Source organism: Tiliqua scincoides, chromosome 8 (assembly GCF_035046505.1).
Source record: "Tiliqua scincoides isolate rTilSci1 chromosome 8, rTilSci1.hap2, whole genome shotgun sequence".
Classification (NCBI taxonomy): Eukaryota; Metazoa; Chordata; class Lepidosauria; order Squamata; family Scincidae; genus Tiliqua; species Tiliqua scincoides.
Genome location: NC_089828.1, coordinates 37108265 through 37221457, shown reverse-complemented (window position 1 = coordinate 37221457; position 113193 = coordinate 37108265). Strand labels below are relative to the sequence as shown.

The window sequence follows — 113193 nt, the reverse complement described above, 5'->3', positions numbered from 1 at the left end:
TTTTTTCTGGTCTGTGATCAAACCTAACCAGTGACCCAAAGAAAAGCCGAGGCTGGGATCAAGGATTGCCACCTCTGGTGAGGACTGAAGGGGGGTATACATAACAGGTCAGCTTTCTTCCCATAAGCCATAAGGCAAGAGCACACATTCCAATTTATAGGAAATACATCTCTCGTCAACTGGTGGCCTAACTTGCACAATTGCTATGATGATGCATTCTCATTAAAAGGAATTAGACCAATTCAAGGAAGACCTCCCAATAGCTAAATGGAACCTCCATGTCCAAAGGCAGTCTGCCTCAGAAAACCTTGTTTTGAGGACAGGCAACAAGGAGGCTGTTGCCTTTGTGCCCTGCTTGTGGGTACAGTATCTGGTTGGCCACTGTGAGAAGCAGAGTGTACAACTAAATGGGCTTTTGTTCTGATCCAGCAGGGCTTTTTCTAGGTGCTTAGGCTTATCTGAGACTTTTGGTTCATGGCTCACCCTCTTAACTGCCCCCCCCCAAAAGGAAAAAAAATTATTTTGTGGTTTCCATCAGCTGTTGGGGTGGAGGGGGGAAAAAGACCTTGCAGCTTCCTGTCAGGAGTGAGAAATGTTCTTAACATCTTAGGTGGTAAACGGGTGATAATTACAGCTTAATCAGCCTGCAATGCAAATATTCTGTTAAGATTGGGGGAGGGAGAGAGCACATAATGGGAATGGGGAGAATAGAGGGAGACGTCTGCCACAGAAGACTTATGGAGTTTAATTATTTCAAGTCACTGATAAGGGAGAAGAGGGTGGGTGAAAATGATTTGTGGATCTGTCCTCCATCCGCCACCAGCAGCCCTTTCTTCTCCCCCATCTTTGCCTCTTAACTAGTAGGCTCCTTTTCCTAGAGCCTCCATTTTAGCATATATTTGAATGGACAGATTGTGCCATACACCAAAGTGGGCAATTTTAAATTAGAGATGTTGGCAGATTTAATTTTTGCTTAATAGCACCAGCCAAGAAGGTTCTTATTTATTTAGCTGTCTTTAATAATAAAATGCTACTTAGGCTTGGAGGTTTTTATTAGAGCCAAGCATCTAGGAGTATTTTACAAGCAATTATTAATTAATTAAGCTTTGGAAACAGCAGGGAGAGCAGAGGGGTGGGGGAAGAAAAGCAATAGAGTTATCTGGTTCATTCTCTGCTGCCCTCTGCAGGATGGTGGGGAAATTGTGCAAGGGAGGGGGGGGTGAAGAAGTTTTCCAGAACCTTCTTCCTAATTGGAATTTTGCTTGCAAACATTGACATTTTGTGTTCTCTCAGTTTGAACTATTTTCATTTCTAGTAGCGAGTGCTGTTAAGAATGTATTAAGGTGTCAAAAAGTAAGCTCAAGTCATAATCTGTGCAGATGAAACACCCAACCAACTGCCCCCCTATAGTTCTGGTTCCAGTGGCTGGAGTTCTCCTTACTTGTCCTGGGTTAGGTAGGGTCCTCAAATGAAGTGAGGGATTGGGCATTCTACCTGCACTTGAGATGTGCACTGGTTCTATTTGCGCCAGTGCAGGGGCAGAAAGAAGTTTGACAAAGCTCTGGAAGTTTCTAAGATTGGTTATGCATATGCCCCAAAACTCTGCCACATCTCTACACAGCTGACTTTGCAAACTATAACTACAGGTAAACAATCTGTCCAAAACAACAATTTTCTACAGCTTTAATTTTGACTTCTGATCACATTGAATGATAGGATTTATATTTTTCAGGCTCCATCAAGGTAGTTCTTGCAACATCATGTTTTACTTGCAAAAGTGAAGGTTGTTTTGAAGCCAAAGAAAAGAAAATATTGCAGAAATGATTCCGATGAAGCAAGGGCACCTACTGTTCTTTTATGGCCTATAGACCAGTGGTTTTCATACATTTAGCACCAGGACCCACTTTTTAGAATGAGAATCTGTCAGAACCCACCAGAAGTGATGTCATGATGAGAAGTGACATCGAGCAGGAAAATTTTTACCAATCCTAGTCTGCAATCCTACCCACACTTACCCAGGAATAAGTCCCATTGACTATAATTGTTAAAAGAATATACACAGTAGCATACTTATACACAATAAGTACAGGTCTGTAACATTTCTCCAAATGCAGTCACATACCATGGTAGCATCAAGTCTATTATATTTAAAAAAATAAATTGAAATGAATGGGGACCTAGTGGGTCCCGACCCACAGTTTGAGACACTGCTATCGGCAGATTTCGTGAAAGTGTGGAAGATTTCAAAATGCTGACAGAATCTTCAGAACAGGATTTGGAAGTGATAGAACTTGTGCACACAACAGGAATAGACCATTCCTTAGAGAGAAACATTTCCGCTGGTAAATCTTCAATTATGCCACTTCTGAATTTCAAGGCAAAGGAGAGGTAAACTCCTGTTTTTGGCAGGAGCCAAACTTATGAGGTTGAACAAAGAAGCTGCCTTTTACTGACCACTGGTTCACATAGCCCAGCACCATCTGACTCTCAACCACATCTTTCCTAGCTAACTTAAAGGCCCTTTTCAGTGAAGCTGTCAGATATTGAGACGAAGACCTTCAGCAAGTAAAGCATGAGCTGTACCACTGTTATGGACACTCGCCAAATTTTAGAATCCACCTGGCGAGGCCTCATGCTGAGTCAGATAATTTGTCCATCTAGTCTGGTATTGTCTGTTCTCTTTGATTCTTGTGAAGAAGTTCTTTGCCAGTTCAGCTACCTGATATCTTTATAATTGGAGGTGCTGGAGACTGAACTTGGGACTTCCTGCATGCAAAGCCTGTGCTGTACTGCTGAGCTGTGATTGTGGAGGAAATGCCCACAGGCTAAAAGCACAAGATCATTCATAGACTACATTCTTTTATTCCCTTGTGTGCAGATGGCACAACTTTCACCTTCCATATGCCCTGTCTCTGCAGAGGAAGAAGGAAGCCTCTCTTTGCAGCCCCTCTCCCTTAACTAGCAGGATGTTAAAATTCTGAATAATTTACAAATGCTCTTCATTAAAACGGATTTATTTTTGGCAGCTTCCTCAGTCTTCTCCTTTTAGGAACAAAGAGCATCCTGATGGAGCCTCATTAGACAAGCCTGAGCATTAACCCTTTTGTTCACAAATCAGGACTGGGTTGAAGTCTGTTAAATTTAATCCCCAGCAAGGGAAGGCTGAGAGAGTTTCCCCATCTCAAAAGATCCCCCGTCAAAAAAGATCTCTCTCTCTCTCTCTCTCTCTCTCTCTCTCTCTCTGTGTGTGTGTGTGTGTGCCCTGTTGAATCTAACCAAATTGCCACATGGAGGAGGCCTCTCAAGACAAGCAGGCATGAAGGCTAGTTGTTCTCTGTCATCTGACCCCAGCAACTGGTATTTAGAGGAAGACTGCCCCTGATCATGAAGGTTCCACATGCAGCTACAAACATTTTGTGAAGTATGAAAAAAGTAATCTGTCATGGAAACTATCAAAATTTTTGTGTGTGCTGTTCAAGTTATGGAGTTTGACAGAGAGCCAAAATGTTTTTTAAAAGGAAATGGATAAGAAGATCAAAAGAAATAGAAAAAAAGATGAATACCACTTCTCTTCAATCTCTGTTGCCTTATACCAGTGGTTCCCAAACATTTTTGACTGGCAGCTCCCTTGACCCTACTGGGCCATTCGCCACAGCTCTGTATTAGGGCTACAATTCTATACATTGTTTAGGGCAGTGGGATTTTTGCAAGGTTTCTGTGGCTCCCCTGCTAGATTCTGTGGTTCCCTGGGGAGTCACGACTCACAGTTTGGGAACCACTGCCTTATACTAAAAGTATATTAGAGCTCTCCCATTCTTTGCAAGGCAAAGAATTTTTTTTTCTTTTTTCTTGTTCATTTTCTATTTTTTCTTTATTTTCCTTCCTTCCTTCTTCCTTCCTTCCTCCCTCAATTCCCATTTTCCCTTCCCACTTTCTGGAAAATTCTATGGTGAAGGAATGCTCATAGACTGTGGTGACGGGCTCCACAGGTTACTTGTGCAGTAGGGGAAAAGGCCCTGCATATAACCATTGATAGATTTATCTTCCACTGTGTCTAGTTGATCTGGAGCAGTGTTGCCAAACTGTGGGTTGGGACCTACCAGCAGAACGCAACTCCATTTTTGGTGGGTCATGAAACTGACAAGCTGATCGCTGACAAGGAAAGTGTATTGAGCCCTATGGAAACTGAGAGTAGCATGCATGCATTTATGCATGAGTAGGCGAATGTGCCTGGCAGCCCAATCCTAAGCCCAGCAGCACCCAGGGCTCCAGCAGCATGGAAATGGCCATAGCTGCACGCTGGGGGTGCCAGGCTAGCACCAGGAGTCTCCTCAGGGTAACATTTGCTCCCTTACCCCAAGTAACACCACTGTGGCGCAAATGGATCTGCACCTGCTTTTGAGTGGACACAGACCCCAGGAGACCCATGTTGAGCTGCCCGGGCCAGAAAGGAGGTAAGGATATGGCGGCAGAGTCTGCTGCCATCTATACCCCCCTTCTGGGCGTGATCCACCCCTCCTCTGCCCCCGTTCCACCCAATCCCAACTTCCTCCCCCTGCTCTGAGAAGACTCACCACCAGCTGGTGCTGGAGGAGCCCCAGCCAGTCATCCACATGGTCCCGAGGCCCAGTTCCAGTGGCCTCTCCTCCCTGGGTGCTGCAGGATGCAAGTCAGCATTGGGCTAGTTGGGATTGGACCCTCAGTCCACTTTGAAGGGCCGGCTGAGGGGTATGCAAGGACCACCAGAATGAGGTCCTGAGCTGATGAACATGGAGCTTAACAAATGATTCAGAAGGCGGTTCCCCCTCACCACAGTAAAAAGGCTTTTGTGGCTGGGTAAAGTAAAACTTTTTAAAAGTCTTGTAAAGCTATGTGGGTTCCGATATGATGTCATTTTGAAAAGTGGGTCCCAGTGCTAAAAAGTTTGGGAACCACTGGTACTGAAATACTGTATTAACATTTCTAACAACAGAGGGTAAAATGCAGTGGTAATATGATCGACTAGATCAGAAGACCACTATAACACATATACATGTTTCAAATTGTTAAAAACACCTATTTTCTCTTAAGGCTATTGGAGTGGCTTCTCTCCAATGACCAAATGCTCAAGACAAGCAACAGGAAAGGCCTGATGGCTTCATGTCCTGCTTAACGCCCCAGTCTTGAAAGAGGTTGCTGAATTAAATGGACCATTGACTTGCTACCACAGAGCTCTTCTTATGGGGAATTGAGTTTATCAATGGCTTTCAACCAAAGGGAGCTAGAACAAACCTCCAAGTCCAGAGGTAGTAGACCTCTTAATATGAGGAGCTGGGGATAGATGAAAAGAAAAAGTCATTACCCTGTTTGTGAATCTCTCAGAGTCATCTGGTTGACCAGTGCTGGAGAATTGGTGGATCCTTGGTCTGATTCATCAGGACTCTTCTTATAGAAAAGTCTGTCAATGACTGTTACCCTTGATAGTTAATGACAACTTTGTGTTTCATTCTACCTCTTAGTCTGATCCAGCAAGGCTCTTATAGGACTGCATCTCCTTTCCTCTCCCTCGCACTTTTATATCCACATGAGATTTCAGCACCAGTGGTGTCACAGATGAAATTGTATCAAACAAGGGCTTTCACAGACACTCTGCAGAGCACCACTGGCATTGCTCAGCCATCCATCAATGCCAAAACCTTGCCTTGTGTTTCAGGCACTACTGCCAGTGCCAGCCTGCCATTCCGAAAGCAGGGCTCCATGATAGTGCATTTAAGCAACATTTCCTGTGTTGCTGCAAAAAGAACTGCCAGCAAGCATCAGAAATAAATAAAATCATTAAAGTCACTTGCGAGCCCAAAATTGTCACTCACCAAGGAGACTCCCCACTGTGTCTCTTCATGTGTCTGCCTCCTTCAATCCTCTGCTTCCTTTCAATCAGCATCCACTGTGGTAATTTAAAAGGAAAACCTTCCTTAGGTATGGGTATGTCTCCAATTTTAATTTAGTAAAAAAACATAAAATATGCCTCAGTTTTAGGGGAATCAGTAGTTTGGAACACTGGGGCTTCGCAAGGGCACATTTCGCCCAGAATCTTGCTTCCAGATCCCTCTAAGAAGTCTGAGAGAAGGGCATGTTGGCAACAACCCTCCCTTTGTCTCTAGTATCTGAGATAGACTGCATCTGAATGTGGAAGTTGCATTTGATTAAAAACCACTGATAGTTCTGCATAAGAGCCCTGCTGGATCAGATTAAAGGTCCACATAGCCTCAGTGTCCTGCTTCCCTCAGTGGCTAAGGTCGCAATCCTAACCCACTTTCCAGCACCGTCATAAGGGCAATGCACCTCCAAGGTAAGGGAACAAACATTCCATTACTCTGAGGAGGCCTCCATGAGTGCCACCCAACTGCAGGATGCAGCACATGTCCCATTGGGACTGCTATGCCAGTGCTGGAAAGTTGGTTAGGATTTGGGCCTAAGAAGATGGCTCCAGGATGCCTTCAAGCAGTTCATGAAGACAGCAGCAATCTCCCCTCCAGCAACTGGCACTCAGTAGCACTCTACCTTTGTATGTGGAGGTTCCAAACAGTCATCATGACCAACAGCTTCTCACAGGTCTCTCTGCTTCCATGAATGTGTTTAATCCCCTTTTGTCTGGGCTAGTGTCCATCACTAGCAGTGAATTCTATGAATTACCATGCAGCAGTGAAATCCATAAATTAATTATATGAACATTATCCACATGTTTTATGTATGTGCATACTCCAATCAAGTTGTGCTTTAAAAAAAAAAAGATACGCTCCCTCCCTGCCATTAATTTGACATATAAAAATGTATTTACATATTTCTGTTTTCATTCTGGATACCCAAATCAAGGGGCTCATTGACTGCTGCTTTTTAGACCCATCATTCCAAGTCACACATCAATTCCTCCTTCTCTCCCCCTCTTTGCTTGGCGATTACCAGAGCAAAATGGTAGTGGCAGCTAAATATTCATTGTTAGTAACTTCTTGTTTTTGAATAGCAATTATAAAATACCAGAGGGGTCCCACAACAAAATATTGCAATATGCACAACTCTCATAGAGTGCAACTCTCATTCACCAAACTCTATGGAGTTGTAAAACCCGGATTACACTGCAGGGACTGGGTAGGAATCTGGTATTTCTTATCTTCCTCAGTTGTCCCAGTTTCTTTTCCACATCTTCCTGACTGGATTCCATATGGCTTAACTCAGGGTAAACATGCCCTGCATCTCAGTGTCAGGCTATAGCACTTACTGTGCCTCCACTCTAGCTTTTCTTTTCTGTCACCAATCTCCTCTGTCCCCACTTTCACAGCTTTCCAATGCACTTCACATGGATTAAAATGTGAAGTAAAATGTAAAATGCACAGTGGGGGAAAATGTTCTTCTCTTGCCATGCTCTATTTCTGGACAGAAAATGACTGTTTCAGGCACTGTAAAGCCTCTCTAGGAATTGAGATTCTCTAAGGGTGCAATCCTAACTTGTGCTGGAGCAGGAAGGCCAGTGGGCCTGTGCTGCATCCAGCGCACATTTGGGGCCAGAAACAGCACAACCCAAGGCAAGGGGAAAACTCTTCCCTTGCCCCGTGTCATGCTGCACTGGCCCCAATGGGTCTACTCAGATCTGTGCCACCTCAGGAGGTGGCGCAAAACTGAGTAGACTGGAGCAGCCAGAGGCTGTTCCGCGCCGCTCGGGGTCAGGATCTGGCATAACTGCCTCCCACTCCCTGCCCGCCTGCCCACCCACCCCGGGGAACACTCACTGCCTGCCCTCTCCCTGTCCCCTCCCCACCCTCCTCACGCCCCTCCCAGACGCCTGCGTCAGCTGAGCTTGGCTGACAAAAACAACGCCAGGCCTGGATCCAACATGGGGAGGCCATGCAACCCCTTGTGCTGGTCTCCCCAACTCCTGAGTTGATGCAAACATGCCTTATGGCATGTTTGTGACACCCTCAGGTCAACACAAGTGATTTGTGCCAGCCTAACCCGGGGATTTGGATTGCACTGTAATTCTTATAATCACTTTGAAACAAAGCATTTTGGAGCTTCCACCCCCACCCCCCAATCTGGGGTTTTCATTTTCCAAAGTTCCTAACTTCTGCAAATCTCTGGAGTTCAGTAAGTTCTAAGAAACTTCCATCTTCTTTGCGACTGCTCTTGTTACAATTGGTATTCCCATATTCCTGAATTTGTTATAAAAGAGATTTACCTCCATTTCAGCATCCAAATCAAGCTATTATACAAATATATTCATATGAATCAGGATTGGGGGGGTTTAAGCCATTTCTGCCCAACGTTGCATATATGAAACAGGGACCAGCTGTGTACATCTATGGGCCAGGCAAAAATGGGTTGAGTGTCAATTGAAAGATAACATTAGGAAAATGTTTAAAATAATTACCCACTGTCAGTAAAGGTTACAAACTGTCCCAGGTGAAAGCTGCAGGCCGTTATCCCCCTGGGGCATTTTCCCATGTCACCTTTTCCATATCCACTGCATTTCCTCAGTCAGTTTCAACCAGCCAGATCTCAGACTACTCACTCACTGCCGCATCATTGGCCTCTTGAGCCACTTAAAGAGAGTGTGGCAAACTATACACAACCCTTGGCTCCTCAGCTGCATCATCACCTGCTTTTCTGCCAACACTCCATGCCTCAGATTCCCTCAGTAGGCTTTCATGGGATCTTCTCTATACAGTGGTTCCCAACCTTTAGGAGCTGGCAGACAAGTGAGGCAAATATAGGAATTGTCTTAGACTACATGCAACCCCCTCCATCCCCACACACACAAAATGCAATTCAATTTGATAGCAAAGGGAGGAGTGCTAGGAGAGACAATGGAAATGCAAGCTGCAGGGGGTCCATTCTCTGCCCTTTCTGGTGGTCCACGGGGAAGCATCTTGCTGAGTCATCATCTTTTTTTTTTTCCTGAGACCTCACAGACCACTTAGGGTCTCACTGACCACCTGTTGTCCCCACAGGTTGCGAACCACTGCTATACGAGGTGGCGACTGCCCCTGCAGGCAAGGCCAGGGACCTGGGCCAACTGCCTAAAAGAAAACTGTGACAAATCAATGGTAGTGTTCTTAGATGCAGAGAAAAATTTTGACAATGTTGAATAAGGATTTCTGTTTTAAATCCTAATATGTAGGGGAAAATGCAGAAGAGGCCCCCTTGAGGATGTGCTGCTAGCAGTGGCCCCTTGCTCAAGATCAACCAGGAAACCTAAGGTTAACTTAAGGGCTCTAATTAGCAGTGGGTGTGCTGCACAGCCACTAGAAGCAGCCAAGTCATGATTACAGGATAAAAGCAGCACCTGGAAGAGGGAGGGTTTTGTGGGTAGTAGGAGGAGGAAAGCTTGGAGGAAGGAAGGAGAGAGAACTAAACTGACTGATGGATTGGCTGATGGACCAACAGACTGGCAGATGGACTAATGAACTGGTAGACTGACTGATGGACTGGCGGATGGACAACGAATTGGTGGACTGACTCACAGACTAGCTAACTGACTAATGGACTAACTGCCTCGCAAACTAGCTGAACAGAGACAGCTAAGTGGTGGAGAGCTGAGTGGGTGATGTTGTGCCTAGAGGAGCTGCTGCTTTGAGACCCTGAAGCCCCACAGGCAAGCTACCTACTAGTTATCTTCCCGTTGGTGCTGGGATACAGTGGTAGTTCTTAAATGCTGCTAGAGCTAGCTGTGTTTGAGCCAGGGGAACTAATTAGCTTTAAATGGGCATAAGTTCTCTAGAACAAGCTTGGAAAGGGAATTTGGCAAAACATCCTGGCAACGCTTAAAGTGAATGTTTCAAATATATGGGGTGATACGCCAATAGAAGTATTGAACAGAAGTGGTCCAATTTGGTTCAATTCATTATGCAGCCTGTACAGCGAACTACATATAGGATTCTTTTACAGAACCCTATTGCCTGGACATTACAAATCTGGACACAATTGATGCTTACATTCACCTCATGTCACTGCCTCCTTGTGATCACCATTTTATTTTCTCATAATGCTTTGCATGCCACTTCAGTGTGGAATGTTTTGGAAACATAAGATGGTGGCTCCACAAAGACATGGCATTCCCATAGTGACTGTCACTTCATCACCTGTAACGCCTCAAGTCGATTCTTTTTATGTTATGTTTTACAGGTGTGCGCATATGCTCCTGAGCATTGCTAAAGCACTACACAAAAAGAAGCTTGATGCAATCATACATATGATCACATCTGTTGCTTTTTGTAGCATTTTATCAATGCACATAGGCATGTTAATGGGAAGAAATCTCAAAGAAAGTAAAAGATGTAGTAAAATCTGTGCACAGTGCCTTGTGCAACATCTGGAAATATAAAAAGAAGCAATGGATGGCAGGTTTAAGAATGTAAGTACAGCTCTGCTGGATCAGGCCATAGGCCCATCTAGTCCAGCTTCCTGTATCTCACGATGGCCCACCAAATGCCTCAGGGAGCACACAAGACAAGAGACCTGCATCCTGGTGCCCTCCCTTGCATCTGGCATTCTGAGGTAAATTCCTATTCCAGAAGACCAGGCAATTTGGATCTCTATAATCCAAACTCAGATGAGGAGAAAACAGAGGCTATTAAGATATAAATCAAACCAAGATAATATGAAGACACAAAACATATCAGAAATAACTAGTAATTTCAGTGGCTTGAGTTTTAAAAAACATAATAATATATTAGAAAGTTAGTTGATAAAGCTCTCATTTAATAGAGGCAGGAGGTCTGGTCTAGAGGGTTGAGCCTCCATTTGCCTGAAGATAATATCTGAAGGTTGCCAGTTCGAGGCCACCGGCACCGTGGGACCTTGAAGCAGCTGACAAGCTGAGCCGAGCTATTCCATCTGCTCTGAGCGTGGGAGGATGGAGGCCAGAATGTGCGGCCAGATCATGAAAGAAACATCTTGAATGTTGTGGTTTCTTGAAAGATAGAAACCTACTTTCAAATTGTAAAAATCCTTCGGGGATTTAAATTGCCTGCCTGCGTAAACCGCCTTGAATAAAGTCTAAGGAGAAATCTGAGGACCAAGAAAGGCGGTATAGAAATACCTATATATAATAATACAGAATACAAGATGGGCAGCTAAATCCTACATTTCCCTGTATCCTGCAGGGCCAGTGCAACCACCAGAGTCTTCTCGAGGTAAGGAAACATTTGTTCACTTACCCCGGGTAGAGAGCTGCTGGCCCCAATGGGTCTTCTTGGATCTGTGCCAGATCTTGTGCTGGTGCAAAACCGAGGAGGCCCGTGTCAGGCAAATCAGCTCAGAAGGGGGCATAGGATTTGACAGCAGCCTCTGCCACCATCCCTGCCCCTCCTGGGCCCAATCTGCCTGCCAGCTCTCCCTCCCTTTGCCCAGTTCAGCCTCTCCCTGCACTCCCCCCACTCTGAAAAGCCTCTCCATCAGCCAGCAGGGATACTCACTGCCCGGCACTCCAGTTCTGTGTTTTCCCAGTACTGAGGCTGGTGCTGGACCCTCTGTTAGTGCTGGGTGTCTTCCACCAGTAGGAAAGTGCCTTTCAGCACTTTTATGACACCCAATGCTGGCGATGGGGCTGGAGTGCTGGCAGTATACCCAACAGGACTGGGCTCTTAGCTTCCAAAAATAGGAAGTTATAACATCCTTAGATAGGTAAGATCTTGTTTGATTTTCACTGTGAGAAGTTAAGAATGCCATTTAGTAGGGCCTCATTGTGTTACTGATTGACTGATTAGATTAAGGGCGCAATCCAAACTGCGTCTTGGGCTGATGAATGTCCCTTGTGCTGGCCCAGGAGAGTTGCAAACATGCCGTAAGGCACATTTGAGCCTCCTCAAGAGTCGGCTGGGCCGGTGCAGGGATGAGCAGGGATGTGCACTGGCCCACAGAAGCTGAATCCAGCCTCTGAGCCTACTTGAAAGGGGAGGCTTGCATCGGCCCAGCTTGACCGACACAAGGGTCTGGGGAGGGTGGGGAGGAGGCAGGAGGGATACGTTCCAGAGTGGGGAGAGGGCAGGCAGAGGACGGTCCTGGGGCGGGTGGGCAGGGAGTGGGACCTGGCAGATATGCTGGATCTTATCCCCTTTTCTCAAGTGGTGCAGAGCGGCTGCAAGCCGCTCCACTCTCCTCTGATTTATGCCACCTCCAGAGGTGGTACAAGTCCAAGGAGGCCCATTGGGGCTGCAGTGGCTTACCTGGGGGTACGGGGAAGAATTTCCCCTTTCCTCCGGCTGAGCCACTTTGGGCCCCTATCTTGCGCTGCATATAAGCGCAGGCCTCCCGGCTTGCCTGTTCCAGCACAAGGTGGGATTAAGCTGTAAATCAGTTAAAAACATTCGGGAAATGCATTCCTGATGAATCAGGCAGATTTGTTAAAATTTAAATTATTTTAGTACAAACACTTACATAACCTGTATATGGCAGGTACTGTCTTAGAAACAGTATTCTCTCTCTCACATGCCTGAAGGAGTACCGCATCTCTACTGTCCAGCATTCTGTTCCAACCAAATGCCTCTAGGTAGTTCTCAAACTCTCATGTAAAATTTGAGCCAATCTATGCGATTGTGGGGGAGGGGGGATGGTGAGAACATGATCCCAGGATTACGCTGCCACTGGGGCAAAGGGGCTTTTTTATTACTCACCAGCACCAGCCTCCTTGGGGTGTGGGGAGCCCTGTGGAGCCCTCTGCAGGGCTCCCTGCACCTCAAAATGTCAAAAAACAGTGATCATGACCTACTTTCGGTTTCATTATCACAACTCAGAAGTGGGTCATAATTCTATGTTTAGACATTTTGAGGCATGGGGGATCCTGCACAGGGCTCCATGGGGCTCACTGCACCACCTGGAGGCCAGCACTGGCAGAGGTGAGTTTTTTTAAAAAGCCGATTTGTCCCTGGTGGTGGCGTGATCCTGGGGATTGCATCACCACCATCTCCTGCCTCTGCCCCTTAAGGAGGCAGAGACAGGGCTTCAAAGGTTGAAGGGTCCCGACTCACCAGTTTGAGAACCCCTGCGCTAGGCAGAGGCGTTCTTGCCACTGTGATGCGTGGGGTCACACCCCCAGCGGTGCTGCCCCCTACCTGGTGGTGCTGCCCCCCTGCACCCACTGCCTCCCCTTGGAGGCATTCTTGGGTTGGCAAGGTCACCCAAGGCTTCCTTGGCCCTCAGAATACCTTCTAAGGGCTGAAGTCATTCTGAGGCCTTCATGCATGGCTTCTCTATCCCCCTTCTCTGGGGGGGCCCTTGGGGGTGGTCCTCAGATTGGCACACTGACATTATCAGCAGCTGACTGAGTGCTGTGGGGGGCGCCGTGGAGGGAGTGGATGGCGGCATGGAGGCACTCCTCCAAGCCTGACACCCAGGGCATTTGTCCCATTTGCCCCCCCCCTCAGATAAGCCACTGGCTCTTGGTAATCTGACAAGCTGGATGTCAGGCAACAGTGTGCCCATGTGAGGCAATAGCTGTTTCTCCACAGCAACTCATATCCAGCTTTTAAACATGAAGGTCCCATTAAGCTTTAAAGGAACAGTGGAACTGGGATGGAGCAGGTAGGAAGAACTTTTGTTTGACCATCTTAGTTGGCAACCTTCAGTCTCAAAAGACTATGGTATTGCACTCTGAATGGTGGTTCTAGCACAGCATCTAGTGTGGCTGAAAAGGCCGATTTGGGAGTGACAATCCCTTCCACACTGGGAGCAAGAGCAGTCTGTCCCTGGTCTGTCTCCCTGGCTGTGGGCCTTCCTTCTTTGCCTCTTTGCCTCAGTCTGTTGGCCAAGTGTCTCTTCAAACTGGAAGAGGCCATGCTGCACAGCCTGCCTCCAAGCAGGCCGCTCAGAGGCCAGGGTTTCCCACCTGTTGAGGTCCATTCCTAAGGCCTTCAGATCCCTCTTGCAGATGTCCTTGTATCGCAGCTGTGGTCTACCTGTAGGGTGCTTTCCCTGCATGAGTTCTCCATAGAGGAGATCCTTTGGGATCTGGCCATCATCCACTCTCACGACATGATCGAGCCAACAAAGGCGTCTCTGTTTCAGCAGTGCATACATGCTAGGGATTTCAATTAGTTCCAGGACTGTGGTGTTTGGAACTTTGTCCTGCCAGGTGATGCCGAGGATGACTATATGCAACCTCCATGTTCAAAAGCAGTTTACCTCTGAGCACCAGTTATTGGGTGATAACCGAAGGAGAAGACTCTGGTGTTTGTGTCCTGCTTGTGGGATGCAAGAGGCATTGGGTCAGCTACTGTGAGAAGCACAATGATGAATGAGAAGGGTTTTGGGACTGATCCAGCAGGGCTCTTTTTGTAGTACAATTCAATGTATGTTTACTCAAAGTAAGCCCATTTTGTTCAATGGAACTTGCTGGCAGGGAAGCATGCTTAGAATGCAAATTTATGCAGGTCTATCAAAGGCTTTATGAATAGCTAAATGAACCTCCACACATAGATGCAGTCTTCCCCTGCTTACTTCCTGCTAGAGACAGAGAGGGGTGTTGTCTTTGTACTCTATTGTGGGCTTCCCAAAGGTATCTCAATGGCCACTGTGTGAAACTGGATGATGGACTATGTGGACATTTGGTTTTTGCTAGCTAGGCCCTTACATCTGACACTTGGAACAGTGAGAGTGATATAGCAGAGTGGGCAACTCCACTTTTTGGAGCCCCAGTGAATTTTGAATTGGCTTGAAAAAGGAAGTGGTTGGCAATGATGCTGCTGCCAGGTGCTTTGCTGCTGCTATTCATCGGTGAGTGGGGGCAAAATGCAAAATGTGGGGCCCAATGCAAAAATGTTTTGCCTGGGGTTGCACAGTTGCAACCCCAAAAATGTGTTAAGCTCTTAAAGCCCAGCCTTAAAAAAGCTCTTACGTCCAGCGCTGCCTGCCCTGATGTATCAAGGCCTCAGAAGGAAACAGCTTCCTATGTGAGGAGGGGGCTGAAGCTCAGAGGTTGCCCACCTGCTTGGCAGACAGAAGGTCCAATGTTGGCCTGGGAGAGACCCTTACCAGAAGCCCTGAAAAGCTCCTGCCGCCAGTCACTGTTGACAACACTGAACTAAACGAACACAGGGTCTGACTCGGTATGGGGCACCTTCATCTATTCTGGGCTGCTCCTTGTGGAAACCAACTGGTTTACTTTGGAGTATTTGACCACAAGCTTGGGCTGTTCTTGCCCAAGCATGGCTGCAACCCCACGCACACAGTGTGTGCTTGGTGTATATGTTGAAGCAGGGATGTGGGGATGTTGAAGCTCTGCGCTTGGGCACCTCGCAGGACGGCAACGCTTTTCGCAGGACCCCAGTGGAGAGGCACTGCCTCACCTGCCTCCCCGCCCACCCCACTTACCTGTGTCGCAGCCTCCCGAAGCCTAGAGCTTGGGGAGGCTTCTTTGCGAGCAAGCCTGCACCTGTGAGCCCATGTGGGTGCCAGATGTGCTTGTGATCCCCACGGAATTCAGGAGGCACACACCACACACACACACGGGGGGGAGGGGGGCCTGGAGATGCAGTAGCAGAGCAGCAGGTGGTGCTGCTGCTGCTCAGCCGCAGGAGGAGAGTCCGCAGCCGCCATTAAACAATAGGAGGAAGAGCAGCGGCGAGCGGGGGAGTAGCGCAGCCCTCCCTGGAGCCGCGTCGGTGCCGGGCCTGCAGCCTCGGCGGGGTCCCCCGGGCCGGCGAGCGAGTCCCGCGGCGCGCTGCTCGGAGCCCGAGGCGGCCGGCTGGGCCAGGCCAGGCCAGCGGCCTGCTCGCGGCGCGTTCTCGGGGCAGGCGCGGGAGCCACAAAGGCAGCCGCAGGAGCAGCGCCGCCGCCCGGCGCAGAGCGAGCCCCGCGCGCCGCCCGCAGCCCCTCCGGCCCGCAGCGGCTGCAGCAGCGCCGCCAGCCAGGAGCCTCCTCGCGAGCCGAGCCTGACATGATGTTTCCGCAAAGCCGGCATTCGGTGAGGGGGAGGCGGCGGCGCGGGGAGGCTGCTGGAGGGCGGTCGGGGCGTCCAGGAGGAGGGGACTGAAGTGTCCGGAGGGGGTCGCGGCAAGAGGCAGGGGTCGTGCCGAGGGGGAGGCAGGCAGGCAGGCAGGCAGGGCAGGGGGTTGAGGGCAGGGGGAGGCAGGACAGGGTGCCAAGGGGGGGCTGAGAGGAAGGGGTTGTGTCCAGGGGGTGCCAAGGAAGGGGAGGCAGGGCAGGGCAGGATGCCAAGGGGAGGGTTGGGGCTGAGAGGTGGGCATTGGGGTGCCAAGGGAGGCAGGAGGGTGGGATGCCAAGATGGATGGAGAGGTGGGTAGGGAGCAAAGAGAGCAGAGGGAAGGGGGGCTGGTGAAGGGGCAAAGGGAAGAGAGGGAGGGGGATTAGGGTGCTTGAGGTGGGGGGGGAGAAGAGGCAGAGATTGGCCTCCCATGCCAAGAGGCCAGGAGAATTGGGGTGTCACGAGGCCAAGGGAAGGAAGGAACTCATGACCAGGAAGGAAAAAGTGAGCGATTAGCAGAACAGGGGGCCCAAAAAGCCCAAAGTGGGTGCTCAGGTGGAATCAGGTTGCGGGGGGGGGGGGGGGAGGAGAGAGAGGGTCTGATTTTGCAAAATGAATATTTGGTAAAAGAAAGTAGGGGTGGGGCATGGGGTGGGGTGGGAACATTGGTGGTGCATGAAGGGAAATGGTGGGTGACTAATGCAGATAAGAACTGGGGAGGGAGGCCTTGTGGGTGTACAGAGAGGGGTTGCAAACACTGGCATTAGAAACAGACATTGGCATTGACATTCCAAACATTGGCATTGGAAATTGAGGTGCAGCATAAAGTGGGGTGTCAGAGAGGAGCATGTGGGAGAAAAAGTGATTAACTGGAGATCAGGGTCTAGAATGGGGAGCAAGGGAGGAGAGAAGCGGATGTGGAAGGAAGGATATGGAGGGTGCCTGATGGGTGAGAAAGGTCAAGGTTTGGGTTTAGGGGTATATTGGTGTTGTGGGGTTTGAAATTGGCCTGGGAGGATGGAAGCAGAGGAGACAGCAACCAGGAATAGGTTGGGTTGGGTTGGGTTGGGGGACAGGTGCAAGAGAGTCTGGCTGCAATGGAAAGTGTGGGAAGCTATCCTTGAGAGGTGTGGCGGAGGAACAATGATAGATTGAAGGGTGCAGATGGGGTATGTTGTGGTATGATGTAGAAGAGGTATGATGTGATCACTTATAAGGATGCATAGGGAGGATATAAAGATTTAGGGCACAATCCTAACACCTAATGTAAGTGCTTTCTAGCACTGATAAGGGCAATGCAGCTCTGAGGTAAGGAACAAATATTCCCTTACTTTGAGGAGGCCTGTGTGAGTGACACCCAACTGCAGGATGCAGCACATGTCCCATTGGCACCGCTATGCCAGTGCCAGAAAGCACTGACATAAGGGGTTAGGATTGCACCCTTAAGCAGCTAGTGGATGGGGAATGGGAAGGACAAAGGAGGCAGATATTGTATATACACAGAGAGAAAAACAGTGGGTTTTTGTCCTGGGAGTAGGAAGAAGGCATTGAAAGAAGGTAGGTTGATTTCCTAAAATATGTGATTGATTGGAGATTGTGTGTCCTTCCTCTCCCTCTCTGTTGGTCGCAACAAGAATTCTAAGGGAGCAAAAGTGTGGCTAACCCCTTGCAGGACACCTACCCAACAGCAGCAGGGCTACTAATCCTCCTCCCTGCAGTTGCTAACACTGGATATGGTTAATTTATTGGAAATGAAAGTTTACCCACTCAATTTATACTTTCAGAAGACCAGAGCAATAGATTTCTTCTTAATTGGTACAATTACAGGTTGGGAAGGAGTGTGGAGTTTGTGTGTTTTTAAGTTCTATTTCAAGTCGTCGTCCCGTCCCCCCCACAAAAAAATCTTACTCACTTTGTGTAGAAATACACCAAATCAGGAAAAAGGGTTTAGCTTAAACCTCTGTGTATAAATGTTTTTAAATAAATAAAATTGGACAGTGCTAAAAAATGTGACTCTCCCATCTGAGTCTAAGAAGAGCCTTGCTGGATCCATCTAGTCCAGGGGTGTCCAAACATTTTGGCAGGAGGGCCGCATCATCTTTCTGATACTGTGTCGGGGACGGGGGGGGGGGGGAAGAATTAATTTACATTTAAAATTTGAATAAATTTACATAAATGAATTTATTAAAAATGGAACTTATATGAATAAATGAAGGTCTTGCAGTAGCTCAAGGCCTATAAAAGGCCTTGCACAAAGCAAGGCCAGCCTTTCCTTCGCTGCCACTGTTGCATCACAGACGTGAAACAGCAAGTAGTGGAGGGAGCCCTTGTCCCACAACTCAGGTGAGAGATTGAACAACCGTCCTCATGCTGAGAGCAGTTGCGTCGGGCCAGCACTGGCTCCAGCAAGTATTCGGAGGGTCAGAGACTCATTGGAGACTGGGGGCTCCCCACGGGCTGGATTGGGAACCCCCGAGGGCCGGGCTGGGGTTTGGGCAGCCCTGATCTAGTCCAATTTCCTGCTTCCCACACTGACCAGGTGGGTGCCTCCAGGAAGTATATAACCAAGGTCTCAAGATGTAACTGTTCAGGATGAATTTATCACTAGTTTCTGCTAACCATTAATAAAGAGGCCTCTCTGGAATATCAGTATATACTGCAGCAGATCTCATCTGTTATGTGGGATCCATTGTGGAGAAAATGCATTTTGTCAGCAGTGTCCCAAGTGACAAGAAATATCCTTATCTGAGACTCTAGAGCAGTGTTTCTCAAACCGTGGGTCGGAACCCACTAGGTGGGTCGCCAGCTAATTTCAGGTGGGTCCCATTCAGTTCAATATTTTATTTTTCATATATTAGATTTGATGCTCCCATGGTATGTGACTGCATTTGTGGAAAGTTACAGACCTGTAATTTTAACAAGCTACTATGTATATTCTTTTAACAATGACAGTAAATGGGACTTACTACTGGGTAAGTGTGGGTAGGATTGCAGCCAAGGATTGTAAAAAATTTTCCTGCTTGATGATGTCACTTCTGGTTATGACATCACTTCCGGTGGGTCCTGGACAGATTCTCATTCAAAAAAGTGGGTCCTGGTGCTAAATGTGTGAGAACCACTGCTCTAGAGAATCACTACCAGTCAATATAGACCAGGGATGAAATGAAACTCATTTCATTCAGAGGGCTGAAATTCGCATTCATGATGCCTGCTGAGGGCCGGAAGTTACATCATTAAGCAGTAAATGACATCAGCAGATGATGGCCAGAAATAAGCACTTTGTTCTCACATAGAAACTCATTAGTTGTAAACAACAGAAGAGAAAATGTGCAAATCTTGTTCATATTTTCAAGATATGAGAGAGCCCAATTATCAAGCTGGGAGACCCAATTATAACGGAGACCAGAGAAATTGCTTCCTGGGGCTGGATTCATCCTGCAGGCCTTTGTCATTTGAGGGCCCAATCCTATCCAACTTTCCAGTGCCGGTGCAGTTGCAATGCAGTCTTGAAGAAAGAGAACAAATGCTCCCTTACCTGGTGGAGGCCTCCATGACCCTGCACTCTCACTGCAGGATGCAGCTCATCCCCCATTGGCATGGCTGCACTGGTGCTGGAAAATTGGATAGGATTTGGCTCTAACTGTGCTACAGTGGTTTGAAGTCTTTGGATGGAATGGAACATCTATTGGATATTGCTCGTGACATCACAGATCAGCAGTGCAACTCCTCCTCTTCTGCTGCCCCTTTCCTCCTCCACCCCCTCTATTTTAATGGTGGCCCACCTGTGACACAGGTTTGCTAGAGTTTCTAGCATACCTAGACAGCAGCGGTTTGGCCTGGGGACCAAAATATGGTATAGACCAGGGGTGCCCAAACCCTGGCCCTGGGGCCACTTGCAGCCCTCAAGGCCTCTCTATGCGGCCCTCAGGGAGCCCCTAGTCTCCAGTGAGCCTGTGGCCCTCCAGAGATTTGTTGGAGCCCATGCTGACCAGATGCAACTGCTCTCAGTTGAGGGCGACTGTTTGACCACTTGCTTGAGCTGGGATAAGGGCTCCCTCCACTGCTTATTGTTTCAAGTCTGTGATGCAGTAGCAGCAGCAAAGGAAAGGCCAGCCTTGCTTTGTGCAAGGCCTTTTATAGGCCTTGAGCTATTGCAAAACTTTCATTCATTCATATAAGTTCATCTTTAATATATTCATTTATGTAAATTTATTCAAATTTGAAATGTAAATTAACTCTGCCCCTGACACAGTGTCAGAGAGATGATGTGGCCCTCCTGCCAAAAGCTTTGGACACCCCTGGTATAGACCATTGGTTCTCAAATTCTCAAAGCCTTCCCCCCCCGCCTCTAGGCTGCCCCCGCAAAGACCAGGGTCCTCAGGCTGGGGTGTCGCAATGCCCCAGTTTGAATAGCAGTGGTATAAACCAGTGTTTCTCAGACAGTGGGTCGGGACCCACTAGGTGGGTTGCAAGCCAATTTCAGGTGGGTCCCCATTCATTTCAACATTTTATTTTTAATATGGTGCTGCCATGGTAAGTGACTGCATTTGGGGAAATGTTACAGATCTGTACTTGGAACAGGCTGCTTTTAACAGTGATAGTCAATGGGACTTACTCCTGGGTAGGATTACAGCCTAGGATTGTTAAAAAGTTTCCTGCCTGATGATGTCACTTCTGGTCAGGACATCACTTCTGGTGGGTCCTGATAGATTCTTATTGTAAAAGGTGGGTTCCAGTGCTAAAAGTGTGAGGACCACTGGTATAGACAAGTCTTCAAAATTCTGCATACCTCTCTTGCATGTCTGCCTCGAAGTTTGTAGACTAGAGGCTGTCTGTATTCAGAGGGGTTGCTATATACAGAGAGGCCATGCTGAATGTCCCAGAGGGAAGGCTGCAATTGGCTGGCTGCAGCTCCTTGTCAAAATCAACCTGGGAGGTGAGTCTTCAGACTTCCCCTGGGGCACCTGGGCTGCCTCCTGAGAAATGAAACTGACTAGGTTTTTTCCCCTTTCTCATCCCATGGCCTTGAAACCAGTCTCTTTTCAGCTGACCTTGAGAGTCAAAATGCTTTCTCCCAATTAGACTGCCCCATTTGCAGTGGGATGGGTCATTTCAGTGATTTACAAGAGGTGGGCAAAGTCAGCCTGCCTCCTTGCTGGTGACACCTCTGCTTCTGACCCCTGGCAACCACCACTTTTTCTCCCCAAAAGTCTTGTCCAAACAATGCTGCACCATCGTGTAGTCTTGCTTGAGATGGAATTCTGGTTATATAAAATGGAAATTATTTGCTGCTACCTCTAGAAAACAGGCAGGGGTAGGGAGAAAAGACAGCCCCCCCCCCCTTCTCCCAATTTCAGGCTGAAAGTTCTTAGCAAAGAACTTGTGGTTCAGTCCTGGGTCGAATTCCTAGCTTTTATACTTTCAGAAAACTTCCTTCTCCTACCTTGAGTTCACATTATCTCTTATTATAGTACGTTCTTTGCTTTATTGCTCTTCCCTCCTCCCATTTCCTTTTGCACCTGATAGGACAGGATGAGGCATCCTAAAAGAGGGGATATAAATGTTTTAAATAAAGTACAATTTAAAAAATTCTTCAGAGGGTTATTCTGAGGGGTGGGTGGGGAAGAACCCACCCAAGTCTTGAGCAACTTGGAAAAAACTGGGATAGAAATATTGCTAATAATTTTCACATAGAGATTTGTCCTTGATAGCTCCAACACCATATATCTAAGACAAAATTGCTTCTCAAGCAGTTGCTTCTCAACCAAGCCTTACTTGAGTAATTGTCAATTCCTGTATTTTAATGATGCTTTTATTTGCTGTTTTATTGGTGTTGTTGCCTCTTTGTTTTTAATTGGTTTGAATTGGGTGGTGATGAGTTTGACAGGAAGGGAAAAAGCCACCTTGAGGGCTAGTTTTATTTTAAATATATATATTGCGCCTTTCTCCAAGTCAGTTCAAGGTGGCTTACAGCAGCATGACTAGTTTCATTGAAACCTAGCAGCTTAATGAACTGAACAGTCAAAATCGTGTCATCAGTGACTAAAGTACACTTTGTGTCATTCCAGGGTTCTTCTCACCTGCCTCAGCAGTTGAAGTTCACAACGTCAGATTCCTGTGACCGGATTAAAGATGAGTTCCAGCTGCTCCAGGCCCAGTACCATAGGCAAGTTCTCCACTCATTCATTCATTCAGTTAAAATATCTGTATCCTGCCTTTTCTCTCCTGCAAGGGAAGCTTACAGTATCAATAGAAAAACAACTCAGACATCCCTTAGTCCTCCAGTGGATGCCTCCACTCACTGCTGCATTCTTGGATGATTGGAGTAGAGGTCTTTTCAGATAGGGAAGGGGAAGTGGACTTCGTGAAGCTGCTCCATCCTCTGCCTGTAATTTATTTCATTTAAAACTCACCTTTCTTATGTCATGGAACTCAAGGCAATAGGTGTACCTGAGCTTCCCAGATGGCACTCCTTCCAGGCAGTGACTTGACTTGGGTTTGCTTAGTTTTAGCAAAGTGGCTGTATCATTCGACCCCTGGAGCTTAGTTTGCTAATCTCCTTGCCTGTTCTTCTCATCCTACCCCCCAATCCTCGCTGATGGACTGTCTCTCCTGGTTTGTTTTATCTTTTGGGCATTGTTACCAGACAGGTTATTTCAACTTGACAGGCACCTCAACATTCCACAACTAGAGCTTTTCCTGCAGTAAAGGGGTTGTCAGGAGAACACCGACCCCCCCCCCCCCCAAAAGTCGGACTTGTTGAGAAAACATGATTCCTGTTGTGCTTGGTCCCTTATTGATTTCAGTGAGAAAGAGAGCACTAAGCCTAGACCTCCTCACTTTTGCCCCCCCATTCTTCCTTTCTCTTCCCTGCCACTCTGATCAGGGTAAGGAGGCTGTCATTGTGCCCCTGAACTACAGCCCAGTCCTGAGTTGCCTGGCATGCATGGCTCCCATGGTGCCAAAATGGCTATTGCAGGATCCTGAGTGAGCTGGGCAGCTGCCAGCTGCTCCTTGGGAGTTCTTTCCCCAGGTAAGATAAGTAGCCCCACAGTGGGGGGGGGCGAGCAGTCTGACATGGGGCTCTGAATCTGGCAGAGCTCAGCTCCGCTGGTCCTGCCTCCCTCCCGTCCTGCTCCCTCCCCCTGCCATGCCTTCCCTCTGCCTGCTCCAGAACTCCTCCTTCCTGCCTCCTCCCCGCCCCATCTTACCTCTCTGCTGCCTGGCGCTTCGCATGGAGCGCCGGGCACTGGGCCAGAGGCCCAGCGCCAGAGCTGGCACAGTGCGGGGTCACACTGAGCTAGCTCTGGTGTTGGACCCACAGTAAGATGGCTCGCAAATGTGGGTGCGCTTGCTGTATGGCACATTTGTGATAGTACGTGCTGGCAGTAAACCGGCATGCATGAATCTGGATTGGGCCCTTAGTCATCTGATCAGGAAGCTGCCCAGAATGACTTCTCAGGCAGCAATACAGGAAGATGGGTTTGTCTTTGTGCAGAGATGTTTTGCTTGGTAATCTCATTTTATTTTATTTTTACACATTTATTCTCCACTTTTAAAAATATGATTTTTCCAATGTGGCTTGTGGAATAAGAACACAGTACAGTCAATAATAAATCAGCCATAAAAACCAACAAAAACACTATTTATTTATGTATTTATTATTAATAAATATTTATATACAGCTTTTCAACATAAAGTAGTTCACAAAGTGGTTTACAGTGCGGAACAAATCAAAATGGCTGCCTGTCCTCTTAGGGCTCACAGCCTAAAAAGAGATGGAGAAAAGACACCAAAAACAGCCACTGGAAAGGATGTTGAGCTGGGGGTGAAGAGAGACAGTTGCTGTCCTCTTGCTAAATATAAGGGGATACCACTTTAAAAGGTGCTTTGTCCAATTAGCAGAGATTTATTTATTTAAAATATTTAAATCCTGTCTCATAAAATGGGATGTCCAAGGTTACTAACAAAAGTTACAAAAAAATACAAGAAAGGCAATAAAATATAATAAAGCACAAATTACAATAAAGCACAAATAACAGTAGCTAAAAGCAGCAAAACAAGAAATAATAAAAGCGGCAACAAGAGCAGTGCAAAAAAATAAATAAAAACAGGAAGAAAAATTAGCAGCAGATGATAAACATGGCAGTCCAATTTATAGTCCAACAACAACTAAAAACATCTTTAAAAGGCCTAGCCCTGAGGGAAATGCCAAACGGAGGAGGAAAGTCTTATGTAGCCCTCACTGGGATGTTGATGGGGAGGGTGCTGATCTTAATTCAAAAGGGAGGGAGTTCCAGAGTTAAGGACTATTCAGAGGAGGTCCTGCAGTGGGAGCCATCAGCCTGGCCTCAGCCACAGATAGCACACATAGCAGGGCCTCCTCTGATGACCTTAGAGAGTGAGTCAGTTGGTAAGGGTGAAGGTGGTCCTTTAGATATCTCAGTCCCAAACCATAAAGGGCTTGGCAGGTGAAGACCAGCACCTTGAATTATGCTGCAGAAACAAACTTGCAGCGAGTGCAGCTACTGGAGAAGCTACTCATGAGAGTCAAACCACAAAGCCCAGGCCACCACATGGGGCACCATGTTCTGCACCAGCTGCTGTTTCTGAGCAGTTTTTGGGCCAGCCCCACGTAAAACATGTTAGAATAATTGAGTCCAAGGCATGGATCACTGGGGTTAGATCTGATTGACTCAAGAATGACTGCAGCTGCCATGTCAATTTAGCTGATCAATCCCCCCACCACCACTGCTGCCACCTGGCAATCCAGAAGTGACAAATCCAGCAGGACCCTGAACTGCAAACCTGCTTCTGCAAAAGGGAGTGCAGCCCCGTTCAGAGCAGGTACATAGTCCAGTACCTTCCATGGTTGGTTTCTGAACTAAAAGGACCTCTGTTTTGTCCAGATACAATTTTTACTGTGTATATGCTTTTAACATTGATAGTCCATGGGGCTTACTCCTGGGTGAGTGTGGATAGGATTGCAGCCTTTGGGGAATTCGTTTTAAAAGATCAGCAACTGCTTGGGAGGATAGGAGGGGGTTCTTCTTTATTTTAAATAAATTTTTAAACTTATTGAAAACTTTTAATTTACGTGCTTAGTAACTTAAATTTAATTTGATTTTGCTGCATGAAGGGTATTGAAAATTTTCCTGCTTGATGATGTCACTTACAGCTATGACATCATTTTCAGGTTAATGACATCACTTCTGGTGGATTCTGACAGATTGTCATTCTAAAAATTGGGTCCAGTGCTAAATTTTGAGAACCACTGTCTGTTAAGTCACTTTTTTCCTCTCTGATCTCTCCCCCACCTGGCTCTGAATGTTTGCACCTCTCCCTTGCAAGATAAGCTTTTTTCCAGTTCAAATTCCACCTTCCTCATTAGTTTGGATTCTGAATTCTTAAATAGGTCCTTTTTGCACTCTGCAGCAATAGGGCCTTTTTCAGTTGTTTACCAGAGAATAGAGCATTTGGAACTTTTGAGAATGGCCACTAGGTGGCATTACAAGGGTGTTCCAGGGTGGAGGGACAACTCTAGATCCAGCAGTGGAGAGGCTGATGGCCCAATCCTATCCACACTTTCCTGGGTATAAGCCCCATTTAATTTAATGGGACTTACTTCTGAGTACACATGCATAGGATTAGGCTGTGAGGCTGCATCCAGCAGGTAATTATCTAAATGAGCCATTCTCCATGCCTCCATGCCCTGCTTACAGAATTCAAGCAGAATCAGTATATGGAGGAAAGAGAGGAGGATTTTGTGTCCAATAGCTGTTGAGAAAGAAGCTGTTGACGAAGGATTTGTTTCCTTGATTCACTCATCTTCACAAACCCCTAGCCAAGCTGATATCACAATACTTTCTGAACCTCTACAAAACCACCTTTCCACCCCTACCCCATACTAAAATGTGCCCTCAAAGGACATTTGTTTGTTCCTGAAAGTTGCCTCCTTTTGAAGACAGTTACAAATGTGTGTGTTCTGCCAGACCTTTGGAAAGGGGATCCCTGTTTCTTTATAAGTATTGAGGATTGATCTTGCTGTAATTTGTTGAATGAATTGTTTTAGACTGTATTGGCATTATTGTTTGTTAATGGATTTGATTTTAATGTTGTGAACAACTTTGTAAATTAGATAACTGGAAAGCATATAGTGTACTGTTTAAATGTCTCAAAAGTTTTCCTGATTGCGAAACAAAGTAGAACTGAAATAGTTGATTGGGGAAAAATTCAGTACAATCCCTTTTTAAATCTGGTTTAAATGCCCAGACAAATTCCAGGTTTGACAGTGACCTTCTATTTCCTGAAATACTTCTAAAGATTCAGGATGATCATTCAGGGTCCAATCCTATCCAACTTTCCAGCACAACCTCAAAGCAGCCCTGAGGTAAGGGAACAAATGGTCCTATACCTTGAGGAGGCCTCTGTAACTGCCTCCACACCATAGGATGCTGTGCACGCCCCATTGTTACAGTAGCACCAGCAGTGGAAAATTGGATAGGATTGGGCCCTCAATTGCATATCACCCCCTACATTGTGTTTATTTAATGGGAAAAAATGAAGCTGGGAAATCTTTTTAATGCACTATTTTTTGTGCACTTGGGAGCTGTGCAGTTTTTGTATTTGAATATACATGTTTGTGCTTCCTAGGGATACTTACCTGAAAAAGGTTAGGTACAATTCAGTAGGTAGTTAACCTTAAAAAAATGTATTTTTAGAACTGAAACATTTTCCGTAGCATTTGAAAATTTTTCAATAACAATTCTCCAGCCCCACCCCACCTTTCCAGAATCAGTACTGCAACACTGAATTGATTACAAAACTGTTTAATTGACTAAAGATGCCCTTGATTAATTTGGTAGTTTTTTTAAAATATAAGTGCATATAAAGGTTGAGGATGGTGGGCCATCTTAGAAGAGGTATTCCCCCTTCTATCTGCCTTGCCATCTTATGTGAGGCATTCTCTCTCCTTCAGGAGAGAATACCTCTTCTAGGATTGTGCATCTATAATATTTGTGCATCCATCTAGAAACGAGGATCCTTCTTTCTTCTGAGCTACTTACCCATGTGCAAATGTATTTCAATTAAATCAATAAAGTCATCGCTTAAATCTAACAATAGGGCTGTTCAAAATGTCGTATTCACATTCTGAAATGTTGTGGAAAGTTTAAAAATCTAGGGAGAATTTTGTATTGCTTCTAATGATGGTCTCCTTTTCTGTTCCCCTTCCTGTTTGTGTGGTCTCTCTCCCCCTCTGTCCTGTCCACCCCATGCCACAGCCTGAAGTTGGAATGTGACAAACTTGCAAGTGAGAAATCAGAGATGCAGCGTCATTACGTCATGGTAAGTTTCATTACCAAAGACTTGATGAATTGATGTGGTTGGTGGGAAACAAACCTAAAGCCCTGAAGGGTGACAGTTTAGCTTAAAGGGCCAGCAGTGTTGCTCTGCACACTGATTCGTTCAAGGTTGTAGGTAGCTGAATTGCGTTGTGAAGGGGAAGGTTCTGTAAGACCTCTTGTTGCTGTTCACTATGGGAAGAGACGATTAAGGAGCCCTTTGCCTGCTTTTGGTTCAGTGAGAGAACACTTTGGGTGCATGATAAAACAGAGACTGCTGAAAGACAGGTATAGATATGGGGTGGGGGATACATTTTAAAAGCAAGGAGTTGAACTATTTAAGCTTGGATCAGTTTTAACACTCCCCTTTAATTCTGTGGTTCAATTCCTGTTCAGATGGTGACTTTAAGAAGTTGTTTAGTAACTGTTTCAGAGGTTTTGAACCGGTTTTAATTCATTGCATGCCATATTAGATCAAGCTCTTGCCTGCAGTATATCTCTATGAAAAAATGGAATGATTATTTCAAGAAAAAATATTTTGAAAGTTTTAAAATAAAATATATACAACAGGATAAAAAATCAGGAAAATAAAGCACTAATCTTTTAATTGAAGCAGTTATTTTTGAACTGGTTCGCGAGTTTGAATTCACACAACCCAAAGATTATAGGTTCTGGTTCACTGGAAATTCTCTGAATGGTTTGGTTTAAGTCCTTGGCTGACAGTACTGTACATCCTATGTGTGTCTACTACCCCTTGACTTCAATGGGACTTACCCCCAGATAAGTGTGTATAGGATTGCAGCCTAACAGTCTTTTCCCTGTGTGATATAAATACTAAGGCTTTCATGGCCGGAATTCCTGACATTGAAATGAACAATGTTCGGGCTGATAGGCCAGGGTTGAATAAAGCTGTTGTCACCTAAGGCTTCACCCACTACTTTGGTAGGCATTTTCAAAGGGCGATGCAGTAAGTAGCTCTTCAAGCTACCCAGTCCCTGTGTGTTTGCCATCAGAATAAATCCTGGGGGCATTACAGATCCCAGATAAAATCTCTGTATAGTGACTCTTCTGTACTCTTAACGGTACAGGTCATCTTAATACCCATTTCCTATATATTTTTAACATTAATTTGTAGTCAGTTTTGTTGGATTTAAAAGGTGTCCATTTGACCCCAAAATCAGAGGAGTACAGTACTTTTTACAAGTGTAGAGGGTTAAAGGGTCCCTTCAAAGGTGCCTGGCAAGAATCTTGGGATACTAGGAGCCAAGTAGGAGCTGTTGGTGATGGTTGTTTTGGACCTATCCCTATCTTGAGGACTAGGGACCTAAATATGGGCAAGATATGATGAAGCATTTAAAAGCCAGAGGAGGGATTGGATGATATTTTCCAGGGAGGTAGGTTTTTGCACTTTTCCTTGATAACAGAAGCTACGTACATTATGTAAATATGTACATAATTTGCCAGATTTATGTAGGTAACAGAATTCTGCTCCCAAAGCAAAATTTGTAGATGTTTTTGCATTGTAATAACTGAGCACAAATTGCCTACTGTCCTTAGCTGTCTTCTCCTTGGTGCAATCAGGTTAAGGTCGCTGGCTGCATACGTGATAGCTGACAAGATCCAGCTTGATAGATTTTTTATTTTCCTCCATCAAGGAGTCATTAATGCTGACTAGAAAGATTTCTACAGCCTGAGCAAGATGAGCAGCTGCGCCTTCCCTGGAGTGAGGAGATAAGAGCGAGAGAATATATGCTTTGTGTCTCCTGGGGAAATGGTTGAATTTCAAAAAACCTAAATAAAAGGGGTTTCCCCACCTTCTCTTCTCTCCCTTGTGGCTAGGGTTGTCTGCACACATCATAACTGGTCATACCGTAGAAATGGGCACAGCCCATTATGGCTCAGTTCCTACATTTCAGCCCCTTTCCAAAGAGCTCAAAGCAACTAACAAGGAATACAATAAATACAGACAAAAATGCTCTAGAATGGCACAAATAAAGCAAAAATGTGTGCACTGAACAGCTGCCCCAAATCAGAGAATTGGCCAGATGCCTGCTGAAACAGAAGGCCTTGCACTGTTTTGAAATCTTCGTAACAGTGCAGACTTGCTTATCACTTTGCTTTCCTTTTCCACTGCTGGCATCCCAGAGTCTAGGGGCTATCCCAGGAAAGGCCTTGCTTCTAGCTGCTGTCTTTCTCTGACAAAGGGCAGAGCAGTGAGCAGTAGTGGAGGCTCTAACGGGGGGGGGGGAGAATGACTAGGGCAAAAGCCTGCAAGGCCCTTTCGGTAGTGTGCTTCTCCATGCTTTGGGAAATGCTTGCACAAATTAGCTACCCCCTCCTAGTGTCCTGGAACTGCAAGTCCCCTGCAGTGGTAGAAATGAAGGAGGATACTGTTGCTGAACTCCCAGTGGGGCACCCAGTTGGAAAGCTTTTCAGGAGCAGCAGGTGACAGACTGCAGCATTCTCCTTTCTCCTAAGTGCCCCAGCCCTCAGTAAAGCATTGGCGGCAGGAGATATGGGAATCAAAACAGCACTGAGAGGATGATGGTCTGTTGCTGCTTCTCTTTCTGAACAACTACCCAGTAAGCATCTCAATCGCCCCTGGCTCCCCAGGTGGCATTGGAGATAGACAGGGCCTTGCTCCCTCCTGAGGTTGACTGAACACGGGTGTGGGTCCTTGCATGGGTGGAGCAGGAGCCAACCCTGTTGAGGGGACCTAGTCTTTGGTGATGTGACAGATCTGCAAGCCCAGTATAGGGTCCATGAATGGAAGGAAAACTGGGCACTCAGACACCTCCAGGTAAGTTCCTGAAATGTATATTATTATTATTATTATTATTATTATTATTATTATTATTATTATACCACCCTTCCTCCAAGAAACTCAGGATGGTGTACATAGTTCCTCCCCTCCTCTTTTTGTTCTCGCAACAACCCTGTGAGGTAGGTGAGGCTGGCCCAAGGTCACCCAGAGAGCTCTATGGCTAAGTGGGAATTTGAACTTGGATCTTCCAAGTCTAAGTCCAACTCCTAAGCCACTACACCATCCTGGTTCTCAATTATTATCCCCCCCCCCCCCAGTAATCCAGCAGTGTTCGTGTTCTAGCTTCTGGAATAAGACAAATGGTACAAGCCAAGAAGCACTGTGCTCCTTTAACTCAATGCTACTAGAAGTTAGATGAAATCTAAATTTGTAATGCAATCTAAATAAGCCAGTTATTTCTAGTTTGTTTTAATTGGTGAATTGCTTTTAAAGTTAACTGTTTTATTTATTTGTAGATTTGTGTATCTGAATATTTTTATCAACAGTGTCCAATTTCAAAATTGGGTGCCCAATTTCAAAAACGGTGCCCAATTTTATTTATTTAATTTCATATTTTTTTAAAAAAGGATGCCACGCTTCAGTCTCAGTAGACGGATGGAATTGTGTTTTTTAAAAAGAGCACACATCAAAGCATCAATATAAAGTGGTAACACAGGAAGTTAAAGTGGCATTAAAATGTTTTAAAATGTTAAAAGGATTAAAAAGCAACTAATGGAATCTCCATGTTCAAAGTAAGTCTGCCTTTTGAGTACCACATACTCCAAAAATTTGGGAGATGTGTGTGTTGTCTTCGTGTTCTTATTATGCGTTTACCAGAGGCATTTGTCTGATGGAAGTGAGAATGTTAGACTAAGGGTGCAATCCTAACCCCTTATGTCAGTGCTTTCCAGCACTGGCATAGCAGTGCGAATGGGATGTGTGCTACATCCTGAAGTTGGGTGTCACTCACAGAGGCCTCCTCAAAATAAAGGAATGTTTGGTCCCTTACCTCAGAGCTGCACTGCCCTTATGTCAGTGCTGGAAAGCACTGACATAAGGGGTTAGGATTGCACCCTAAATGAATCTTTTTGTGTGCTTTTTGTTTGAATTTTTTTTATTACTCTGCACTCTCCTAACTTTCCATCCCTCTATTTTCAGTATTACGAAATGTCATATGGGCTGAACATTGAAATGCACAAACAGGTGAGATTGAGCTTAAGCTTTTCTTGAATGTTTTGGAGGAGTTGGGATGAGATAGCAGGGCCAGTGCCAGGCTATTTTGCACCCTAGGCAAGGCTAATTACATGCACACACACACCCCTCCCAAAATTGCCAACTTCGATTTTCAAAAGCAGATATCTTGTAGAAAAATGAGAAGCACAAATTTTGAATCTGCTAAATTTATTTTAAATTGCAAGAATAAGAAATACAACTATTGTTGATTATCTTTCTCAAATACAAAAGAAAATGTTATAGCACACAAATCATTTTTAATAATCTTGTGAATTGTGATGTTAAAATTTAAGTCTTTCAAAAGTTTGGATTTTAGGCACATCAAAATCTCACTTTGCCCATCTATTCCCTTTGCAAATTTTGTCACCAATTCCTTCAGGTCAAGTGCTAAAGCTTGAACATGTTCAATTGATATAAATCTAAATTGGCAGTTGCAGTTTACATGGGTTAAAAAGAAGAATCTGTATAAAACTGTACCCTGAAAAGGTCAGTACTATGCCCCTCTGAGGCCTATGCCCTAAGCAGCTGCCTATTTGGCCTAATGATAGCACCAGCCCTAGGTAGTAGTGTCCTGAAAACTATACACCCACATACATCAATCTATTATTTCCTGTACTGTTGCCTTACCTTACAGCAGTGGTCTCTAAACTGGATATCACTGCGCGCTGGGAAAGGAGTCTCCAACACAATTGATGCTTACTGTTCTGCCGGGGAGCCATCCTTCCCCCACCGCCAATCTCCCCCAAACTGTGCTCCAGCCTGCCATGTGTGCCCAGTAAGCATCTCCATCATCCCTGGCTCCCCAGGTGGCAGTGGAGATAGGTAGGGCCTTGCTCCCTCCTGGGGTTGACTGAACACGGGTTGACTGAACACAGGTGCCCAGAAATCTGGGTGCAGTGGCTACTTGGGCGACAGAACCAGGAAGTGGTGGGCCAGAGTGCAGTTTGGGGGAGATCAGTGGTGGGGAAGTTCCCCTGTGGAATGATAAGTGCAGTTCATGCAGGGGAAGGAAAAGTCAGGGTGGAGTCTGGAGAGCCTTGCCTTACAGCACAATTCCATGCATACCTACTCAGAAGTAAGCCCAATTGTGCTCAGTGGCACTTACTCCCAAGAAACTGTAGAACAGGGGTGCTTACAGTTTTTTGGCTCAAGAGCTACTTTGAAACCCAGCAAGGCCCGGAGATCTATCAGAGTTTTTTTTTATAATGTTCACGCCATCATAACATATAACATTTATGTGTACAATGTATGTTGGTGTACCTTGAGCCCCACTGAGTATAACAGGACTTACTCCTGAGTAGACATGCCTAGGATTAGGCTGTGAGGCTGCAATCCTAGCCACACTTACCTGGGAGTAAGCCCCATTGAGTACAATGGGCCTTACTCCCGGTGTTTCCTCCCAGAGGCACCTGAAGGGGGGGGGTCGGCACTCCGCGATCTACTCATTTTGCCTCACAATCTACTGGTAGATCGCGATCCACCTATTGAGCACCCCTGCTGTAGAATTACAACCTAAGACATGCTTAGGGTTGTACAGTAAAATTTCCAGTCCTGCCCCCTGCACATACCTAAATCTGCGGATATGGGGGATGCTCCCCTGCCCTCCAGAGGCTCTTCTGAGCTCCACAGAGGCTGTGTGCGTCTACCCACAGCCTTAGAACTAGAACCAATGGGTAAAAACTGCAAGAGAGATGATTTCGATTAGACATCAGGGAAAAAATTCCTGACGGTCAGGGCAGTTTGGCAGTGGAACAGATTGCTGAGAGAGGTGGTGGACTCTCCCTCACTAGAGATATTCAAGCAGAGAATATAGAGACAATGCTCTAATAGAGACAATGCTATAAGAGAATTTCCTGCCTAAGGCAGGGGGTTGGACTAGATGACCTATTTAGGCTCCTTCCAACTCTATGATTCTCTGATTCTGTTAGGCTCAGAACGATGATTCAAAGTGAAAAAACATCACTTCTAGTTTTCAGCAAAATTGGAATTGACGCTTTATGCCTTTAAAAGGCATTATGAGATTATGAATTACAATAAAAGTACTGTTTTTATAAAAGGCAAGAAATAAAAGCAAACAGCTTTAATAAAAACATTTAACATTTCTTCCCCCTCCCCCCCAAAAAAATCAAGAAGGAATGGCTAAACGATAAAGTTTTCAGCTCTGCGGGAAAGCTAATGGGAGATCATAGTTCCTAACTAAGCTGGGAGAGAATTCCACAATAATGGTGCCACCATAGGGAAAGCTGTAAACCTTGTTGCTGCCATATCTTCCGTGCCTTCCCCCTCACCCACAATACCTGGAATCTGCATCCCTGCCATCGTGACAACAGGGATACTATCTGGGCTATGGCCAACCAATGTGGGTTGTCCCTATGTGGCTCCTATTGTCTCACCCATCTGCAGTCCCAAGTGGGGTGTTACTTGGCCTGCAACAGGGACGCAGGTGGACAGCTTTATTTCTGGCAGCAAGTCTGTTCTGGTAAACCTGGTAAAACAGACTAGTATTTAATATGCAGTTAAACCTACTTTGCAGATTGGGTATGGAAGCTGAAAGAGTGGCAGGCTTCTGGCCATTATTATTGTACAAGCAAGGTTCAAACCTGGAACTTTTGTACTGTTTTGTACTGTTGTAAGCTGCCTGCTGTTCCCTGCTGTGGAGAAAGGCATGGTAGATATATGATCAATAAACAAACTTCCTAATTCACAAATCAGGTTCTTTAGTCAAAATTTTGATTTTTTTTTTTGTAGTAACAATGAAGTCTACTTTGTTTTTTTAAATGCCTTAAATTGACTCTTCATAGACTTGATTGCCTTAAATAAAAATGTGCAAGTTTAACACTTTTACTTGTTTTCTTTTCCTCTTAAATGTGTATATTGAGGATGTGAAAGAGATTCCAACTGGAAGAATGTAAATAAGTCTTTTATTGACTTTTTTGCAAGCAGATTCAGATTGGGAGCATTTCCTTGAGACATTTCTCCCACTCCACTGCTCTAGCTTTCCCCTGCCATTTGCAAGCTTGAGTTGGCAGATTCCTGATTGACATTCTGTCTTTCCATTTCAGGCTGAGATCGTCAAGCGGTTAAATGGGATTTGTGCTCAGGTCTTGCCATATCTTTCACAAGAGGTAACCCCTGTTTTATGTTGTGACTGGGAGGCTATGGGGAAAGTTTCATGTGAAAAAACACCCCACTGGGATTTGTTCTCTTAATTCCAACTAGTGATGGAGAAGCCCTTCAACCCCAGCTTGATTCCTACTTAACTCTGTTTGCCAAACCCTTCATCCAAGTGGGGCAGCATTTGGCATGTTGCCTCAGGCATCAAGAGGTTATGAACTGGCCCTGGTCTTGAGCATGCTCAGCAGCGTCTTGGGTGCAAGGGGTGTTGGAGTGTGCCAGGGTCTTCGTTATCTCTCCTGAGTATTCAGTTACCTTGGAAAACTGCACGTTCCAGGGCTCCTTGCTGATCTCTGCAGGCCATGCAACTTGGTTTTCTGAGCTGAAGAGAAACTTTTTGGATATGTTGTGTTCCTTTCATAATCAGCTGTGTATTGGATTCATGTTCTAAACTGGGTAAATGTGAACTTTGGCACCATCGCTCATCCTTATTTTTTAAAAATTCTCTGGGGTTCCCCACTGTTCTCTTCCTGCCTTCATTTTCCATTTTGTGCTTGATATTTGCTCCTCCAGAGTCTCCAGGTCTTTTAAGCTGTTGTCCATTCCATGTTCAACATGGAAATTTTTTTTTCCTTTTTTGCCTTCTTTCTCCAGCACCAACAGCAGGTCCTGGGAGCCATTGAGCGAGCCAAGCAAGTGACGGCACCAGAGCTGAACTCCATCATCCGGGTCTGTGGCGCTTCTTATGGGACTCATGGGAGGTGTGGGGAAAGCGGGTTCCAGGCAGCATTAGAGCCAGGTTCTCTGGGGCTTTTGGGCAAAGCCTTATGCTGGGCATGCACTTCCCTGATGCTAGGGAGGGTAAAGGAGATGGGTCTTTTTGTAGAGTCCAGCCATTGGGAAAGATCCGCTGTGAGAAGCTCTCTCATCATTCTGCTCCTTTCCCCTAGCAAATGGGCTTCCTCTGAGGCCCCTGCATGATCACAGGGCTTCTGAAGAAGCCCAGTTAGATAGGAGAGGGGGAGAAAGCAGTGCAAGTTACTCAGCTGAGCAACTTCCACTGCTGCCAGGGGCTTCAAGGGTCAGCCAGATGGGCCCTGGAGCAAAGAGACCGTCAGTCATTGCCCAACCTGCCCTCTACGTCCTCCCCCTCATCCTCCCAGGTTTGATAATGAATAAGGATGTTCTCAGAGTTGATGTGATAATGAAGGTGGAAGGCCAAATCCCCCCAGTTTGGCCGGGGTGGGGGAGAAGAGACCCTTGCCTGAGGTTTCCAGGCCACTGGGAACAGAACACCATGGAGAGGGCCTGTTGCTCAGTGGTGGAGTCCATGGTTTGCATGCAGATGGTCCCAGGTTCCATTCTCAGCATCTTCAGGTAGGATGGGGAAAAACTCTCTGTCTGACCCTGAATTTGTCAGTGTCAGATGCTATTCAGTGTAGGCAATACTGCGCTAGATGAATCAGGGGGTCTGACTTGGAAGAAAGCAGCTTTATGTGTCCAGTTGTGCTCAAACTTGCCAGTGCTCAACTATGGACCCTCTCAGCTCACCCAATTTAACGATATCATGCACACCATTGCCCTTCTAAAAGTAGGGCTGGTGTGAGTGGTCAGGGCATCCCCTGGCAGCTTTTCGTTGAACCCTGTGTTCATCCATTCCTCTCTCTTGTCTGTTTCTACATCTTTCCATTTCCCTACAGCAGCAGCTCCAGGCTCACCAGCTCTCTCAGCTCCAAGCTCTCGCCCTGCCCTTGACCCCACTGCCGGTGGGATTGCAGCCTCCATCCCTACCTGCCGTCAGCGCTAGCACCGGGCTGCTCTCTCTCTCTGCCTTGGGCTCACAAGTTCATCTCTCCAAGGAGGACAAGAATGGCCACGATGGCGAAGCCCACCAAGATGACGACGGGGAGAAGTCAGATTAAACTGATTGCAGGGGATGGGGTGGGCAGGTGTGTGTGTGGGGGGCGCAGAGAATGGCAGCAGGGAAGAGTCGGTCAAAGATGCAGTATCTCTTCTAGCAAGCGCTTGGCAGAACTGCAGATGTTGTTTGGTTGGCTGGGGGAAGTAATCTGCCTGGGAACCCTGTGCTCGGGGTGCTAGTGATTTTGCCCAGCCCCCCCCTAACAATAATGCTTTGGCCCCACCCCCTTTCTTATTCCAGCCATTTCGCAGATGGCTGTTGGCTGAGTGGCATTTACAAAGGCATAATCGGTTGCACTGCTTGTGGGTAGGATGAGGGAGGGGCTTGACCCCTTCCTCCTCCCCCCTTAAATTAAATGTCTAAATATGGGTGCTTGTATCTAAACACTAACTGCTTATCATCTGTTCCTACAGTGACTCATCTGGAGCTATTTGCTCTGTTGGCCACCTGTAGAGCATGTGCTTTGCATGCAGAACTCCAGCCAAAATGACCAGACAGCAAGTGATGGGAAGCACCTTTTGCTGGAGACCTCAGAGAGCACCTGATGGGAAAGACCCCTTGCTAGAGATCTCAGCCAGAGTAGGCAAGATTGGACTAGATGGACCAATGACTTGTCTCTCTTTTTATGGAGCGGTTTTATTGGGAGCATCCATAACTTGGAGGTATAGAGCATGTCCTTTGCATGCAGAAGGTCCCAGGTTCAGTCTCTGGCATCTCCAGTTGCAACAGTTTCAGTTAGGAGAACTGGGAAACACCTCTCACTGCCTGAGATCTTGGGGAGCTGCAGCCAATCAGAGTAAACAAGACTGGACTTGATGGACCAGTGATCTGGTTCAGTATAGATGGCAGTGCCCTTGCTACTCCTACTGCAGTGTGCTGCTCTTAAATTTGTGATATGCTGGATGAAAGGAATGTGGATGGGGGAGGAATGGGCCAGCTCCAAGACCTCAGTAGCACTTGTGCAAGAGTTGCTAGTTGCCCCCCAGAAAGGGGAAGCTGCATAACAGTGTCATGTGGCTTCTGATCTTAGTTGGGAGTCTGAAATGAAATTTAAAATGGCAGCTCATTCGGCTCATTGGGGCCTCTGGGCCCTATTGTTTGCCTAGCATAGATGATCTCTCACACCAGCAAATAGTTGCCTGGCAGATGGGCAGAAATCCTCAGTAGGATGTGTCTTCTGGAGACTGAGGGTCCAGGTGGTCAGGAGCACGCAGTGTTTTCACTTAATCCCATATTTCTACAATTTACTATGCCAGCCAAGATAACGCCCATTGGGTACTTAAGGAGTTCTGATTGGTGCAAACCTGCCCCATGTATTCCAACATACAGGAGTCCATGGGAGAAGGCAGAAGCTGGAGGAGAAAATTCCCATCCTACTGAGTCCATAGTAGGCCTGGACATTTGACCAGTCACATAACATTTAAGTATTCATCTTTTTGATTAGCCTTATTAGAGCACTAGAAATGATTTCATCCTCAACAGGTTTGACATTTAGACAAATTATGAACAATAAATAAGCCACTATGTTAACTTAAACAGTTGTAATGAATTATTACAAGTGACAATGTTCAGTGGGGTTTTGTAAACATGAACAGTTCACTTGTTGGCTCTTATCCTGCAGTGCCAGGGGTCGTCTATGGTTACAATTTTTAAAAAAAACATTAAAGCAAAATAATGGCAATTATTTAAAATAACCATAACACCTGCACTTAAAGACAAAGTAGAAAGTAGTGGGTGGCCATCCTAGAGCTCGCTCACTCCTCTCCCCACACGTGCATCATCCACCTAACCTGTCATACCATAAGACCCCTCCAGTTTGAATTTGATCCATGCAGCTGCTCCCTGTCTCTCTGCCAGCCCCATATTTCTGCCATATCTTCTGCTGGGGTTCTAGAAGCTGTCACCCCCCCCAAGCCTCTCTCCCTCCCCAGCACTGTTAGCTGATGAGCACCTTTCTTGTTCTGCATGTATCTTGATTTAAAGTAGCACAGAAGGAAACTTTTATATATATTAGTTCCAGATCCCCACCTCTGGGTGAATCTCTTTGACGTTGTGTCATTTGTCCCCTCCCCATTTCTTCCCACTCTCCCTGCTTCCTGGTAAATATAGAATCTTTCCAGCATATAATGGCTGACCCCCACCTTTCATTATGACTTTTCTGAGGGGGGATGGAGAAGGGTAGGAAGGAATAGAATTAAAATATTCTCTCCCACCCTTTCCCAACTTCCTATTGATGGTTTTTGTTGGGTTTTTTTTAAGGATACTGCAGCTTTCTCCTACCTTTCTGTGCGCTAGCTTGACTTTTTCATTTAACAAGAGAGATTTTAAGGAAAAAAAATGAATTTTGTGTTTGTATATATTCCTTTAGAGAGAGAGAGAGAGAAATCTTGTTTGCTTCATATGTGTTTATTAATCACTCAACCTATATTAAGAGGAACTGAGAAAAATTAATTCTGTATTGAGGATGTAATAGCTGTGCCTTTTCAAATAAAGAAATCAGATGGTTGGTTAAAATGTGACATTTTCAATTTTTCCTTTTCATTTTGTGTTTAAATGGGCTAGAACAGGAACTGAACCAAGGACTTTGCTGGCTAAACCCAGTACTCATGTACTCTGTTGCTACCTGCTGGAAGAAGGAGCTGCTGCCTTGCTATGTATTCTACTTGAGCTCCACCAATGGCAGACAGTGATACTGCAGCTTTTTGAGTCATTGGTTGTGACTGACACAAGCAGCCAATGAGAGGTCTTCTAGCCCACTAAAGCCTTATTCTCTGGCTATGCTATTGGATAGTTCCCAACAAGCAGGCACTGCCAGTATGGTGTAATGATCAGAGTATCAAATTAGGAGCAAGGAGAGCTAGGTTTAAATCCCTTCTCAACCATGATGACCTTGGGCTGGCATAACCTCACAGCCTAACCTACTTTTCAGGGTTCTGAAGATAAAGTGGCAGAGAAACATGTGTGCTGCTCTGAACTCCTTGGAAGAAGGGCAAGGTAAAAGTGTGATGATTAAGAAGAAAAGTATGCAATGATCAGGTGATGACTGTCCTGCTTTCCTCTCTGTCAGGGCTGTACTGGTTTTAGACCACCAACCTCATTTATGGGGAAATACTCTGGGCAAAAGAGCAATGGAGAATATTTGCAGGAAGGCATGCTAGTTAATTATGTATTCAAAGATTGTTGGAAAGGAGGGGCGAATGGTCAGGGATGGGGGTTTATCTGGTTTTTGCCTGAAATGGAATTTGGAATATGTATCTGGTAAGGCAAAAGATTGTACTGCACCTTGAATGCAGAATAATATAGTCAATTTTTTAATTAAAACATTCGCTATAGCGGCAGGCTCCAAACCGCAGCCCGTGGGCCAGATCCAATATTAGAAAAAAGCTGTCCCTATGTGGCAGGGTTCCCAAGCTGTGTACCCACAGTTCCCAAACTGTGGGTTGCAGCCCACTAGTGAGTTGTAAGCCTAGTGCATTTAGCAGGCTGCAGTCCTGTTCAGGTGTTCGACTGCCACGCTGACTTCTCCCACTTCTGAATGAGCTCAGGCAGGCCCAGGCAGTAGCTGTTGCAAGGCGTACTGGGGCACTACCTGGCTGATGCAGCCAGCACTGCAGCCTGCTGCTGTGAGCCGCTGCAACCCCTTGTACTGGATGGGCCAGGAGGCATCGGCCCCTAACCTGTCAGCACAATGTTGGAGCAGAGGGACAGCCCAGGAGCAGCTGGTCTTTGCCCCAGGTAAGCAACAGGGCAGCACAGAGCATGGGAGCAGAGGGAGGCAATGGGGTGGGAGAGAGGTGGCAGAGCACTTTGTGGACTGGAATGAAGACCAGAAGTGGGTCACAGTGCTAAAAAGTTTGGGAAGCGCCGCCATAACTGGTTCAAAGCTGATTTAAAGTATCTGAACTGGTTCTCGACAGTGGCATAGCTAATGAGTGTGTAGCCCAGTGCCAAGCTCAAAATGTTGCCCTGGAAGTGATGTCACAACCGGAAGTGACATCATGCCCAGGCTTTTAAAAAAGTGAAAATTGGGAGGAACCCACCTCCTCCCCCCAGCAGTTTACCACCCACAGGGTGGTTGTGAAGACACAAGAGGTCAGAAGAAATGGGGTGGGTAGATTGGGTTCCAGGAGGGGGATGGGATTAGCAGTGGGTCCCTAATCTCATACTTTTTTCTTTTTGGTGGTCATGGCAGAAAACAGGTTGAAGACCACTGTAGCGGTCTACAAACAATGGACCACTGTGTTCAGAAAAAGCTGTTCCCACATGGCACAATGCTTTCCTTACACACCACCTCTTTTTATCTTTCCAGCCAGTCTGCTCAGAAACTTGTGCCAGATAGCTGCTTCCGCTGGAAATCAGGACGCAGAGCCTGCTGGGGTGATGGGCAGTGGGCATATGATCCACTGGTGGGTTGCAACCCACCATTTGGGAACCACTAAGTTACGGTGTATTTCATGTGGAATACACAAATACAAAAAAGTATCAAACTCTTTTGCTTGCAATGTTTATTATGAAATGAACATGACAACTATTTTACTTGCAGGCCAAAAACCCACATGGTGTTTTAAACTGCTGTTAGATTTTTAAAAAGCAGTCTTCCTGGGGGAAGGGCTCTTTCGATTCCCCAGACTAACCTTGCCTCTAGGCAGAAATGTTGGGAGTCTTCAGTCAGCTCTCAGATGACCTACTTACAGTGCAAAGAAGCCAGGCTCCTTAGCCCCTGGAAGCAGTCCTTGGACAGCTGTGTCTCCCTTGATGGTCCAGAAAGGGCATAGAGACATGTGACACATCTCTTTTCGGCTGGACGACCTTCACCAGCTCACTCCCTCAATGAGCCTTTAGCAGTGACTACTTTGTTTGCCTGTAAGGCATCGATTCTCAAACTCTCAGGGAATTTGAACCCTGCTGTAAGTTCTGAAGGGGAAGGCAGTGATGCATTCGCCAGAATTGCGTCACTGTCAAGGGGTGCAGGAGCTTGCTTCTACTTAGGAGATGGCGCAAGTCTGAGGAGACCCATTGGGGCAAGGACACCTTACCCGGAAATAAGGGGAAAAGTTTCCCCTTGCTCTAGCTGAGCCACTTTGGGCCCCCATCCCATGCTAGATATAGTGCAAGCCTCTTGACTTACCTGTTCCAGCACAGGGTAGGACTGCAACCTTAGTAACCTGACCTACCTGCCTGCCTGAGAGGGAGGAGCTTCCCAGATGACAAGGACTGACCCTGCCATGGAGACCACCAAGAAGGGGGATTCACAGATAAGTCCAAATTTCTCCGATTACTAACAAGGTACATGCAACAGCATTAAAAGACAAACAGGAAAAATGAAAACTTAATCCTACAATTACAAGTCGAGTGTCTGCTTGTTTAAATAACTTATTTTGAACTAGTTATGACTTTTTTGTGTTTAGGGGTTTCTTTTAGATTCCAGGCAACAGAAATTTTAGAGTTCTGTTCCATTTCTTTGGAATACCTCTCTGAACTGGTTTGGGAGGCTAGGGCCAGGATCTGTTTAATTTCCTTGTTATACACACCTAACATGAAGAAGTAGATCTGGTGGCAAGGTTCTCATACAGGCTTGGGGCCCAGCACCTCCTGCTCCTTAATAAACACATGTTGCTGTGCCTCCAAGGTTATCCGTAGAGTGGGAGCAGATCTCTAGGATTCTCCCACAGCAGGAGAGATGACATTAGCAGCAGGAGAGCTCAAGAGCTGCCTTTGAAACTTATTTCAAAGGATGATGAAAAGCCTGATGTTCTTAGCAGGAGGCAAACTGAGAAACTTGCCTAGGGGCATATGTTAATGTCTAAGGCCCATCACTTTTCTCAAGGGCTGCCTGAGACAGAGTCTGGAGCTCATGTTACATTAAGGCCACAATCCTTTACTAATTTACCAGAGAGTAATTAAACACAGTGAGTAAAGATGCAGTGGGTAGCATTCTGATGCATCTTTTATATTTATCCTGGATTTTGTAAATCTCTTTTTAATTCAGTTTTATACTTTTGTATTTGTACTATTGCAACCCATCAAGAGTTTAGAATGAATTGTGCTGATCTTTAAATTTATGTACGGTAAATACTATTAAGTACAGTAAATTTCAAAATAGGAAAAATGGAGGGGAGCGAGAAGAAAGCACCATAATCAAGAAATTTAAAGTTGAATTTCTTTTTAGTAGTCTTAATGGGGTATGTCATGATGAGTTTCTGCACTTTAAAACTTACCACTATGCTGCTGGTTGTCTCCCTTGACAGCATTTTGAGAACACGGTCCAAAAATGTGGCCACAGATTAATCTGCTGGAAAGGAGGATGGTGACTGTTCAGCCATTGTGCATATTATTACGGGCACAGTTATATCTTTCCTTCTTCACTTAAGGAGCTCAATGTAGCATACAAGAGTCTACCCTCTCCCACTGTATTGTTACAACAACCCTGTGAGGTAGGTTAGGCAGTACATAGGAAGTTGTCTTTTCACTGACTGGTGCTGGCAGTCCCAGATTTCAACCTCGGGGGCCCTTTCTAACCCTACCTGGCAATGCCAAGGATTGAATCTGGGACCTTCTCCATGCAAAGGAGATGTTCTTCCATTGAATCACAGCTCAGAAGCAGGGCTTTGCATGCAGAAGGTTCTAGTTTCAGTCCCAGGGAGGGCTGAGAAAGATTCCTGTTAGTCAGCTTTGGAGAGTGCTTCCACTGAGCTATATGGATTAATGAGTAGACTCAGTAAAAGCCGCTTCATGGCAGAGTGAGGATTTGAACCCAGATGGAAGATTGTCCTAGCCCAGCTTTGAAAGCAGTGCATCACATAGGCTCTTATATGCTATGTATACAGAGAAGCCACAGAATGCATGGTATTGAATGCAGAAGTCTGGGAAACTCAGCTTCTGGGAATCTTTGCTTTCAGGTCTTTTAATGTATTTTTCTTTTAAAGCAAGTTTCTAACCCTTGTGTCTGTTAACACACACTTGAACATATGTGAGTTAGGACTGTCTTTTCTCAAGAAGCCAGGGAGGTAGATGGATATCCAATGGTCAAAAGAGAGCACATCTCCTCACTCCTCACAACAGACAAAACCTGAAAAAAATGATGTAGTTTTAAAATGCAGAATAAATTATGCAAAGTGAAAGGCCAGCTACAGATTTCCATTATTTGTGCAGGTCACTGCTTTTCTTGGTACACAACTTGGATTGGAATGTTGATGTGGCATTATTTCTAATGTATAGTTACTAGTGCAAGGTCCCTGCCAAAAGGCACTTACAATGTAAGAGACCACTGCACAGCCCTGAGTAGTCTTCCCTGCAGTCAGGGAGATGAGTTCAGTGGCCTTTTAAGCATCTCCTTCCCCTTTTTGTAAGCTAATAAGCCAGCCAAATCTTGCTCCCTGCTGCCTCCTCTCTTTCCCTCAGTGGTGTTTTTATTCGTTTGCCACAGTGAACTGTTTCCGTTGAAGGTGAAGCAAGAATGCTTTGTAAGGATGGAGTGAGCTCAGTTTCTCTCCCAGAACATCACTAATGCAAGAGGTTCAACGGGGTTGGGGGGGGGGGGGGGATAACAGAAGAGACATCAATAATTAAATGCCACTCAAGAGTCCATAAGTGAAAACCAAGAGCTGGAGAGGATAGATTGAAGATAGACTCTGCCAGATGTGGGGCAGAGCTGCAGAAAGTGAGCCCCATAAATGCACAAATGTCCCGTGGGTGGGGAAAATACTAGAGTGATGTAGTGGTTGGACTAGGAGAGGTCTTAGACCCAGGTTCAAAAATCCTCAGTTATGAAACAAACTGAGCAACCTTGGGCCAGTTTCTATCCTATTTCTTAGCCTAGCCTACCTCACAGGGTTGGAGGGGAGAACCAGTGTGTTGCTCTAGGCTCCTCTGCGAGAACACAGATTTTTAAAAAGTCATCAAAAAATTAACATTACATTTAAAATGTAGGTTTTAAAATAAGATTTTCTAACTTGAGTTGCAAATGTTCTCACCCTCCCCTTGTAGCTGTGGAAGCAAAAGATTTCAGTGGATTCTCAGCTGCCAACTTATTGTTTCAAAAATACTGGTCCTGTGCCAGAAGCTGGCAGAGTGAGGATAGTCAACATTTTGATGGGTCTCTGCAGCTGTGCTTTTTAATGGATGACTTAATCAGCAACCAATTAGCAGGTGCTGATTAAAAGTTTCTCCATGCTATGAAAAGCTTCATGTACTAATTCTTTTAGACCAAAGTAGCTGTTAATGGCACAGTTATAGGGGTCTGTTGAAAAGTTGGCAGCCCTAGGCAGGCCTGGAAGAATCTGTCTGAACCAGGGGAAAATGTGGGCATATATGACTGGTGCAGCCAGGCAGGAATTTGGTAGAATCTGGAATTAGCCACTTTTCACACGTTAATTCTAGATACCTCATAGAACACATTCTTACTCCCTCAGCTGGCAAAATGCTGCTACTGTCTGAGTCAGATCCATCTGGTTTCTTTGCCAGGTAAAGAGGCAAACAACTGATGATACAACTGCACACATGGCAATAATCTGACGTGAGTCAGAAGTGACTGTCTCTATGGGATTACTGTTTATTGCTGGAAGAGACCAAAGAGACAATATTCAGAACTGTCAGCATTGTAGCAATTTCTGCATAGGGAAGAGTGGATCTCCCCAGTTCTGTTCATTTGTTGTTTTACTATAGTCTGCTTCTTCTGAACTCCAGAACTTCTGAACTAAAAGAATTTCTAACATAGAATCATAGAGTTGGAAGGGATCTAATAGGTCATCAACCCCCTGCCTTAGGCAGGAAATCCTCTTAAAGCATCTCCAACAGGTGCTTATCGAACCTCTGCTTGAATATCTCTAGTGAGGGAGAGTCCACCACCTCTCTCAGCAATCTGTTCCACTGCCGAACCGCCCTTACATGAATTGCAGTGTGCACAGTTTGCTACAGGTTTCAGTTAATTTTTGTCTTTTCCTCTTCATAATACATATATATGCACTGCTAAAACAGTGTTAAAAGCCACTGTTTGTGGCTTGATGTGATTGTATGTATGGCTGTGAAGATTCTTGATGTGGAGTTTTACAGAAGCATAAACACACAGCTGGGCACTAGCAAAATGGCATACAGAAAGAATGTTGATGCAATCATATGTATGATAAGTATCATGTTATATTCATACGTATGAATGTTGATGGAATCATACGTATGATAAGTATCATGTTATATTCATATGTATGAATGTTGATGGAATCATACGTATGATGATCACATCATGATTGCATTTTTTATAGTGTTTTAGGCATGAGTGGGTGTATATCATTAAGGGGACTGTGCTCATATGTGCCTTCCCTCGTGATCCAATTTATATCTAGGGCAGTGATTTTCAACCACTGTTGAAACACTGGGACATTGGTGTGTTGCAAATGGTCCTCAGGTGTGCCACAGGAGTTTGGGGGGGGGAAGTCATTTATTAGTATTGGGGCATGTGAGCCCCCCACCAGCAGTGTGGTGTGCCTTGTCAATTGTCAAAAAATGATAGTGTGCCTTGACAATGTTAGCATTTGTTAGTGTTCTGTGAGATGGAAAAGGTTGAAAATCGCTGATCTAGAGCCCTGCTCCAGGTGCCATGACCATCTGATGTGGGGTACATATCTGCAGACTGTTTTATGTTGGCCCCAACAACCATTAATTCCCTACTTTTGGAGGCCTGCTTGGCTCTCCTTCCGATGTTTCACATTATGTGAAATGCACCTGCCCATGCATTGAGTCCATCATTGGGGACCCTGCTTCATGTCCCATCACTGCTGACAGTGATGCGAGAGATCTTCTCCATTGTGGCACTGAGACTGTGGGACTCCCCAGGGATGCCCAGCTGACCTGGTCACTGATTGTGTTTAAGTGGATGGTGAAGACTCACCTGCTGCATGTGACATTGTATTGATGCCTGTGATGTTTCTGTCTTTTCCAAGGGATTGATGGTTGTTTTTCCCTCTTTCCCTTTGGTTTGGTTGACTTGTTTAGTACCTGTTTATTGCCTTCCAGTTTCTGTTTTGGATTTTTGTTTAAACTGACCAATGGATGGTTTTAAATTATATTATTTGCTGCCCAGCAGGGCTGGATTAAGCTAGTGTGGGGCCTATAGTATATGTTACAAAGGAGTCCTCCCCATGCCCCATTGCACCCCCTCCCTGTCTCCATCCCATCCTCTTCCCACCCTCCACCAGCCTATGCATAGCTTACCTGTTCCAGTGCAAGGTGGTCTTTTGAGAGTGCTGGCAGGCCGGCACAGGCCTTTCCACCAGTGCCTTGAACTCTTCCACTGTAGCAATGTGCTTCCCTGCGTGTTAGCAACAGCAAGTGTCAGTGGAGCATCTGCTCCCCTGGCGTGGAGGTACAATAGGATTGTGCTCACCATAAAATTTGAATGAAATTATTTATTTGTATCCTGTTATTAATGATGTCTGTAATGATTGTATACCATGCAGCGTGCAACTCCCCTGACATGAAAACGGGGTTCAGCAGCATACCTGGCTCTTTTGCTGCCCCAGGGCCATGCTTAAAAATGCCCCCCCCCCCGCCTGACCTGGAAGTAATTGTAGTGGTGTGATGGCATCACTGCAATTACTTTCTAGTACGCTCAGAGCAGGTGTGCATTGCTCAGAGTGCACCCCCCCTGCTTTTTTTTCCAAAGCAAAAGAAGCAGGTGGCTGCTCAGAGCAGTACCCATAGGCTTGGAGTGGCTTCCTCACTTGCAGATACTTGGAGCAGTTGCATGCCTCTCAGGGCAGCTACTCACGTCTTTCACTTCTTTTTCAAAGTGAAAAAAGTGAAAGATGTGGGTGGTGGCTCCAAGTGCACTTGGTGCACAGAATGGCAATGCTCCCCCCCCCACGTATACTGCCCAGGGGCACTGGCCCCTCTGTCCCTCCATCAGGTACACTAGTGACATCAGGCTGCCAAATTATGAGATGGCCAATTTCACCAGAGTCAGCTTGCCAGCATTTAGTGTAGGGCCCTCAGAAACGTGCACATGTGCCACATGTGCCCAAAGCACATGCTACTTTTGCTACTGGGTTAATCCAGCCCTGCTGCCTGAGTTGGGCCACTTGCAGACAGAAAGGTGGAACAGAATGTTTTAAATAATGAAGGTAAAGCTGCTATTGAAGACTGGTCTCTTTTGAAGTTTTTTGATGCTATCCTCTATTGTTTGAGAGTATGTGGATCATTGTGGTTTTTTGTTGATTGTTATTTATGCTTTTGTTCCCCTCTGTGTTGCAATCTGTGGGAAAAGTTGGATACAAATATTTTAAAATAAAATAAATGAAGCATCATGAAGTGGGTGCCTATTGCGTGAGAGCAGGGGGTTTCTCCCCTCCTTTCTCCCCTAGAAGCAAATGGCTCCTATAGAGTATGCTAGTGATAACAAGAGTGCCTCTGAGCATATTTGTTTAGCACTTCTGTAAACCCGAGACAAGGAGAGATGAGGAAAAAGAACTCCCCGGTTCAAGGGTGTGACCTCCAGGTCAAGTTTGAGCTCTGATATCTCTTGATTTGGAAGGGACAGTTGGAGGAGGGAGCCCACAGGGGTCAGCCTTGCGTTTTCCACCTCCACTGCTGATCAGAGCTGCCACAATTTGGCAAAAGTAAATAACATGATCAATAAAAGATTAGGATGAAATGTGATGCATGAAATATTTAGTGTGTGCAGCTGCCAGGGAGCGTGGATCAGGTACAACTGGCTCCCACAATATTTCAGAGGGGAGGGGTATCTCTAACCCTTCCTCCACTCCCTTTTTTCCAGGACAATAGGGAAAACTCACTCTCTGATGATACTAGGAAGATTTTTTTAAAAACCCACTGCAGGTTTCTTGTTCTCTGAACCTTACCCATCTTTAACCACACCTATTTAGAAACATTCCTTCCGTTCTCTGACCATTCCTCCTTTTGTTTAAACAAAAAGATATGCTATAATAGTTTCTGAGCATGCAAAAGTTCCCTTCCAAGCAACTGCAGGAGCAGAACTTTCTTCCAGGATAGAAGGAAAAATGAAGACATTTGCAAAATAACCTACTTGATAATATTTTTTTAATTGATAGTGTACAGTGGTTCTCCCAACACTTCTGGTAAACTGCATATCAATATTTCACTTTATCTGCTTAATTTCACTGTTAGGCTTAAAGTGGGTGCTCTGTTTCCAATAGGTCCTGGAGCTCAAAAACTGCAAGCTAACCCTTCTGCCATGGAGCCCCTGTCATCTACTCTCTCTCATACACAAACAAAATCCTGCATGGTACTTTACAAAGTGGTGTACAACATAATAGATTTCTGCCCCCCAGGGGGGCTTATAATCAATAATTAAGCCCAGAGGAAGCAATAAATGAAGACAAGAAGTTGAGGATGAACCCATGGCAGTTGTCTTTTGCCCCTTGTCACCTTTAACCTCTTCCTTGTCCACTACCTGCCTTGTCACTGAGACAGGATCTGTAGGGAAGGGTTGATATAGCTGACTGGTAACGAACACGTGTTTTGCTCACAGAGCAACCCAGCCTACACTTTACACAGAGTAAGATGACACATGGAGTTATAGAATTCTAGACCAGGGGTGCCCAAACCCCGGCCCTGGGGCCACTTGCAGCCCTCGAGGACTCCCAATGCGGCCCTCAGAGAGCCCCCAGTATCCAATGAGCCTCTGGCCCTCCAGAGATTTGTTGGAGCCCGCACTGGCCTGACACAACTGCTTTCAGCGTGAGGGCAACTGTTTGACCTCTAGCGTGAGCTGTGGGATGAGGGCTCCCTCCACTGCTTGCTGTTTCACGTCTGTGACGCAGCAGTGTGTATTGGAATTTCGGAAGATATTACCAAGGAGATAGGGTGTGGTGTCCACAGTGCCCCTTGCTCTAAGTGAATGCAGGATTAAGGCCCAGGTGGTAGCTGGAGGTGTGCTGCACAGCTGCAGCCACTAGAGGCTAAAGGAGATCCCTCAGGATATAAGGAGCACCTGAGATAGAAAGGAGTGTGGGTTTTGAAGGAGTGCAGGTTGGAGAGGAGACTGGCTGGGTTTATGGAATTGGATTGTGACTGGACTTTGGACTCTGATTTGGATACCCTGATGGATTGGACTGACCTACCTGGAACCTGACTTTGGACAGTGACTTGGCTTATTGGCAACTCTGATTGATTGGACTGGTTTACAAGGCCCAGTGGCTTGGGATTTGGCAAAACACAGTGGCAGTGAAGGAAAAGCTGGCCTTGCTTTGTGCCAGGCCTTTTATAGACCTTGAGCTATTGCAAGACCTTCATTCATTCATATAAGTTCATCTTTAATATATTCATTTATGTAAACTTATGTAAATTTATTCAATTTTTGAATGTAAATTAATTCTTTTTTTCCCTGGCCCCGGACACACTGTCAGAGAGATGATATGGCCTCCTGCCAAAAACTTTGGATACCCCTGTTCTAGACTGTTCCACTACAGACTGGAAAGTACAGTCAGTTCTCTTTATATGTGAATTTGCTATCTGCAGATTTGCTTATCTGCAAGGGGCAGAATTGCCACCTACCTGTCATTATCTGTGACTCTGTTCTCATTACCTGTGGATACAGTGGACTGGGCTTGTTACAGCTAGGAGCAGGCAGGCAGGGTGCAAGAGATTGCAGAAGGAGGAAGAGAAGAGATAGTAGCCATCTCATGAATAGAAGGCAGCACTGGAGCCATGAAGGGGGGGGGGAGAGAAAGAGATGCCTATACAGTATATGGCTGATGGGGGAGGGTGTGTCATAATTGTGTCCAGTCAATTATACTCCTTAATTTTTAGAGAGTTGTCTGGATTTGCTGCATCAAATGGGCATTGTTATTGGCCTGTAGATAATCATCAGATGCATTTGTGTCCGCTTCCAGTCTTGCGCTACCATCTTGGGCACTATACTGGGGACTCCAGCTGAAACTTCACAACCCTGGTAATGATTGATGAGAGGTCTCTGGTAGGCTACCTGAGGGTTGCCCTGGGGCTTGGGCAAGCCCAGGGTGGAAACCAAGAGACAGGTGGATGAGGAGGAAGGGTGAAGCAACCCCTTCCCCACTGCTGAACTCTGAGGCCTTGTTGGGCCAGCAACCTTCAACAAGTCAAGGGATAGCTAGAACAGAGAACATGTCACCTTCAATATTCAGGGCTATCCAGCACAGAGAAGGAAGCGTCAGATGTTGGAGATGTTCATGAGCCCTGAATATCACCCAGTCCCATAGACTCAGAGTTAAAATTCAGGTTCATGAAGTTCATAGAATGTATGTTGAAGAGGGTCCCTTGGAACCTAATCCCATTTTCCTCATAAGCTCAATTATTCAGTATCTGCTAATTCAGTATCCAGTGGTTCCCAAACTGTGAGCTGTGGAAACCAACTGAGGAGCCACGGAATCCTTGTAGAAAAACCGGCCATCCTATACAATTGTAGCCCCACAGCCCAATCCTGAGCTCCCATGACACGCAGCTTTGGCACCACCACAAACGGCTGCAGCTGGATCCCGCGCGCCACGGGCTACCATGGGCGTCACCTTCTCCCGGGTAAAGAAAGTAGACCCGCAATGGGGCTACTCAAGTTACCATAAAGGCGTTTGTTTAGCGTGCTGAGCCCCACACGAATGGACGGGAACTGGTGGAGTGGAGCTCCACCGGACACGCCTCCCCAGCACACCTCCTGCCCGCCCTGTCACCGCCACCCTGCCACGCCTCCTTCCCGCACTCTCTCTGCTCTCTGCCCGCCTCCCCGGAATGCCTCCTCCCTGCCCCCTCCCCACCCCAGCTTACCGTGCTGCTGTTTGGCAGTCCATGCGACTGCAGAGTGAGTGGTGGAGGCTAGGCGCCTGCCCGGTGCTAGCCCAGCGCTGAGCTAGCATGGGCGCTGGCCTGGCGGTAAGGCTCGCAAACATGCCTTATGGTAAGCCGGTGCACACTGTTCAGGATTGGACTGCTAATGAGGAGCCGCAGCCAATAGCCCAGTAGGTCAAGGGAGCTGGCAGTCAAAAAAGTTTGGGAACTACTGCACTAGATTTTCCAGGAACCTCATCCCTAGGGCCTAGTGGATAACAAGAACTGACTGTATGGATGGGAGGCAATTTTTTGAATCCCCGCCATGAAGAACAAAACCCCCATTCTCCATATAGTAAACCAGAAAAGCAGGGCAAGGTCTGAGTGATATCTTTCCTCCAGTGTGCTCATTTGCTACCATCAGGGTGGTCTTTGTAAGGGAGGATTCAAAAATATGACTGTACCCCTACAGTGTGAGGAAAAACAGTCCCAAAGTCTGCTATCTCCACCTCACTCTGCTTCCCACCTCACTCTGTGCAATGTGTAAACTGACTCAACACCTCCAACTATAAGAATCAGGAAGCACAAGATGGGAGGGCTGTTTTGTATGGAGATGGCCCCAGGCTCAATCCCTGGCTTCTTCAGGGAGAGCTGACAAAGACCTCTGAGACCCTGGAGAGCCTCTACCAGTCGGGAAAGACAAGATTGGACTAAATGAACCATGGTTCTCTTCCCCCCCCCCCACTGCCACATTCTTATCCTAAGGTAGGTTAGGCTGAGGGGATATGATTGGCCCAAGGTCACCCAGTGAACTTCCTGGTTGAGAGCAAATTTGAACCCAGCTCTCTCCACATCTTAGCAAGATGCTCTGATGCAGGGCCTCTGAGAGGAATTTTATCAGGGGGTACAAAGTTTCATTTGGGCCCTTTCCCGAAGGGAGGGGGCAATAGCAGCAGGCAGAACAGGGGGCAAAATAGGGCAGGGGAGGGTGCTGACAGCCAGAATAGTCTTTGGAGCCCAGGTCTATCAGGCTTCTTGCTGCAGAGCCCTGGTCTACCCAACCATTCGGCTTTGGCAGCTAGATAAAGTAATATGGAAATCCAAACAAACTCCTAAGTCTCTCTAAAATATTTAAAATATAGAAAATCCATTGCAGAAAATTAGCATCATCATAGTTAGGCTTGCACTAGAATGGACAGTGTGTTGTGTGCACCAAATTGAACTTCTGCCGCAGCTGTAGCCCCATAACTGTATCCTGAATCTATACACTCCTCTGTGGTTATGGGATCCACAAGCCAAAAAGCTACTGTAGCAGGTCAGTTTCCTCCCAATTTTGACACTGTGTTAGGGAGAGTCATGGATGTATTCCTGGGCTCATTGTGTATGGCTTGCTGCAACAGTTGCCACTTCATGCCTGTGGTTGTGCCCCCAGCCTCATGTGTAGGCAGTGAGTTTGGGTGACATTGGAAAACATAAGATCCCAAGAACTTTCTGGGCTCCCTCCTTTGCTACCTGAGCCCCCTTTCTGACCCTGGGCCCAGGTACAGATTACCCCCTTTACCCCCCTCTGTTGCTAACCAAACTCACTTTTGCACTCCTGCCTGTCATTCAGTTGAAAAAGAGGCAGGAGTCCTGAGAGAGGAAGGGAGAGAGTGTGTGTGCAATTGCTCAAGTGTGAATGAAATGATTATTTTGTAATGCTCCTTTTTTTCTTTTCTTATTTTGCTTCTCATTTCAAGGCTTACTGACATTTCAGTGCATTACTGACCACCAGGCAGTAGACAATGGAGAGGGTGCAGCAGTGGAGAGTGATGAAAAACCTTAAAATGGCTGACAAACATGTATGCATGTACACACACAGCACACACAAAAGTAGGCCAGGCTCCCACCACCCTCTCTTAACATTTTTGTGTTTTGTTTTGTTTCCACTCCCCATAAGGACTAGGAACTTGGAACTGCAACCAGTTCTGGCCCAAGAAGCTTGGCTGGATACAGGATGTCAGTCAAGTAATGGCTGGATGTGAAGCCATTAGAAGTGTGAAAGGAGGTGTAGAGATCCACACACCAGCAGGTTTGCTGGACAGCCTCTCCATCCCCCAGGTTGTGCAAATGAGCTGCCCCAAAGCCTCTACAGAGCCACAAGGCAAGGGAAGAAGTTAGAAAACTGAAACAAAATGCAATGTATGAAAATGAGAGGTGCCAAGGTGGAGGTTGTGACCTGCTGGGAATTCATCCCCTCTCCCTTGCCCTTTCAGATTTAATCCCAGAAGGCTGCACCCCATGCACAGTCCCCTCTGCAAGCATCCAGAGGCACCGATTCCAGCTCTTTGTTGTTCTGGGTTATTTGCAAGTCTCCCCTTGCTTTTGGCGTTGAGGGGGAAAAACAGGTTTTTGGAAGCAAGCCCTTGCTGGTGGTGAGCTCTGGTGAGATTTGGCTTCTGATGGAAATCCTGCCTGTTCTTAATGCTTGAGGGATGAGCCTCCCCTCCCTCCTTTCCTCCCTAATGCTTGATTGATGGCCAGCGTGAAAACCTTGCCTCGGTGAGATCAATGGGTTGTAATTATAGCAACCAACCAGTCAGGAGCAGGAAAGGCTGGGAACCCACGTTACTTTGATTGACAGCCCAAAGAAGGGGGGAGGTGACAAAGCGCCCAGCTGCGCAAGGATTTGTGGGAACTGTAGTTTGCCACTGTTGCTTAGCCTTTCCTTGCTAGAATGTCAACTTATTCATTCCTAAGATTATAAGAAAAACTGGGTCTTATGTGATAGTATTTTAATGCAATATAACTTTTTTTTTTTTGCATTCAGCAATCATTGTGTCTTTGTTATTTATCTAAGCTTAGGGTCTTGTTTTTTGCTGCGTGTTTTCTGCTTAACTTTTTCTTGTTTTTGGAACAGAGACATTTGTTTAATAAGATTTTAAAAAAAATCTGGATTAGGCCATCTAGTCCAGTTCCTTAATGTCTTCAGAAAATCCATAAGCAGAGCATGAAGGAAGGAGCCCTCTTCCTCCTCCTTGCACCTGTTATTCACAGGTAGACTGCCTGTGAACCCAGAGCATTCATTTATCTGTTGTGGCTGTTGGAAGGCCCATTCTCCTCCTCCATGTATTTCTCCAACCCTTTTCAAAAAACCATCTAGGGTGGCAATCCTGTGCATGCTTACCTGAGAGTAAGCTCCATAGTGAGGCATACTTCTGAACAAGGATGCTTAGCACAGCACTGTAAGCCAGTGGCTGTCACAACTGCCTCCTCTAGCTCAGGACTGTTTAACACTGACTGGCAGCAGCTGTCCAAGAGTTAGGCAGAGGTCTTTCCCAGACCTACCCAGAGATGCTGCTAGAGGCTGAAGCTGGTACCTTCTACATGCAAAGTAGGTGCTTTATCACTGAGCTACAGCCCTTCCCTGAAAGAATCTTGGTGCTATGACCTTGGCATTTATTGCATCCTGTATAGTGATTTATTGCATCCTTGAATATGAAGGCATGTAAAATGTATATATACATGCAGACTACAGTGAAAAAGGAGTGGGGGGAATCAACCAAGATCAAAGAATGTGTACTTTAAAAAGACCCTTCTCTGTCTGAGACCTTTTGCCAGTCAGAGTTGTGAACACTGGGTTAGATGGCTCTATGGTCTGATCCAGTAGGAGGCAGTTTCATAAATTCCCTGAAAGATCCCATAAGAAATCAGGAAGCACATGTACAGATTGGATATCAGCAGGCATCTTCAAGGCATCCAATGTGCTCTTCCCCACCTACATTCATCTGATTTCCATCCACTGCCTGAATCTTAGATTCTAATGAACATCCCCCAAGCAGTGTGGCTCCCTGGGGCTTGAACAGAATACAACATTTTGCAGATGCAGCTTATCATCTTCTGTTTCCTCTTCTGCTTAGTAACTCTTCTGTTCTTACAACAAAAGAACTCTTCCTCTTCTGTTTTGAGCTGCAAACCTGTATTCGCTTACCTGGAGTACATAGTATTGAACTCAGTGGAGCTTGCTTCTGAGTAGACATGCATAGAATTGATCTCCTTTTGCATTTTTAGAGTACTGTACCTGTATTCCTAGAGTATGCACACACTTACTGAACCTATGGGATTTACTACCAATAGAAAAAAATCCATGGGACTGGGAGGCAGGCACTTTATAATAAGTGGTGTTTGTATATGTGTGTTTTGGTTTCTTAGGATTCAGTCCTACGCATACTTACCTGGGAATATGATCCTTTGAACTCCATTGGCTTTGCCTCAGAGTGAACTCGTACAGCTGTAGTTCCAGTCGCATTTACTAGGCAGTATATTGCACTAAAGACACCAAGACTTGATTCTGAGTAAGCACTAAGAGTGCTAAGCACTTGCTAAGGAAGGCACTCCAAGGCTACAACCCAGTGATACAACCTATTTGGGAACGCCCCCTGAAAACACTTGCAAGTAAGCAGGCAGATATTTGCTGTGATGTTCTTTTATTTGTATTATCACAACTGTGGTAGGTTTGGCGTGTAAATAACAGAAGGAACCTGCTAGTCCCACCTCTGTAGACATGCCATTTTCCAGTCCTAAAGTGTGGTGTTGGTTTGATATGGTATTGGATTGAGTAGTTTGACAAAACTATCAAGCCATGCATCTGGGATCCTACCAAGTGCTATTTGCTGAGAATTTTTCTGTTTGCTGTTTGCAATTTTTTATTTACAAAAAATGCAAATACTGAGGGGAATAAAACAAGACAGAAAAAAAGAGTGCCTTGTTGTTTGTCCCCCTTAGTTTGAGTAGGTTTGTCTCCAAGTTTGCTAAATTACTACTGTACTGTACTTTGAAAAAAAAATCTGTATTTTCTAAACATAGTTAGGACAGGGAAGAGAAAAGAAACTACAATTTCCAGAACACCCCACGGCACAATCTGTGCCCAGCCCTTCTTTCTCTATTAGTCTCCAGCCTCCTCTCCTGATTAGCCCCCCTCCCAACTTTGACGGCATAGACCCATGTGGGCACCCGGGTGGGTGATTGGCTAGCTGTCTGTCTTATTACAGCCAATCAGAGGAGGCCTACCGTACCAGAAGCTTGAAAAAACAATTTAAGGTGGAACGGAAGGGTTGTTAGTCCAGTGACATAACAGAAGCATTTATTATCACCTCTATAGTAGCATCCATATGATGCTTTACAAAGACTGAGGACTAGTGCTTGGCCATAGGGCCTTACAGTCTGTGCAATGGCAAGAAAGATAACAGGGGAGGGAAATGATGGCAGGTGTAAACAGAGGAGAATATGTGAAAGAAAAGAGGGTGACAAGGATTGTTCAGTGTAGCAGAATCCCTGCCCCACAAAGCCTACAAAACCTGCTGTGAGCAACTCTAATGAATATTGCAAAGCTGCTGTACCTATCTGGCACCAGCTGGTGCTGTAATGAACTGTGTGCAGTGACTGATACTAATAGTATAAAAGGTGCTGGACAAGGAAGTTGGTTCTAGTAAGCAGAGCACATCCTTATTTGCTGTTGTCTACATGTATTGTCTGTTACAACTCTGATACTATCACACCACCCTTTATGGTCTTTGACCTGAGAGTATCTGCTCATGGACTCTGAAGTAGGGCAACTTTTTCTCTGGACTCCATTCTTCCCAAGGTTGGTCGGTCTCTCTCTCTCTCAAATTAGCTCTTATGCTAAACAAAATCACTAACTTTTAGACGTTGTCACAAGCCTCATACCATTCTAAAATAATGCAGCATAAGGATTCGGAACTGAACTGAGTTCCCTATTCTTCCCCTGTTTACCCTCTGTGATGAATTTTGGACTGGAAAATTCCCTGGGACCTAGATCTTTCCATCTCTCTGTGAAGTGCCTTACATATTTGTTAACGATCAGTTATTTGCCTCTTGAAATCAGCATTTTAGCCCGCTGTATGTTGCATTTTAAAACATGACTTTTAGTTGTGTACTACTGTGTTTCTTGAGTAAGCCGCCTTGAGTCCCTTCGGGGAGAAAGGCGGGGTAAAAAATAAAGTTATTATTATTATTATTATTATTTCTGTTTGTTGTGCTCCGTCTCTGATATACCACATTCAGAAAGATGGGATATAACTGAACTAAACTTGTAAATGACTAATTGTGGAAGTGTCATGGCTAATAGTATGTGCTAGGAAGGATTATCTGGTCCAAATCTCAGGGTCATCTCTGAATTCCTGACATAAACTTTGGTAAATCACTATTGCTATCAGCCTCAGTTCTCCCATCTTGTCACTTGTAAAATGGGAGTAATAATGTTGCCCTACCTGATGTGTTATGCAGATTACCACATTGAGTGCACTCTGAAGTGCTACAAAAATGCCAAGTATCAAGTTGTATTATTCTCATATTCCAAATACTGGGAAAGGAACAGCTGAGGCTCTCACTCAGTTTTCATTCAGGTGCCAAATGAAAACTTGGCTCTTCCCAAGGGCTTTTGGATTTGCTTAAGTTTGCAATCCTATGTACATTTACTTAAAAGTAACACCATTAAACACAAGTGAGCTTACTTCTGAGTAAATGTACCTAGAGTTCAGTTGCATGTCTATTTCCTGTTGCCATAACTAATGTTCTGCTATTGAAGTTGGTTTTGTGGTTGTTCTTTGTGCAGGTATTTGCTAGCATTTGAAATTGGCTGCAAACTCCAAGTAGGTGGTATTTTTTTGCTGGTTTTTTTTTGTTACTGTTACTCTTGTGTTTATTTTTTAATAGTGCTTTATTAACATGCTGTTAATTGCTTTAGATCTGTTAAGAAAACTGGGATGCAAGTTTTTAGTAGCAGATAAAATAAGGCCATCTAGTAAAGTTGTGGCAGAGAAGGCTGGGTTTAGGGGCAGGTTCCTTGAGTACCGCCAGACATCACTTCAAGTAACAACAGTGGTACTCATACCACTGGATGAGAAATCCTTGTTCAGAAGTAGGACAAATAGAGGACAGGCATTGAAGACAGTCCTCTCCTGGAACATCATTTAGTCTAGGACCAATTCTGGTGGCAGTGGTGGGATTTGAACCAGGGAACTCTCATGCTGTTAGCCACTAGGCATCAGGCCCCATGAGAGGGAGGGGTAAAGGGGGTAATTTGTACCTCTAGGGCAGGGGTCTTCAAACCCCGACCCGGGGGCCAGATGTGGCCCACAGCAATTCTCTTTCTGGCCCACAGTCAACCTCTTGTCCCCTGAAAACCTCTGGCCCACGCAACCAGAACTGACCAGTACTGTGCTGTGATTGTGTCTGGAGAGTGTTCTGAGGGCCAGAAAGGTTGAATGAATGAGCTCCAAAGATTTTTCCAGCTGTTGCCACCCTCCCCCTGCTCTGTTTTGCCCCATCTACACCCCTGTTCATTACCCTCCCCTGCCCAAAAGGAACTTTATACCCTCTGAGAAAATTACTCCCAGAGGCCCTGCTAAGCATCATTGGTTAGAAAGGATAAATTAATTTTTCCTGCCTCTCATTTTAGGTTTTGAAAATGGCCCTTTGGGCTCTTATAGCTCTTTAGATTTTAATCCAGGGGGGGGGGGGGAGACGGACTGACAGAATCCACCTTAAGTCTCCAGTTTGATAGATTTTCCCCTGGTTGTCAATAGACAGTTCCTATTCCAGCCAGGGACTGCTGTTGAAATCTGTCCAGATTTTCGTCTGACCTTCTGTTCTTGCTTCCTCTCTCCCCCTCCCTTTTCTTTAAAGAGATTGTGTGTGTGTGTGTGTGTGTGTGTGTGTAAAAATATATTTCCCTCCCCTGCTGAGTGCTCAATGGGGTGATATGGGGGGAGACAATCCCAATACCAACTAGAAAGAATTCCCTCCCCCCAGCCACCTTAAAATCTTCTTTGGCGTGATTGGAAAAAAAATTAAATAGAATTTTTAATTGTAAAAATAAAACTGTTTCATTTGTGACACTTCAAAACAAGGGACTGTATTTTTTTTTACTTACCTTTTACGGATAAGTTGGAAGAAAAGAAGGCTGTCTTTCCCCCCCCCTCATTTTTGGGGGTAGTTCCCCCCCCAGGATGTATCCACAGGGACGGCATGCTGTAAGTATCTTTTTTTGGGGGGGGCTAGCGGGCTGCATACTATAGGATTAATTGTTTTAATTGGGAATTCTGGTATAACATTTTTTGTTGGGTGTGGGTTGGTGGTGAAAAAAATAGAATGACCTGAAGAATGTGATTTTTTACATAGGGGAGTTAACTGCCTGGGTCATAAATCCTTAGGGATAAAAGTGCTGAGATAGGGTTTGATTTGGTGGCAGTCTATATATCATCTTATTTGCTTATTGGTTAGAATCCTTTAATTACCTTGGGTTGCTCCCAGTAAGGATAGTCTAACTGTGGTTCCTCTCATCATTCATCCTGGTGCTCAGTGATAATTGCAATCAAGTGCAGGATTTGAATCTGTGTCAACAATTTTAGTTTTGCAGCCATGGAGTAGCCATGGAGCTTCTGTGGTTGAATAGACAAGAGTTTAAAAAAGAGAAGAACAAAAAAGAGGACTGATCTTTAGGTAGGTAGTATTTAGGTATTACTGATAGGACTGATCTTTAGGTAGGTAGTATTGGTGCTAGTTCAGTTGCCTCTGTCTTTGGGAGATGGGTGCAAGGAGTGTTTACTTGGAAAGCTGCTTAGTGCAGATGAGTTTCCTATTATACATTCCCATCAACCAGCCTTTCCCTAGTTTTGATGAATGAAGTACCCATCCTTTCCCTGAATAAAAACTGGTTGAGAGAGAGAGAGAGAGAGAGTTCCACCTCCTGCATGAGTTGCTGTTCTGAACATGCCCCCTGTCTGGAAGGAAAGGGCAGAGCAATAACTTATTCAGAGAGATAATGTGCAGTTTCCTTCAAAAGGCAGGTATTTTTTTGGTGTCTCTGTACTGGGAGTGATTACGTATTCCCCTTGCACCTAATCAAGATATGTAGCAAAATTGCTACATATAGCAGAGGCAGATCAGTAGGCAGTAACTCATTCAGAGACTCAATGGGGAAACTCTTCTGAGGGCAGGCATTTTGTTGGCAATTTTATGTGAGGAATGATTGTGCAATCCCATCACACCTGATGAAGAAATGTAGCAGAATTACCTTCCAGCAGAGGCTGATGGAAAGAAGAGCAAAGACCCAGCAGGCAGCCTAATCTGTAGATGGGAGTTTTTGGGGTCATGGGAGCCCTTAACTGTTTCATTAACTTGTTTCTTGTGAAAGTAGGGGGAATTCTACATTTAGATTTTAAGCTCCTTGGGAGTAGAGACTTGTGTAGGTCCCCCTTCTTTCCCTGCGGAAACTGTAAAGCACTATGTATGTTAGTACTGGATGATGATTATCATCATCATTCTAGCCTGAGCTGTTTCTGAATACGGAAGCAGGTAGTGGAGGTTTATTCCAAATGAACTAATGACTAAGAATGTGATCTTTTTGGCTGCGTTCTCAAAATCATTTAATCTTGCCACCTAATCCCAGTAGCCTTGTGACTTTGTTGTAGTTTCTCCACTGATGAAGGAAAGGCACTCTGCACAGGGTCAGGAGCCCCTCTTTCTCTACTATAATGTCCTATCTTGGAGCATCATAGTTCCAAGATGGATATGTTCAAAAGGGGTTTTGAGGCTGATCTCTAGTCTTTATTATAAGTTTGGGTGATATGGGGAGTAAGGGTCCAAGGTGCAAGCATTACTCTGAATGAATTAATCCAGATTAAATTTGAGTGAGATGGAGAGTTGAGAACCAAGGTGATTAATTAAGGGAGAGAGAAAGATCATGTCTTCCTGCATAGATGAGATTTCTTCTGTAGTTAATCTGAAGTAATGTTCTAGAAAGTTTTTTAAGAAAGATGGCATTTGATTATCCCCCCCCCCTTGCCTCTTACTCCTAGACTCCACTTCAGTCCGGGCAGCCTTTCAAGTTTTCTGTTCTGGAAATCTGTGACCGAATTAAAGAAGAATTTCAGTTTCTCCAGGCTCAGTATCACAGGTATGGGAGGGGTGAGGGTGAGTCTGCGTGAGGTACAAGGGTCAGGGTTTTTAATGGTACAGTAACAGCCAAAATGGAACCTTCCTAGGCAGAGGCAGTGTACCTCTGAATATGTTGCAATGTGGTTTCATTCGGTGCATTTGAAATACTTGATATTATTTGATTTATTGTTGCAGCTGTCCATTTTGGTCTGTTTTTTGAAATTGACTACTGTTTTATTAACGATGGTTGTTAACTGTTGTAAAGATATTGTTTGGGGACAGAAAAGTGGCATGTAGAGATCTTAATAAATAAAATGAATTCCAGGTATTCTTCTCTGTCTGTCCTCTTTCTGTATGTTTCCATACTTTTTTCTTTCAAATCTCTCCCTGCTTGCTTATCGCTCCCTATAAATTCTTCTCCAGCTTTCTCTTTTCTGTTTTTCCTTCACTTAAAATTTTAATTTAAAAATCAATGGGGGGGGGGGGAGTCAAATCCCTGCAAACAACAAAACAAGGGAGAAGATGATAGGGTAAGCTGGTATCCTTTGGGCACAGAATAAGCTGCAACCTTTGGGCACAGAATAAGTGACCCATGTGGGAAGGTCATGGCTCACCAGTTGAAGACCTGAGTCTTATTGATTGCAGCCCATGTTGCGGCTGGCGGTGTGGTGTCACTGCTGAGTCAAGAATGGAGAGGAATTTATAAATGGCTCTCCCTTTGCAGCCTGAAGTTGGAATGTGAGAAGCTAGCGAGTGAGAAAACAGAAATGCAGCGGCATTATGTCATGGTAAGATTTCCACCCAGTTCTCTTCCACCCCCACCCCCCGCATTTGAGCTTGGACGCCCAAATTTAGTGTGCTGGTTCGGTCTCCGTCTGATCTGCTGCAGCCTCTGCATTTCTTGATCAAGTGGAGGTGAAAAGATTCAGCAAGGATATGGTAGGAGTGCACATCAGAAGGGATGGTTAGATGGCACCTCCATGTTCAGAGACAGTCTGCCTCTGAATACCAATTGCTGGTGGGCACAACAGCAGGGGAGAGCTGTTGCCTTCGTGGCCAGCTTGTAGGGTTCCCAGAGGTATCATATAGGCCATCACTGGAAATCTGATGCTTGATGAGATGGTCTGATCTAGCAGGGCTCTCCTTGCCCTGTTATTATTCAAAGGGAATGTGTGTAAATAAGGAGGAGAGGTCTATCCTTATTGGTGGTGGTTCCCAACCTTTAGGAGCCTGTGGTTCCCAACCTTTAGGAGCCTGTGGACCACTGAGGCAAGAATTGGAATTGTTGTGCAGCACATGCAACCCCCTGCACAGAAAAAATACAGTTAAATCCGATAGTCTGTGGAGAAGTACTCAGTGAGACACTGGAAGTGCTGGCTGCAACCGGGGTGGTCCATTCTCTGCCCTTTCTGGTGGTTTGAGGGGGAGCATCTTGCCAAGCAATAGTTTCCCTACAAACTACCAGAGAGGGCAGAGAATGGACCATCCACAGCTGCAGCTGACACTCCAGTGCTGGCTGCAGGCAGCCGTTCTCTGCCTTCTTTGGTTGTCCATGGAGAAGAACTTTCCAAGTTAGTTCTTCCGATGCTGGAAGTGCCGGCTGTGGCTGCTGGTGTCCATCCTCTCTGGTGGTCTGTGGGGGAGCAACACCTCAGCGAGATGCTGGAAGTAATAGAAGGTCATAATTTTTTTCCTGAGAACTCCCGGACCACTTCTCAGGGTCTTGTGGACTACTTGTGGTCCATGGAGGACCATAGGTTGAGAACCACTGATAAATTAGTCAGAATAGCTAAATGGATGGCTAAATGCATCGCCAGATGCAAGGGAGGGCACCAGGATGAGGTCTCTTGTTATCTGGTGTGCTCCCTGGGGCATTTGGTGGGCCGCTGTGAGATACAGGAAGCTGGACTAGATGGGCCTATGGCCTGATCCAGTGGGGCTGTTCTTATGGAACCCCCACATTCAGTGGCAGTCTATCTTGGAGAACCAGGTGCTAGAGACATATGGAGGAGGGCTTTTGCTTTAATGCCTGACTTCTGAGCTTCCTGAAGAAGCTTGACTGGCCACTGTAGGAACCAAGATACTGGACTGTTTGATTTTTTCTAACCAGTGGTTTGTTCTTATTCCATTTCAGTATTATGAGATGTCCTATGGTTTGAATATTGAGATGCACAAACAGGTATGTGACTTGGAAGTCTTCAGGGGAATTCAGAGTCAGAGCAAGACATGGGTGATGTCCAAAAGTGTGTGTATACGGCAGAGGCAGGCAGTGCCAGCCCTGCACTGGCCCCCAGCGGAACTCCTGCCTGCCCCTTGATGATGCATTGGGTGTTACCACAGCTATTAGTATTGCAGGTTCTGGCGTCAGCCTGGTCAGGTGGACCCTGTGATGGGCATAGACCCTCAGCCTGTGGGGCAGGGGCTTAATTGGTTCCTTCATTTTGGTGGTGGGGTGCATGCATGAATGTGCGGGCGTGTACCTATGTGCAAAATCCTGAATTCTCTTTATGTTGAAGGGATATGTTGATGTCATTTCAATAGTACCATCATAGTACCTGGTACTTTAAAGTCACACTGCAAAAATACATTAAGTCTTTGTCCGAGGAAGATACAATCTAAATTCCAGCTATGGGGATGATAGAGGAGGAGGAATGTGTAATGTGCCTCAGCTTTAAACTTAATTTCAGCTGGGAGTGAGGACCTGGAGTTGTACTGAAAACTGTATGGAAAAAGTGAACTTTGAGGAGGAAGACAATGGAAAAGAGAATGAGGTGGCACCATGCAAGTGTTCTGGGGGGCTATTACTAAAAATAATAAGGGGGAGGGAACAGCAAGGGAGGGATCATTTGAGAAATCAGATCTATAGAGTCCCTCTGGGAGAGTTCCAGGCACAGAGGAAGGCCTGGGATGTGTGCAGAGTTGTTTAAAGGAGTAAAAGATTTTGGAGTGGCTGAGGCTGCTCAGGTTGTGAAGAGTGAAGGTTCCAGACAGGGATATCTTGGGAAATAAGGATAGCATGCTGAGGCTATGGAGGAAAGGATAACCAGTTTGTGCTGGGCAAAGCCCAGATTGAATGCCTGGGGTAACACACAGCTTGCAATTCCAGTTCTTTCAGTCCCCTCCCAAGAACGAGTTGACTGCAGTAATTAACAGAGAAATTTAGGATTTTTGCACAGCTGTGATTGAGCTGTAGTGCACTCACCTAGATGCAAAAGGAAGTAGCAAAGCTAGGAGCTTGAGGGCCCAATCCTATCCAACTTTCCAGCACTGGTGCAGTTGCAATGCAGCCTCGAGGTAAGGGGACAAATGTTCCCATACCTTGAGGAGACCTCTGAGACTGCCTCCCCAACACAGGATGCAGTGCATACCCCATTGGCACAGCAGCACCCGTACTGGAAAATTGGATAGGATTGGGCCCTGAGTTATTTCCTACTTGAATCTGCGTACAAGACACTGGAGCACACGGCTTCCACGCAATTGCAGCTGAATGCTGGATTTGTGCTGTGAAAAGCAGGAACTTCTATTTCTGTCGCTAACTTCTGCTCAATCACTGCTCAATCAAAAATCCTGGATTTCCCTATTGATTTCTAAGGGCAGCTCTTACTTTCTCCCTGGGAAAGATAACTGGCTTCTCCAATGTAAACCAGAAACAAGACAACAAGATGCATAATTCTGGTATTTACTTATCTCTGTGGGACAGAGTGATAGTCCATTTTCTGCCAGGTTGTGGTTGCTGGGAGTAAATTACAAGAGGCAGGTGTTGATATTTAGCATATGCCAAATGGCCTTTTTACAGAAAAGGATGCTTTTTGGAGAACAGAACCTGAGGGCAAAGATTCTGTAAATATGTGCAGAGTGCTTTTGCCTTTGGGTAGGAATCAGCTTTAACAAGAAACAGATGTAAGGCTCTGTTACAGATGTAATACCTCTGTAACGGACAGTGTATCTGTTCTGCAAGGTGCTCTCTTGTTTTATGAAACTCAGTTTTCAGAAAATAGGGAAAAGACAGTATGGCCACTGAATGTGCAAATCTTTTGCTGGTATTCTCATAAACTTTAGGCCCCATGGGGAGATGGCACATGAGGCAGTCACTTGCTAAAGCTAAGTAGTTAAGAACATAAGAACAGCCCCACTGGATCAGGCCATAGGCCCATCTAGTCCAGCTTCCTGTATCTCACAGCGGCCCACCAAATGCCCCAGGGAGCACACCAGACAACAAGAGACCTGCATCCTGGTGCCCTCCCTTGAAGCTGGCATTCTGACATAGCCCACCTCCAAAATCAGGAGGTTGCGCACACACATCATGGCTTGTAACCCATAATGGATTTTTCCTCCAGAAACTTGTCCAATCCCCTTTTAAAGGCGTCCAGGCCAGTTGCCATCACCGCATCCTGTGGCAAGGAGTTCCACAGACCAACCACACGCTGAGTAAAGAAATATTTTCTTTTGTCTGTTCTAACTCTCCCAACACTCAATTTTAGTGGATGTCCCCTGGTTCTGGTGTTCTTAATATCATATAAATATATGTTCTTAATAGCATATAAATATAAATGCAATAGTCATATAGATAGCCTCCAAAATGATCCTAACTGAACTCCTGAACGCTGAAAGATATAACTGGAGTCCAATGAGCCTTGAATCAACATGGACTCCCTGTCATCTTCATAAATATTCAGTGTGGTGATCCAGGCATCTGGCCTGGATGTGTTTAAAAGGGAAATGGACAAATTTCTGGAGGAAAATTCCATCACAGGTTACAAGCCATGATGGGTATGTGCAACCTCGTGATTTTAGAGGTAGGCTACTTTAGAATTCCAGATGTGAGGGAGGGCACCAGGATGCAGGTCTCTGTTGTCCTGTGTGCTCCTGAAGCATCTGGTGGGCCACTGTGAGATGCAGGAGGCTAGACTGGATGGGCTTTTGGCCTGTTCTTGCCATGTACTTATGTTGTTAATATATTGACTACCATCTCCAATTTGTACTATGTATGTAAGTTTTAAGCATCTCATCAAGGTTCAAAATGTTGTTTTCCTTGAACAAAAGGTGGTGCCACAGATTTCCTCCAGTGCAGAGCAATGGACATATGAAGCTGCTGTAAAAAGAGTCAGACCACTAGGGAATATTGTCTACAGTGACAGGCAGCAGCTCTCTGGGGATTCAGATAGGGAAGGGTCTTTTCCAGACCTACCTGGAGATGCCAGAAACAGAACCTAGGGCTCTCTGCAAAAAAGCAGATGCTCTGCCACTGATTTATAGTCCCATCCCCAAAGTAACAGGATGCCATCTAGCATCTGCCAGTAGATGGAAATGTTGCATTTCTAAACTACTGTATTTCAATAAGATCAAATTGCCTAAATGAGAAGCTGTGCCCTGCCCCCTATGTGGTGGTTACCTCATGTTGAGCATGTTGCATGCTCAGAGATGCTCTTGTCTATACAACGGTTTCATTTGTTTCTGGAAGTGGAGTCTGGCCATTTTTCAAGCAGGTTTAAGAAGTGAGCCCTGATTGTAATTAAACCCTGACATGGGCTGGGGGCAGCATTACGGTGGGCTTTCTGATCCAACTGGACCTTGGCACATAGAGCAAAGAGGTTTTTCTAAACGACTTGAAGGCACAGAAATCCATCAGGCTTCTTATTCTGTTCTGATATGCCCAATGAGGCCAGGAGTGCATTTCTCACTCCCCAGACCTCTTTTTAGTTCCAGCTGTAATTTGCTTCCTGTCTCTGGGTTTATCAATCCAGTCATCGCAGGGCCAGATGCCAGGGAAATTAGCTTGGCTCCCTGCCCGACAAAGTGGCAAGCAGACTGCCATCCTTTTCCAGTTGGCTTTTCTTTGCCAAGTATGTTCCCTTCTTTTTTTCCCCCTGTTGTTTGTTTGGGAGAAGAGGGGGAGACTCCTTACGAGAGTCACTTGTTTGCTCAGGACTTCCTGGCCAATTCTGGAAAATCTAAAAAGGACTGTTCAATGGGAATGCTTATGAAATTCTCTTCATTCGAATTTTTCACTGAATTTTAGAGTTCAGAATTTCCTGGTCTTGTTTTCCAAGTGGGACTCTGACACATTAGGAATCCTAGCATGCTTTTTGGTTTTTGCTTCAGTTTTGTACAGAGCAATGTGCATGTGTGGTTGGCCACAGCTTTTGGTTACTTTAATTCATTTGTGTCTTCTCTGTATTAACGATGTGCATGTGTGCATTGACAAAACTCTGCAAAATGTGTTTATATGTAGCATTGTAATTTTGTGCAGTGGTTTACCAATGTGCAGGAGCACATGTGCACCTCTGTAAAACCGCAATCTTGATGTATCAAGATTGAGAAAATACAATACTGCAAACAAGGCAATCCTAACATGATTGTATCTCACATTATATCAAGGTTCTTCTTCTATGATGTTTTACCAGTGCTCAGGGATGCATGTTCACCTAGTGAAATACAGCACAAAAAATTTTTTGATGCAGTTGTGCATATGATCCTAAAAAGATTCTTTTCTTCCAGTGTTTTATCAGTGTGTAGACTGGTAACAGAGAGCCTCTCTAAACTGGTTTTAGGGTTTGGGTTCAGATTTAAATCTTCTCCCTGATGCACTTGCCTGTTTTGGACTGAACCACTCTCTTTTCTTATAGGCGGAGATTGTCAAGCGGCTGAGTGCTATCTGTGCCCAAATCATACCCTTTCTGACACAAGAGGTAAACTGAATGTCCTCTTCCTCCAATTTCAACAAATTTACTGCATTAATCTATCAACCAGGGATATCCATCCTATGGCCAATGGGCCACACTGGCCCATCAACACATTTTGATGGGCACACTGAAACCAGCGGCATTAACATTATTTATTTGATATATTTATATCCTGCCTCTCCCATGCAGAAGTAAATGCCCAAGGCAGCTTACAAAGCTCCATAGTAGTGTACAAATGAATATTTCAATAATTATTCTACAGGCAGTTCGTAGAACCCTTTTCTTCCAGATGGACTCCTTCACAGTGTGGTCATCACACCTGGATGAGCTGTCAGTTTTGAGCCCCCCTTTTTCTCGTCTCCTGCTCATACCTTCTTCTTCCTACTGTATGAAGCAACTGCTGGGCTGGGTTGCTTTATCTGAGTCCAGTAGAGAGAGAAAGAGAGAGAGAGAGAGCAACCTACAGCTGCAAAAATTTTTCTCCTGTTGTGAAAATTCTTAGTTATGCACTAACTGTCTATACTGTATTATTTTCTATCATTGCTCCTCTCTGGCCCATCTTAAGATAAGACTGAGTGATGCAGCCCTGACAGCTGAAGGTTTGGGGACGCCTGGTCAGGCTGAGCAATCTGAATATGTTTGCAAAGGAGCTCTGCCTCCTCTGTTTGCACATTCAAATGAACTTTGCTCAAACTGTGCTGTTAAAATAGCTTAAAGGTGAGCACAACTGGAAGAGTGAAATTCAGGATTTATCATGACCTTCCTTGCTCTGAGACCAGGAGTTAGGGATACTCCTCCTCACCTTCCCCCCAACTAGAACCATCCTGAGCAAACTTGCTCTGTGACCAGGATATAAGGGTATCTCTCCTTACCCCCCCCCCCACCCACCCCCCTGCAACTTGAACCATCCTGAGCAAACTGAGAAATGCTTTTCCAGTTTGCTTGCAGCTTAAGACTGGGCATGGGCAGTATTCAAAGATGTGATGCAGGAGAAGGAAGGTCCTTCTTCATATCATGCATATTTAACTTATGGAATTCTTTGCTAAAAAAACAACAACCCACAACTGAACTCCTGCATAATTTCTCTGGTGTTGTGTACATTCTTCTAGCTTTTCTTGTGGGCAAAGTGGCCCAGGAGGTATGTAGGCCCTTGAAGCCCCGTCCCAAAACTGTCTTCAGGCGACTCACTAACTTCTGAGCAGGGCTGGCCTTAGGAGCTGCAGGGCCCTACTGGAAGCATTTTTTGTGCAGCTCCAAGGTTCATAGCCAAGGTCTGTAGAATTTTAGAGCTATAAATAAAATTTATGATAGTCTTCATATCTCTATGGTAGAATGGAAAGCAAATACTTAAAAAGTTCCTGTGAGTTAATGGACCAATGGATCTAAGCACATTTTAATATAAAATTCTTCCTTTTAGCACCTTTGATTTAGGGAGAAACACTCTTATTTTGTGGTTGCTATCCTTGGGAGTCTTAAACGGATCTGCTGCAAATCACCCTGAGATCTATCAGGAGCTTCTGATTTAGCTTCTGGGGTGTCACAGAACCTTCTGCAAGGTTGCAGGGATTTTGTGGCAGAGAAGTCTATGTGGAAAGTGCTCAGGTTGGAAAATGATGCTTTGGGTTCATTAATTACATTATTGGACCTGAAGTGCTTGTTTTTATTTCCTGTAAAACAGCGCACTGCGAGGGAAGTGATCTAGGTTGGGAGTGGGGTAGGTGGATGGAGTGGCTTTAACCTGACCGTCTTCCGCAGGCTCAGTCTGGATCATTCCCCTCCCCTCATACATGCACAGTGCTGTCTGGGGAAAATGTTTCTGTTGGCTCCATTAATGTTCTTGTATTGTGTTCTCCAGCATCAGCAACAAGTACTTCAAGCCATGGAACGGGCCAAGCAGGTGACCATGGGGGATCTCAACAGTGTTATTGGGGTGAGTGAGTTGGTGATGGGAGGGGCTCCAAATTACAGCCAGAGATGGCTTTACAGGATTGGGAGGGGGGAGCATTTTTCATGGACACTTTGTTCATGTCCATGGGAATAGCCAGAATGAAGGATGGTAGCTTAACTGTTCTGTCATAGGGTGGGGAAGGAGCAAGCAGTAGTACTGGATGGATTTTCCCAGGATCCCTCTGTTTTCTCTCCAGCAGCAGCAGCTCCAACACCTCTCCCATCATGTCCCTCCCATCCCATTGACCCCGCACCCCTCCGGCTCACAGACCTCCAGCTTGGCAAGCCTGAGCACCGCTTCTGGTCTTTTGGCCCTGTCAGGGGTGTTAGCGGCTCAGTCTTCACATGCAGCAAAGGATGAAACAGGGGCTCCGGACACAGAGAATAACCGAGGTAAGAGTGATAGGGCAGAGTGGGTGTCTGGGGTGAGTGGTGAGGACTAGAGACATGATTCTTGTTTGGACTGAGTGAAGTTCTGATTCCAGATGAGCTCATAAGGGCAGGGGCTGTGGCGTAGCTAGAGGGGGTGCAAAGCACTAACAGCCCAATCCTATGCATGTCTAACCCCATTAGAGTCAATGGGGCTTAGTCCCAGGAAAATGTGGATAGGGCTGTAAGTCTCTCAGGGAGCCCCACCTCAGTGTGCTAAGGGGCCCCACCTCCTCTCCTTGGGAACCATTCCAGGAGGAGGGTGCAAAACGGAGGCGAATGCCAGGGATGGCTCCCAAGGGGGGGGGTCCCTTGCATGCTGCAGTGAGGATCCCTGCAAGACCTAGAGCCCCCTAGAGGGGGTGCAAAGTGCTAACAGCCCAATCCGTTGCCTGTCTACTCAGAAGTCAAGGGGGCTTATTGCCAGGAAAGTGTGGAGAGGATTGCAGCCCTAGTGGTTTGCACCCCCTCTAGCTAAGCCACTGGGCAGGGGCTGTTCTTTGACAGAAGAATGCCTGTGTCATGTGCAGAATGTTCCCCACCTCAAACTCTGCTATCTCCCTTTAAAGGAATCTCAAGCAGCAGGGGTGACCAGCCCAGAGCAGTGACTCAAACAGACTTGGCAACCTCCTCTGATGAGAGGTCATTCTTCTTACATCCTTGCACTGTGTGTGATTTTCAATGCCTGAGCCCTGGAGAGCTGCTGCCAGACAGAGGAGACAGTACTGGGCTAGATGGACAAACAGTTCAGCTCTACATCTTCATATACAGAAGATGCCTGGACTCTTTATATTGGACATCATGGTGCCTAACCTCAAAATTGGCTGCCATTCATGAAAAGCAGCTACTCATTTATGAGTTGGATTGAACCCCACCTACTGCTTGCCTCTGGTGATCCCAGCCATTGGGGATCTAGCCAGTACAGATTGAGTCTCATGATTTGTGAGGGTTCCATTCCCAGAACTCACGTGGATGGCAAAAATTGCATTAAAGCAAATCCATTTAAAAACAATGTCCCTTTGCTCAGTGATTTAAAAACAACCTTGCTGAGTTTTGTGATGCATCAAGTAGACAATCAGTCTCTCTCCAGGTGCTTAGAAACGCTTCAATCCAAGGAAGCAATCCCTCCCTTCACCAGGAGCTGCAGCTCGGGTTGAAGAATGGAGGAGGTGATAATCGCTGCCATTTAGCATTCTTTCACATGCTGGGGGGGGGAGGGAGGGGGAGTGAAGCTATTTTAAGTGCCTGGAGAGAGAATGATTGATGAATTGTCTGCTGGCTGCCCTCTCTTGATTTAAGGAGGCTATTGTTAAAGGACTTTTTTCCTTTAATTTAAAGGGCCCTTCTCATTGCACTGAGATAAAACGGCAGGTGAAAAATAAGTGGATAATTAGATTATATCTGTACCTATTTGCCTAGTCCTTCCTTTTCATCTGCAGAGCCCCATCTTGAGTTCTGCCTCTCAGTCATACTGGAGTGTGATAGAATTTTGGGAACTGGCTTCTGTTCAGCAATTTGTGTGTAGTAGGCCAGGCTGGAGTATAATGTTAGACCAGGTATGGAGACACCTGGGTTTTCTAATTACAGGTGGCCCATGTTATCCATGGGTTTGGTACCCCAGATTTCTTCCCTGAACCCAGGGAGTGGGCCAACCTGGAGCCTCCAGAGGCAAAGGGAGCTATACTCCTCTCACCTTTGGAGGCTGTTCTGAAGCCCGAAGAGGCTGCGTGTGTCTGCCTGTAGCCTCTGTGGGCTTCACAATGAAGTCAGGAATAATTTAAAGGCGACCTCCGGTTTTCAGTGAAAATTGAAGGTCACTTTTAAACGGGTCAAGGCTTCATTCTGAAGCCTGCAGAGGCTGCGGGTAAATGCTTGCAACCTCTGCAGCTTCAGAAGAGTCTCCGGACTGACTAGACCTCAGCTCTGGTTGGGTTGGGGGGGACAGACCACGGGTTTCAAATACCTGTGGTTTTCCTTATCCAATGGGGATCTGGGAATGGAACCCCTGTGGATAATGAGGGCCACCAGTATTACAAATTTAAATGTATTTTTGTGTGCGGAGGTGGGGTGTTGCATGTGGTGCACAACAATTACAATTTTTACCTCAGTGGTCTGCAGTGTCCTAAAGGTTGGGAACCACTGCTTTAGGCCAATCATTGCATTTCAGCCTCACAAGGTTGTGGGAATAAAGAGGGATGGGAGGGATGAGGGGGGTAGATAACCATTTATATGCAGGCCACTCTGAGGTCCCTAGGAGACGGGTGGGATATGAATACAGCCTGTCTCTGTCAGCTTATCATTGCAGTAGGCACTTTACAAATTGCCATTAAGCAACAGCAAAAACATCTCTGCCTGAAAGAGTTACAGTTTGAATTTAGACGGGGAAAGAACCATCAGGAGGAGGGATGGGAGTACAAAGGGTAATAGATCCAGAGAGATCTATTGGAAGAATGGGAGAGTTGAGGACAACTCAACTCTGTGGGGCAGAAGCTGGCATTTATATTGTGCTCTTCTTCCAAAAAGATGAGGTTTGGTTATGCCCATTTTACAGAAGATGGGATGAGGGCACTGAGGTTGAGGGAACAGGAGTTTGCATAAGGCTACAATTTATTTGAATTTGTTTTACATTTATATCCAATCCTTCCTTCAAGGGAGTTGGTCAGGGCTGTACATAATCCCTACTTATCCTCACAACAGACCTGTGAGATGGGTTAGGGTGGGAGTGAATGGCCCAAGGTCACCAAGACGGTTTTTGTCACCAAGTGGGAATTTGAACCTAGGGATCTCCCTTCAAAGGCCTTCTTGCCACTATACATTGCTGATTGCCCTGCTGTTCTGTTCCCCCCCCCCATGTTTCTCAGTCTGCTGCAGCTGTTTTTTCAGGGCAGGAAACAGGAACAGGGAGGGGGCATGAATGACTATTGTTGCTAATTAATGGCAGAGAGGTTGGCACTGTTTTTGACCTGAGGAACAGCTGCATCGCTGTGTGTGAAGACCTAATGTCAAAATGGGGTAGGGTGGTTTAATTTCCACAGCTAAGAGGCAGGGGCCTGGGAGTTTTCACATCCCTGATGCATTGGAGGAGAAGGAACTGGTTGTGATGGTTTAATGGTGTAATTATGTAATTCAACTCTGGTCCCTTCTATCAGTGGCTACTAGTCATAATGGCTACAGACAATGACCAGGTTCAGTGGCAATGTGGTTTGACATGCCAGATGCAGTGAGGGAATAGGGGAAAGTGAGAGAGTGCAGTTCTCTTGTGCATTTTCCAGAGCATCTGGTTATGTGCTGAGACAAACAGGATGCTGGACTAGATGGGCCTTTGACATGATCCAGTAGGGCTCCTATGTTCTCTGTTGTCTCCTTTATATCATTATTTAGAGGAGACTGTGGGACATGGCTAATGCTCAGTAACTAACTACATAGTTAGTTATATGTGTAATTATAGTTTCACTGATTAAGTCAAAACAATAATAATGGGAAAAGGCACTTTGCATAGACTCAGGGGCACCTGTATCTTTATTAATTTCTTCTTGTTTTTTCTCTTGGGACTCAGTGCTGGCAATGGAAAAGAAGAAATACACCGTAAATGTGTGGGCAGATCTGTCTGTCTAGATCAGGGGTGTCAAACTCGTTTCATTCAGAGGGCTGACGTTAGCATTCAGAGTGCCTGCTGAGGGCTGGAAGTGAAGTCATTAAGCAGAAAGTGACATCATTAAGCAGCTGATAGCCAGAAATCAGCACTTTGTTATCATATAAAAGCTTATTAACTGCAAACGGCAGGAGAGAAAATATGCAAATCTTGTTCATATTTCAAGATATGGGAAAACCCAATTTTCACGTGGGCTGCTGTTTCAGCAGTAACACCTCAGCACTGCTCAGCAGCTGAGAGCCTGAGAGCCAGATAAAAGGTTTCCAGGGGCCGCATCCGGCCCCTGGGCCTTATGTTTGACACCCCTGGTCTAGATGAATAGATAAAATGTAATTTACTTGCATAGCTCCTGTTCATTTCAATGAGACTGCAGGTTAGCCTCTCAGTGGCTCTCATGCCCCACGTGGGTGTGATGCGACATTCTCCTTTACAAGCAGAGCACCCAAACATCTTTTGAAATGGCCACATCTGGTTGGTGAGGAGGGAGGAAATATCTTAAAATCTTGCTAGTGGCAATTGTACCAGAGTGAGGGTTGTCAAACATTGTCCATGTTCAAATCACAAATTGGTATAGGCACTTGTGGGCATTCACAGAGTGCCATCTTCTCATCCCTGAGTAGCCATATTAGTGTTATTAAGAATAGTGGTAACAGCACCCAAAATACTAGGGAGCTTACTTTATGTTCTAAAGACACTTTATTTTTAGTTGTTGGGGGAGAAGGAAGCAGAAAACTCTCTTTAATTGATTCAGAACAAAAGTTTCATTAAAAATGTGAATGCATTTTATTTACTAGTGTTGCATGAAAGCAGTTCTCCTGAGGACACAAATCTGCAAGGATGCAGAAAAATAAATATTATTATTACTACTACTACAGCATCATCAATAATGCATGTCACTTTGCAGAGTATAAGAGGACATGTCCTTGCTCCGAGGAGCTTGCATTCTGACATAGTATAGAAAGCAGGTTCCCTTGGTGGAGATTTGCTAGATATTTTTCCCTTCCCTCCACCTCCCTTTGGAGTAAAAGAGGGTTTTGTCTAGTTTTATGGAACAAACAGAGCAATGTATAATGTACTTAGAGAGATCTGGGTGTAATCTGGAATCACTCTAATTAATGAGAAGACTGCAATAATTTCAATGCAAGAGGAGAAATCCCTGTCCATAGGGGTTTATTCTAGGGAATGACAAAAAGGAGATAACAGAAGAAAAGGAAGTAGAACCAGTGACATAGCTAAGGGAAGCAGGGGGGGTACACTGCCATGGGTACCACACCTGGAGTGGGTGCCTACCCATAGCCCCAGTGATGGAAATCTGAAGTGGAACCAGCCTGCCTGGCATGTCTCCCTGCCCATGGCACCTTATTCCTGTACCCCCCTTCTACTGTAACTTCTCCTGCTCCCCCCAGCACTTGTAGAGGCTGCAACATCTGCTCCCAGTGCCATATCCCAGAAGTAATTTGTCACAATGTTATCATGTCACCGCAATTACTTTTGGGTTAGGCACTTCCAGAGGGGGGTGACATGGAAAGTCATGGCCTCGGGTGACAGAGGGGGCAGCTACACCACTGAGTAGAGGCAGGAGGTAAGCAGGTCAGTGTGTGTGTGTGTGTGTGTGTGTGTGTGTGTGTGTGTGTGTGTGTGTGTTTTAGTGCAAGTTCTCTGTCAACTCCAAGTTGCTTCCAAGGTCGCACTCAATGCAAGGGAGAAAACAGGACAGGGTGGGGAAGAGACAGGAATAAGACCCACAGAGGAATATGCAGTTATTTCAACTATGAGACTTAAAATCTTTGCTTTTATTTTTTGCCTTAAGTTTCTAGCCCTTGTGGTTGCAAAGATCTGGTGACGCAGTGACACTTCAGAGAAGTTAGCTGAATATAGTTCTACCAATCTGAAAACTGGCTTTTGGAGTCTCTCTCTGTGCTTACCAGAATAAATTATGCAAAACATGTTTAATTTGCATTATTTATACAAGACCCAGAAGTTAGTTGAGTGCTTGTGGCACACTGCAGAAAGCAGGTTCTCTTGGTGTAGGTTTGATGGGTTTTTTCCCTCCAATGTCCCTCTGGAGTAAAGGACAAGTTTGTCTAGACTTCAGGAGTGAGTGGAACAGCGTGCAAAGTGCATGAAGAGATCTATGTGGAATCTGGAGCTGCCCCGGTTTGTGTGTGTGTGCAGGAACTGTCTTTTTCCTTTGTTGCAAATTGCTTTGCATGCAGGCCTGATCAAAGCCTCTTGGCAGGCCCTTTAGAAGCTTTCTTGGCTGCACAGCATTATGGGACCCCATCCAGCATCTGTTCACTCACTTCCCTCTGGCAAGTGGCCGTGTTAATCTGGGGAAAACAAAGGCGTTCTCTCTTAACCTCTGTGTCAAGCTTGGGAGCGGGCCCATTAGCAGGCGTTTCGTGGTGGAAATGGAGGGCTTCGATTTGCAGCAGAAGTCTGAACGCAGATTTCTTGGCGTGTTTTTGTCAAGCTTGCTGCTTGCCTGGCTGCCTGGAGTGAATGGTCACCTGGAGGTGACTCGATGTGGATGCTTCTACATGTGGTGATGGTTGTTAGCTTAGATGGCTTTAAAAGGGGATTAGACACCTTTGTGGTGGTAGAGGAGGAGGCGTTCTGTCAATGGCTGATAGCCATGATGACTTTGTGGAGCCATCAGGTTCAGACTCAGTCTATCACTGAATATTAGTTGCTGGGGGAGCACCAGCAGGAGAGAGCTGCAATCCAGCCTGAAGGGAACAATATGTGCCCTTGGTTCCTTGTATAGATCAGAGAAAGGAAGTTCTAGTCCCCCTTTCTTCCTTGGGAACAAAGCAGCACAATGATTCTGAGCCAGACAAAGTTAGGTACAATGCCTGGAAAAACTGTGCCAAACACACACCTTAGAGAGAGAGAGAGAGAGAGAGAGAGAGAGAGAGAGCAAAAAATAACTCAGTGCAGATAGCATGTTATGATCTTAAAGCAAATATAGATAGACATTTTTCAGCTATATGTTCCCTAAGAAAACAACTGGTTAGCTAAACCAGTGTTTTAACATGATTTCCTATCTTACTCTCATTCTTGCAGAAGATCAAAGCCTGTCTTAGGTCCACTGGAGCATCCTAAAGATCAGCAGAGTAAGAGAATGCTTACTCTTATTCATGTGTAGATGCTTCATAACCCAGCAAAAAGATTGGGGATTTTTCTCCTGGATCTTATAACCCTTCTCTTCTTTTGATGGTGCTTTTGCAGTCCTTTCCTTTTCCCAGGTCTTTGTTTGTACTCCGTGTCACTTTGTGACTACTTTTTGGCGCACAAGTCTACTATAGCTGTCTCCAAAGCCTAATTTGGCTCAGAGCCCTGCAGATTCTTATCAATCCCTTCTTATTTCTCAGTAATCCCAGAAATGTGAGAGGGTTCTTTCAAGCAGGGCTCTCCTTATGTTTTTGGAGCATTGAACGATATATGGGTGAAAGCTACAGAATGGCCTATTAGCCTTTATGGTTAAGCAACAAAACCTCTATGTAAGATCTGTCTGCCTCTGATTTCCAGATGTCAGGGACATGCAACAGGGAAAGGCTTTCTCTTTCATGCCTGTGTGTCAACTTCCCAGTGGCCACTCATTGGTCACTGTTGGAATCAGAATATTGGACTTGATGGATTTTGGGTCTGGTCCTGAAAAGCTCTTCATAAATTCATATGCTTTACAAAATTGTCTGTTCTTTTGAAGCCATGACTGTGTCCTGATCTGTGTGTGCAGGAGGATGTTTGGGGTTGTTTGAATGTCTTACCACAAACAAAAAACCTCCCAACAAGTAGAAAGCTGTCTAGACAAGCTCTTTTCTTCTTAAGTACTAGTAATTCAAAGGGGAAAATTTTGGAAGCATTCACATTCCTAAGAGTACCACCTATATGTGTTTCCTTATATCTTTGTGAGTTTAAAAAAACAAACCCTTAATAAGGAATTTAAATTTTGCATTTTTAGGAAAATGAAAATCCTGTGCCCGTGTTTAATGGCACTGTTGCTCTATCTCAGGGGTGCCCAAACCCCGGCCTGGGGGCCACTTGCGGCCCTCAAGGCCTCTCTATGTGGCCCTCAGGGAGCCCCTAGCCTCCAATGAGCCTCTGGCCCTCCAGAGATTTGTTGGAGCCCACACTGGCCCGATACAACTGCTCTCAGCGTGAGGGCAACTGTTTGGCCTCTTGAGTGAGCTGTGGGATGAGGGCTCCCTCCACTGCTTGTTGTTTCACGTCTGTGATGCAGTAGCAGCAGGAAAGGAAAGGGCAGCCTTGCTTTGTGCAAGGCCTTTTATAGGCCTTGAACTACTGCAAGACCTTCATTCATTCATATAAGTTCATCTTTAATATATTCATTGATGTAAATTTATTCAAATTTGAAATGTAAATTAATTCGGCCCCCAACACTGTGTCAGAGAGATGATGTGGCCCTCCTGCCAAAAACTTTGGACACCCCTGCTCTATCTTTACATAGCTAGGCTCTGGTGAAAAAAAGGATCCTTTTCAAAAGTCTACCCAATCAGAAAAAATCTAGGTCCAACCACAAATTTGGATTAAGGCAAAACTTTCCCACTGCCCACTTCCTCTCTTCTCATACAATCCCCTTCTTGTTATCTTTGTCCTCACAGTGATAATCTCATGTCAGATTCTAACGAAATATAATTTTTTTCCCTTTGCCTTTATCCCTTGACCGCTGGGGTATCTCACTGCTGGTGCTGGCATTTCAGAGCATATTTCAAGTCGGGTAAGTGCATTTAAACAAATATTAAGGGAAGGGCTGTAGCACCTACTTTGCATGAAGGTCCCAGGTTAACTCCCTGGAAGCATTCCCAGGTAGGGCTAGGAAAAGTTCCTTAACCAAAATCTTGGAATGCTGACAGCAGTCAGGATAGACAGAACTGAGCTTAATGAATCAAGGATCTGACTCATTAACCAGCAGTTTCTTATATTTCTTGAATAGAATTGAGTCATTGGGCATAGTCGGACCTCTCTGTATTTTTTCTATGGTCTGTGATTCTCCATAGGCAACCAATATTCTGCAAAGACAAAAACTAGATCCCTGTTTAAATTTATATGATTTCTCCCCTTTTCTGCATAATTCTGCAGTCTTTTACCATCTTGGGAGGTAGCGGTGAGCCTCATAAAGCACAATTTAAAAATAAGGTTTATTTTAGTTTTTAAAATATGTGCTGCATTGCTCGTAAAAAAAAACTTTCAAGGAAAAGTAGTGAAAATACAGAAAAAATGTGTTCTTTCAGGACTCACTGAATCATGTTCTCATATCACACTGAGGTGCAAGCAAATGGAAAACATAACATATGATGATGTAGTGCCTGTGCTAGATTGCTGGTGGCTTTTTAGGATCTTTCTTAGCTCTACTTGAGGATGCCAAGGATTGAACCTGGGACCTTCTGCATGCAAAGCAGGTGCTCTACAACCCATCTATGAAGTTTCCTGTATAAAACTACCTCCTGCTGGGTCAGGGTATGCACTACATTAGTGCCTTAATGTCTACATGCTTGCATTTTCATGCATGTACACTAGAAATGAGATGCAGCCACCACCCTTCTCTGCCAGAAATAACTTCTACAAATCTGGGGGAAGGGGCTGAACCTTGTAGAACAGCAGTTTGCAATAACAAAATTTTATAAAGACACCCACCCCCTACCAAGGAAAAAGACAAACAGAAAGGTACTTGGACTAGGTATTGGAAATACATGACTGTGAACTAGTGGCATTGCTAGCAGAGTGTATGGAGGGCTGCGGGCTGCACCAGGTGACTCACATGGGTGGGGGGATGGCACCACTACTGGCCAAAATTGTTAAAATCTTTGCACCATTATGTTATATAATTCAATATGGAATTTCTTGCAGTATGCAATGAAACAAACTGCATTGAAATATCTCTATTCTATCAAATGTTGTAGCCAAAAAAACACCAGAAAAGGAAAACACAACTGCCTTATGTGACAAAAAGTGGCTTTTCATACCTCAGAACTGACCAATGTGTCTGATTGTTCCAAGAGCCAATAAGGTGGTGATATGACACAGCAGGGAGCCAATAAGGCAGCAATTTTCAACCTTTTTTATTTCACGGCCACTGACAAGGTGCTTAAATTGTCAAGGCACACCATCATTTTATTGACAATTGACAAGGCACACCATGCTGTTGGTGGGGGGCTCACATCCCCCAATGGCATCACTAATAATGACCCTCCCCCAAACTCCTACAGCACACCTGTGGACTATTCGCAGCACATTAATGTGCCATGGGGTTGAAAATTGCTGCAATGAGTCAGCTCTCATTTCCATGAATCACAGCTAAATCCAGAACTCTTATTAAGTTGTATGAGTGTCGTCAAGTTGGCCACTGGATTTTTGTTGGTTACCAATTTGGGTGACCTATACTATTATATATTAAAATAAATACTTAAATAAAGTTAATGAGGGTGATACCAACCCTAGTGATGCCACTGCACTGAAGCTGTGCGTATGATATTGTAATTTGTTCTGTATGGTCTGGTACAGGAGGAGGTCTGTTATGGGGGTGATGCAATATGCTCTTGTTCCCGGTTACCAAACCCTAGTGGCACCTCTGGAGATGTTCACCAAGTGCTGCACTGTTTATGTATTTGTTTCTCCTCATTTTTAAAGAAATAAGTTAAAGTGTTCAGTAAGTGTTGCTCAGTATGTGTATTTATTCCAGTCCATTTTCACAGAAATAAATACATAAGTACATTTAGGCTGTGTGTGTGATATTGTAATTTAAAGGTGCAATTTTAATGATGCAGGGGTGGGGCAATGATGCGTCACGCACACGCACCGCCTAGGGATGTTGCCCAGGGTTGGGAACTTGACTCTGGTGACTTGGACTCAAGTGGCAAAAATGCATGTGTTTTGCTGACTCGACTCCTGAGTCGTACACGTGGAATACTCAGAAAAAAAGAACACTTGAGTCAGGGGCCCCCTGACTCTGCACTCACTCCCACGCATGCTGACTCGGGTCAACCTGTATCTGTGTGTGCCTGCTTACTGTTTTCGCGGCTTGGAAAACCTCGTGGGGCCAGCATTCTGCCAGGTGAGCAGCAGGGAGGTCAGGGAAGGGTTAATGTTTCCTTTTGTAGCCAAGTGGAGGTGGGAGGTAGGAGCAGGGCTCTCTGATAGGAAGGAAGGAGCAGATGATGTGCAGGCATTGCACCCAGATTTCCGCCAAGACGTGACTGGCTGGAGCGTCGCGTCGTCCTGATCTGGGGACAGGGAGAGACGCAGCGCTCCAGAACTCAGCATGCAGGTCACAGGAAGGAAGGATTTGACCCCCGGATCCGGCCCTTGGGCCAGGGTTTGGCCAGTCCTGTCCTAGAGCATATCCAGCAGGTGACTTTGGAGCCTCTTCTTGAAGAACTCCAGTGAGGGAGAATCTACCACCTTCCTCGACAATCTGTTCCACTGCCAAACCACCTTTATGATCTATCCTGATATTTCTTAACTGTAAGAGTATTGGAATAGTTTGCCTTATACAGTGATAGGCTCTCCCTCATTAGAGGTTTTCAAGCAGAGGCTAGATAGCTGTGTGTTAGGGATACTATCGTCACCTGTGTTGAGCATAAGAGCCCGACTGAACAAAAGAAGAGCCATATACCCATCTATTCCAGCTTCCTGTATCTCACAGTGGCCTACCACATGCCTCAGGAAGCACACAAGACAACAAGAGACCTGCATCCTGGTGCCCTCCTCTTGGCATTCTGAGGTAGCCTACTTCTAAAATCGGGAGGTTGCACATATCTGGCTTATAACCTGTGATGGACTTTTCCTCCAGAAATTTGTCCAAATCCCTTTTAAAGGCATCCAGGTCAGATGCCATCACCATGCCCTGTGGCAAGAAGTTCAGACTAATTACACATGGCTACAAAATTGAGGGTCAGAAAAGTTTTTCCCAAACTATATGGTGGTTTGATATGAATTTGGTGTTGGAGGAATCTCTTAAACCTGGTTTCCTCCATTATGGGGGGAGCAGAGTCGCTTCAGCAGCAGAACCCCCCTTTGCTGGGAATCAACCCCAGGGAGCCTCCCACACCCGGCTGACTGCTAGTCAAGAAACACAAACAACATTGTCTGGTTGAAGTTGCAAGAACAGATTCATTTACTCACAGTTCCTTAGTAGTACGGTTACAGCATCTGATTTAGGAATCAGAGGTACACTGACTTAGATAACAAGGCCCTATAGCTGCCTCGTCCTGCATGCCATGTGGTCAAGATGGCGGCGCCAGCAGATCCGTGCTGCATGCCATCTTGTCTGCTCAGTTGTGGTAAGGAAGAGGTAAGAGAGAAGGAGAGCGTGCTCAGGAGTTATATAGGGTCTGGGTCACGCCCCTCCCACATAGGTCATTAGAAGTGGACAGGTAGATTGCAAAGGACACTGGGCTATGGCTTAACCCTTTTTAGGACAGACTCCTGCCACCCCTTGAGAGCATACGGAGTTGCACCAATTCCAACATTTGGGGTGCCAGTTCCAAAAATGGCACTCGTTTTGCCCTATCACGTCTAGTTTTGGAGATATAGTATAGTCTGATTAGTGAATGGTTCAAGCAGCTTCATCATGAGGAAGCCATGGTGTAGGCTTCCTCGTGAGGAAACTGCTTGAACCATTCACTAAAGAGGTTATGCCGTGTCTCCAAAATTAGACATGATAGGGCAAAACGGGTGCCATTTTTTGAATCGGCACCCCAAATTCATATCAAACCACTGTAAAGTTTGGGAAAAACGTTTCTGACCTTGGTGTAACGCTTAACGAAGCAAAATGTGTGTTGGCCTGTGTTACACGCTGGGTAAAGAAATATTTTCTTTTGTCTGTCCTAACTCTCCCAACACTCAATTGTAGTGGACGTCCCCTGATGTTGTGTGAGAGGGAAAAGAATATCCCTCTATTCGCCCTATCCATTCCTTGCATAATTTTGTATGTCTCAATCATGTCCCCCCCAGGTGCCTTTTTTCTAGACTGAACCCCAAACGCTGTGACCTTTCCTCATAAGGGAAGTACCCCATCCCAGTAATCATTTTGATTGCTCTCTTCTGCACCTTTTCCATTTCCACTATATCCTTTTTGAGATGCTGGATGCAATACTCCAGGTGTGACCTTACCATTGATTTGTTCAATGGCATTATAATATTAGTCGTTTTATTCTCAGTACCTTTTCTAATGATCCCAAGGATAGAATTAGCCTTTTTCACCATTGACACTCTCACTCCAAAATCCCGATCTATCACAGACAGCTCAGAACTCATTAGCCTATATGTGAAATTTTGATTTTCTTTTTGATCCCAATATGCATTACTTTACACTTACATTGAAATACATGTGCCATTTTGTTGCCCATTCTCCCAGTTTGGAGAGATCCTTCTGGAGCTCTTCACAATCTTTTCTGGTCTTCACCACTTGGAAACGTTTGGTGCAGGGCCTAAGAGAGGGGGGTAAAGGGGGTAATTTGTACCCAGGCCCAAGGTCAGAAAGGGGGCCAAGGAGCCAAAGAAGGGGGCCCAGAAATTTCCTGGGATCTTACATTTTCCAATCTCACCCAAACTCACTGCCCATGTGGGATGCTGCGGTATTACCATGGGAACATGGCGGTGATTATTGCTATAAGCAAGGCTCAGGAATGCATATATTCCTTTAAAAGTCACATCTGGGAGAAAACTGACCTGCTACAGTAGCTCTTTGGCTTGTGGACCTGCTAACCATGAAGGAGCTCAGTAACACAGCTGTAGGACTGCAGCTATTGCGGAATTGAATTTTGGTGTACACAGGACACTTTCCATTGAAAGTGCGGAATTGAATTTTGGTGTACACAGGACACTTTCCATCAGCCTAAGTACAATGATACTAATCTCCTGCATTGATTTTCTATATTTGAAAGGTACGAGATCCATTTCATGCAGAATAGTGTCCGGCTTTTTGCTTGCAATCTCACTGTACAAGGAACACAACAAGAAAAATTTATTGTTGGGGGAGATTACCTTTTGTTGCCTTCTTTCTGGATTTTTAAAATTATTGGAACAAACCAAATATATATCACAGGTGTTTTGTTTTTTTTAAAGTCAGGTAAAGAATTTACCAAGAGTGTCTGCTTCGTTATTGAATCACTCATTTTGGACCAGTGATCACTTTGTGTTCTGGGAAATCTGGTTCGGTTTAAGGTAACTAAGAAAATTTAGGTTCATGTTACTGGTCCATGAATCATTTTGGGGACTTGGTTCAGGTTCTGTTTGATCCCCCTGAACAAGAACCTAGATGGCACATAAGATCATTTTACGTAGCTGTCTCTCTCCTGTAATACAGGTGGTGCCTCTGTATCCATGAGGTATCTGTTCCTGGACCCTGCAGATACCGAAAACTGCGGATAATGAAATCTGCAGTTTTCCAGCCCACTGGGGTCCTGAACGTGATGAAACAAGAAGTGGCCTTCTGATGCTTTCAGGGGCCTTTCTGAGGTCCATAAAGGCTATGCATGGCCTCTAGGGGCCTCAGAAGAGCCTTCAGAGGTGACTGGAGTACAGCTCCAGTCGATAATTTGCAGCATTCCTTGCTCCAGCACTGCGTAGGTTAAAGTTCTGGAAGTAAACAGGCTAGGCTGCTGATGGGGATTTTCCATTGCTGTCACGCCTCATTATCTCCCCAAAGGGGAGGGAAGAATTTCTTTCAAGTCCAGCACAAGCTGCAGTTATTCAACTGTTGTTTTAATTTCAGCCACTGTACAAACATTCTCTCTCTCTCTTTGGAGGCACCGTCTCCAAAGTAGCCACCGTCTCCCAGGGCTCCTTTCCTTTGCTGTTTTTTTTAGTATATCTGTTAAAATAGAGCTGAAAAAGGGAGGTGGATTTTATTCACAAGTAGGTTCTATTGACTTAGATTTGTTTGAGTTCAGGTAATGTATTTATACACAATGATGATGCTCAGATTCTGAGGTCTCTCTCTCTCTCTCTCTTTATATGTACACACACACACACGTACATATGTACGTATGTATGCATGTAATTATAAAGAATTTGTTATTAAAAATGAATAAAGCCTGCATATACATTCTGCAGATTTTAAGGCAGAGTTGAAATCCCCCCCCCCATTTAGAAAAAGGCTCTCTCTGAATGCCAGATGCAAGGGAGTGGGAACAAGATATAGGTACTGTATGGTATCTTGTCTTGTGTGCTCCCAGAAGCATCTGGTGAGCCACAGTGAGATACAGAAAGCTGGACTAGATAACCCTTTGGCCTGATCCTACAAGGTTCCTATGCTCTTAATTTTGCAAATCTGTACTCAGAAAGCAAAGTTGTGAGGGGGGGGGGGGCGGGGGTTGGGTAGCAAATGCTGGACAAACTTATTAACAGTGACACTGCTTCTCCCAAGGGTAGCTGACAATTGACATTTTTTTTGCCTAGAAGTCCCCTCACCGATGGTATATCAACACATGGGAAAGGGGACTTGCCAAAAAATGGCTACCAGAAGGAGCAGTGGTACAGTAAAATAGACAGCATCAAAGAAAAGCGAGCTGGGGTGATTTCAGAGCATCTTTTGCCGCCCATCTTTTGGCAATTTATTCTTATTCTGCCTATCAAGAAGAAAGGAACAAGTGATGCAGGGCACAGAAAGCAGCCCCTCTTCTCCCTCCATTACTGGAACTCATTCAGAGTCTGCTTTCTGACCTCTAAGATTTCAGCAGGCACTACCCAGGCACTTTAAGTGCTCATAAGGGCTAGGAAGTTGCTTTGTAAAACTTGACACTCAAATTCTTATGAAGTTGTATTTTGTACACAGTAACACCCTCCCCTTGGAATTCTGCACCCCGTATGTGAGTGTGAGAGAGAATTTACAAAAAAAAAATTTTTTGCTGACCTAATCTGGGCAGTGATGATGATTTTGTAAAGGTACCCAATGAGATTTCCTTAACTACAAAACATTAAGGGAAGTATAACAAGGTTTAAATATATTACTCCCAAGGACACCACACTCCCAAATTGCTGCTGGATAGAGGGGAAAGGAATACCTGCAAGGGACAGGGTGGGAAGGATTCCTTGTTTCTCTACTGTTTTTATGAGATGTAAAACATATAAAATAATAGACTGAAATTCTTTTTTGTTGGGGTCAACTCCTTTTTGCCATGATCCTCCAGTCCCACAGTTGTCAACAATGCTCTCTCTCTTTTTATCCTGGCTGCAGTTCACACAACTCCACAGCTGTTTGGTCTGGACAAGAAAAAAGGAAGTGATTTTATTTCCCCCCAAAATGTTTTAACAGATGTCTCATTAGAAACATTAATGAAAATTAATGGGACTCTTTTTCTAAAGCTTCTTTGACGATGAGAGATGGTCACCTTGTTAATCTGTTTATAGAAACCTCATATGCAGATCCTGGCTGTGAAATAAAACACTTCGATGCTCTAGTTGAAAATCTTTTGATTCTGTTAGGGAGGTCCTTGGCTTCCCTTACTTTTAAGCAAGCCAGGACAAGATGGGAGGAGCCCAGTAAGTTTGTATTGGAATGAAGCAAGAACTTCGTAAGATATATAGTGAATTTAGAGTATCTTATAGTTCTAAATTGCCACCAAAATATCTTGTCCTCAAGTGCAAACTTTTGGAGACTATTAAACAAGACCAGGAGTAACATGCCAAGCCTGTTGGGATATGCTATTGAATGTGGTAATATCTAAAAACACCAAACGCTTCTGGAAAACGCTTTCAGGCTGCTTCCAAGAAAGAACTTGCTTTATTCCCGATTCCCTCTCTGACTTGGAATATCATTTTCTTGCTACTTTTTATAATGATAGTAAGTCTTCTCCAATTAACGCCTTGGATTTGTTTAAAGATGTACCTGAATGGCTCCTAGTCACAACCTCAGAAATAAGACAACTCTTAAGCAAAGCCAGGAAGGCAGCTGATCCAGATAAACTCCCACTCGAATTGTTTAAAGCTAATATGGATTGGTGGGTGCCACTTTTGGCCCATTTGTTTACGTTCGTAGGTAGGACTGGTATGATGCCAAAGTCTGGGACCCAATCCATAATTGTTCCCATCTATAAGAAGGGAGACAAAAAGCTCCCCGGGAGCTATAGACCAATTGGCCTGTTGTCAGTTGAGGGTAAGAGTTATGCCAGTTATTTACTCAGCTGGCTTTCTACCTGGATAAACGACCAAAGCATTCTTGGCCCTGAATAAGCGGGTTCTTTAGCTGGCAAGTCCACCTTGAACCATTGCTTAATGTTATCCTGTTTAATAACTAAACAGGTAAAGCAGGCCAACTCCCGTTTATATGCCCCTTTTTTAGATCTGAAAGCAGCATTTGACACAGTTGATAGAGACATGTTATGGGTAAAATTGAATGACGCAGCCCTTGACAATAGATTACTTCTTTTAATCCAGATACTTTATTCCAATACATCTTGCAGGATTGGTATTTATCTGGTCAAATTACCGCAAACAGAGGGGTAAAACAGGGATGTACTTTAGCCTCTATTCTGTTCGTTAATGACCTGCCTTGCAAAGTGTAGACAGCCATTGTCCCAGTTTGGGTACCCTCTCTATCCCAATCCTGCTGTTTGCAGATGATATGGTTTCTTTTGTGCACCAAGTTTGGTTTGAGATGTCTGATAGAAGCTTGTGTCCACTATTGTTCCCATAATAAATATGCATCAATTCTGATAAATCAAAAATTGCAGTGTTTGGTAAGAGTTGGAAACCCTCCTCTGGATTTTCAATAGCAAAGCTATCCAGCAGGTCAAACAATTTAAATATCTGGGAATCTGTTTTCATCACCAATAATCCTGGGCAAGCCATGATAAATTCAGTGAAATTAATGTTCCAGGCAATTAAGCGGGTTTTTTTTTTTAATACATGGGGCAATTCCTTTGTCCCCTCTGCAGTGAGGATTTTTAAAGTTAAAGTTATGCCTCAGCTGTTGTTTGGGTTACCTATCTGAATGTCTAATCTTACAGTGGAAAGGGTACAGGCAACTTTTCTTTAAAATATACTTGTTGTACCGCACTGTGTGCCTTATCCTGCCCTATGTTTGGAAGTGGGAGTAATTAGATTGAGGACATCTGCTTAGCTACACTCCTTCAAGTTTTGGGCTCAAATATGTTATACCTCAAATGATGACCCTATACTTAAGGGTATGTTAACCGACTCCCTACCCCCTCTAGAATTCAAACTGTTTATACAAAAGATCAAAACTGTGGGCATTGCATTAGATTCTTTCTTCTGGTCTTCTGTCATCCCAGGCCTGTAAGCTCCTTAAGGAGCTTATTGGACACCCAACAACAAATTCTTTATGTTGCAGCTCAGCAGGCTAACTATCTCTTCTTCTAGAAAAATCCACAGGAGTGCCATGCCCTCCTGTTAGCAAGGTGCAACATGCTCCCATCTAATGTTTTAGTTGGGAGATATAAATCTGTACCATGTGAAGCATGGCTTTGTCCATGTAATAATAGGGTCTGCATCTCTGCCCCATATGTTACTGTACTGTGATTTAAATCAAGATATCTGCTCATCCTACTTAAATTCGGGTCTTGTGAGTCTTTCAGGACATTCTGATGAAGATGTTTTACAATACCTGTTGGCAGGTGATGATAAACCACATATAAGCCAAATAGCACATTATTTAAATTTATTAAGACAACATCGTAGAGCTGTTTTCCCTTCTAATTAGCTGGTATAACTAAACATAGTGATGAGAGATTTATAGGACTTTTAATTTATTTTAATATTCAGATAGTATACTTACAATTATCAGGTGGTGAGAGTATTCACTTATTAAGTTTAGCAATCAGTTTTTTATTTTCTCTGCTTTGTTTGTATGTATTGCTTTATAGTTTATGGTATCATTTGGTGTAGCTGTATTGTAGTTATGTTTATCCATTTGTTCCATGTCTGTCTTTTATGCCAATAAAAGTTTTAAAACATAAACAGAAGTGAGAGACATTTGTGTCCAAATAGTCAAATGGTGATCCATTTGACTTCCTGCAAGGACTTCCTGCAAATTCCTGTAACTGATTCTTTCTTTCTCTCTTTCTTCTGTCCTCCCAAAAGAGCAATTCCACCTCCCCACCAGAGAGCCTGCAGGACGAAGAAGAACTGGATGGTGTTGGGCTGAAACACAAACAAGATGGAAAAGACGAAGGGGGCCATTACGTAAGCAGGACCATTGGGTTTAGTGGGAAGTAGTTACCTCTGCTGTTTTTGATTGGAGGGCAGGGTGTATTCCACCTTTGCATAAGGTGTTGCTGTGACCAAATCTCCAGATTTAGCCCAGGTACCAAATGCCAGCTGGAAATATTGGTGTATGGACAAGATCTAGGCCTCCTCACCTCAAGGAAAACTGGTTCCTTTGCCCCAGGGAACAATGGGAGGAAACTCTTTAGCAGTCAACTCTGTTAACATGGGTGAACATCCATGTGTAGGGTGATGCAATTGGCTAGTGGTCCTGAAAGTAGTGCTGACCTGGAATCTCCCCAACCTACTCCCTTCAAGGTTGCTAACTCTGACTTAAGCTATTCCTAGATATATTTTCTCATTGTGATATAATTTTGGAAGCTTCTATTATGATCTCCAGGATTGCTTGCAATAGTCATTTGGTAACTAATGCCAAGACTCCAGGCTGATCCTGGACGGTAGGGATTTCTATTCCCTCCCCCTACTTGCGCTATTCATGGTTCTATTTGCTGGTGATGTAAATGGGGTGTGTGTGCATTTGAGCTATATTCAGAGGGTGTAAAATGGGGTGAAATGTTCACAAACATGCTGTTGATGTTGATACCTCTCAGCTGTTGGCTGTGATTATTTTTCTCTGGAATGCCCCCTGAAAGTAATGCTATGTAATGTAACACCTTTCCCAAGGACATTTGGGCAGGGAGGGGAATGGACAATGGTCACCTGTTGCCACAAAGCTGATCATTATTGTTCAAAAATGAGGAGTGTGCAAAATGGTGAAAGCTCATATTTATCCTCAGATATCCTGTAGCTGTGGCGTCACTAGGGTTCGTGTCACCCGGTGCAGAAGGCCAGTGCGTCACCCCCATGCAGTGGGCGGGGCAACACTCCAGGTGGTGGATGTGGTGATCTACCATCGCCCTGCCCCCACTGTTTTTTTGGCTGCACCTTTTGATAGAATAAAGATATTTCAACGCAGTTTGTTTCATTGCATTTTGCATGAAATTACACATTGAATGATATATAACATGATGGTATTATTTTTACAAACTGTGATTTTGGTCCCCGTCCCCCCCCCCCCAGCTTACTAATACCTTATTGGAGCAGTTCTCAAACTTTTAGCACTGGGACCCACTTTTTAGAATGACAATTGTCCAGAACCCATCATAAAGCAAATTAAAATACATAATTATAAATAATTAAAGTAAAACAAATAATTAAATAAGGGGAAGCCAGCCCTTTCCTACCAAGTGAATTTTCTCTGTAACCTGCCTGCAGTTACACCTCCCCCAAAAAAGAATCAGTAAGATTTTCACCCCTACCCAGTACCCAGTTCAATTTATTTATATATTTCAAGCATATCACTATCAGGACCCACCTGGCTTTACAAGTCTGAGAGCCCAATCCTATGCCTGTCTACTCAGAAGTAAGTCCCATTATAGTCAGTGGGGCTTACTCACAGGAAAGTATGGATAGGATTGAGGTCTAAAACAGAAAAAAATTCACCTTACCCTGTTAAGCCTCTGTTTCATTCTTTTTATGGGGAGGGGGCTGCCTTCTGGAGCATTTGTTGAGCTCCATTTGCATCAAATCAGGACCATTCTGATGGTCTCACATTTCCCTTTGCCTGATCTGCCCAGGAGCCAAGGCACGTTTGCTTACTCGTGAGTAAACGCAACCATGTGGCTTAGTTTCGCTTTCCATAGGGCTCAATACATTCGACAGCTTGGAGGGAGGGACCTTCTTCTTGGGTTTTTTTTGGAGGCTGCATTCATTGGATCAGGACCATTCTGGTGTTGTTGGATTCCTCTCAGCCTGCCCTTTCCGACGGACTAAGGCAAGTTTGCCTACTCGCAAGTATACGCACGATCCGGCTTGGTTTCACTTTCCATTGGGCTCCATGCATTTTTTGTTTTCTAGATTTTTGGCCATAACGTTTGATAGAAAGGAGATATTTCACTCTGGTTTTTTTGCATTGCATTCCGCTGGAAATTCTGCATCCAACGGTATATAACATGATGGGGTTATTCCTAACTACCACGATTCTAGCGCATCACCCCCCCAGTGCACATCACTCCCCCGTGCACATCACCTGGTGCGACCCGCACTACCTGCACCCCCTAGTGGTGCCACTCTCCTGTGGTCATCCCCACCCCAGGAATATTCAAGCCAGAAGTTATCAGTTGATAACTGTTGACCCAGCTTTATCCCAAAAGCAAAATCTTGTTGTAATCATGCTCAGAGGGGTGATGAGGAATACAAGGAAGAGCGAATTTGTTGGAAGATACTGGCTGGAATCGGGAATGCCCAGATATCTGTGTCTGAGCAGCCCAATCCATCCCAACCAAACAGATGTTGACATTCCCTTCTGTTTCTTGCAGGAGAGCGATGGGGAGAAAAGCGATTACAACCTGGTTGTCGATGAGGTGTGTGGCAGCTTTGTTGAAAGGATTGATCTCTAGTGTTAACCAAAAACAAGTCCCAGAAGATGAATAAATTATGCAAACTAGTAAACATTGCAGAGAAAATTTGCATCACTCCTGTAGGTGTCAGAAGTTCTGTTTCTTTCCTGGTCCAGAATTGCATTAAGAAATAATTACGGTGTACACACAGACCTTGCTTCAGGGTCATTCTGTTCTGTTTGCTCTGACTCCTTCTGGGCCTTAAAGCCATCATGTATTGGCCCAGAAAGGAATTTGAGAGGCTGTGTGATGTAGTGGTTAGAATGCTCCCTGATGAATGGGAAGACCTGAGTTCAAATCCCCTTTCAGTGGTCAAACTCAGTGGATGACAAAATGGCTAATATTATAATGCTGTTGTACAAATCGATGGTAAGGTCACACCTGGCGTATTGTGTCCAGTTCTGGTCGCCTCATCTCAAAAAGGACATAGTGGAAATGGAAAAGGTGCAAAAGAGAGCGACTAAAATGATTACTGGGCTGGAGCACCTTCCTTATGAGGAAAGGCTATGGCGTTTGGGCCTCTTCAGCCTAGAAAAGAGGCGCCTGAGGGGGGACATGATTGAGACATACAAAATTATGCATGGGAAGGATAGAGTGGATAGAGAGATGCTCTTTACAATCTCACATAACACCAGAACCAGGGGACATCCACTCAAATTGAGTGTTGAGAGAGTTAGGACAGACAAAAGAAAATATTTCTTTACTCAGCGTGTGGTTGGTCTGTGGAACTCCTTGCCGCAGGATGTGGTGACAGCATCTGGCCTGGATGCCTTTAAAAGGGGATTGGACAAGTTTCTGGAGGAAAAATCCATTATGGGTTACAAGCCATGATGTGTATGTGCAACCTCCTGATTTTAGAAATGGGCTATGTCAGAATGCCAGGTGCAAGGGAGGGCACCAGGATGCAGGTCTCTTGTTATCTGGTATGCTCCCTGGGGCATTTGGTGGGCCACTGTGAGATACAGGAAGCTGGACTAGATGGGCCTATGGCCTGATCCAGTGGGGCTGTTCTTATGTTCTTATGACTTTGGGCTAGTTACATTCCCTCAGCCCAAACATCCCTTAGCAGCGTTCTTGGCAGGATGAAAGTGGGGGTACGTGGGAAGAAGAAACATGCGTGTTGTCCTTAGTTCCTTTGGAGAAACAGCAGGATAGAAATGTGCCTCAGTCCCTCAGCTCATAGCCTGTCCTATGGACTGCTCATAGCCTGACATAACCTCTCTGCCACATTTTTCAGTGACAAAAATAGCCTAAAATACCTTTTGCAGCAGCTATTCATCAGTGTTCTATGACTGACCCTTTTCCTCTCTGCAGCTGGAATGGGTGCTGAACGTTCTGAACACTCACCCCAGTGTGGAATAGCAATTTTTATTATACAACCAGTGAGATCTGCAAATGAAAAGCACTTAATTTTACCAATCCCCTGCCTTCTTCCTGGCTATTCCCATTTTTTTTTTCCTTCTCTGTCCAGGATCCTCCTTCAGAACGTGGTAGTCCTTCCTGTGTGTCCACCACTAAATTTCTGCCTAGTCGGAGAGATGTTCCGGACAGTCCAGCCTCACTGGCTTCTAGTCGGAGCCCCACCCCTCTTAAAACCAAGGAGCTGAATTTGGTAAGCAGGGCTGTAGAATGAATTAACAAACTCAAAAGTCGCTATGGATTATTTTTTAGGGCAATTGCTGGGACTGGAGAGAAGCCAAACTCAGATTCAGTTAAAAATGCAGCATACAGGAATTTCACCTTAAGGCCCTGCTTGCCTTCCCAGACTTACTTAACAAACATCCCAGGTGTTTGGCAAACACTTCGTCAGAACTCTGAGCATTAAAATGGTCAACTGGTTCTTAAAGCAGTTATTCTGTTCTGGGGACCTTGTATGCAGGTGGTGGTAGGATTCATTTCAAAACAAAGTTAATTTCCACAAAGTGTAAGGAAATGTTTGCCCAACGCCAAGAGACTTCTGCCTGACCTCCACTGGAAACATGATACTGGGGTAGATGGAGTTTTGGTCTGATCCAGCCAGGTGTGTGTTCTGATCTTTCATTTACGCATATGCCTTTAGTAGTTGGCCCAGCATGGAGATATTCTTGTTCTCTTTCTTATGTGCACACGTGCAGACACACACAGAACTATCTGCCTGGGTTCCCTTTCTAAGTGTGCCTTCTCCTTCCAAACAGCACCCTCCCACCTCTCTTGGCAATTGCCTGCTTCTCCCCCACCCCCTCCTCAAATGCACAGTTTACGTGGCTCCGTTAATTACTGGCCCACCCGTGGGCCTTGAATTCCTGAGAGGATTTTAATGTATAATTAATTGCTATTAGTGCAGGCTTTGGTGGGGGAGGGGCTCAGCCTGCCATCTGGGTTGGATTGGGTGGGAGAGGAGAGAAGTGCTTCCTAAATAGCGGCTGTTGTGAAGTGGTAATAATTTTTGTAGCTCATTTTTTTTCCAGTTTTCTTCCATTTGGCTGCTAACGTAAATTCCCCTGGGCTCTCACACCCCCCCTTCCACCCGATTTCCCTCACTCCTCCCATATATATAATCTGTGAGCTGAACCAAAAGCCACGCAATGTATTGATTGCCCAGAAACTGCCAAGATCTCCGATTGAAACATCAGGGTGAGAAGCAATGGATGAAAAAGAAGGCTATTGATTTGGCTGTCAACCCTGTAGCAGCCTGGCTGTCCCCGGAAGGAAAGAGAGATGCTTAGCACCTCAAAAGGAGAGCTACTGGATCCCCAGACTTGCTGGAGGCCATATTCTCCCTCTGCCTCCCCCCATCCAGGGGGAACAATTGGATTAGAATGTACACAGTCCCCTAAGGATAGAGCAACTCCACAGTATGTTACTGAGATCTTCCTTTCCTCTGCAAGGCAGAAGACAGACAGAAAAGACAAGGGGACTGTTTTGTGTGTTCCTTTTGCATGCATATCTCCCCCCCCCCTTAGGGAAAGGGTTTTAATCACAACTTCTAGAGGTACCAACATGTCAAAAAAAAAACTGAAATTCAAAGCAAATTTCAGGATCAAGATGAATTATCTGAGAATGTTCCAAAAAAAGCCAGCTGACAGCCCAATCCTGAGTTTCCCAGCACTCAGGGCTGCAGCAGTGCTGAAATGGCTACCACTGCATCCCACGGGGCTGAGAAACAGCACCGGGACTATTCAGGGTAAGGGAGCTTATGGTCCCTTACCCCGTGTAGCAACCAGGCAGCCCTGATGGGTCTCCTCGGATTGGTGCCTAGTATTGTGCAACCACAGATTTGAAACCTATCCCTTCTGGGAGGGGGATAGGATATGGCAGCACAATCTGCCGCCATCTCTGCCCTCTCCTGCCCCATTCCCTCCTCTGCACACCTTTCCCCACCCTGCCCCCACCCTGGAATGCCTCTCCACCCCAACTTACTGTTCCACTGCCCAGCGCTCACACAGAGCACCAGGGGGCATCCAGCTGGCCTCCGACTGGCACTGGCCCAGCATGGGCTCACACTCAACCATCTCCTGCGCTGGGCCATCGCTGACTGTCATAGGCATGCTTTACGGCACATTTGCAACAGTACATGCCAGCGGTGGGCTGGTTCAAGCCCTTCAGGATTGGGCTCTGAGTTACTAAAAGACAAGTGACAGTTCTTGGTGGGGGGTGTTTTTGGGAGACACTAGGCCACTTCTCCTACACGTCCTTTTCCTTTCCATCCTTCTCTTTTTTAATGTGGCTTGCCACAGTTGCATGCACCCAGTAGTAGAGATGAAATGGGGGGGGGCAACAAAGGAGGTTTATGTAGGGTGGCATTTGGCACTCCAGGTACTGAAAGATCTTAAGCAGTCACTGCCAAAAGTTGAACCATAAATTTGAACTTGGACATTTGTCTTCAGTACTAGTCTTGTGTGTATGTGTGGAAAGGTGACAGTGATATTTCTTTAAGCAGAAGTCCCCTTTCTGTTCCAGAGTGACATTTCTGCAAGTGCCACTCCCTGTAAATCCACCAGTATGTCTCCACCACCCCATGAATCCTTAACCCCAGGGCCCGGCCCAAGTTGCACTTCCCAGGTCCGACAGATTGCCTCTAAGCCACCCACCACAGATGCCATCAGTAAGTAAGATTTTTTTGTTTTAGTTGTCTTTTTGTTAATTTTTTTGTTTGTTTTGTTTTTATACAGAAAGCTGCCTTACTCTGAGCTGGGCTATTAGTCCCTCTGGCTTAGTTTTGTCAGACACTGACTGGCAGCAGCTCTTCATTGTTTCAGATATGAATGTTTCTTTTCCCTCTCAGGAAATGCTGGGCTTTGAACTTGAGATCTGCTGTATGTGAAGCAGGTGCTCTACCACTCAGTTACAGTCCTTCCCCTAAGGCAGGTGTCCCCTTAGAGGGAAACTGCTTTTGCTTAATGAAGCCATGCCCTATTCTGCAGACTGTGATTTTGACAGGACTGGGGAATCTCCTGCTGTCTTTGGATGTGGTGGGATAGCAAAAGTATGCCCTCTTCTGCACTGTAGATGATTCTCCATCCAAGGGACAGGGCTATCTTCTCAGACTGAGAAGATGGAAGCATCACTGGTCCCTGGGGCTCCCCTTTTGTGGGAGTCTTTGGTGGGGCTGTCTCTTTAAATGCTTTCTGCTGAGTCCAGCCTTGCCTGGGTCCAGCCTTGACAGAAATTTTGGAATTGGAACAAGCAAACCTTCGAACTCCATAACACTCTCTGGCATAAAACTATATGGAAAACTTTGAAGTTGCACAGAAATCTTTGTCTTTGCTAAATTAAATCAATGTCTATTCTCTCTTTCTACATCAGCCTTACCGAGTCCCTTGAGCGTGACCAGTTCTTACACATCGTCCTTTGGGATCATGCCCTACGCTTCCCTAAATGGTGAACTGGCTGCATCCAGCTCATATGTGAGCATCCACCTCTCCCCGCAGATCAGTGGGGCAGTGGTGTATGGGCGTTCCCCCATGGTAAGCAACATGCTGGCCATTCAGACTCTGTTCTTGCAAACAGTCCCTTTGGCTTGAATTGAGCTCTATACAACAGATGCCTCTTGGTTTTAGCCCACTTTAACCCAAATAATTCTGGGAGTTGTCACTGGTTGAGATTGATGTGAGTGCTCAGTATTGGTGCTGGGTCATTGGCAGTTCAGTGCACAAGATGATGAAGTTTGCATCCCAGCAGAATTATTTTAGCATATGTTTATCTTGCCTTTCTGTCATACTAAGGCAGTTGCCACCGGATTTCAATCAACCATCAGAAATCAAAAGCAGCAATTTAAGGAATCCTGAACTAGCACAATGGAACATAAAAAGACAGTTAATTAAAGGCAAGGCAGAACAAGTGGTTCTTGATCTTTCAGTGAGGGGCCAACCAGGTTTCACGGAGCGTGGAGTTCTGCAGTCTGGGGTCACATCAGATGAGACAGATTCACAGTATAGTCAAGTCAGTTGTGAACCAAGATGTGACTGTAAACCCTGTAAAGAGGCTGGACAAATATAGGCAGTGGGTGGATAGGAAAAAAGGTGGTAGACTGAGAGGACAGCAGGTAGGTTAGCAGGCAAAGAGACTTGGAGTAAGACTGGGGAACCACTTGAGCAAGGCCAGCATTGGATTGTTATGCAGGCAGGCATTGGATTGTTATGTATTTACAGGAAGGTCAAGTCAAGAGGAACCCAACTAATTGGTGGGCAAAGTCATGCTGAACCTTGGAGGACAATATTGCTCCTTCTTCCTGTTGCCTGTGGCTCATCAGGAGGGACACCAATGTGAAGAGAGCTGCATCCCCCTTGAGCATTGAGAAATTGCAGTGGAACTTAGTTGGTAATGCTTATAAATGCCAGTGCAGTTCTTGCAGCCATTGAAACTATTGAGTGTCCAGTCAACAACTTCCTCAGTGTTGCTGCCCCACATGCAGTTGGCAAAATTGGGAAGAGAGGATTTTGGTGAGGGAGAAAGCAGAGTCTTCCCAGTGGCGGAGATGGTGCTATTCCTGGCCAACTGGCCAGGGCCAGCCCAAGATGATGTCCCACCTTACTTGTTAGTGTACCAGCTGCTGCTATTCCTCATGCTGCCTGAGTTTCAAAAGGAAGAGGGGAATGAAGCAGAAAAGTGTGGAGAGAGTTGAGTGGTGGACTGAAGCAAAAGAGGAAGTGGAGAGGAGAGTGATGGGCTGGAGCAACTTCCATTCTCTTCTTCCCACCATTCTCTTCTCCATATTTTCTCTTCTGCTCTGCTTCTTTTTTTTCAAATTCAGGGAGCAGGGGGAGGAGGAGTGGCAGAGATGGGTACCCCCCCCCCGGGGGGGCAGGGCCTGAGGTGGCTGAGTAGTTTTGTTTTTCTGAGCTCCTGGAAAGCATGCTATTTCTTCCCAAAATTGTGGGTCTGATGAGATCCGAGGATCAGTGATCAGGAGAGGCCTTGATCCTACAGATGGTGTACAGTTTTGGAGAAGAAAGGTCCAGCCAGGGACTGTTTTTTCTCCAAGGGAACCCAGCCATCGATGTCAGTGATGGTGAGGATTCAATGTTGAAATTAAGCTCCAAGCAGGGAAGTTGAAAGAAGCAAGTGAGTGTTGTTCCATTGTGTGTGTCTGGCATTAATTGACTGACTGCCTGATTAAGCTTTTGCCCAAGAGAAGGAGGAGGAGGGGCAGGCTTTCCCCTTCCTGGGAGAAGAGGGGGGAGGCTTTCTCTGCTTATTTGTTTGTTGATGTGAGAAGAAGCTTTGGAGGAGATCTGCTGAGCTTGTTATGGAAATATGAGTGCATAACCCTGTCTTTATAAATCTAAAATTTGTTGGATTACAAATTAACCGTCTTGGAATATAATTATTGTTGTGGAGTGTTCAGTTTCGTTTTCCTGTAGAGAACTGGTGGAGTGCCTGTGGAGAGCCTGGCTGGAGACCTACATTTTTTATTGTTTTGCAAAAGTGGTTGATTGTTTACATTCCTTTGATAATCTCCTGGAAAGGAATGCGGTTGACATAGAAACAGATATAAATAACAGAAATAAGAACATTAGGAACATCTAGTGGACTAAAAAAGACACTACAAGGACAAGAACAGACTTGACAAGTGAAGTAAGAATACAGAAGATATAAGAAGGAAGAAAAAGGATGACAGGAAAAGGAGCGAAAGTTAGAGCTCTCCTGCCCGGGAGTCCAGCTTGGGAAAACTAACACAAGAGGAACCGAAAAGGAAGGAATGGAAGCAGACAATACAAGACAATATAGAGAAATTAGTGGCGATGGGACAGCAACTAACAAATCAATATCTGCGGGTTCAAGCTAGTTTAGATGCATTAACTACACAACTAGATGATCTTAATGTGCAACTCAAAGATGTTATATCCGAATCACATGAGAAAAAACAGGATTATGGAAAAAGTACTGGAAATGGGAAAGCAACAAGCAAATTGATATTTACAAATCCAAATTAGCCTCGAAATCTTAATTCAACAGACAAATGAGTCTAATACGCAACAAACAGGAGAGGATCAACAAAAGAGCAAAGAAATGGAAGATAAATCCAAAACACTGGAGACAGGACAAAACAACAAATTGGAAGAGACAATGTTAATGGAAGATAAAGACTCAAAAGTCACCAGACCAGAAAGGAGAAGAAATACTTCAACTAATTGATGCAGATTGGATTGATCAAGTGAAGGAAGAAGAAATACTTCAAGCAACTGACATAAATTGGAATGATCAAGTGAAGGAGATGATTCATCAAGATGTTGATTTATCAAAAGAGCGAGTACATTAAATCGTGATCTGTTAAGAGGAATTCATGTGAAATTTCTTAGAAAAAAAAAGATGGAAAGTTAGTCTAGAGAAGAGAAGAGATTTGGCAGACCAGAGGATATTTAGGTTGGAGACAAGGGAACAGATAAAAAGAAAGATAGTAATGTGCTAATTTTGTATGTTAGAAATTAAAGATTATTAGATGTCAATGAGAATTTATATTAGTTTTATAGGTGATGTGTATAAAAATTTTAGTTAGCTTGATATTAATAGATGTTAGAATTTTAGAGGATAATTTTAATGAGTTAGAATTAATTTTAGGTGATATTTTTTTGGATGTTTACGTATATGTTTATGTATTTAGTCATGAGGATATATTAATTTTGGATGTTATAGATAGAGAGATGATATATGTAATTAGGATATTAAAAGTTGTTAGAATTTAGTATGTTAGATATTGGATTATGATATTAATTGTTGTGAGGATTTTATATGCTAGATACTGGAAAGACAAGAAGATCCCAATGACAGATGAATTAATAGAGAAAATAATGACTGTGGTGGAAATGGACAGATTTTTAGAGAGCTTGGATCAACAGTGAAACCAATATAGATTGAGCAATGAAAATTATTTTATACTTGGTTGAAAATAAAGTTGTAGAAGTATAAGATAAGGTATATAGATGAATGTATTATATATATGATATATGATAGATAAATGATAAATGATATTAAGAGTCTAACGTAGGAATTGGATTAGGAAATAGGTAATGATTTATTAGTTATAGTGAGGTATGATGTCTTACAGCCTCTAATACTGTGATTATGTGTGTTTGTTATTTTTGTTTTGGGAAAAATTTTTAAAAAATTTAAAAAAAGAGATTTTTACCCCCCGCCCCCGTTCCACCATATGAGACAACTGCCTGGGTCAGTCTCATGGCCCTTGTTGCTGGCTGGAAGTCCTATGTTTTCTCCTTACAACCCTCCTTCATAATGATGCTATATCATCATAGAGCAGAGGTGGTCAAACCCCGGCCCTGGGGCCACTTGCGGCCCTTGAGCACTCCCAATTTGGCCTGCAGGGAGCCCCCAGTCTCCAATGAGCCTCTGGTCCTCCGGAAACTTGCTGGAGCCTGCACTGGCCCAACACAGCTGCTGTCAGCGTGATGGCCAACTGTTCGACCTCTCACATGTGCTGTGGAATGAGAGCTCCCTCCTCTGCTTGATGTTTCACATCTGTGATGCAGCAGCGGCAGCAAAGGAAAGGTGGCTTGCTTTGTGCAAGGCCTTTTACAGGCCTTGAGCTATCGCAAGACCTTCATTCATTCATATAAGTTCCATCTCTAATATATTCATTTATGTACATTGATTCAAATTTGAAATGTAAATTTATTCTTTTTTTCCTGGCTCCCGACACAGTGTCAGAGAGATGATGTGGCCCTCCTGCCAAAAAGTTTGGACACCCCCGTCATAGAGTGTTGTTCCAAGGTGGCTTCTGGGGAAAAAAATTGCAGTTGGTGGTTGCCAGAAGGACCATTGCCACCACCCTTTGGTTCCCCCTCATTCCCTGAAATGTTTAGCTCCACTCTAATGTATTGTGCAGTGAAGTGCCTCACATGTTGTGCGTTGCTAATATGTATCCATTTGTTTTTCTTATTTATTCATATTGTGCCATCCGTGCGCACGTGCCATCCATGTGCGTGGTGCTTTACATGGCCCTTAATTCTGTTTACAGTGTTTGGCAGTTAATTCTGATTGCAGAATCCAGTTTAAGACCTGTTGACCGTGTTCTTCCTTGGTTTCTGCAGATGGCCTTTGAATCTCATTTATGCGGTTCATCCATCTCCTCTTCCCTGCCTGCTGTTCCAGGCAGTAAACCGTAAGTATAGCCAAGACTCATGTTATGAGGTACTTAAATCAAAATTTCAAACGTGGTGCCTCTTATGTCACTCCTCAGATTCCTGTTGTGTTTTCCCACCCTCTTACAGATCCCACCCTTGTTCTTGCCATTAAAGTGTTTCACAGATTATATTTATGTGGTGCCACCAATATAGATGGAACTACACAGGCCCTTAAAGATGGCCAAAGCCAGGTCTCTGCCCCAAGCAGCTTACAATCTAATGTTTTACCCTTGTTTTCCACAATGTCATTCAACATTGTCTACCCTTTGTCAACTTTACCACCCTGAATTCTTCAAAATTCTTATCAGAGACCTCCATCCATTTGCCCCTTCTGCTGCTTATGCCTGCAGCTCTCTCCCCGAGACACAGAAATTTCCTGCTCCCTTACATGATTCAACCATTTCTCCCTGCTGCCCTCTCTAACTCCCACTCAGAATATATATATCTCTCCTTCTCTCTCATTCTCCGAAGTTGTGCTCCAAGCCCACCTTTTTCACAAGGCCATTAGCTGAACCTATTAAACCTCAGACTTTGTTTTTGTGTTCGGCCCTTGTTGCCCTGGTGTCTGTCTCCTCTTCCTTTCTCGTCTCCCCCACTGTCAGAATTTAGACTGTATGCTTCTCTGGGCCTGAAAAACACTTTCAAATGCCGTATAAAGTGCTAAGTGCCTTATATAGTAACAGCACAGTAGCAAAACATGTTTTACCATGTTAAAGTCTGCAGATTGTTTTGGGTTCTTTGTGCTGACCACCCACCATACATACACAAGGCTGGGTATGCACAGTTGTAAGGTACTGGTTTTGTGTGTGTGTGTTGAGCCAAGGCACCTTGCTTGTGGCGCCAGTAGTGCAACTCTCAGGCAGCTATTGGCTTGCTGCACTATTGCACCATCCCAATAGTGAGCAGAGAGGATACTACAAGTCAGTCTAGCTAGACCCAGGTATCTGGAAGACCTGTGGAACCAGACTGTCCCTATGCAAAGGTTGCTTCAGGCCAGTGACATAGCTATGCTGAGGCCAGGGAGGGTCAATTGCCACCCCCTCCCGGGTGGAGTGGCTGTTTTCCACTTTCTTAGCTGGGGGACGGACGGACGGACAGCTACCTATATCACACCACAATGGCCGCAAAATCAGCCCCTGCCCACCCTGGCTCCCTTATAGCTCCAAATGGATCTCTTTCTGGTGGCAGAACCTTGCATGTGCAGAGAAGTGAGGTGAATGCACAGGCATAGCGGGAGTGACACGGTGACATGGGGGCATCATTGCATCATGTGGTCCTAGGAACCTCCCTCCCACCTACGCAACTGCTTCAGGCTTGGTTCCTCAGTAAGATTCATCTCTGACTAGCCCCATAAACTCCTTCGCTTTACCTGACTTCCCTCCCAAAACTGCCAGCTTCCAATACCTCCTATCTGACTGGACTCTTTACCTATCTCTGCAGAACTCCTATCTGCCTGATCTGTACTTTGCAGTTTGTTCTTGAACCCAATTGGGGCTTAGCAACAATTCCTCATCCAAGCCTTGTTTGTGATACTGTCTTGGCTCTTCTCCCTCCCCTGTTTCTTATCCTTTCTTTCTAGGGCCTATTCCTTCCATGTGAGCGCTGATGGGCAGATGCAACCAGTCCCCTTCCCACCAGACGCCCTCATCGGCACTGGCATCCCGCGGCATGCACACCAGCTCCACACACTGACCCATGGCGAGGTGGTCTGTGCTGTCACAATCAGCAACTCCACCCAACATGTCTACACGGGCGGGAAGGGCTGTGTGAAAGTGTGGGACATGGGGCAACCAGGGATCAAAACACCCATCGCTCAACTTGATTGCCTGGTATGTACAAGGGAGGGAAGCTCATATACAGAATTTCACAGAACTGCTCCTATTCTGGTCCCACGTCTGTGTCAGTGGGGAGCCACAGCCAATCGGAGTAGACAGCAAGAGGGAGAGATAACCAATAGGATTTTGTCTGGCTTATTTCATCACAATCTCCAGTTAAAGGATCTCAAGTTGCAGAGTTGGAGCAAAAACCTTTCACTGCCTGAGACCTGGGTGATTGCTACCACTCAGGGTAGACAGTGCTATGTTAGATGGACCAATGGTCTTGCTCATTATCATTAACAAAAGACTGACCTACGATGAGTTAGACCAGTGTTTTTCAAACTGTGGGTCGGGACCCACTAGGTGAGTCGCAAGCCAATTTCAGGTGGGTCCCCATTCATTTCAATATTTTATTTTTAATAAAAATAAATGCATTATAAAATTTTGTATTTTTAATAATATAATTATTTTTTAAAAAATAAATAAATAAATGCTTGATGCTACCATGGTATGTGACTGGATTTGGGGAAATGTTACAGACCTGTACTTTTAACAAGTTACTATGTATATTCATTTAACAATGATAGTAAATGGAACTTACACCTGGGTAAGTGTGGGTAAGATTGCAGCCCAGGATTGTTTAATTTTTCCTGGTTGATGATGTCACTTCCAGTCATGACATCACTTCTAATGGGTCCTGACAGATTCTCATTCTAAAAAGTGGGTCCCGGTGCTAAAAGTGTGAGAACCACTGAGTTAGACCTTTCTGTCTCTGACAGTTGACCCTATCTTCCCCCAGCTGACCCTGCAAAGTTCGCCAACTTTCCCTGTTGTCTCTTCCCCCTCAACTGGTATTTGGAAGTAGGCTGCTCCTGGAGATGGAAGTTCTCCATTTAACTAAACGCCATTCCTTGAACTCTCCTCTCTGCATTTCATTACTCTCTTAAAAAACAGACAAAAGAATTGCAATGTCTTGCAGCAGTGAATACATACGTTATTCATATGCAAAATGGGCTGTGTTTGCAGTAATTCTGTGAAAGTTTAAAAAAATTGCAGTACATGGTTTTGAGTGAGAAATTTGGCTTCCTTAGAAACTCGGTTTTCATTGTATAAAGCAATTTTCAGCCTTTTTCAACTAACAGCACAGGATAAGGCTCTAAAATTGTCAAGGTACATCACCAGTTTTTTTACATTGGCAAGGCACACCACGCTGCTAGGAGTGGGCTCACATCCCCCAGTGGCCCTACTAATAAATGATCCTCCCCTGAACTCCCATGGCACATTTGTGAACCATTCACGGCACACCAAGTTTCTACCCCTTGTGGCATAAAATGAACAGCCGATGCCTGCTGAAATCACAGAATCTTGAAAAGCTGCTGAATAGGATTTCCAACAGGCAGATGGTGGGGTTCTTTCAGGACTTTGCACAGCTTCTTGCCTTTTCCCCCTCTAGAACCGAGACAATTATATCCGATCCTGCAAACTTCTCCCTGATGGTCGCAGTCTCATTGTTGGTGGGGAGGCCAGCACACTGTCCATCTGGGATTTAGCAGCTCCTACTCCCCGGATCAAGGCGGAACTGACCTCTTCTGCCCCAGCCTGCTATGCCTTGGCCATCAGCCCTGATGCCAAGGTCTGTTTTTCCTGCTGCAGCGATGGCAATATTGTGGTGTGGGATCTGCAGAACCAAACCATGGTCAGGTGAGATGAACGACACAGCAATTACCAAATGGTGGTGCCAGGGGAATGCTAGTTTGTCACAATGACTAATTCGAGACCCCCATGATCACTTAAATGATTCTAATTTAAATAGGTCTACTAGCATGATGGAAACTTCCAGGAAAATTTGCTTGTACTTACTTTCCTTCCTATTAAGAAACCCCAGGCTTCCTTGGGGATACTTCCAAAATTCTCTCCATCTGTATTTCTCCCCAGTTCTAAACTGCTTCATCATGTTTCTGAAGAAGAACCAATGAATGAAGAGCCCTCCACTGTTCTATTTTTAACTTTTGAATTGGCCACTTTCAGTTCCTTTAGTTCAGGGGTGGGCAAACTTTCAGCTTTAGAGATCCTGGACCTATAACAATTGTATTGGAGAGAGAATTTCAACAGGTACAGCTTGTCATAATAAGCAGCACCTGCTGAAATTCCCTCCTCTACACAATTGTTAAATGTCCAGGATCCCTAAAGTTGAAAGTTTGCCCACCCCTGCTTTAGGTCATCTGCATCTTTTTCCATCTTCTACAATAATGATGCATGTATGTGCATTGATGTAACACTGAGAATATTAGAAAGTCCTCCTGCATCAGGCCAAAGGCCCAGCTAGATTGGCATCATGTTTGCAACCGTGGCCCACCAGCTGCCTCTGTGAAACCCACAAGCAGGGCAGGCCATTGCTCCCCTGCAACTGGTATCCAGAAGCACTCCAAAATAGCCATCTTGCTGTTGTTTTAAATATGATTGCATCATTTTTGTCTAGTGTTTTACTGCTGTTTTGGAGTGCGTGTACACATCAATAAAACACTGCCTGCGAACAATATTGATGCAATCATACATACAATCACATCAAGACTGGGTCTTTTTAAGTGTTTTATCAGTGCATGCACACACATTGCTAATGCCGAGATGGGATGGATGCAAATTAATGAAACACTGTGGCAAACTGTTTGGAATCCAGTTCTACATGAACGCTAGAAATGTCCTAGTTAACCCAGAATTGAGAACACAGCAGAGCGAAATTCCAAAACAAGGAAGGAACAGAATAGGGAACTTAAGTGTTTTTCAGGGCCCACAGTAGTGTTGTGTTTCTTAAACCTTTGTCCTGGAATACTGGATTTCAATGTTTGACCGTATTTGATGATTGGCATTTGATATGACTTGCGGTGAGAAAAGGAATTTGACAGTAGTTCAGGGTGATGTGCAGTGGTATTCAGGCTGCAGTCCTGCGCATTATCTAGAAGTAGGTAAGACTGTGGGGCTTATTTCAGAGTAGACACACATGCAGCCTGATCCTACATGTGTGATCACATCTGATTAAATGGCATGCAATTGTATGAAGTACTGGACTGTAGTTGATGTTTGATATGTGGTAAGATTTAAGCTGCAATTCTGTGCAGACCTTCCTTGAAGTCAGGAGCGCAGGACTGAAGGATGACTTCTGATTAAACAGATGTTCAGCCTGGTCTGTACCTCTGACAGTATTTGCTAGATGACATGATGTGCCGTTCAGCCAGCTGATGAGAATCCATAGGTGATATTTGTTACAACAATTGAGCAATGCCAACAGGCTTAATTTAAATCAAAATTTGCATTTGATTAAAGCAATCAAAGCTGAAGTGACAATACTGGATACTTTTGGCATATGTTGAATATTTGCAACGATTTGTCTTGGCTCCCTAACTTTTGCTCCTGAGCTTGCATGCTCGGCTAATGGATTGTCAAAGATATTGTTAAGGAAAGTTCACTAGAAGGTGGTGCTGAAAGAGGAAATCCAGAGATTGGGAGTCCAAAGTGGGAAGGGAAATGAATTGTGTCGGTGGCTGGCGTATCTGACTCCAGTTTGGTTTGCGCTGCTCTTCCTTCCAGGCAGTTCCAGGGTCACACAGATGGCGCCAGCTGCATTGATATCTCCAATTATGGCACCAAGCTATGGACGGGGGGACTGGACAACACAGTGCGGTGCTGGGACCTTCGGGAAGGCCGGCAGCTTCAGCAGCATGACTTCAGCTCCCAGGTGAGCTGACGAAAGTTGTGGAGCCTTAGAGAAGACCTGTTAGGAAAAAGAGGAGGGCCTTGGTGAGGTAGCCAACTAGCTTGGCCTCCAGGGTCTGGGAAGATAAGGGGCATGGGGCCAGCAGCATCCATGGGAAACTTGTTTTGCTACCACAGATGAAGCTGGCAATGAATGTGGGGATTTCCAGGGGAGCTCAATAGGGCTGTCTACCCAATTAAAGATTAAATTAAAAAAATCTTAGTTAAGGAATTGCTTAATTAATGGACTGAAATTCCATAGTGGTGAAAAAGCAAGGCTCATGTTTTTGGGGGATCAGTGCATGTGTTGTCGCAGGGCTTCTCTTAGAAGAGGCATTCCCTGTTCTCTCTCACTGGGAGGGAATACCTCTTTATTGCAGTGCTTGCCATCTTGTATATGCAATGCACTTGTATTAAACATTATATATAAATCTGATTAAGTGACAGACAAGCTCTTCTATTTGATTAACTAGTCAATTAAATGTTGCAGCTCTAATAATAACATTTTAGTAACAAATACTATGTGTCTATTGGAAACCAAATTTTGAACTTAAGTTCATCTAGAGGGCTCTTATGTTTTCATGGGCGGCAGTTGTTTAATGAAGCACACAATGATATAAGTCAGGATAGAGGACGCTTTGTGCATAAGGAGGCATCCTTCTCATTCTAACCCAATGTCTCTCCTCCCATCCCCCCAGATCTTTTCCCTGGGTTATTGCCCTTCAGGTGAATGGCTGGCTGTTGGGATGGAGAGCAGTAATGTTGAAATTCTACATGTAACGAAATCTGAGAAGTACCAGCTCCACCTTCATGAGAGTTGTGTCCTCTCCCTCAAGTTTGCCTCCTGTGGTAGGTGTGTGAGCCCCAGGGCATGACAGGCTTTCGTTTAAATTGTTAGCTCCAGAATAAGACTTAAAAGGAACATTTTTTTAAAATGATAGCTGGAGGATGAGGGGGAGGGAAACAACATTTGGGGATGGGGGAATTTTGCCATCATTCTCTGTCACATCCAACTTCCTAATTCTCCTCTAACTAGAAGAATTTCTAAAATTACTTCCAGAAGTGGAGAACGTGCAATAATTATGTAGCATTACAGCACATTCTCCAATTCTGGAGCTTTCATTCCTTCTATTCATTTGTGTCTTTTCCCCATAAAGATGCACACTTGCATTGGTGAAACACTAAAAATTTTTTTGTGACTCTATGTATGATTGCCTTAAGATTATTTTTGTATAATGCATTACTGATGTACAGATGTGCTCCTGAGCACTGTTAAATACCACACAAAAGGGATCATATATACAATCACATCAAAGATGGCTTTTTTGTAGTGTTTCATCAGTGTATGTGTGCATCTTTATGGGGAAAAAGGACAGATGAATAGAAGGAACCATAAGCTGTGACAAATCGTGCTCGCACAGTGCTCTGCACAACATTTGTAAACAAAAAACGAAAATAATGGAGGATTCCTCATGCCCTGGTTGGACTTTAGAAGCAAGGTTAGAGATTTTGGAACTCCACAATGTGGAGAATTCTGAAGATAATTTCAGATACCTCTTTAACAGATTTATGCACAAGGTAGAAAGAGTGAAATGGTTCTTCCATTTTCCATGTGCTTAGAGCAGTGGTTCTCAAACTGGGCCATCGCCATGCCCCAGCCAGAGAGCCCTGGCCTCTGCCCCCTTAAGGAGGGGAGGCAGTGATACGATTGCCCCCCCTCCCGCAAGGACATACAGTGGGGAGCTCAAACTCCCTGGGAGTTTGAGAACCACTGACTTACAGGAATCAAACTGATTAGCATTAAGATTTGGGACTGACCAAAGAAGGTAATTCTTCACACAATGCATAATTAACTTAAGAAATTTCCTGCCAAAAAACTTGGGAATGACTAGTGGCTTAGATGACTTTTCCCATTTCTGCCCAGCGCACAGGTGTATATGCAACATTGGGCAGAAGTGTCTTAAAATGGGATTAGACAAGTTTGTGCAAGACGTCTATTTAACCCCCCTTAGTCACGATAGCAATGCGGAGCCTCCAAAGTCATATGCTGTGTATCTTAAAGTCCCAGATGCTCTGGATGAAGCAACAGCAGTCTCCCTCACTCCCACAGCCTGCTTATGGGCCTCCTAGAGACTAGATTGGCTGCTCTTAGAAACAGGAAGCTGTGCTGGATGAATCTTTGGTCAACTCTAGCAAGCCAATTGACATGAATGTGGATTTTTGACAAGCCCCAGGAGGTTGAAACTGATTTTGCCATGTTAAATCCAGGCAACTTGGGGCCCAGTCTTATCCAACTTTCCAGCATTGGTGCTGCCATCATGCAGCCCCAAGGTAAGGGAACAAATGTTCCCTTACCTTAAGGAGGCCTCTATGACTGCCCCTCCACCACAGGATGCAATGTAGGCCCTGTTGGCATAGCTGCACTGGCACTGGAAAATTGGATAGGATTGAGCCCTTAGACTGCCACCAGCTACCCCATCCCTGCTTAGAGATTTAGGGCCCAATCCTGTGCTCGGTGGCATGCTGCTGAGCACTGTGGCAAATGTTCCGTAAGGCACATTTGCCAGCCTCACTGCCGGGCTCCTACTGGTGCTAGCCCAGCACTGGCCAGTGCTCAGCTAGCATGGGGCGGTCGCCCAGCTTCCACGGCTCAGCGGTCTTCCGGATTGCCAAACTGTGGAACGGTAGGCGGGGGCAGCGGTGGGGAAGAGGTGTTCCGGGGAGGGGGGGAGGCTGGCGGAGGCTAGAGAGGGCGGGGAGAAGGCATGACGGGGAGGTGTGATGTGAGGAGGGGGGCGGGCTGGAGGCGTGCCTGGGGGAGGGATGGGAGGCGGGTCTGCAGAGCTCTGCTCCGCAGGATCCAAGGCACTGGTATAGGGCTGCGCATCCTACACCAGTGCCTTTACCTTACTGCTGACCTTTTGGTAGGTGGTAAAGTAAGCAGCCCCATTGTGGGGCTGCTTACCTTACTCGGGGGAAGGGGACAAAAGTCCCCTTCTCCTGAGGCGCCTTCCACAGTAGCTTGGGAGGCGCAGGATCTGGCGGCAGCCCTTCTCGGTTCTGCCGAGCCTAGGCACCCTGGGCAGCTCAGGATTGGGCTGTTAGTTTTCCTTCCTTCTTCATCCCTCACTTTGTCCCTCTTTTTCCCCTGCAGGAAAATGGTTTGTCAGCACTGGTAAAGACAACCTCCTCAATGCCTGGCGGACACCCTATGGTGCAAGCATCTTCCAGGTATGGGTGGCATATGTCAGCATAGAAGGCTGGTACTGGTGCTGGCTGGCACTGTTGGCAGAAAATGACTGTTGTTGCTGGTGGCTCTGGGGTGGTTGAGAGCAGCGCAGGCCCCCTTAGCCCAGAAGGGGGGTGAACAGGAGTATTCACTTCTCCTGGGCCTTGGCAGATCCCTGACTTTACCTGCACTTGAAACTGGCTCTTTGGATATGTAAACAATGATGGTGGCAATGGTCCAACTTTACTTTGGTGCTCTCTTGAACTGATCCAGAAGTGTTCTTCTTAAGGATGGGTCTACTAACCATTATATCTAAACGGAACCTTCATATCCAGCACTGAGGATAGGCAGCAGAGGGGATGGCTGTCACTCTAACGCGGGCTTCCTGGAGTCACTGTGGCTAGTTTTTGGAGAAACCAAGCCTTGGACTAGATTGATCCCAGCTCTAACCTAGGGTGGTGTTTTTATAGAAGGTGATTTTACCAGCCTTGATTGCCTCTGTGTCCAAACTCGGTCTTCCTTTGGCAGGCTGCTGGGCAAGATAGATCCTTGGTCTCTCCTATCCAGGCAATTATGATCAGCAGAACTTCTGAAAGGACAAATCCCCCAAAATAAACAATTCTCTTCCTTCTGCTTTCTCTTGCAGTACAAAGAATCCTCTTCTGTACTGAGCTGTGATATCTCAGCCAATGACAAATTTATTGTGACGGGTTCAGGCGATAAGAAAGCTACAGTTTACGAACTGGTGTATTGAGGAGAGGGACGTCTTGGCCATCCTCAGCCCCACTGCTTTGCTTTCCTTTTGAAGTGTTCCTTTGCTTGGGACACCAGCTGACAACATGAGGGTGAACGTGGCAAAGCAAAGTGGGTGCCCTCTCTCTCTCTGTCAGCTCAACTCTGCTGTTCTCCTGAAAGCTTTACCCAGCAACTACGTTTGACTTCATAGGTTCCAAAAGATGCAACCTATATCCTTTCAGGTGTAACTTGGCAACCATGTGGTCTAGAAATTTGCTCTCTAAACAACAACAAAAAATAAGATGCTCAGGAAGACTGTGCTCTCCCAGAATCGAGACACATCCACAGACCTGCCCTTTCTGGACATTTTATCTCTTGGCAGTTGGAAAACAAACTGGCATGATGCTTTCCCCCCTGATTTTAGGGGCACTGGTTTTCCTTTCTTATTTGCCATACATACCCACACCCAAAATCCTGCTGCTGTTATTTTTCCTGGAATAATTAAACATATTTAAAACTTGTGTGGCTGTGTTGGTCCTCTTCCATTTAAAAAACGATTCAGAAAGAACAGTAGGTTAATGCTGTGGTTACAACCTTGAATAATGAGAGAGCTTATAAACCCTTTTAATCTACTAAAAATGATATCCCTAATTAATCAGGTAACACTTTAAAAATTATTTTAATTACAAATGGCAGGAAGCATTGAGAGGAGGTGTTCTTCTGTCTCTCACACACAGGAGGAATTGCCTCTTTTAAGATAAAATCTTAGTTGACACACATGTGCATAACCTAAAAGCACCACTTTAGGAGAGACTTTCCCTTTACACTCTCTTCTAGCCAGGAATTCTCCTAAGCTGGGGTTTGCAGCAACATTTATATACACATAATCTTAAAAATGTGTATTTTTTGCTTCAAGGTTACTGTTAGTTGTGTGTATACAATTATTAAAATTAATTTGCTTAATAAACTATGATTTCTTTAATTGGGTGATAGCCTAATCTTTCTTGGTGGGACATAAAAAAGGTCACAAAGATGTGAGAAAGGTTCATTGCTCCATTTATTATCCTTGATTATTGATTTTTGTGTCATTTCCCCCCTTTTTAGTGACACAGGGCACAATCCTAACCAGGTCTACTCAGAAGTAAGTCCTATTTTGTTTAATGGGGCTTACTCTCAGGAAAGTGTGGTTAGAATTGAAGCCATAGTTGCTCACTAGCTATTAAGACCAGTCTGTTCCCCTGGGTTTTTTCTGACCTGTCTCAAGATTTCCCATCTAGCCCATTCAGAATTAAATGGAATGAGACTAAGGTAATTTTTAAGTCCATAGTCACTGAGAGTTACCCTTTATACAATTTTTCATCTCAGAATGTGAATTTGAACAACTATGAGACCTTAATTAAGTACCTTGTGGACACATTCGGTCAACAGTATCCTACCTCAGGAGCAAGGTTGGGTAAAGTTCACTGGGATCAATCATGCAAACTCTTGAATATGCATATAATATACAGATAATATAAAGATCGTAAGGGCTCTGAACTCCCTCCTCTTTACTTTAGTTAATGGAGGTAATTAAGAGCAATCTGCTATGAGCACACGGGGCCGGAGGGCACCACTTAGCGAATGCAGTCCTATCTAATAACTCAAAACTTTTCTGGGAATTCATCACAGGTTATTTTTCTTCTATGAGACTTGATTCCATTTCTTCTATCCCTGCCCAAACATGGGAATCTTATTTTAGGAATCTTTCTTTTGATGTTTGCTCCCGTGAATCTACAATTAATTTTGAAGAGATAGATGAGCTGCTGCCATGGCATCCAGTCTCTACTGATGAAGTGGAGGCACTTACCGGACAACTTAAGGCAAGGAAAGTGGCTGGCTCCGATAAGATCCTATCTGACCTGTTAAAAACTGCACCCCAGTGGTGGGTCCCCATTCTTGTGTATCTTTTTACCTGGTTAGATATAACTGGGACTATACCCAATACATGAGCTCAGTCATTTTACTATCCATTTTTTAAAAAGAAGACAGTAGGTCTCCTAATAATTACAGACCTATAAGTCTTTTTTCAATCCCAGGTAAACCATATGCATCCCATCGTTTAAATAGACCTGGGTAATGGACCAGAATATCTTGGGCCCAGAGCAAGCTGGTTTCAGGACAAGCAGATCAGCCATGAACCATTGCTAGGTCCTATTGCACATAGTCTTAAAGCAGCTCTCTGACTCACATTCCCAATTGTTTACAGCATTTTTAGATCTCAAGGCTGCATTCCACACAGATAATAGAGTAGATTATTGCACCTAATTCAGAGATTGTACTCTTAACACCTCGTGTCTGATTAAACTGGATTCTCAAGGTAAATTATCAGAGACAAGATCTACCAATAAAGGTCATGTGTCCTTCCCCCGACACTATTTAATCTGTTTATAAATTATCTAGCTGCTCATCTAGCAACCATTGATTCGCACTGCCCTAAACCTGGTACCCTGCGGATATCCATTTTACTATATGCAGATGACATGGACCTAATCTTTTGGACCTGTATAGGCCTGAGATGACTGATCTTTGGATGTAATGAATATCTTAACACCCACAGCTTAATCAAAAATT

The 113193-nt window shown here is 45.0% G+C and overlaps 2 protein-coding genes across 12 annotated transcripts; both read left to right on the top strand.

Annotated features, from left to right (window-relative positions):
- The first annotated feature begins 15545 nt into the window (after nt 1-15545).
- On the top strand, nt 15546-38088 carry TLE5 (TLE family member 5, transcriptional modulator). Of its 2 annotated transcripts, none has more exons than XM_066635884.1 (7): nt 15546-15931; nt 22021-22118; nt 27235-27298; nt 31256-31300; nt 34393-34455; nt 35099-35173; nt 36148-38088. In XM_066635884.1, exons 1-7 carry the CDS (start codon nt 15905-15907, stop codon nt 36364-36366), a joined length of 591 nt encoding a protein of 196 aa, XP_066491981.1. In that variant the 5' UTR covers nt 15546-15904; the 3' UTR covers nt 36367-38088. The 2 variants fall into 2 exon arrangements, with proteins under 2 accessions (XP_066491981.1, XP_066491980.1); XM_066635883.1 differs by having other exon boundaries at nt 36145-38088.
- A 1112-nt stretch (nt 38089-39200) lies between these two features.
- Nucleotides 39201-111565, top strand: TLE2 (TLE family member 2, transcriptional corepressor). 10 transcript variants are annotated; one of them, XM_066636642.1, is made up of 21 exons: nt 39201-39359; nt 41508-41651; nt 60995-61092; nt 61798-61861; nt 63208-63252; nt 67700-67762; nt 69612-69686; nt 69901-70096; nt 78509-78525; nt 88851-88952; nt 91352-91396; nt 92904-93044; nt 95372-95516; nt 96218-96378; nt 100960-101030; nt 102632-102881; nt 104323-104570; nt 106455-106602; nt 107318-107468; nt 109774-109850; nt 110495-111565. In XM_066636642.1, the coding sequence occupies exons 4-21, from the start codon at nt 61841-61843 to the stop codon at nt 110600-110602; spliced, it is 2064 nt and encodes a 687-aa protein (XP_066492739.1). In that variant the 5' UTR covers nt 39201-39359; nt 41508-41651; nt 60995-61092; nt 61798-61840; the 3' UTR covers nt 110603-111565. The 10 variants fall into 10 exon arrangements, 9 of the variants coding, with proteins under 9 accessions (XP_066492739.1, XP_066492738.1, XP_066492741.1 ...); XM_066636641.1 differs by having other exon boundaries at nt 41503-41651; XM_066636645.1 differs by lacking the exon at nt 41508-41651 and adding an exon at nt 57748-57784 and having other exon boundaries at nt 39323-39359.
- The last annotated feature ends 1628 nt before the right edge of the window (nt 111566-113193 follow it).

What these genes read in the sequence shown, in the direction of transcription:
- TLE5 (XM_066635883.1), top strand. Translation starts at nt 15,905, where the DNA reads ATGATGTTTCCGCAAAGCCGGCATTCG. An exon ending in TGCAGCGTCATTACGTCATG is followed by an intron (nt 27,299 to 31,255) that starts GTAAGTTTCATT and finishes CTCTATTTTCAG; the next exon opens with TATTACGAAATGTCATATGG. An exon ending in AGCTGAACTCCATCATCCGG is followed by an intron (nt 35,174 to 36,144) that starts GTCTGTGGCGCT and finishes ATTTCCCTACAG; the next exon opens with CAGCAGCTCCAGGCTCACCA.
- TLE2 (XM_066636637.1), top strand. Translation starts at nt 59,144, where the DNA reads ATGTATCCACAGGGACGGCATGCT. An exon ending in TGCAGCGGCATTATGTCATG is followed by an intron (nt 61,862 to 63,207) that starts GTAAGATTTCCA and finishes ATTCCATTTCAG; the next exon opens with TATTATGAGATGTCCTATGG. An exon ending in ATGGTGCAAGCATCTTCCAG is followed by an intron (nt 109,851 to 110,494) that starts GTATGGGTGGCA and finishes TTTCTCTTGCAG; the next exon opens with TACAAAGAATCCTCTTCTGT.